Source organism: Chiloscyllium plagiosum, chromosome 33 (assembly GCF_004010195.1).
Source record: "Chiloscyllium plagiosum isolate BGI_BamShark_2017 chromosome 33, ASM401019v2, whole genome shotgun sequence".
Taxonomy (NCBI): domain Eukaryota; kingdom Metazoa; phylum Chordata; class Chondrichthyes; order Orectolobiformes; family Hemiscylliidae; genus Chiloscyllium; species Chiloscyllium plagiosum.
The window spans coordinates 31,429,609-31,554,376 of record NC_057742.1 but is presented as its reverse complement, the minus strand read 5'-3'; the positions used below and the strand labels follow the sequence as shown (position 1 = coordinate 31,554,376).

General features: G+C 41.1%; 1 protein-coding gene across 6 annotated transcripts; it reads left to right on the top strand.

Annotated features, from left to right (window-relative positions):
• Window positions 1–16,008: 16,008 nt before the first annotated feature.
• Window positions 16,009–122,467, top strand: LOC122539986 (progranulin-like). 6 transcript variants are annotated; one of them, XM_043675243.1, is made up of 16 exons: window positions 16,009–16,293; window positions 48,728–48,868; window positions 61,394–61,543; window positions 61,848–62,078; window positions 64,527–64,608; window positions 71,839–71,948; window positions 72,547–72,694; window positions 77,504–77,601; window positions 88,054–88,281; window positions 91,194–91,328; window positions 94,976–95,215; window positions 95,874–96,101; window positions 106,513–106,743; window positions 109,986–110,228; window positions 116,390–116,605; window positions 120,315–122,467. In XM_043675243.1, the coding sequence occupies exons 2-16, from the start codon at window positions 48,731–48,733 to the stop codon at window positions 120,447–120,449; spliced, it is 2,613 nt and encodes an 870-aa protein (XP_043531178.1). In that variant the 5' UTR covers window positions 16,009–16,293; window positions 48,728–48,730; the 3' UTR covers window positions 120,450–122,467. The 6 variants fall into 6 exon arrangements, with proteins under 6 accessions (XP_043531178.1, XP_043531176.1, XP_043531174.1 ...); XM_043675241.1 differs by lacking the exon at window positions 16,009–16,293 and adding an exon at window positions 32,802–32,924; XM_043675239.1 differs by lacking the exon at window positions 16,009–16,293 and adding an exon at window positions 39,984–40,097.
• Window positions 122,468–124,768: the final 2,301 nt, after the last annotated feature.

Here is a 124,768-nt window from a genome sequence, read left to right as displayed (position 1 = left end):
TTTGAAAGCTGAGTACAGGGTTAAGGATAGGATTCTTGGCAGTGTGGAGGAACAGAGGGATCTTGGTGTGCAGGTACATAGATCCCTTAAAATGGCCACCCAAGTGGACAGGGTTGTTAAGAAATCATATGGTGTTTTGGCTTTCATTAACAGGGGGATTGCGTTTAAGAGTCGTGAGATTTTGTTGCAGCTCTATAAAACTTTGGTTAGACCGCACTTGGAATACTGCGTCCAGTTCTGGTCGCCCTATTATAGGAAAGATGTGGATGCTTTGGCGAGGGTTCAGAGGAGGTTTACCAGGATGCTGCCTGGACTGGAGGGCTTATGTTATGAAGAGAGGTTGACTGAGCTCGGACTGTTTTCATTGGAGAAAAGGAGGAGGAGAGGGGACCTAATTGAGGTATACAAGATAATGAGAGGCATAGATACAGTCGATAGCCAGAGACTATTTCCCAGGGCAGAGGGGTCATAGTTTTAAGCTGGTTGGAGGAAAGTATAGAGGGGATATCAGAGGCAGGTTCTTTACACAGACAGTTGTGAGAGCATGGAATGCGTTGCCAGCAGCAGTTGTGGAAGCAAGGTCATTGGGGACATTTAAGAGACTACTGGACATGCATATGGTCACAGAAATTTGAGGGTGCATACATGAGGATCAGTGGTCGGCCCAACATTGTGGGCTGAAGGGCCTGTTCTGTGCTGTACTGTTCTATGTTCTATCTATGTTCAATGTTCAAGGGAAAAGAGTATACCCACTTAAGGATAAAGGAGGGAAATTATGCCTGGAGCCACAGGAAGTGAGAAAGATTCTTAATGAATACTTTGCATCAATGTTCACTGAGGAGAAGGACATGACCGATGTTGAGGTCAGGAATGAATGTGTGAATATTCTAGAAAATGTCAATATAGTGAAGGAGGAAGTTTTGGGTATTTTAAATTGCATTAAAGTAGAGAGGTTCCGAGTCCAGATGGGATCTAACCCAGGTTACTGTGAAAGGCAAGGGAAGAAATAGTTGGGGCATTAGCAGATAGCTTCACATCCTCTTTGACCACAGGTGAGGTTCCAGAGTACTGGAGATTAGCCAATGTTGTTCCCTTGTTTAAGAAAGAAAGCAAGGATAATCTAGAAAATTATAGGCTGGTGAGCCTGATATTGTGGTGGGGAAGCTCTTGGAGAAGACACTGAGGGACAAGATATGTGCACATTTAGAAGAAAATGGATTAGTTAGTGTAGGCAGCATGATTCTGCACGGGGAAGGTCATGTCTCACTGACCTGATTGAATTTTTTTAAAAGGTGGCAAGAATTACTGATGAGGGAAGTGCTGTGGGTATAGTTTATATGGACTTTAGAAAGGCATTTGATAAAATCTCACATGGCAGATTGGTACAAAAACTAAAATCACATGGGATTCAGGATAGGCTGGCTAGATGGATACAAAACTGGGTTGGTCACAGAAGACAGAGGGTAGCAGTGGAATGGTATTTTTCAGAATGGAGGCCAATAACTAGTGGTGTTCCTCAGGGATCTCTTAAACCCTTTGTTGTTGTACTATATATAAATGATCTGGAGGAAAATGTGTGTGGTCTGATTAGTAAGTTTGCAGACAACATGAAGATTGGTGGAGTTGCTGAGAGTCCCAGTGATTGTGAAAGGACACTACAGGATATAGATAAATTGGCGACTTGGGCACAGAAATGGCAGATGGAGTTTAATCCAGACAAATGTGATGTGATGCACTTTGGAGGATCAAATGTAGTTTTGAATTTTACTGTAAATGGCAGAACTGTGGGAGTGCAGATCCACAGTTCCCTAAAAGTGGCAACACAGGTGGCCAAGGTGATTAGGAGGGCATGTATCATGCTTATCTTCGCACATGGAGTACAAGAGTTGGAAACCATGTTGCAGCTTTATAAAACCCTTGTTAGGCTGTATTTGGGATATTGTGCGCACTTTTGGTCGCCACACCACCAGAAGGAAGTGAAAGCTTGGAGAGAGTGCAGAGAAGGTTCACCAGGATGTTGCCTGGTCTCTAGGGTCTTGGCTATGAGGAAAGGTTAAAAACACGAGGATTGTTTTCACTGGAAAGATGGCGGCTGAGAGGAGACCTGATTGAGGTCTACAAAATTACGAGAGAGATAGATAGGGTGAATAGTCAGAGGCTTTTTCCCAGGGTTGAAGTTTCAATTACAATTGGGCACAAGTTCAAGATGTGAGGGGGAAAGTTTAAGGGAGATGTGCGAGGGAAGTTTTCACACAGAGAGTGGTAGGAGCCTGGAACATACTGGTGGAAACAAGCACCTTGGCAACATTTAAGAGGCATCTGAATGGTTATATGAATAGGGAAGGAATAGAGGGATACGGACCAAATAAGGGCAGAAGGTATTTTTTATTTGACTTAGGGCATGATGATCGGCACTGACGCGAAGGGCCAAAGGACCTGTTCCTGTGCTGTACTTCTCTTTGTTCTTTGTTCTTTGAAAGAATTCTAAAATGTAAAATGCAACTTTTTCACTTTGGCAGAAAGAATGGAAAATTGAAGTATTACATAAATGGAGAATGACTGCAGAATTCAGAGGTACGGAGTGATCAAGGTATTCAGGTGTTTGAGTCACAGTAAGTTAGCATGCAGGCTATGTTGCCTTTAAATTCCCCAGGGAGAAAGCGAGGACTGCGGATCAGAGTCAAAGGGTGTGGTGCTGGAGGGGCGCAGCAGATCGGGCGGCTTCCGCAGATTGGGGGGAGGTTGATGTTTCGAGCATAGGCTCTTCATTCTTGGTCGGGGGCTTGTGCTTGAGACATTGACTCTCCTGCTCCTTGGGTGCTGCCTGAACTGCTGTGCTTTTTAGGCACTGCACTTTTTTACTCTAATTTCCCAAGCCACTGTATGGGCATCCAAGTCAGTTTGATGTGCATGGACCCGAACATTGCATGCGGGTTCAACATACAGTCAAGAAGCTAATATGATCTTTTACGATGAGATATTATGCTTCAGTTATACAGGACATTGGTGAGACTGCATCGCAAATATTGTGAATAGAAGCAACATATTGCAGATGCTAAAATTCTGAAACAAATAGTAGCAAGGGTTTGGAGGGATAGGGGCAGGTGCTGGCAGATGGGATTAGATAGGGTTGGGATACCTGATCAGCATGGACGGGTTGGACCGAAGGGTCTGTTTCCATGCTGTACATCTCTGTGACTCTAAGACTCTAATAAGAGCCACAGATCCACCAGATCAACTATCAAGACAATGAGAGATATTGTCGCTCTACAGCCAACAGCATTGTGGCATCATTGCTAAAATCAAAGGGACTGAGAGGAAAATAACTTGCACTTGATAGTCTGGACTTTTGATCTTTACATTTTTAACCCTGACTATAATACTTTTCTACCTATAATATACAGTTTTGTCTGTCAATAGTGAATGGCAGTGTGTATATTTGGAGTTGAATGATATTGTTTAAGTTACATATTACTAAGTTAGAAGTGCTATCTTTTCTCTATTTTCTGCTGAAGTTAAGTACATTAGATGTTAGAGGTTGGCGGCAGGGGCAGTGGGTGTAGTGCTCAGTAGACCCCTTCATCCTAGCCCCTGGTCCGCTGGAAAATAATGCTGGACAGATTGTAGGAAGGAACAAGGAAATGGCTGAGGAACTGAATAATTATTTTGTGTTAATATCCCAAACATTCAGGAGAGTGAGGGGGCAGAGCTGGGTATGGTGGCCATCACCAAGGAGAAGGTGCTAGAAAAGCTGAATGGCCTGAGGCGGATAGATCACCTGGACCAGATAGACCATACCCCAGACATCTAAGAGAGATGGTTAAAGAAATAGCGGAGACATTAGTGGTGATCTTTCAGGAATCGCTGGAATCAGGGAGAGTCCCAGAGGACTGGAAAATCACAAACATGACACCCCTGTTTAAAAATGGAGTAAGACAAAAGACAGAAAATTACAGACTGATTAGCCTAACCTTAAACATGGGTAAGATCCTGGAATCTATTGTGAAGGATGAGATTTCTGAATACTTGAAAGTGTATGGTAAAATCGGGCAAAGGCAGCATGATTTCATCAAGGGGAGGTCATGCCTGACAAAAGTAAGAATTCTTTGAGGAATTAATGAGCAGGTTAGATTAAGGAGAGCCAATGGATGTTAAGTACCTGGACTTCAAGAAGGCCTTTGACAAGGTGCTGAACAGGAGGCTATGGAGTAAGATAAGGGCCCATGGTGTTAGATGGAACGATAGAAACCTGGCAGTCTGGCAGAAAGCAAACAGTAGGGATAACAGGGTCTTTTTCAGGATGGCAGCCAGTGACATTTGGTGTTCTGCAAGGCTCATTGTTGGGACCACAACTTTTCACTTTATACATTATTGATCTAGATGAAGGAACTGAGGGTATTCTGGCTACGTTTGCAGATGATGCAAAGATAGGTAGAGGGATAGGTAGCATTGAAGAGACAGGGAGGCTTCAGAAAAACTTGGAAAGGTTAGGAGAGTGGGCAAAGAAGTGGCAAGTGTGGGAAAGTGTGAGGTCATACACCTTTGTAGGAAGAATTGAAGCAAGGTGCATTTTCGAAATTCAGAAGTCTGAAGTACAAGGAGACTTGGGAGTTCCAGTCCAGGATTCTCTCAAGGTAAACTAGCAGATTGAGTCAGTCGTCAGGAAAGCAAATGCAATTATGGCATTTATTTTGAGAGGACTTGAATATAAAAGCAGGGATGTACTTATGAGGCTCTGTAAGTCTCTGGTCAGACCATATTTGGAGTATTTCGTGCGGTTTTGGACCCCATATCTCAAGAAGGATTTCTGGCCTTGGAGAATGTTAAGAGGAGGTTCATGAGAATGGTCCCCCAGGATTGAAAAGCTTAACATATGAGGAAGGCTTGAGAATGGTGAGTTTATACTTGATAAAGTTTAGAAGGATGAGGTGGGGGATCTAATTGAAACACACAAAATACTGAATGACCTGGACAGAGTAGATGTTGAAAAGATGTTTCCATTTGTAGGAGAGACTAGAACCCAAGGGCATAGCCTTAGAGTAAAGGGAAGACCTTTTGACGGAGATATGGAGAAACTTTTTCAGCCAGAGAGTGATGAATCTATGGAATTCATTACCACAGAAGTGTTATGGAGGCCAGGTGATTGAGTATATTTAAGACTGAGATAGATAGGTTCTTGAGTATCAAGGGGATCAAGGGTTACTGGGAAAAAGTGGGAGAATGGAGTTGAGAAAACTATCAGCCATGATTGAATGGTGGAGCAGACTCGATAGGCTGAATGGCCGTCTAATTCTATGTCTTACAGTCTTATGGCTCCTTGAATAGGAACTGTGTGCTTTCGAATGAGGGAGCCCCACAGCTTGGTTTGTTGTGCTTCCCTTGTGATGACAGGCCCACCCCTCTTCCGGTTTAATTTTGGAGCTGGCGGGGTGAAGGCCCACATTTGGCTTTCCCATAACAAACATTATTGGGGTGTAGACAAAATGGTAGCGAGTTCCTTACCTGGTTCCCTCCTGCCCAATGAAAAGCCACTCCCACCTGCAAATTTGCCACAGATGCTGGCATAAACACCAGTCTATGGATTGCTGGACTGCACACAAAGTCAGAGAAGAATGAGGTCAGGTTAGGAATGTTGAAGAAAATCAGACTTTCCCCAAAATAAAGCTAAGTGCGGTCATTCATGCACCAAAATACACCTTTATACCCAAATTATGCTCAAAAATACAAAATCTGAACAGAAGACTTAAATTAAAAGTAACCATTAACTGAACTCTCATTAAAAATTATTTTTCATGAATGCATCATTAAGTTTCCCCTTCCACTCCTGCCATAGAATAGCTGCACATTGCTGTTTATCAGATGCAATGCAGCAACTGGCAAAAGCTTCTTTGGCAGCAGCTATCAAACCTACACCCTCCTTCACTGTTTAGAAGGCCATGGGGATGCATGCCTAGGAACACTAATACTTCAGTGAATTAACCACTTATACTTTGCTAGTTTCATTATTATTCTTCAGTTTTGACATTTTAGGAGGAAGTTATGGTTAAAAAATCTTATTTGGACAGATAATGAAAGTAAACATTTTTTAAAAATGTAACAAAACCAGAACCTACCTCCAATCTATCCACTTCCAGTTTCAACTAAAACCTGATGTTGGGTGGAAAAACAGCCCTGACCAAGGAGGCAAGCTGGAAATTGGTAAACTGAGTAAAGAGGCTCTCTGCCTGATTGTCATTCCACTTTTGAGCTTGAACTTTGCTCATCTTTGTTTCTTGAACATTGGGAAAGCCAACATCTCCCTCAAGGTTGGGGATTTGGTGGATTTAGGCAGCCTCCAAACTTACATTCTGAAACTAGTGGGTCCGTTTGGTCTTTCTATCGGCAGTTATTCTCCATTTTGCTAAGTTAATGCAAAAGACAGAACACTCTGAAACTCATTTGTGTCTTTATAACACACAATTAAAAATTCCCCATGAGATGACAAAATTTTATTTGTCATAATTCAAGAATATTTATTATATTGGTGCTTAATATTTAACATAAAGATATTTAGTGATTTCTCAATTTTTAGACGAATGTATTATTATTCCAGTAAAGTTACAGGAAAAGCCTTAAATCTCAGTAATTTAAATTATACTGATATTTATGACATTTGCACAAATTTTTATGTGGGACAAAATCAGTAATGAGGAGCAGATTCTTCGCTGGTCAGACAGTTATTATTGCAGCATAGTTGGGAGTTGCGCAAGAGGTCCCTGTGCAAACCCAATTCCAGCACATTTTGAAGGAATTGCAGGAAACTGAATTTCCTTCTCGTCAATTCCCCGATGCTTGGAACCCTCAGAAAGTCTTCATTTAAACTGAACACTCTACACGGTTCCAATGAAATTAACTAAAATGTTATTCAGGAAGAAGTAGGGCCTCAATTATGTAGTCTAAATCCTGACCCCATACTTATCTTATGCAATCCAACTACACCTTACCGAGACCCGCTACAACCCTCCTAGGACCTGACACCCTCTTCCACCCATCTGACCCATTTGGTAAGACAAACCAGTGCAGGAATTATACACTTAATGGTAGGGAGAAAGCGAGGACTGCAGATGCTGGAGATCAGAGTCGAAAAGTGGCACTGGAAAAGCCCAGCAGATCAGGCAGCATCCTAGGAGTGGGTGAGTTGACATTTCGGGCATATGGCCTTTATCAGAAATGGGGAGTGTTACTGAATACAGAATCCTAGAGGTGCAGGTGCATAGTTCTGTGAAAGTGGAGTTGCAACTCGAAAGGGTGGTGAAGAAGGCATTTGCTACACTTGCCTTCATTGATCAATGCATTGAGTATAGGAGGTAGAAAGTCATGGTCTAGCTGTACAGGACATTGATGAGACCACTTTTAAAATAGTGTGTTCAGTTCTGGTCTCCCTGCTACAGGAAGGATGTTAAACATGACAGGGTACAGGAAACATTTGCAAAGGTGTTGCCAGGGTTGGAGGATTTGAGCTATTTGGAAGAGGCTGAATAGGCTGGGGCCGTTTTCCTTGGAGTCTCAGAGGCTGAGCCATGACCTGTAGAGGTTTATAAAATCATGAGGGGCGTGGATAGGGTGAATCACCAAAATCTTTTTCACACAGTAGGGGAATCCAAAACGAGAGAGCATGGTTTTGAAGTGAGAGGGGAAAGCTTTAACAGGGCCCTCTGAGGGGAACATTTTCATGCAGAGGGTGGTGTATGTATGGAATGAGCTGCCAGAGGATATGATCAAGGCTGGTAAAATTACATTTAAAAGGCATCTGGATGGGTATATGAATAGGATTGAAGGGCATATGGGCCAAGTGCTGGCACATGGGACTAGATCAGTTTAGGATATTTGGTCAGTGTGATCGAGTTGGACTGAAGGGTCTGTGTCTGTGCTGTATAACTCTCTAACTCAAACTCTGACCCAAACCCCTTCTCCCCAGACCTTACCAAAATATTCCTATTTTTATACTACATTCCCTTTGAAATAAAAGCCAATTATTCACTTACCATTCCTATTATCTACTAAATTTGCTTGCTGGCACTTTTTTGTTCCAATCTTTGATCAGAAGATGACTGCTCTGACCTCTCCTACAGATTCTGAAACAGTTTTGTGCTCCTCAGTGTAAGCCCAACCTGAAAACCTCAAGACAGTCCTACTGTTATTCCCACACACCCATGAAACCTACATGACAAATGGTAAATTGGGCAGGCTGCTAAAAATAGCAGCAAATTGGCTATTTAATTGTCAAAATGATATCAGGAGCTGACCAGTGTCAATGCAGAATTTCTGCCTAATATCTTTAAGCACTAGCCATAAAGGGAAGCACAGCTATCACATTTGATATCTATGTAAAGACATAAACTTTGTCCATCCTTTCAATCTGACTTTCTACAAGTTGCAGTGGATGTTTTATCTTGCTCCCGTCTTGAGAACTCCAGCATCATAATTGACAGTCTTCAAGCAATTTGATGATGGAACTGGCTGATCACATGGATATACTGAAAGCTGCAGTACCTGGAAACATGTTGATTGCAGTCCTGAAACCATCGTATCATAGATCATAGTATTACAAACAAGAGTACGCCATTTGGCCCAACGAACCTGCTCCACCATTCATTAAGAATATGGCTGATCTATCCATCATCTCAGCTCCTCCTACTTGCATTATCCCGATAACCCTTAATTCCCCTATCATGTAAAAACCCATTCAACTAAATCTTGAATATATTTAATGAAGCTGCCTAAACTGCTTCCTTAGGCAGAGAATTCCGTAGATTCACTACTCTCTGGGAAAAGCAATTCCTCCTCATCTCTGTCCTAAACCTACCCTCCCCTAATCTTGAGGCCATGTCCCCTAGTCCTAGTCTCACCCACCAGTTGAAACAATTTGCCTGTCTCTATTTTATCTATCCCTTTCATAATTTTATATGTTTCTGTAAGATTCCCTCTCATTCTTCCAAATTCTAGTGAGTACAGTCCCAGGTGGCTCAGCCTCACCTCACCTCACCAACCCCCTCATCCCCGGAATCAACCTAGTGAACCTCTTCTGCACCGCCTCCAAAGCAAATATATCCTTCCTCAAGTAAGGAGATCCAGAACTGCGCACAATATTTCAGGTGCGGCCTCACTGACACCTTGTATAATTGCAGCAGAACCTCCCTGCTCTTGCAATGAAAGCTAATATTCTGTTTGCCTACCTGATTACCTATTGTACCAGTAAAACAACTTTTAGTGATTCATGTATGATCACTCCTAAATCTTTCTGCACAAGAGCATGCTGCAATCATTCACCAGTTAAATAATACTCTGACCTACTAGTTTTACTTCCAAAATGGATAACCTCACATTTATCAACATTGTATTCCAACTGGCAGACCCTTGCTCACTCACTTAACCTATCTAAATCTCTTTGCAGACCCTCCATATCCTCTGCACATTTTGCCTTTCCAATCAATTTAGTGTCATCAACAAACTTGGATACGTTAAACTCTGTCTCCGAGTTAAAATCATTTATATATGTCATGAACAGTTGCGGGCCCAACATCGAACCCTCTCGAGCCAAGCTGTCCCTGTTCAACAATAACACTGACATTTACTCTGAATATTGAAAATTACTTAAGTAACAAAGAGGATTGATGAGGGCAAAGTGGTAGATGTGATCTATATGGACTTCAGTAAGGCGTTCGACAAGGTTCCCCATGGGAGACTGGTTAGCAAGGTTAGATCTCATGGAATACAGGGAGAACTTGCTATTTGGATACAGAACCTGCTCAAAAGTAGAAGACAGAGGGTGGTGGTGGAGGTTTGATTTTCATAATGGAGGCCTGTGACCAGTGGAGTGCCACAAGGATCGGTGCTGGGTCCTCTACTTTTCGTCATTTATATAAAAGATTTGGATGCAAACATAAGAGGTATAGTTAGTAAGTTTGCAGATGACACCAAAATTGGAGGTGTAGTGGACAGCAAAGAAGGTTACCTCAGATTAAAACAGGATCTTGACCAGATGAGCCAATGGGCTGAACAGTGGCAGATGGAGTTTAATTCAGATAAATGTAAAGTGCTGCATTTTGGGAAAGCAAATCTTAGCAGGACTTATACACTTAATGGTAAGGTCCTAGGCAGTGTTGCTGAACAAAGAGACCTTGGAGTGCAGGTTCATAGCTCCTTGAAAGTGCAGTCGCAGGTAGATAGGATAGTGGAGAAGGCGTTTGGAATGTTTTCCTTTATTGGTCATAGTATTGAGTACAGGAGTTGGGAGGCCATGTTGCAGCTGTACAGGACATTGGTTAGGCCACTGTTGGAAAATTGCGTGCAGTTCTGGTCTCCTTCCTATCGGAAAAATGTGGTGAAACTTGAAAGGGTTCAGAAAAGATTTACAAGGATGTTGCCAGGGTTGGAGGATTTGAGCTATAGGGAGAGGCTGAACAGGTGAGGGCTGTTTTTCCTGGAGCGTTGAAGGGTGACCTTATCGAGGTTTACAAAATCGTGAGGGGCATGGATAGGATAAATAGGCAAAGTATTTTCCCTGGGTTGGGGGAGTCAGAACTATAGGTTTAGGGTGAGAGGGGAAAGATATAAAAGAGACCTAAGGGGCAACTTTTTCACACAGGAATGAGCTGCCAGAGGAAGTGGTGGAGGATGGTACAATCGCAACATTTAAAAGGCATTTGGATGGGTATACGAATAGGAAGGGTTTGGAGGGATACGGACCAGGTGCTGGCAGGTGGGATTGGATTTGGTTGGGATATCTGGTTGGCATGGACGGGTTGGACCGAAGGGTCTGTTTCCATGCTGTACTTCTCTATGACTCTAAGTATAACTTGGCAAAAAACAATGAAGACAACTCCAAATCATCCAATTGTTGCCTTGCCAGCCTACTATTAATCATCAGCAAAGTGATAGAAGATATCCTTCACTGTATCATAGTAACAGAAGCAGGAGTAGGCTATTTGGCCCTATGAGCCTGCTCTATGGAAAATTCAATCAATGATCATTGCCAACAGGAGACAATCTAGCCACCTTTCTGTGATATTTAACAGCTCAGTCTCCCACCAACAAATTCCAATCAGTCATCTTTGACCTGAAAAACTATTGGATCAGCACACAAATAGTAAGGCTACAAATGTAGGTCTGAGAATGAAATCATGACTGTCTATGTATAATATTTTATGTTTTAAAAAGAAGACTAATTTGACATAATAGATACAACAATAGCTGCCAGTCATCACATGATTATCCCTATTGCTTAATTTCAGTCAGCCAAAAGGCAGACTTTCTAGTGTATATGTTATCTGAAGAGCAACTAGAGAAAGGAGCCACTTGGAAGTTGAATACCTCTTTGGACAACACAATATTTTTAGAGGTATGAGAAATCAAGGCTTTTAAGACAACAAGCAAGGGACTGAGAAATCCCACAAGGAACTCCAACTGACTTGATTAATTTGTGGGCCAGAATTACCAATAGTTAACATAGCTGCCATCTTAGGTTTGACCTGTATAAAGCTGTGAAACTGTATTTTCAAGTCAGAATTTCTCCGGAAGGCTTCTGAACGGCATCATGTTCAGAAAATATACTTGTCAGTTTCAGCGAAAGGTTTGATCCAGAAATTAACAACACATGGAAGACTCTAGGCAATCCACAAGCACTGAAACCAATCTGCAGATGCAGAACTAGGGAGCAACATGATACTGTATATTCTTCCTCTTTCTCTGTCTCACTCTCTCTCAGCCTGCTCTACTAGTGTGCCTATACAAGCAGCCTCCAACTATTCAACTAATGAAGCAACTGCAGCTGCTAAATTTTAACTTCAGATTTGCAAACACTTCACTTCAAAAGAGAAATCGTGAGCCTGCAACGATAATAAAACTGACTTGACCTTTACAAATAACTTTTTGGGAGTGTGTTGCTGGAAAAGCACAGCTTGTCAGGCAGCATCCGAGGAGCAGGAAAATCGACGTTTCAGGGTGGAGCCCTTCATCAGGATTGAGAAATCATTCCTGCTCCTCAGATGCTACCTGACCTGCTGTGTTTTTCCCGCAACACATTCTCAACTATGATCTCCAGCATCTGCAGACCTCACTGTCTCCACAAATAACTTTTTTGTCTATTTAACTTTTAAACTTTGTAGCTGTTCTTGATTTAATAACAGTATCACATTTTTACTTAAGAACTTGCACCAATATTTGTGTGGTAACCTATCCTTTGATCTTCTTGTGATCTAAAACTTTGCAGCTGGTTATTTTTGAATTGAAACAAAAAGAAAATTAAAAGGAGCTTAGCAAACTATAATAATTCACAGTTCATTGAACACATTGTAGACATGCTTGGCTGGTTGTAAGAGTGGCATTTTGTAGTGAGTAATTCATCTCCTGATTCCACAAAGCCTGTCTTTCATTTACAAAGCATAAAGCATGGTGGCTCAGTGGCTAACACTGCTGCCACACAGCACCAGGGTCTCAGGTTTGATTCCAGCCTCAGGCAACTGTCTGTGTGGAATTTGCACATTCTTCCTGTGTTTGTATGGGTTTCCTCTGGATGTTCTGGTTCTCTCCTACAGTCCAAAGATGTGCAGGCCAGGTGAATTGGCTATGCTAAACTGCCCATAGTGTTAGGTGCATTAGTCAGATGGTTGGTTATGCTTCGGAGGGTCAGTGTGGACTTGTTGGACCAAATGGCTTGTTTCCACACTGTAGGGAATCTAATCTAAAAACAGTAGCCTGATATAATATGTTTTATTTGCGAGGATGAATACATCTTCAGTAAGATTTAAAAAGTTTCACAGCATTCAGGTCAATGCTGCCCACTTTGTTGGAACTACACCACCACATCTTAAGTGCATAATGTCCGATCTACAAAATGCACTGCAGCAACTGGTGAAAGCTGCTTTCACAGCACCGCCCAAAGCTGAGATCTCAATTATGTAAAAGGATAAAGCCAGCAGCAGATGTGTGGAAATCCCATCCATTTAACATACCATTCTGACTTGGAACATATTTCAATCTCCTTCCATCAAAATCAGTAAACAAATTAAAAATGATAAGTCCTATAGGGCAAACTAAAGCCTGATCTAAAGTTCACCCCAAGACTAGATACTGTGGACAGTTGCATTGTAATAAAAATAAATCAAGCTTTGTTGAAATGTGAATAGTTCTTTTAATTTATAAAAAAAAATCCACAGTCACTTCCTTAAATGGGGAAGGAGAAAGCCTGGGACAATTTGCCCCATAGAGTGGGTTGCAATGTACATAAATAAAGCGTGATACAGTCCATAAGGCTCCAGAGAAAGGAGCAAAATTTGGCCATTAAGCCCATCGTGTCTGCTCCACCATTCAATCTGGCTGATATGTTTCTTAAACACATTCTCCTACCTTCTCCTCGTAACCCTTGGTCCCTTTAATAATAAAGATACTATCTATCTGTCTTAAATATACCCAATGACCTGGCTTCCACAACTTTCAGTGGCAATGAGTTCCACAGATTCACCACCATCTGTCTGAAGATCAGCTCAGTTTTAAAGGCTTGTCCATCCACTCTGAAACATAGAATCCCTACAGTGTGGAAATAGTCCCTTTGCCTCAACATGTCCACACTGACCTTCTGAACAGTAACCCACCCAGACCCATTCCCTACCCTGTTATCCTATATATACCCAACTAATGCACCTAACCTACATATCCCTGAACACTATGGGCAATTAAGCATGGCCAATTCATCTGACCTGCATATCTTTGGAATGTCAGAGGAAACTGGACCATGTAGACACAGGGATAATGTGCAAACTCCCCACACACAATCACCTGAGACTGGAATCGAACCTAAGTCCTGGTACTGTGAGGCAGTAGAACAAACCAGTGAGCCACCATGAAGCTGTGTTTTCTGGTCCTAGTTTATTCTATCAGTAGAAACACCTTATCTACGTCCACCCTGTCCATGCCTCTCAATATTCTGTGAGTTTTAACAAGATTCCCCCTTCTAATCTCTATCGAGTACAAACGCAGAGTCCTCAATTACTCCTCATATTACAAGTCCTTCATCTTGGGATCATTCTTATGAACCTCCTCTGGGCTTCACCTACGTGAACACATCCTTCGTTAAATACATGCCCCAAAACAGCTGACAATATTCCACATGTGGTCTGACCGGAGTCTTATGCAGCACCCGCATGTTAACCTTAAGAAATTCCTGAACTAGGATTCCCATGTCTCTTTGTGCTTAGATTTCAGAAACTTTTCCCTGTTTAGAAAATTGCCAGTGCCTATATTCTTCCAACCCAAAGTTTCTTATCTCACTCTTTCCCATATTGTATTCAATCTGCCATTTCTTTGCCCACTCATCTAATACTGTTAGAGACAAAAGAACTGCAAATACTGGAATCCAAGGTAGACCAGCAGGAGGCTGGAAGAACACAGCAAGCCTGGCAGCATCAGGAGGTGGAGAAGTCAACGTTTCGGGTGTAACCCTTCTTCAGGACTGGGGGTGGGTGTAAGGGGAGCTGCAAATAAATGGGGTGGTGGAGGTATGGTGGTGAAGTCGGGATAGGTGAAGACAGATAGGGGGTACAACCATACCCTCTACCTGTCTTCACCCATCCCCACTTCACCATCCTGCCTCCACCAACTTTATGTGTAGTTCTGAGGAAGGGTTACACCCAAAACGTTGACTTCTCCATCTCCTGATGCTGTCAGGCTTGCTGTGTTCTTCCAGCCTCCTGCTTGTCTACTACTCACCTAACGTGTCTAGGTCATTCTGCAGCCTCCTTGCTTCCTCAACACTACCTGACCCTCCATCTATCATTGTATCATCTGCAAACTTAGCCAGAATGTCAATAGACAATAGACAATAGGTGCAGGAGTAGGCCATTCTGCCCTCAGTTCCTTCATCTATATCATTAATGTATAACATCTTAACATGGACCCTGCAGAGCTCCACTAGTCATTGGCTGCCATCCTGAAAAAGACTCCTTCCCTCCGGCATAGAATCCGTACAGTGTAGACAGAGACCATTTCAGCCCCTCCAGTCTGCACTACCCCTCCCTGCTATAGGAAGGATGCTGTGAAACTTGAAAGGGTTCAGAAAAGATTTTTTTTACATTAGATTCCCTACAGTGTGGAAACAGTCCCTTTGGCCCAACCAGTCCACACCAACCCTCTGGGGACTAACCCACTCAGACCCATTTCCCTCTGCCTAATGCCCCTAACATTATAGGCAATTTAACATGGCCAATTCACCTAACTTGCATATCTTTGAACTGTGGGAGGAAACCGGAGCAAACCCAGGAGAATGTGTAAACTCCACACAGTCACCCAAGGCTGAAATCGAACCTGGGACCCCGGTGCTGTGAGGCAGCAGTGCTAACCACTGAGCCACCGAGCCATCCACCACTGAGCCACTGTGCTGCCCATTACAAGAATATTGCCAAGATTGGAGGGTTTGAACTATACAGAGATGCTGAATAGGTTGGGACTATTTTCCCTGGAGGTTGAGGGGTAGCATCGTGAATCGGCAATGTCTTTTCCTCAGGTTAGGGGAGTCCCAAAATAGGGTTTTAAGGTGAGATGGGAAATATTTAAAATGGACCTAAGGGGCATGGTCGAGTTGGACTGAAAGGTCTGTTTCCATGCTATGCTCTGTGACTCTATCTGCAGCTCTTTGTTTCATGAAAATCTAAACCAACTGTTTTCTTCTTAACTGCCAGGTGTTTTATTCAAATATCTTTTGGCTGACCTCCCACCTTTCTGGTGTGGGTGTGTTAACACTGAGTTAATTGCAATGCTGATTGAGAGCACAGAATTCCTCCTATTTGGCACCACAAAGTAGGGCAGTACCTAGCTTTGGGTAAGGGACCTGGATCCCACAAGACTCGCTCATTCCCTCCCCCAACAGGTAACACCCTCCTAACCCCACCCCTCTGTCAAACGCCCGCCCCTGATTCAGGCTCCACCCATACCCGGACTCAGTCCACGCCCCCTGCCCAACTCCGACCCCGCCTTCCACGCTGTCGCCGCGCCCCTGGCCGCAGGAACCCGCCCACCGTCCATCCGCCCCGCCCCCAGATTCCGGACCCAGCCCCTTGCCCGAAATCTGACCGCACCCCCTCGCAAGGTCCCCCGCGCCCGACAGAGACGTGGCCCCGCCCTCCGATCCCTAGCCCCTCCCCTCTGCGAGACCGGGCTTTTTCGCCGACGCCAGTTGCAGACCATGTGACACGTGATTGGCCCAATCGGGAGAGAGGGCGGGTGCAGGGAGAACCCGGCGGAGCTGTGGCGGATGAGGAGGTGAGCGCGAGGGTGAGGGGTGAAGTGAAGAGAGATAGAGATAGAGATGGAGGGGGAGATGTTATATGGATTAGCGAGGTGAGGGTGCTTATCTAGTCCCCCATCTACCCCCGGACAGTAACCTACCTGTTCAGAGACGTTGTGGCACAGCTCAGGATCAGGTGGTACTTGATCCCAGGCCTCCTGGCCCAGAGGTAGAGACACTACCACTGCACCGCAACGCCCCATGGGAGGTGGTGCTGGCAAAGGGGGCTGGGGGTTTGTCGGAGACAGGCGGTCTGGGTAACAGTGCGACCCCGGGAGTGGTGATAGAAATGAGTAACTTACTCTCTATCCAGAAATTGTGGAACTGTTTACTGTAGAGATTGGGTTTGGAAATAATTTCAGTGAGTAAGATGTTCAAGGATTACGGGGAATACCTGAATGTTCCGAAAAATAGTCATATTGGACTCTCTTAATTCTGCTTCTCTCTCTGCACATGCTACTAACTTGTTATGTTTCTCCAGCATTTTTGTGTTTAAGAATTCTGTCACTTATGGTCACATTATCCTAGATGATCTCTCACAGCTAGAGTATTAATTATCCTCTTCTCATTGCACGAAACCAAAACTGGCAGAACATTTCCCATATTGGCTCATCAATGAGCTGCTCTAAAACAACACATTGTTGGATGAGCTCCTGACATATGTGCTATTGCAAGATAGATCTCCAGCCACATCAGGAAAGGTATGTGGCACAAGGAGATAAGTGGAAAAAGTGGAAGAAAATGCAGTTCCTTTTTAAGTAGTCTCGCTGCTATAACAAAATAAGGCAGCCTTCAAGGCCCTTTTACTGGTTGCAGAGCAAGTCAGAAAATGGAAGTTGTTTCAGATTCATGGAACTGATCCCTTGCATTAGGTAATCTGTTGGCAAAGCTGTCTCGATTCTAATTCCAATATTGCACAAGGAAACAGATTCCAATATCAGGAACTCTGTTGTTCATTTTTAATGGCTGTATTTCCTGAAACATTTGTGCTCCAAAATGACTCTTTTAGGTATGCCAGGTTTATAAAATGCAATTTCTTTTCCTGAGATAAGACTTGTCCTTTCCCATGTGTTTGTGCAGTGGAACTGCATATCTTCAGCCTTTAAGTGCGAATGGACGTTCTTGGATAAGAAACAAGTCCAGTTGTTTTTGCGCAGTTTGGAGTTCGTACTCCAAAAGAACTTCCTCCCACTAAAGGACAGCATGGTGGCTCAGTGGTTAGCACTGCTGCCTCAGAGCACCAGGGTCCCAGGTTTGATTCCAGCCTCAGGTGACTATCTGTGTGGAGTTTGCACATTCTGCGTGGGCTTTCTCCGGGTGCTCCGGTTTCCTCCGGAGCTAAATTGCCCATAATGTTAGGTGCATTAGTCAGAAGGAAATGGGTCGTTGTGGACTGGTTGGGCCGGAGGACCTACTTCCACACTGTAGGGAATCTAATGGGCGGCACGGTGGGCGGCACAGTGGTTAGCACTGCTGCCTCACAGCGCCAGAGACCCGGGTTCAATTCCCGCCTCAGGCGACTGACTGTGTGGAGTTTGCACGTTCTCCCTGTCTGCGTGGGTTTCCTCCGGGTGCTCTGGTTTCCTCCCACAGTCCAAAGATGTGCAGGTCAGGTGAATTGGCCATGCTAAATTGCCCATAGTGTTAGGTCAGGGGTAAATGTAGGGGTTTGGGTGGGTTGCGCTTCGGCAGGTCAGTGTGGACTTGTTGGGCCGAAGGGCCTGTTTCCACACTAAATAATCTAAGTAATCTAAGTAATCTAATCTAATCTATACTTTCCAACTCTGCACCTTTTGACACATTTTTACTAACTGTACCATTTTACATTCGGCTAATTATTTGAGGAAAGATTTAAGGCAAATTTGTGCAAAATTATTTTAGACTTGATGAAGCACATCAATAATTTAAAAGCAGTGTTGGAGATCTGAAATAAAAACTTAAGTCCTGAAGGTTCTCAGCAGGTTGTCTAAGGACAGAAAAACAGAAGTGTTTCATAGCAGTATGATTGTTTGGAACATCACATTTTGTCCAATGCTGAGATGTCTGAGTCAAGTTTTATGAATATGCCGTGAAATGCCTTTCACTATTTTAAAGGCAAATTGTTGTGAGTTACTGCATTAAACGAGTAAAACAAAAATTGCATGGTAAACTCAGCAGGTCTGGCAGCATCTGTGAAGAGAGAACATAGAATGGTACAGCACAGTACAGGCCCTTCGGCCTCGATGTTGTGCCAACCTTTTATTCTACTCTAACATCAGACTAATCTACATACCCTTCATTTGACTGTCTTCCATGTGCCTATCCAAGAGTTGCTTAAATGTCCCTTATTGTATCTGACTCTACTATGAATGCCGGTAGTGCATTCCACGCACCTACCACTTTGACATCTCCCCTAAACCTTCCCCCAGTTACCTTAAAATTATGAACCCTCACGATAGACATTTCCACTAGACGAAAAAGTATCTGGCTATCCATTCTATCTATGCCTCTCAATATTTAATACACTTCTCAACCTCCTTCGCTCCAGTGAGAAAAGTCCTAACTCCCTCAATCGGCAGCATCTTGGTAAACCACCTCTGTACCTTCTCTAAATCTTCCACATCTTTCCTGTAATGAGGTGACAGAACTGAACATAATATTCCAAGTGTGGTCTAACCAGGACTCTATAGAGATGCAGCATAAACTCAATCCCCCTGCTAATGAAAGCCAACACACCATACGCCATCTTAACAACCCTCTCAACCTGGGTGGCAACTTTGAGGGATCTATGGACATGGACCCCAAGGTCCCTCTATTTGTCCACAGTGCCAAGAATCCTGCTTTTAACCCTGTATTCTGTATTCAAATTTGACCTTCCAGGTTGACTTTACACTTTTCCAGGTTGAACTCTGTCTGCCACTTCTCAACCCAGCTCTACATCCTGTCAATGTCCTGTTGCAACCTACAATAGCCCTCCACACTATCCACAACTCCACCACCTTTGGTGTGATCGGCAAATCTTACTAACCCACCCTTCCACTTCCTCATCCAAGTCGTTTATAAAAATCATGAAGTGCAGATGTCCCAGAGCTGATCCCTGCGGATCACCACTGGTCACCGAGCTCTAGGCTGAATACTTTCTATTTACTACCACACTCTGTCTTCTATGTGTCAGTGAATTCTGTATCTAGACAGCCAAATTCCCCTGTATCTAGACAATCAAATTGCCCTCCTTACTTTCTGAATGAACCTACCATGGGGAACCTTATCAAATACCTTGCTAAAATCTATGTATACCACATCTACCTCTCAATCTTCATCAATTCATCTTCAAAGAATTCAATAAGGTTTGAGAGAAGTGACCTACCCCTCTCAGAGCCATGCTGACTATCTCGAGTCAAACTAAGGAGTTACAATTACTTGGAAAACCAATCTCTCAAAATCCTCTCCAATACTTGGCCCATCACTGATGTAAGACTGACTGGTCTGTAATTCCCAGGATTATCCCTATTCCCTTGAATAAGGGAATGACATTTGCCACCCTCCAATCATCAGGCACTACTCCAGTGTACAGTGAAGACGCAAAGATCATTGCCAAAGGCGCAGCAGTCTCTTCCCTCACTTCCTGTAAAAACCTTGGGTATATCCAGTTTGATCCAGGGATTTATACAGTGTTTTTCAAAATTTTCAGCACATCCTCCTTCATAACATCAACCTGTTCTAGTATATCAGTCTGTTTTATGCTGTCCTCGGAAACATTAAGGTCCCTCTCAGTCGTGAATACTGAAGCAAAGTATTCATTAAGGACCTCCCCTACTTCCTCTGACTCCAGGCGTAAGTTCCCTCCACTATCCCTGATTGGCCCTACCTTCACTCTGGCCATCCTCTTGTTCTTTACATAAGTGTTGAACGCCTTCAGGTTTTTCTTAATCCTACCCACTAAAGCTTCTTCATGCCCCTTCTAGCTCTCCTAAGTCCATTCTTCAGCTCGTTCCTGGTTACCTTGTAACCCTGTAAAACTCTCTGTCTGATCCTTACTTCCTTAAGCATCAGTAAGCTTCTTTCTTGCTCTTGACTAGACGTTCCACATCACTTGTCACCCAAGGTTCTTTCAACCTACCTTCCCTTCCTTGCCTCAGTGGGACGTACCTGTCCAGCACTATCAGCAAGTGTTTCCGAAACAGCCTCCACATTTCTGTTGTGCATTTCCCTGAGAACATCTGTTTCCAGTTCCTGCCTAATAGCATAATAATTCCCCTTCCCATAGCGTCTACTCCTATCCCTCTCCACGAGTATAGTAAAGGTCAGACAGTTGTGATCATTATCACGGAAATGCTCATTATCACCAAAAAGAGTTGATAATTAGTGTCCACGCACTCTTCTTTAGAGTTTCTTCCCAGATGCTGGCAGATTGCTGAATTTCTCCAGCAATTTCTATTTTTCTTTGTTTCTGATCTCCAGCATCTGCAGTTCTTTGTTTTATTAGAGCCCTAAGTAGTTATCTTGATATTTGACTCATTGCTTGCTGAGGTTTAGAGTGAAATGTAGGTCTTGTAAAATTTAAAAAAAAATAAAGTAAAAGTTCTCTTGTGGAAACGGAGCTCAGATGGGGATGTTCAAATCAGAACTAATACTTTTGATTTCCAGTTCACAAGCAGATATCTTAATAATGGAAAACTGTGGCAATATCAATATTAATTATAGTCATAGAGGTTTACAGCATGAACACGGGCCCTTTGGCACAACCTGTCTGTGCCACCCAGTTTTCACAATTAAACTCTTCCCATTTGCCTGAATTTGGTCCATATCTCCCATCTGTCTACCTGCTTAAATGTTTCTTAAATGACACATTGTACTTCTACCATTACCTCTGGCAACTGTTCCAGACACTCAGTATGGGAAAAAAAATTGCCCGTCCAGACACTTTTGTGTGTCTCCCCTCTCATCTTAAACTGACGCCTACTAGTTTTAAACTCTTCTACATGGGGAAAAAGGGTTTGCTATCTACCTTATCCATGCTTTTCATAACTTTATGGATCTTACTGGGCTGGAATGACCAAATGATTCACTCGACACCCAGGAGTTCACTTCCAGATCAAAGAATTTATTGAAATTACAGTGGTGGGAGGAAACCTTCTGAAAATCCAAGGAGATCCTTGCTGAACAAAGGAAAACGTACATCTTTTATATATTTGTTTCATTCTGCCTTTAACATTTGCAAACCAATCATATTATTAATTAATTACATACATTTCCAATTAAGCTAAATCATATGACTTCATATAAGTGGACAGGCTAAAGGTGGTCAACCCCTGATCCTCCATGGGCTTGTAATGTTTCCCAGACTCTCTTATTTCCCTTCTTGGGGCTTTCACAATGGACGTTGTATTCAAAAGTATTCCTGGCCAGCCATTTGCAGTTATGCTATGTTTTTTAACTGGACATCCGTATCTTTATCCTTGGGTGTCTTACAATGTATTCATTCAATCCACATTCCAATGTCTGCTAGTTTCTCCCTGTAATGATAACAGGGCTTCTGTTACTATTTGAGAATGGTTTGCTCTCATAATTTAATTTGAATCTTTTCCTTTAATGCTTTTAATGATTTTCTTTGTATATAGGTGAATCTGTAACTACTTCAGAATCTATATCTATGATTATTTGATAGATCTTAACTAAAATCTACTATTGGTATTGTAACAGATTGATTAAGTAATTAGAGATTTGCTAATTAAATGTATTGTGAAATGTACGTGTAAACAACTGCAGTTGCATATTCTGTCTCAGTTCTATTACCTTCAGTCTACAGAGCTACTATTGTTCTACTTGTGAAGACTATATTAATCAAATATTTTCCCAAGCTTTCTATTTACTGTCAGCCATTTTCTGCTGCTAATGCGATAGGTAGCTGTTGGCTGTTTTGTGCTTCGCAGTATTAGGCAGCCCTCAGTCTCCCACGTTTCAGGGGGAAACAAGTCCCAGTCTATCCAACCTCTCCTTATAACTCAAACCTTCCAGTCCAGGTAACATCCCAGTAAATCTTACCTAGTTTAATAATATGCTTTCTGTAGTAGGACAACCGGAACTGCACACATTATTCCAAATATGGCCTCACCAATGTCTTGTACAGCTGAAACAAGACGTCCAAACTCCTATGCTCAGTGCTCTGACTGATAAAAGCAAGCATGCCAAAGCTGCCTTAACCACCCCGTGAACCTGTATTCTTAGTTGCCTTTGTTCTGTAACACTCCTTAGGGCCCTACCATCGATAGTACAAGACCTGCCCTGGTTTGACCCACCAAAATGCAACTCCTTGCATTTATCTAAATTAAACTCCAGCTGCCTTTCCTCAGCCCATGGCCCAATTGATCAAGATCTTGCTCCATTCCAGATAACCATCTTAACCATCCACTATATCACCAATCTTGGTGTCATCTGCAAACTTACTAACTATACCTCCCAAATTCTCATCCAAATCATTTATATAAATGATGAGTAACAGTGGACCCTGCACCAAATCCTGTGGCACGTCATTGATCACAAGCTTTCAGTCTGAAAAACAACCCTCTTCTACCATCAAGCCAATTATTTATCCAGTTGGGTATCTCTCCCTGGATCCTATAATATTTAATCTTACTAAACAACCTATCATGTGAAACCTTGTCAAATGCCTTGCTAAAGTCCATGTAGACACTGGTACCGTGTTGCCCTCATCTTTCTTGATTACCCCTTCAAAAAATCTCAATCTAATTCATGAGGTACAATTTCCCATGACAAAGCCATGTCGACTATTCCGAATGAGTCCATGCCTGTAGATCCTGTCTGTCTGAATCCTCTCTAACAACTAACTGACATTAGGCTCAAAGAACTGTAGTTCCCAGGCATTTCCCTGCAGCCTTTCTTAAATACAGGTCATTCTGGTATAAAGCATGTTTCATCAATGTGAATGGGCTATAACGCAATTGACGAATTGTGGATGCTGTTTGGATAATGCAAACTTTCTACTGAGTGTGTATAGCAATTTTCTACAGCGGTTCCCCAAAGCACGATTTTTTATAGTGTAAGGTGTCAGAGGAACGCAACTGTCACGTTATACCAGAATGCACTGTAATGGCACAACATTAGTCACCCTCCAATCTTCGGGCACTTCATCTGAGGCTGCTGATGATGCAAGGATCTTTTCTAGTGGCCCTTCAATTTCCTTCCTAACCTTCCACAATATCCTGGGATACACTTCATCAGGTCCTGGATATTTATCTACCTTAATGCATTTTAAGACTTTCAGCTCCATCTCTTCTGTAATGTGGACTCTCTTTAAGACATCACTATTTATTTCCCCAAGTTCCCTAGCATCCATGCCTTTCTCAACAGTAAATACTGACGAGAAGTATTCACTTAGGATCTCACCCATTTCTTGTCTTTGCACATATATGACTTGTTCTTCTTTTCGGCCCTATTTTCTCCCTGGTTACTCTTTTACCCTTCATGTACTTGTAGAATATCTTTGGATTCTCCTTTACCTTGACTGCCAAACCCATCTCATGTCCCTTTTAGCCCTCCTGATTTTTCTCTTCAGTATTGTCCGACACCATCTATACTCCACAAGGAATGCACCTGATCCCAGCTGCCTATACATGTCATATACCTCATTTTCTTGACCAGGGCCTCAATAACATTAGTCATGTAGGGTTCCTACTCCTGCCAGCCTTACCCTTCACTCTTAACAGGAACATGCAGGCCCGGAAACCTCATTTGTTTACTTTTGAAAGCCTTTCACTTAACAGATGTCCCTTTGCCTGCAAGCTGCCTCTCTCATAAACTTTTGAAAATTCCTGTCTAAGACCATCAAAATTGGCCTTGCCCCAATTTAGAACTTTAACTTGTGGACTAGACCTATCCTTTCTCCATACCTATCTAAAAATGAATGGAATGATGATCACTGTTCCCAAAGTGCTTCCCCACAAACACTTGCCGTATAGTTCAATGCTACCAAAGTGATCTCCCCCTTTTCATTTCTCAGTGCTAACCATGTAGACTCAGTGGACGAGCTTTTCTCAGTACTGCCACGATGTTCTCCCTAATTAAAAGCGCAAATCCCCCACCTCTCTTGCCGCCTCTTCTATCCTTTCTATAGCATCTGTACCCGGAATATTGAGCTGCCAGTCTTGTCCCCCACCTCAGCCATGTTTCTGTGATAGCTATAATATCCCAGTCCCAGGGCATACCCATTCATGCCATGAGTTCATTTGCCTTATCTGTTAGGCCTCCTGCACTGAAATAAATGCAGTTTAACCCAGGCTTTCCTTGCTTTCTGCCATTCTCTTGCCTGCCCTATCGAGTATGAGGGTTACCGACACTGCCTTTGCTATTTAACTTGCTCTCATTAACTTCTGTACTGTCCTCAATCTTCTCTTTTGTCTCCCAACGTCTTTGGATCTCACCCTTGCCACCACTGGTAGATGAGTTTAAACCCTCCCAAGTGCCTTGAGCAAATCTTCCTGATAGGATATTGCTCCCCATCCAGTTCCAGTGCAACTCATCCCTCTTGTACATGTCATCTCTATGCAGAAGAGATTCCAATGATCCAAGAATCTGAATCCCTGCTCCGTGTCTTCTGAGGACAGGGTGAGAAGATTATTCGTTGTACTCATTGGACTTTAGAAGAATGATCTTAATTCTAATGGGGCTTGATTGTTTCCTTGTTTGGACCAGAGCACATTATATCAGTAGGAGAGCTCACACAGTTAGGATATAGATGAGAAATCTCTTTCAGAGGTAAATTAATATGTGGAATTATTTATTGCAGAGGTTTGGGTTATTAATTTATTAAAATATGAAAAGAATTTCAGCTATAATTTTATGGAATTTGGGGCAGGCTTGAAGGGGCATGTGGCCTACTTCTGGTTGTATGTCTTGTGGTCTGGGAGAAAGGGATTGAGGCAATGGGGGAGGGGTTAAGGCAATGACTTGCATCCAACCCAAATAGGGTGGTAGCCAATGTATAAACAACCTTCATACTTTGTTATAATTATGAGCTTACATTTTTTTTTTGCTTTTAATTTCCTTATTTCAATTATTTGATCAGGTTGAGGACAGAGAAATGTAGAAACTGAAACTAGGATCGTACGAACAAGTAGTAAGCGGAGACCTCTCGGACCTTTGCGCCAGCTCTGCCTTTCAATAAGTCCCTTGCTAATCTCATTTTAACTGCAGCCCTACATTAAAAGCTTCAGTTCTGAAAAAGTGCCATATTGGTCGTCTTGTTAATGCTGCTTCTGTCTCCACAGATGCACCAGTTTCTGCAGAATTGTGTCATGTTATGGTCGCATTATCCTAAATGCTATCTTGCAACACGATTGCTCAATGTTGCCAGTGGCTCAGTGGTTAGCACTGCTGCCTCAGTGTAGCAAGGTGGCTCGATGGTTAGCTTTGCTGCCTCACAGTGCCAGGGACCTGAGTTTGATTCCAGTCCTGGGTGACTGTCAGTGTGGAGTTTGCACATTCTCCCCCTGTCTGCCTGGGTTTCCTTTGGGTGCTCCAGTTTCCTCCCACAATTCAAAGATGTGTAGGTTAGGTGAATTGGCCATGCTAATTTGCTCTTGTGTTCAGGGATGTGTAGGTTAGGTGCATTAGTCAGGGGTGATTGTAGAGTAGTTGGGTAGGGGAATGGGTTTGGTGGGTTACTCTTCAGAGGATCGGTATGCCAAATGGCCTGTTTCCACACTGTAGGTATTCTATGATTATTAATTGTCACCTTCTCATTGCACAAAATCAAATCTGGGAAAACATGACTCCTCAATGTAATGGTGTAAACCACTACTTTGTACACATGTCAGGAGTTCACGCTACTATTATAGGATAGGTCTGTAACCTCATCAGGAAAGGTACGTGACATGAGGAGATAACAGTGGAAAAAGGATAAGAAAACCTTTTTAAGTAACCTAGCATGTCACAAAATGTGACAGCCTCAGGGCTCTTCTTTCTAATTGAAGGACAAGTCAACAAATGAAGTTTGTATCCTGATTAGTGGAACTACAGTCTTGCATTGTCTAATCAGTTCACTCAATCCTGATTTTGATATTGAACAAGGAAATAAATTCCAATATAAGGAACCCCATAGCTTATTTTTAATGGCTGTATATCATGAAATATTTGTGGTGTGTGGTGATCTTTTTAAGCATGTTTATGAATTGAAATTGCTTTTCCTGAGGTAAGCTTTGACCTTTACCATGGGTCTGTTGCACTGAAACTGCAGATCTTCAGGCTTTAAGTCAGAATGTCCTTGGGAGGAAGCTATTCCATTTTTTTTTTTGCTAGTGTTTATTTTCCAAACTAATTTCCTCCAGCTCAAATTCCACCTAACTTTCCACGTTTTGACACATTTTGTGCCAATTATTTGAGGAAAGATTTCAGGCAAAGTTGTACAAAATTATTTTAGACTTGAGTGAAATACAAAGGATTTTACATTTAAAAGCAAAGTACTGCAGCTGCTGGAGATCTGAAATAAGAACAAACTGCTGGAACTTCACAGCAGGTCTGGCAGCATCTAAGGAAAGAGAAACCGAGAACATTTCAAGTCTAATATGATTGTTTGGAACTCTTCCCCATCCAAATTTTGTACCATGCTGAAATGTCTGAGCCAAATTCTATCCATACTCCTATGAATGGAGTTTTGTTTTTCTGAGGTAAGCCTCTCCCAAGTGTCTTTTGCAGTGTAACTGCAGATCTTCAGGTTTCAGTTCAAGTCTTCCCAAAAAGGGAAGCATCAGCACCCGTGCGGTCAAGTCCCCTCAGCATCTTGCATGACTCAGTGAAATTATCCCTCACTATTCTCAATTCTAATGGATGCAGACCTAACATGTCCAGATAAGATAAACCCTCTACTGCTAACTGACAGTATCACTATTTTTAAAAAATTCTTCCTTAAAGTTGTTCGTGAGTGATCATTGAGAGAGAGTTTTGGAAAATCATATCTGGCTTGAAACATTAACTCTGTTTCTCTCTACAGATGCCTCTCTTGACCTACTGTGTATTTCTAATGGCTTCAGTTTTTATTTCAGACAGATGTTCTTGGGTTAAGTGTCTGTGGATGCAAATACCTGAAAGCTGTTGTACAGTGACAAAGGCGATCAAAAAGGCTTAAGGGCCTTTTTTCCTTGAAGGGAATGAAATTCTGAAATGAGGAAGTGTTTCTTCACTTATATTTGGTTTGGTGTCAGTGTAATTTCGGCACCAGAAAATGCTGGAAATAACACAAAATCCCTTTGAGTCTTATAAAACGAGAAAGAGATGACAAATGCCTCAACTGAGAGTTCTCTACCTAAGGGTCAGCCCTGAAATATTGTTTTGTCTTATTAAATACTGGTAAACTTGCAGTTAAATTTCAGCATTTTCTGCTTGTTAGACTATGGAACATCTAGTTAGTTGCAATTTTAAATAAATGCTCATCTGTCATTGGTTTGAACCTGTGTGAAGTATAAGTTCAACTCATCCATAATTGATGAAGCTGTATGATAGATGTCTAAAACCCCATTTAAGGGGAATAAGATTTATCTCAAGATTTACTGTCTGGGGCTCCAAGAATTCTTCACGTACTTCTATGCCGTTTCTACTGTAGACCAACTAATGGGGTTAACTTCAGTTGGCTGTAATCACTGAGTAACTGATTTTGCTCTGTGAATGATCAGTTTCTAGATACATGAATAGATATACTGTGATCCACTCTATTGATTTTGTTACTGCTGGAAAAAATGTATCTGTTACATTGGGGTTACAAATGAAATTGAAGTCTGAGATTGTGTAAATCAGTTGATCTCGTATATAAAACATTTTCTGTCTCTAGTTATCCTTTTTCCTTTTAATGTACTTAGAGTACCTCTTTGGATTCACCCTAGTGTTCTCACCCATGTCCCCTGTTCGGCCTCCTGATTTCGTTCGTCAGTAAATTCCTGTATTCCCCCTGTATCTCCACGGATTTCCTTGATCCCAACTGCCTGTACCTGAGCCCGGCCTCCTTTTTGCTGGTCAAAGCCTCAATATTGTTGTCATCCGGGTTCACTATGCCTCCTTTTTGCTGGTCAAAGCCTCAATATTGTTGTCATCCGGGTTCACTATTCCTGCCAACCTTGCCCTTCACCCTCACAAGAACATACAGGGCGACCGCTGTATCCGTGGAATCGGTTTCTGCGGTTTCACTTACTGTGGCCCGAACATATTACATGGAAATTCCAGAACCATGGATCGGTGGCTGCTGGGGAGATAGGGTTCACTACCATCTGTGGTTTCAGGCTTCTGCGGTAGGTCTTGGAACGTATCCCTTACGGGTTTGGGGTGGGGGGTAGCTACTGTGTAGACCTTGAACTCTAGCTATCTCACTTTTAGAGGGCCTCCTACTTGCCAGACGTCCTTTTGCCTGCAAAGAAATTATTCCAATCAACTCCTGCAAGCTCCTTAAATCAAACTTTGCCTTGCCCCAATTTAGAACTTGAACCTGTGGACCAGTTTTATCCCTCTCCATAACTACTTTAAAATTAGTAGAAGTATGGTCACTGGTGCCAAAGTGCTCCCCATTGTCACCTCTGGCATCTGCCCTGCTCTGTTTCCAAGAGTAGGTCGAGTTTTGCCCCTTCCTGAGTAGAACCCTCTATATACTGCTTGAGGAAACTGTCATGAACTCACTTAACGAATTCCACTCCATCTACACTCTTAATGCTGTGGCGGTCTGAGTCCATGTTAGGAAAATTAAAATCCCCTGCTATGACAACCCTATTGCTCCTGCAAGTCTCCCCAGTCTCCCTGCGTATTTGTTTCTCTAATTCCCATTGACTATTTGGGGGCCTATAGTACAACCCTAATAACAGAATCAACCACTTCTTATTTCTTAGCTCCACCGACAAAGCATCACTGGATGGTCCTTCATTAATTTTATCTCTGATTACTGTTGTGATATTCACCTTAATCAAAAATGCAATTCCCCCTCCCCTCTTTCTACCATCTCTGTCCTGCCTGAAGCACCTGTAACCTGACATATTAAGCTGCCAGACCTGTCCCTCCTTTACCCATGTTTCTGTAAAGGCTATAATATCCCAGTCCCATGTACCTATCCATGCTGTGAGTTCATTGGCCTTACCTGTCAGCCCTTTCTTTTTCCCCCAGAATCATAGAATCCCTACAGCATGGAAACAGGGCCGAAGTCCACACCGACCCTCCGAAGAGTAACCCACCCAGCCCCATTGCCCTACCCTATTACTCTACATTTATCCCTGACTAATGCACCTAACCTACACATCCCTGAACACTATGGACAATTTTGCATGGCTATTTCACCTAACCTGCACATCTTTGGATTGTGGGAGGAAACTGGAACACCCAGGGGAAGCTCACGTGGACACTGGGAGAATATGCAAACTGCACACAAACAGGAATCGAACCAGGGTCCCTGGTTCTGTGAGGCAACAGTGCTAACCACTGAGCCACCGTGCTACAATTTAATCCAACAGGCATTCCTTGTTCCCTGTCGTGTTCCAGCCTGACCTGCCTCTTCAACTTAGTATTTCTGAATGCTGTATCTCCTTCGAGCCTCACACTTGCCTCACTGCTGTTGAGGATTCTACCACCCCCCCCCCCCGAATCTGGTTTAACCCCTCCCTTACAGCACTAGCAAACCAGCTGCCAAGATATTGGTCCCCCTCCAATTCAGGTGCAACCTGTCCCTCTTGAACAGGCCACCTGTACCCCAGAAAAGATCCCAATGATCTAAGAATCTGAATCCCTGTCCCAAAGCCAAATTCTTTAGCCACGCATTCATCTGTCATATCCTCCTGTTTTTACTCTCACTAGCATGTGGGAGTAATCCATAGATTATCACCAACGAGGTCATGATTTTAAACCTTTCTCCGAGCTCCCTCTAATCACTCCGCAGGACCTCATCCCTATTTGTACTTATGTCATTTGTATCACCGTGCACAATGACTTCTGGCTATCATCCTCCTCCTTGAGAACATTCTGCAGACATTCTGAGACCTCTTGGTACCTGGGAGGCAACACACCATCCTGGATAAAATATATTTCTTCTTTGTGTTTACCATGGAGAAAGGCATGAAAACTTGGGAACTTGGAGAAGTTAGTGGTGATATCTTGGGGACAAACCATATCGCAATAGGCAAGGTATTGGATGAATTAGAATGTATGAAGATGGATACATCTCCTCATCTTGACCAGATATATCCACGGACACTGCAAGAGGCTAGAGAAGAAATTGTTGGGGCCCTGGCTGATATTTTTGCATCATTGTTAGCCATGGTGAGACTGGAAGGTAATGACTGTTGTGCCATTATTCAAGGACTGCAAAGAAAACCCTGGGAACTATAGATCAGTAAACCTAACATCTGTGGTGGGTAACTTATTGAAAAGATTGAGAATTTTTTCAACGTTGAATTTGGGAAGACAGGTTTGATTAGGAGTTGTCAGCTTGGTTTTGTGAGTAGGAGATCATGCTTCATAAATTTGTTAGAGTTCTTTGATTAAGTGACTAGGAAGGTTGACGAGGATAAGACTGTAGTAGATGCAGTCTATATGGATTTCAGTAAGGCCTTTGATAAGATTCCAGGTGGTAGGTTCTGGAAGGATAGATTGTATGAAATCCAGGAGGATCTGGCAACTTGGATACAAAGTTGGCTTGATGATAGGAAGCAGAGGACAATAGTGGAAGGATGCTTGGCAGACTGGAAGCCTGTGACGAGTGGACTGCATTAGGAATCCATGTTGGACCCATTACTGTTTGTTATCTATATCAATGATTTGGACGAGAATGTACAAGGCTTGGTTACTAAGTTTGCTGATGACACTAAAATAGGCGGTATTGTGGATAGTGAGGAAGGTTATCAGAAATTGTAGCAGGACCTTGATCAACGCAGTAAGTGGGCTGAGAAATGGCAAATGGAGTTTAATATTGATAAATGTGAGGTCTTGCATTTTGAAAAATCAAATCAAAATAGGAGTGTCATGGTGAATGGGAGGGCCTGAAGGAGTACAGTGGAGCAGAGAGATCTTGGAGTTCAGGTTCACAGTTCTCTGAAAGTGGAGTCACAGGTTGACAGGACATTGAAGAAGGCTTTTGGCGCACTGGCTTTCATCAGTATTGAGTGTAGAAGTTGGGAAGTTATGTTGTAGTTATAAGGATGTTGGTGAGGTTGCACTTGGAGTGTTGTGTTCAGTTTTGGTCACCTTGATTTAGGAAGGATGTTATTAAACTGGAAAGAGTGCAGAAGAAATTGACAAGGATGTTGCCTGGACTCAATGGTCTGAATTATAGGAAGAGGCTGGACAAGCTAGGACTTTTTTCTTTAAAGTGTAGGAGACTGTGGAGTGGGGGTGGATCTTATAGGGGTGTATAAGGTCATGAGAGGCATAGATAGGGAGAATGCAAGCAGTCTTTTTCCCAAAATTGGGGAATCGAGGACTAGAGCATCAGTTTAAGGTTAGAGGGGAAAGAATAAAAGGGAACCTGAGGGGCAACCTTTTTACACAGAGGGTGGTATATGTTTGGAATGAACTGCCAGTGGAAGTGGTTTAGGCAGGTATATTAACTTTCAAGAGGCATTTGGACAAATTTATGGGTAGGAAAGGTTTAGAAGGATATGGGCCAAATGCAGGGAAATGGGGTTAGTGTGGACAGACATTTAGGTTGTCATGGACCAGTTTAGCCCAAAGGTCCTTTCCCCATGTTGTAGGCCTCTATAACTCTTTGATATTCGGTGCTCTCTTAAGACCTACTGCCTGCCTAATTTTTCAGTTTAGGTCTTGGCACTTTTTTGCTATTGCGGCATTCTCATTTTCTGAGATTACTCGAGCATGTAGTGTACTGATTAAGTAAAATAAAATAATGGTTTCTATAAATGTTTGTAGAGATGTCTGTATGAAGGTAGATTGTGCCTTTGTAGAGAGCCGTCCCCTAGTTATCGAATTTTTTGTGTCTGAGCTAAAGACACGAAAATTTAACTGGGAGTCTGCAGATATGCGAGCAATTCAGGGGTTAAATTTCCAGCAGTACTGTACACAAGAGCTTATGTTTGAAATTATTTGCTGAAACAGCAGAATGTTTTGTCTCTGTTTGCCTTGTTGCATCTTCTAACTGTGTAGGTCAGTTCACGTACAGGTTTGAAATTATGGGGATTGATAAATTTTAGATTAAGTAGAAGTTTCAAAAAAGACTTAAATTGCCCTCATGCAGGTCCTCCTTACTGGAAGTTATATCCAGTTTATTTTAAGATGTCGGTTGGGCATTCTGCAATTGCTGTTGTCTGTGTACATGAAGAAATTCAATGCAAGTTGAATTGGATTTTACTTCAAATATACACCACTTTCAAACTGTTACTGCATGTTTATTTTGTTGGATAAAAATTCATATTGACAAACAGGTTGAATTTTTGGTTGATGGAACGACAAACTCAGCAGTAGCTTGACAAAGGTTCAAAGTGCCACTATTGTTCGTTCTTGCAATGCAGTACTCATTTCCTCATAGTCACATGGTAAGTCCTGATTCAACAAGAGGCAGCCGTCGGAGCAGCAGCCCAGTTCCTCACGGTTGTCTGGGATCAATTTCCCAGAGTGAAAGCTGAAGTGTCAGGTATTTCCAATTTTACATCTTTTCTAATTGAACTAACCAGCAGTTGAATCTTTTGAGTAGGCTGAGATTGTTGTACTTATTTCCAACAAACCAGAATAGTAATTCTTCTGTTCACCAGTTAGATCGCCCTGTTAACTTGAGATTCTCTTGCTGAATAGTGTTTGAACTGTGGGTCGTGACGACTATGGATTTCTGAGGGATTAACCTGTTAACCTTTGCTGTACAGTGATTACACCTTGGGACTAACATTAGTTGCGTTTTTTTAAAATACATGTTCTTAGTTTTAAAACTATCAGATGTAAATCACATTAAAAATGCATGATAGTAAAGTTCTTTACCAAATACAAAGACAGCAAAGCCATGCAAATATTCCACCCCAAGTTAAGTGTACTCTGTAAGAGCTCATTACTTTTGCTTTCAAAAAAGCTGCTTCATTTACAAAACATACAGCTGCCTCACCGTCATAGACATGTACTGACGTCACATGGATTTGGGAGCAGAAAGGAAGTAAAATACAGGGAGAAATGACCCAAGTACAGCAGATTGTGACAGGTTTGTGCTACAATTTGCAAAAGAGCTTGATGCATTAAAGGCTGCCAGAAGTTCATTCCTGATTAAGGGCTTTTGCTTGAAACGTCGATTTTCCTGCTTCTTGAATACTGCCTGACCTGCTGTGCTTTTCCAGCACCACTCTAATCCAGACTCGGGTTTCCAGCATCTGCAGTCCTCGTTTTTATCCTGTCAGAAGTTCATACCTTGCATGTGTTTGTGGCTTTGTATTGCCTCTTGTATACAAGTTTGTGTATTATTGCAGGTGCCCATTGTTTGGGCAGTATTTTTTAATAGCAGCTTCACTTTATTTAGTAAGCATTTAACTGCAAAGAAATTGTGAAGTAATCAGCGCTTGTTTGCCTCCCTGAATGGCCTATGGTTTTTTGAGATTGTTTTCACTTGAAACAGACTTTGCAGCAATGCACTTCAGTTTTCAAATGTTACAGCTATACTGTGTTCTAGCATATCTCAAAGTTAAAACGTCTGTAGAGCAAGCTAATTCAATCGCTAGTTTTGTGTTCTCTTTTGAGACTCGTCAAAGAGTCATAAATTTGTACAGCATGAAAACAGACTGTTCAGTCTAACTCATCTGTGCTGACCAGTCATCCCAATCTGATCTAGTCCCATTTGCCCTCATTTGGTCTGTATCCTTCTAAACCCATCATATTCATATACCTGTCCCGATGCCTCTTCAATTGTGTGAGCTTTTATGACTTCCTGTTTGCTCCATACATGCACCATCCTCTGCATTAAAAAGTTACTTCTTAGGCCTTAAACCTATGTTCTCTAGTTTGGGACTCCCAAACCTTGGGGGGGGAAAAAGACCTCAGCTATTCAGCCAATCCATCTCCCTCATGACTCTATAAACCTCTGTAAGGTCACCCGTCAGCTTCTGACATTCTGGGGTAAAAGGCCTCAGCCCATTCAACTTCTCCCTATAGCTCAAATCCTCCTGTCCTGGCAACATTCCTGTAAATCTTTTCTGCACCCTCTCAACCTTAACAGCATCCTTCCTAAAGCAGGGCAACCAGAATTGTATGCAGTAATCTGAAAGTGGCTTACCAATGTCCTGGACAGCTGCAACATGATGTTCCAAATCCTATACTCAATGCACTGACCGATGGAGTCAAGTGTGCTAAATGCCTTCTTCACCACCCTGTCTACCTATGACTCCATTTTGAAGGAGCTACTCTGTATGCGCCTACAGTGCTAAATCTTTGTTCAGCAACGCTCCGAGGGCCCTACCATTAACTTATAAGTCCTGCCCTTGTTTGCCTTACCAAAATGCAATTCCTCATGTTTACTTAAACTCCATCTACTACACCACCTATTTTGGTGTCATTCTGCAAACTTACTGACCATTCACATATAAATAACAAAAGGTGGTTGACCCTGCATCGATCCTTGTGACATATCTTTGGTCACAGGCTTCCAGTCGGGAAAGCAACCCTCTATCACCAACCTCTGTCTCCTATGTTCAAGCCAACTTTGTATCCAAATGGCTAGCACTCCATGGATCCCATGTGATCTAATCTGCGAACTGATAACTTTTAAGAGCAATATCATAGTTTAACATTGATGACTAAGACTCTGTGACACTTAAATATTCTAATTTCTGGAAAACAAGTTGGATACAGTTAGAATAAGATCCGATGCAGTCTTAAGAGAAGTATTGTTATTTGTCAAGTGGATGGCATCTGTAGTGGAACTGGATTAAAACTGTTGATTAAAGGACTATCATTTATTTAGCACAGTTCAAAGCCTTGAATGTTTCATAAAGCTTTATGACCAGTTAAGTAACTACAAAATGCGATAAGTGTAAGTAAGCAGCAAATTTATGAACAGTAGTGAAGTAAATTGCAACTGCCAATCGTATAGTCCTTTTGAAGTAAAAGGGCCTGATGCTTTGTGAGCATTATTGAACTAAATTTAACATCAAGCATCATGGAGATATTAAGTAAGGTGTTCAAAGTTCAACAAGGAGATAAATTGTAAAATGGAGAGAAGTAGGGAGACCGGATAAGGAAATGAATAACTGAGATTAGGCTTGGGCAGCTGAAGTGGAATGATGGAAATTAGCGATTATATGAGAGGCTGAAATTGGAGGATTGTACATATCTTGGAATGCTGGAGAGGGTTGAGACCATGGAATGATTTAAAAGAGAGTTTTAGATTTGAGGGCTGTCAGGACTGAGCAAATCAGGGAGTCGTTCATAACCACATGTGGAATGTTAAGAGGTAGATGAGGTTTTGGTTTACTATCATATCCAAAAAATAAATGCCGCACTTCCTTAGTCCTGCATTACAGTAGGACTGTAACCCACCCTCTGCCAATTTTGAATTGAGACTGATTTCACTGAACTTACTGCTGACATCTTTACTTGAACTGCATCCTGACTGGCAGCTGTTGGGTTTATCTTAGATGCTCACAATATATGTGGATTTCAGACAGATGTTTTCATATTTTTTAAAAATAGCATAGACTTTAATTTGTGGCAGATGAATGGTTAAGTGTTCATTATGGTTTATAAATGTATTTCCATTAGAACAGACAGTCTGCAACTTTTCCTAATGGGTTTATCATAAATGTACAGAAACTTCACACTGATTCATGTTATTATTTTAAAATTTTAACTCATGAGTATTTCAGCAATGCTACATTGTAAGCAAAGTGTGGAGGCTTGAAGTTACTGACATATTTCACTTGAATAATGGTGAGCACTGACTGTTCATTCTATAGCAAAATTTGGCCAATTGTCTTCAAATAGTCTATTTTACTCAGATGAAAACCAAGAGGGTATGTTGCTGCAAAGTGTTGAAAATATTGTTAGTTTTTAAGACCACGACTCCCATGAGTATTCAGCAATGTTCAAGGGCTTTGGAGATAATATAATAGCTTGCACATTTAGATAGTGATAAGGTCTGAGAATGAAGTGCAGTGACTGACAATCCAGGGGGGTCAAGAAAATTTCAATTAATGGGAATCAGGTAAAAGAAACAGGAGGTGGACCTCAAGAGCTTTGAGAGAAGTCTTGAAAGGACAAAACAAGAAATGCTGAGGGGAGCAGATGAGATGGGATTGAGGAAAACTTTTTTAGTGGAGAATGAAGGTGGAGGTGAGTGAATGACTGAGAAAATTTCTGGCTTCATTAGTATCACGTGGAATTGAAGACCAAGGCAAAATAATCGCTCGTTTCCATGTCCCTTCAGCATAAACTTTTTTTTCTTTCTCCTTTGGACTTGCCCCTCTGATATTTATTTGAACCACTATGGTGATAAGTTCCATTTGTTACCTTTTTTTAGGCAAATAAGTTTGTCCTGAATTCACTTTTTCTATTTAAGGACACTTTTAAGGAGGTGGGGAAATTAGGGAGCTGTAAAACTGGAAGATGAAGTCAATGCAGAGTAATAGTGGGGGTGGGGAGAGATTGATTACAATGTTATAAAATGATGATTATCTAATATATCATTGAATCCAGGGGGAGCTGGCAAATTGGATACAAAATTGGCTTGATGGTAGTAAGCCAAGGTTAACAGTGGAAGGATGCTTGCCGCACCGGAGGCCTGTGTCCAGTCGATTGCCTCAGGGATTGGTGCTGGGCCTATTACTGTTTGTCACCTGCTTCGATGAATTGGATGAGAATACACAAGGCATGATTAGTAAGTTTGTAGATGACACTTAAATAGGCGGTATCGTGGACAGTGAAGAAGGTTATCAGAAATTGCAGCAGGGCCTTAATCAACGGGCGAAATAGGCTGAGAAATGGCAAATGGGACGTTAATATAGATAAGTGTGAAGTCTAGCATTTTGGAAAGTCAAATCAAGGTAGAAGTTTCATGGTGAATGGTAGGTCTTAAGGAGTATAGTGGAACAGACGGACCTTGGCGTTCAGGTGCACAGTTCTCTGAAAGTGGAGTCACTGGTAGACAGGGCATAGTGGCCTTCATCAGTCAGGGCATTGAGTATAGAAGTGGGAAGTTATGTTGCACTTGTAAGGACATTGGTGAGACCGCACTTGGAGTATTGTGTTCAGTTTTGGTCACCTTGATATAGGAAGGATATTATTAAACTGGAAAGAGTGCAGAAGAAATTTACAAGGATGTTGTGTGTGGATTCAGTGTTCTGAGCTATCAGGAGAGGTTTTTCTTTTAAGCGAGGGAGACTGAGGGGGGCGTTTGTACAGGAGTATAAGGTCATGAAAGGCATGGAAGCCAACCCATTTTCACCTACAATTGTCCTTGAGTGGTGAGTCCACAGATACGACTCAAGATAATAAGGTCTCTATGATTTAGGGTTTGCGATTTTTGAGAAGATTTGTAGCTCAGGTTGAGGTTCTGGTTGTAAGTTTGCTCGCTGAGCTGGAATGTTTGTTTTCAGACGTTTTGTCACCATACTAGGTAACATCATCAGTTAGCCTTTGGTGAAGCGCTGGTGTTATGTCCTGCTTGCTATTTATGTGTCTTGGTTTCTTAAGGTGGGTGATATCATTTCCAGTTCTTTTTCTCAGAGGATGGTAGATGGGGTCCAAATGGATGTGTTTATTGATGGAGTTCCAGTTGGAGTGCCAGGCCTGTAGGAATTCCCGTGCGTGTCTCTGTTTAGCTTGTTGTAAGATGGATGTGTTGTCCCAGTCAAAGCGCTGTCCTTCTTCATCTGTATGTAAGTATACTAGTGATAACCCATCGGAAAATCTTGCTTTTGTTGAAAGTGTAATTGTCTCTCTCTAACATATTCTATTTCAAAATTGAAATTTGGCTTAGAAACATAGCTCACTTATCAGCCATAAGAGTTCTTCATGTTTGTATGACTGATGCTTGCTAACAGTGGACCGTATTGACTATTGTTAAGTGATTATTTACAGTATATATAATGAATTGGATGAGGAAAGTGAATATATTATAGCCAAGTTTACAGATAATGCAAAAACAGATAAGAAGACAAATGGTGAGGATGACACAAACTACAGTGGGATATAGACAGGTTAAGTGATTGGGCAAAAACTTGGCCGGTGGAAATTAAGGTGGGAAAACATGAGTTTATCTACTGTGGCAGGAAGAATAGAGGAGCTGAATATTACTTGAATAGCGAGAGCCTGCAGAAAGCTATGGAATGGGTTATGGGAGTTCTTGTACATAAATCATGAAAAGCTAGTATACAGGTTTAGATAATAGAATCAGAGAATACTTACAGTACGAAAAGAGGTCATTTGTCCCATTGCATCTGCTCTGCTCCATTCTGCTGAAGAGCATCCCATCCCTGCCCAGTACCCTACTCCCTATCCATCCCTGTAATCCCGCATTTACCGTGGCTAATCCAGCTAACCGCATCTCCAGATACTATTCAATTTGACATGACCGGTCAATCTAATCTACACGTCTTTGGACTGTTGAATGAGACTGGACCAGACCTTGGGGGTGGTGGGTGCACATGGTATTCAATGTAAGAATATTTGATACTGTAGGTCCTGTTATGTTGTTTCAGTTGGGGAAGAGTCTAGGAAGGGAATTGGTAAGGGAATCAAAGGTTGTGGGGAAAAGCAGGAAAATGGAGTTAAGGATTATTAGATGAATCATGATCTCTTTGTATGGTGAAGCAGACTTGATGGATCAAATGGCCTACAACTTCTCTAACATCATATGGGCAAGAGTTGGTAATCCTTTCTATGGTTGATAACATAAATTGCTTCCTATAAATTCATTTTTTAAAGTACAAATTATAACTTCACAACGAAGTATTAAATTGTGGTGTCTTCAATATTTAGCACAATTCATTGCACAGATTACTGTCATGTGTGCAGAACTTCACTGCTTAATAGCCAAACAACATTTATCACTCAAATAGAAGATTTTTATAAGTATGTAAGTTAGCTCGCTGAGCTGGAATGTTTGTTTTCAGACGTTTCGTCACCATGACTAGGTAACATCATCAGTGAGAGTCTCCGGTGAAGCGCTGGTAGCATGTCCCGTCTCTCTCTTTCTAGGTCTTGGTTTCTTAAGGTGGGTGAAGACATTTACGGTTCTTTTTTCAAGGGAAGGTAGATAGGATCTAAATCTATGTTTATTGATGGAGTTCTGGTGCGCATGCCATGCCTCTAAGCATTCTCATGCATGTCTTTGTTTCGCCTGTCCTAGGATGTATGTGGTGTCCTCCTTTGTCTGTAGTGTGTGGAAACTAGTGATTGTTTTTGCAGTTTGCTGTGTGCAGATTAACTGTCGTATTTTTGTACTTTGCAACAGTAACAACACTTGAGAAGTACTTCGCTGGTATGCTCAATCACTTTACTCTCAAGCTTTTTGTTTTGTGAATAGAATGTCTACCATGGCAGCAATCTCTCTGTTCCTGATGTTGAATATACGTTAGTATAGATGAGATCTCCCTCTCTTATATACACGTACATTTACTCTGACTCACATGCTCACTCACTCGTGTTCTCTCTCATGTCTCCAGCTCACCCCTGCAGTCTGGATTGTCACAGTATGGCAAGGCAAGATTAGCTGCTTTCCCTTGGGGCTTCATATAGAATGCTGTGTGGCAGAAAGCAAATTTTTCAAGAAGTGTGGTTTCTGAGAAGCATACAGTCACTTTCATTTGGTTTTCTGAAAGCCCAAGCTCTAAATTCGGTTAGTGTATGCAATGGAGCTTGCATATGCAAGAACATTACTGTGCAATATTTAGTAAGGTACTTTATTTAAAAACTTAATTTCTCGTCACATTGGGCTGTTCCTCCTTAATGCTGGAGACACTGGTTCTCAGATATCGACACATGTAAGTACACAGAGCAGCTGGATGAATGGCAAGTGGACCTTGTGTTGGCAAAGGAGGAATTATAGAATAATTTCACCAGAATGATGCTTGAACTTTGGAAGTTAATTTACGAGGAGAGATTACAAATCGAGATTGTTTGTCCCGGTATTCAGTAAGTTGAGGGTTGATTTGAATGATGTTTTAAAAATATTAACAAAACCTGTTCAGTTGGGAAGAGAGAAAATTATTTCTCCTCATGCATGAGCCTAGCACTAGGAGATAGTCTGAGTTAAAATCAAAGCTTTTTAGGGATGAATTTAGGTAACACTTCAATTACTGGAGTTTTGCAAACTCTGCTGTGGCAGTTGCTTCTATGTCAACGATTAAAAATCTGTTAATCTCATTTAAAATTGTTAACCAAAAATATTAAAGGATGTGAACTTAATTCACGATCAGCCATGATCTCATTGAAATGTGGAGTGGGCTTGGTTTTAAAAAGCTTCTACATTTCTGTGTGTTAACAATAATGCTTGCTTATTTAAAACAACCTAACAATGCATTCAGAATTGTTTGAAATGTTACCTTTCATTTTAATAAACATTTCGTAGTGGATTACTGTTTTCTTTGCCACTGGGTTCTCAGAACTAAACACTGATTTTTGCCTGAGGCTATGTAGTTTTTAACCGGTCTGTGTACCACGTAATGTGTCCTGAACTCTGTCTATGTATGTGTTTGTGCATTTGTACATGCGCAGTTCATATGAATATGAACTGTCATGAATATTCTCACATTATCAAATTAACACTTTCATACTTTTGGAATGGATAGAATAATTGACCGCTGCTTGAATTTAGGGTGGTAAGTAATTATGGTTGACTTCAATAATTTGTTTGAGATTGCCCCATTAATTCTTAAGGCAGGGACAAAGAATTTGTATGTAACCCAAGAGAAGTATGCTCAGGACCAAACACTGTCCACTTGAGGGGACACAGACCCTAGTGAATTCCATGCAGTAAGTCATTCAGTATCCATATTGACATTTTCTTTTTCCACAGATGCTGCCACAACTGCTAAGTTTCTATTGCTTTCGTTCAATATCCAGCTGAATTGATTTGAATTGAATTTATTGTCGTGTGTACCAAGGCACAGTGAAAAGCTTTGTCTTGCAAGCAATATAGGCAGATCAGAGTTAAGTAGCATAGATAGGTAAATAATAGGTAAACAGCAGCAAAACCAAAAAAACAGATACAGGCGAATGTTAAGAGTTTGAGAGTCTATTCAGTATTCTAACAGTAAGGTAGAAACTTTTTCAAAACCGGCTGTGTGTGTGTGTGTTCAGGCTTCTGTACCTTCTCCCCAATGGTACAGGTTGTAGAAAAGCATTGTCAGGGTAGGATGGATCTTTGAGAATGCTGGTGGCCTTTCCTTGACAGCGGGCCTGATAGATGGATTCCATAGCTGGGAGGTTGGCCTTGGTGATTGTCAGGGCTGAGTTCACCACTCTCTGTAACTGTCTTCGATCTTGAATGGTACAGTTGCCATACCAGATAGTGATACATTCAGACAGAATGCTCTTGATGGCGCACCTATAAAAGTTGGCAAGGGTATTTGCCATCATGCCAAATTTCCTCAGTTGCCTGAGAAAGAAGAGATGTTGTTGGGCCTTTGTAACCTGTACGTCCACATGAAGAGTCCAAGAAAGCTTGTTGTGGATGACCACTCCCAGGAGCTTGACACTCTACACTCATTCCACCTCTGTGCTGTGAATATGTAGGGGGGCAGGAGTAACATCCCGCCGAAAGTCAATAATGAGTTCCTTAGTTTTGCTGGCATTGAGAGCTAGGTTGTTCTCAGTGCACCATTTTTCCAGGTCTTCCACCTCCTGACTGTAGTCTATTTCGTTGCCATCTGAGATTCGACCGACCATGGTTGGGTCATCAGTGAACTTGTAAATGGCATTAGTCTAGTATTTGGTGATGCAGTCGTGGTTATACAGTGAGTACAGTACGCACCCCTGGGGGGCTGCAATGTTGAGTGTTAGTGAGGATGCAATATTGTACCCAATCTTCACTGATTGTGGCCTGTAGGTCAGGAAACTGAGGATCCAGTTGCAGAAAATGGGGTTTAGTCCGAGATCACTAAGCTTAGTAATCAGTCTCGAGGGGATGATAGTATTGAAGGCTGAACTGTAGTCAATGAATAGAATTCTTACGTAGCTGTTCTTGGTGTCAAGATGTTCTAGGGAGGAGTGAAGGGCAAGTGGTATGGCATCTGACGTGGATCTGTTGGTCTGATAGGCAAATTGGAGTGGATCAAGAGTAGCGGGGAGGCTGAAGTTGATTGATGCCATGACCAGCCTTCCAAAGCACTTCATGACCACTGAAGTTAGGGCCACTAGGTGGTAGTCATTGAGACATGCTGTATGAGCCTCCTTAGGCACAGGGATGACGTTGGCCCTCTTGAAACAGACAGGGACAGTGGCCTGCTGCAGGGAGCGGTTGAAGATGTCCGAGAACACCTCTGCCAGTTGATCTGTGCATGCTCTCAGTGCATGGCCTGGTACTTCGTCTGGTCCCATCGCTTTCCCTGGGTTCACACAAAGGAAAACTGATCTGACCTCTAATGCAGTGACTGTTGGGATAGGTTTGTCAGGACTTGTCAGAATAGGTGTTACCTCTCCGCTGAAGTTCTGCTCAAAGTAAGCATAGAAGGTGTTGAGACGATCTGGCAGGGATGTGTATCTGCTATCTGACACTGTCTCTTTTTAGAACCTGTGATGTCATTCAGTCCTTGCCATAGTCGCCGCGTGTCTGTCTGGGTCTCTGGTTTGGATCAGTATTGGCCCTTGGCTGTCTTAATGACTCTGTGAAGGTGATTCTTGGATTCCTTAGAGTTGAGTGGGTCGCTTGATCTGAAGGCCTCACGCCTAGTTGTACAAGGCAGCTGAAGAAATGTGCAAAATAGATCTGGTTTACAAAGCTAAGGCAGTACTCAAGACCGGTATAGATTAAAAATACTGAGCCTGTAATAGAGGGCAGATTATTTTCAAAACCAATCTTGCAACAGAATATTGACTTTTGAAAATGGATTGGATTTCAGTGGTGGCGATAGCATTGTGTGCTGTGTTGACCCCGGATTGTGACAAGAATGACACAATTGATATTTTTGTAGAAAACAGAGCTAGACTCTACTGAAAACGTAAAGAATTGCTCAACTCCAATTGCAATTAGCTGGTAGCAGGCTGCAGTGTTGTTGGCAACCTTGCACATTGTTTTCAGGCAAACACAGCCTTCACAGCAACTTGTACGTGAATGATACAGGCAATATTATCAATTTTAACCAATCCTTATTTTGTAACTTTTTTTTTAAAAAAATTGAGTGGAAGCAAATGAAGAAAACATACAGGAGATTTAGAAGAATTTTTTTTAAAGAAACTATGGATTTGCTTGTGTGTCACTTGACCTGCATCATGCCTGTTTAAAGATGAAGGAAAACAAGTTGCCTGATGTTAGATATTGGGATGCAGCATCTGCGGTGCCTCAATACATTGAAGCTTATTATTAAGTACTAAAATCCAGAAATACTGTTTGTTAACTACATCTTCAGGACTCTCAAAGCTCAAGGTCATGGTTTTGAAATGAATATATAGATTGGTCATATTCCAAAATTTGACAGTATCCTCACAGACCTAAAAGGTGTACTAGTGTACTGTACTAAGACACCTGTACATTTCATGGGCATGCTGACCCAAAAGTAGGATTAAATGCCAAGATTAAAGACTTGAATGACAGTTCTGTGTTTTTGTGGAACCAGTAGAGAAGAATTTGTGTTCTGTTGTAAACAGCAGATTATTATTGGAATTTGATCCAGAATTCCAGGAGCTTAAACCAAGTGGTCTTTCTGTGAACGAAAATTAGCATCTCTACTGTGGCCATCCTAAAGCAGTTTTACAGTCAATAAAATTCTTTTGGAGTGAAGTCACTGTTGTAGCTGTGAAGTTGTTTAATATGGAGAAGACAATGCTCAGTCACAGGGTTAACCCACGTGGACCGATTTGGTCTGGAGAAAGCATAAATTCATTTGCAGACCATTGTTCAATATATTTTGTAACTTATGTAACACAGATGTTGGGCCAAATAGTTTGTAAATCAAATTGCCTGTTACTAACCTGTAGGATTTTGTTGAAAGTAATATTGCCATCTGATCTGTGCTTGGAGAGAAATCAATTTGCTTACTGGCTATTAAAATATACTTATCAAATGTTATATCAGGTACAGAAAGTGAAAGAACTGATTTCAGATTGCAAAAATATGATCTTGCCATGGAGGCTGTTGTCAAGCAGTGTTGTTTAAAAAGTCTGAAATCTAACCAATACCTTTCAACTAAATGGGGAGTTTCCAGTGCTGTTGGGCATGTGATTTACGTTCCTGTTTTCTGGTATTGCTTCCTGTTTTTGCACAGTGTTAAGATTGCAATCTTGCATAACACAATTTGACCTTTTGTTTTATCTGATATGGCTACTGTCACTCAGATTGAGTTTGGCAAACTCAAACCATCAGAGCTAGTGCAGAACCATGACAAATTACTTATTCCAAGAAGTGTGAAGTGATGTACTGTATTTGGAAGAAAAAAAATCAAAGACTCTGTAAACTAAGTTGTATAATTTTAAAGGTCGTGCAAGAATACTGAAACCTCAAGTTTACATAGACAAATATTTGAAGGTGGTAGAATAAGTTGATGTTGCTTATCGTAAGATGAAAACATTGGGCATATATGCCTTTATAAGTAAAGATATAGGGAACAGAAATAAGGAAGTATAGCTCAATATCTTAACCATTGGTTAGACCTCAGCTGGAATGCTTCTTGTTTTCTGCACTGTTTTAAGAAGGATGCTCAAACCATGCAGAGGAAGTAGAGTGTGATTTACATGAATAATATCATGGATATTTTGTGGAGAGAGGAGATAACTTGTTCTCAAAGCAAAATAAGTGAAGGGGAGTTTTTGAGATAAATGTTCAAAATTGAAGGATTTTGAATAAATGGGGAGATATAATTAGGTGACAAAGTTGTTAGTGACCACAGGAAATAAATTTAAGGTGGTCGAGAAATTTTGTTTTCCAGTGAATCTTGATGCAAAATGCACTTTCTGAAAGGGTGGTGGAAATAGTTTCAATATTAACCTTCAGGAGGGAACTACATATTAACTATGCAATAGAATAAAATTTAGTTCCCCATTTATGGGGGTGGGGGGCAGCAGGTGAATGGAACTAATCATATGACTCTTGCAAAAACTGCATACAAGCAAGAAAAGCTTAAAAGCTTCCATCTGTATAATTCTAATTCAAAACTGAGACCACCCTGATTTGTTTGACACAGTGACTCACTAACCATAGTGGGTGCACATTTTGAATTCTTTGTGTTGTGCAACTCCAGCTTCATGTACTTGCTGCTTTTTTTACCCTCCATTACCTCCCACTTTCAACTTATGAAAATGCAATTGATATCAGCATCCATTTCAAACATCTACGCATCTTAACTCTTCCTGGTGTATCTGAATTTCAAACTAAATGTGCATTTAGGTCTGTAAAGTTGTTGTCTATTTGCCAAATCTATCTAAATGATATAAAAGTACAATTGTAATACAATTTTATCAAAGCACAGTTCAGTCACTCAGGCAGATACTGCATTGATGACTAGTATTACAGTCGAACTTATCAGTGAATATGAATGCATGCAATCCAAACTCCCTTAGTGGTATAATATTATGCTACATGTCAAAATGCTTGTTCTCCATTAAGAACCTAAATATTATACAGCACATAACAACTTCTTTCTCTTGCATTAGCTTTTCACCAATTTTTCAATCCTCTTTCATTTTTCTAAGTTCTGGTAGATAGAATGCCTCACTTGACCCCCAAAATGAGCTTTCACTTTTTTTGATAAATTATATGTTTCCAAAGAAAAATGCTCCCTGCCATGTTTTTCAAAATAACATTCAGTTATGAGTCGTTGTTTGAACTGTTTGTCATTAAAGCACTTCTTCTGCCAAAGCGACCTTCAATGGCAGCAAATGTATTTCATCCCATAGTGTGAAACACTGCAAAGTACAATATGCATATGGCTGGTTCCTTTATAACACAACAAAATAAGTCATTTTATTTAAGGTGGTCTTCACTTTTTAAATGAGTGCTGTGATCACTAATCTCAGCACAGACTATTGGTTGAATATGGGATCTTCCTATCGTTATGACTCGCTGGATATTGAGCCCTGCTATTCCGGAATGGTCAAAAAAGTTAAAGATTTTATAATGTATGCAAAGTTCCCCAATTTACCTGGTTTTCTATTTACCTGGATTAATAGAAAGGATTTTCTAGATTTGGAGACTGAACAAAAGTCACTATTTATTACAAGCATTTAGCGATCTGCTCCCAGGAAGAGCAGTTCCTCTCCAGGACATTCCAGATTCAAGGACTACAGTTTCTTAGATTACTTAGTGTGGAAACAGGCCCTTTGGCCCAACAAGTCCACACCGACCCGCTAAAGCGCACCAAACAGACCCATTCCCCTACATTTGCCCTTGCACCTAACACTAAGGGCAATTTAGCTTGGCCAATTCACCTAACCTGCACATTTGGACGGCCCTTTGGCCCAACAAGTCCACACCGACCCGCTAAAGCGCACCCACCCAGACCCATTCCCCTACATTTGCCCTTGCACCTAACACTAAGGGCAATTTAGCTTGGCCAATTCACCTAACCTGCACATTTGGACTGACTACAGTTTCTCTTCCCACGTGATCTACAATGCCCTCCAGCGTATCTCCTCCACTTCCTGCACTTCTGCCCTTGACTTCAGTCCCTCAACTGCAACAAGGATAGGACTCCCTGGTTGTCACCTTTCACCCCACTAATCTCTAGACACAACGCATTATCCTCTGCCATTTCCGCCACCTGCAATCAGACCTCCCCACCCCTATCTGCATTACGTGGAGACCATTCCCTCCGCGACTCCCTTGTTAGGTCCACGTCCCCACCAACTCACCCTCCATTCCTGGAACCGTACCTTGCTGCTTCAAGAGGTGTAAAACCTGAGCTATACCTACCCCTTCACCTCCGACCAAGGCCCCAAGGGATCTTTCCACATCTGGCAGAGATTTTTGTGCACTACTGTGCCCATTGCTCTTGATGTGGTCTCCTCTACATTGAGGAGACAGGACGCCACCTCGCTGAGGGAACATCTCTGGGACACATGCACCAAACAACCCCATCATCCTGTGGCCGACTACTTCAACTCCCCCTCCCACTCCAGCAAGGATATGCAAGTCCTAGGCCGCCTCCACTGCCAAATCCAAGCTACCCGATGACTAGAGGAAGAACGTCTCATCTTCTGCCTTGGGAGCCACCAACTACATGGCATCAACTTCGACTTCACCAGTTTCCTTATCTCCCCTCCCCCACCTCATCCCAGATCCAACCCTCCAACTGGGCACGTCCTCTTGAACTGTCCTACCTGTCCATCTTCCTTCCCTATCACATTCACACCCCCACCTGCATCTACCTATCACCTTCCCAGCTACCTTCCCTCCCACCCTCTTATTTTTCTGTCTTATCTGTCAGACGCACCCCCCCCACCCACATTCCTCATGAAGGCCTTATGTCTGAAATATCGACTCTCCTGTTCCTTGCATAGTGCCTGACCTGCTCTGTTTTTCCAGCACCACACTTTTCAACTCTGATCTCTACCACCTACGGTTCTCACTTTCTCTCATTTAGATTCTGGTTACATGTAAACAGTTATAGGCCATCAGCTTATAATACTGCTATGTAAAACTTTTCTAAATTCCTTTAAAATACACAGTTAAATAAAGTAAATAGGTTATCAACAGAGACAAAAAACTGGAAAGTCAGTTTAATTATTTTTGTTCCCAGGTACTGTGGTTGAGATGAACTTTGATTCTTCCGCTGGCTGGCATATTGCTTTAATCGTCATTCTCTAGTTTCTTCCACTGGTTAGCAAGAGACGCAGGTGGCAGATATACTAATAAAATGACTAGACCTGAGAGGTTAAAAGTCTCTTTTCTCCCTCTGTCTCTCTTCCCCTCTCTCTCTTCGCTTGCATCTTGCCCCACTCATCTCTCTCTCTCTCTCCCATTCTCCCATCCCCCCATATCTCTCTCCCCCTGCTCCTGCCAATGCCCGCCCCACTCTCCCCCCGCACCCCAACTCTCTCCCTCCGCCCCCTTCGAATTGATGAGGTTTGCCTCTAAACCTCTCTGCCATCATTCAGTCTGTGAGCTGGGCATCAAGTGAGGATGCTTACTGAAATTAGACAAGGGCATTTTGTTGCAGGGTCTGGGTGCTGGTCACCGGGAAAGCTGTGTGTCTAATGCTGTCATCTTGTTTACACAGTCAGATAGAGGGACTGACTTTTGTTTATTCATATGCCTTTTGCCATTGCTTACGTACTATCTATTAAATTGATAAAGTTTTCTGTTTTTCGTTTCAGACCATGATCCAACAGTTTGTCCTCCTGTGTCTGGCCACTGGCCTGGCCTCCGCTGTCTGTCCAGATGGATCTACCTGCCCATACAGAACAACCTGTTGTAAGAAGCCAAATGGTGGTTATACCTGTTGCCCTCTCCCTCAGGTAGGTTGTGCCCAGTTACGCTTATTGGGTAGTAATCCTTTCATTTTTTTTCTTCTTGGAATTCGTCTGAAATACTCATGTTATGATTTGTTTTCTTTGATTTTGCACAGAACGTTTTCTGTCAATCTGAGTAGAAAGGAAACAATTTAGCACATGCTGGTGATCAAAGTGTGCTTCCTTTAAACCTGCGCTTCCTTCTGCTTCACAAACCATTAATTATTAATTCACATTGCAATTTGCTTGCGGTTCACTTTGTTTTTATTTTTGCTAATTTTGTGTAGCATTTTCAAAATCAATAAAAACATCCATATGCATTCTGTTGTCCACCAGTGTGTTTCAGATCAACAAATTCATCTAGTCCAGATAGATCAGATCTACCCTTCACAAATCAATACTCCAGTCAACTTCCATTTGTCCAACTGCTCAGCCACTTGCCCCTTTATGGGTTCCAGTGACTTAACACAGATGTTATTAAACTGGTGTGCTGTAATTGCTTAGGTTCTGCATCTTAAAAATTATAGTGATAATACAGTTTTCCAATCCAAAGGGTTATTCCAGAATCTAGGGAGTTTTGGAATGTAACTTGAGTATTTTTGAGAGAAAAAGATTGTTGTTCAGTGCAAGCAGAACAATTGACTCAGAGTCATACAGAATGGAAACAGACCTTTCAGTCCAATTTGTCCATGACGACCAAGTTTCTTAAAGCAAACTAGTCCCACTTGCCTGCATTTGGCCCATAACCCTCTAAACCTTTCCAATTCATGTGCCTATCCAAATGTCTTTTAAATGATGCAACTGCACCCGCATCTACCCCTTCCTCTGGCAGTTCATTCTAAATATGAACCATCCTCTCTGAAAATTGCCCCTCAGGTCCCATTTAAGTCTTTCTCCTCTCAGGTTAAAAATATGTCCCTAGTTTTGAATTCCCTACCTGAGGGAAAATACCTTTGCTATTCACTTTATGCCCCTCATTATTTTATAAATCTCCATAAGGCTACCCCTCAACGTCCTATGCTCCAGTGAAAAAAGTCCCAGCCTATCCAGCCCCTCCTTTATAATTCAAGCCCTCCAGTCTTGGCACCGTCCTGTTAAATCATTTCTGAACAGTCTCCAATTTAATAATATCCTTCCTATAGCAGTGTGACCAGAACTGTGCACAGTACTTCAAACGTGGTCTCACCAATGTCCTGTATAACCTCAAAATGATGGCCCAACTCCTATACTCAGTGGTATGAGCAATGAAGGCAACATGCTAAACACCGCCTTAACCCCTCTGGCTACCTCTGAAGCAACTTTAAAAGAATCATGTACCCGAACCCCTCAGTCTCTCTGGGCCCTACCATTAATTGTTTAAGTCCTGGCCATGATTGTTTTACCAAAATGCATAACTTGCATTCATCCAAATTAAATGCTATCTGCCACACCCCAGCCCATTGGCCCAATTGATTAAGATCCCTTTGTATTATCAACTATGCCACTCCTGTGAAGTAATACTCATTTTAAATTTTTAATAACCACAACTCCTTCAATTGTTAGGAATTTGCCTCTTCCCTTACTCTTTAATCTCCCCTAAAGTCTTGGTACTGTGGTATCTTGTTTGTATTTTGCCATTTTTTCTGATAAAAATTTCAGTATTGGCTGTCTGTTGAGATTCCCTCATCTTGAATTATCTGATTCTCCCAAAGAAATTAGACATCAACTAGTTTTTAACTGCAGCTTTTTGCCTTCGCATTCCATATTTCCTTCAAAAATAGATAAATAATCTATTTGGTCACTAAAGGGAATGGAGCAGTCAACACCCATGTAAAATATGTTCTTCTAATCATCATCTCCAGGCGGCTTTTTATTTGGTTATCAGTAACAGATGGTAAATCTCTGAGTTTGGGGAATTTGGCGGAAGTCGCTCTACATCCTGCAAATTGAAGAAAGGCCTATTTGTTTTTAAACCTACCATTTTGTAGATTTTTAGAAATAGTGAAACTTGACTTCAATGAAACAACCCTATTCTGCTAGAAGTAAAACATACATAATTGAATAATTGCTATAAACATGTTGGCTCAGTTTGATTGTGTGGAGGACAATCTTTTGATAGCTTTTGAGTGTAGGAAAAGGACAGACCCATTTGGGTTTAATATAACTTACCTATGCTGCAACTGATTTAGTGATCAAGCTTGTGTACAATAGCAAATGGCGTCTTTTATTGACCGAAGAAAACCTGGATTTGATCTTCAGCTTTGAGAATCAAGAATGTTATTAACAATATAGTTAATAATGTGCAGTCTCAGAGGCACTGTTTCTGGAAAACCACCTCACTCCCTGCCACTGCTAACTGAGCAGAATTTTATTTGTAAAGCTTTACTTAAGTATTGGGGAGGCGATGGTCTCATGTTAATCCAGGGACCCATAATAATGTTCTGGGGACCTGGTTCAAATCCTCCCATGACAAATGGCACAATTTGATTTCAATAAAAATCTGGGACTAAGAATCTAATGATGACCATGTATCCACTGTTAATTGTCGTGAAAACCCCATTTGGTTCATTAATGTGCTTTAGGGAGGGAAACCACCATCTTTTCTTGGTGGGGCCTATGTGTAACTCCAAATACTCATCAATGTGTTTGACTCTTAACTGCCCTCTGGGCAAATTAGGGATAGTCAACAAAATAGAAATCATTGAAGCTTAGAATGACTCTTGAAACAAAAATGTTGTCATTGAGTGAAGAACTTCTTGGGTAAAGTTAACAACAAAGAAACTGCAGTTACCGATGCTTTCCTCCTATTGTTAATGATTCACTGCTGAAGAAAGTAGAATAATCATAACATGTTTAGGCATTAAAAAGGAATGAATCTCAGAGTATGACCTGGCATTGACTTCAGCACTGGAGTCAACAATGTCAAATGCAGCCCTTTTAATCTTGCAAAATCCTCCTTAGCAATATCTGGTGATTAGAGCCAGTATTGGGGCAGCTGTCTCACAGACTAGTCAACCACAGCCTGATATAGTCATATGCATGGAATTACACCTTGCTGACCAACATCCTGGAAATGACTTGTTCCCCTGGCAGGGTAGTATTATTGACCGTCTTCCTCCTAATTTATTTTCAATCAACACTGTAGTGATGGAAAGTGTCATCAAATAGCACTTGCTTAGCAATAACCTGTTCACCGATGCTCAGTTTTGTATTCTGCCAGGGCCATTCTGCACCTCACTTAATTACAACCTTGTTTCAGCCTTTGACAAAGAAGCTGAATTCCAGAGGGAGGTAGGAGTGACTGCAGTTGACATCAAGGCCACGTTGGACAGATTATGGTATTAAGGAGCTCTAGCATTGAGGGGTAAAGCTCTCCATTGGTTGGAGTCATACTTAGTACAAAGGAGCAGCCGGGGATGGACAATAAATGCTGGCACAACCAGTGATGCCCACATCCCCTGAATGAATATTAAGGTCAGTAAGGTGAAAAATTCCATAAGCAACTCCCTTCACATGGTGTTCCTTCAGGGCAACCAGAGAGCTCAATTTGAGAAAATATGATGTTTGTTTCATTTGTGCATGGGTGTGGAAATAGTTAGGAAAGACAACATTTGTTGTCAATGCTTAATTGCTTTTGAGAAGGTGATGGCAAGGCCCTGCCTTGAAAGAACTGTGGTCTTTGTGGTGCAGAAGACTCAGTGTTATTAAGGAGAATATTCTAGATATTTAACCCTGTTTCAAAGAACCTTAGTTTTCTCCTGCAATGTGCCTGAGAGATAGGAATGTTTATGAATTTGACTCCTACTTGTGCACTGTCTGAGTAAAACTAAGAACAGTAACTTTTGTTCTGCTTGTACTATTAACTCATGGTACAATAATATGCCGAGGAGATTGAGTAGCTTGAAAATTGACTCATTTAGGTAACTAGGAGAAAGTGAGGACTGCAGATGCTGGAGGTCAGAGCTGAAAAATGTGTTGCTGGAAAAGCGCAGCAGGTCAGGCAGCATCCAAGGAGTAGGAGAATCGACGTTTCGGGCATAAGCCCTTCCTGAAGCATTTCCTGATGAAGGGCTTATGCCTGAAACATCGATTCTCCTTCTTGGATGCTGCCTGACATGCTGCGCTTTTCCAGCAACACATTTTTCAGCTCATTTAGGTAACTGTTTGAGAATGCTAGAGAAAATGGAAATTTAATGTACAGGGAGCAAATAATTCTTATATTATCTGTTAGGCTTCATATTGATATGTTGTTATGATTTGGGCAGCTCCTGTAACACATTCACAATAATGAGGGGCTTTCCAGAAAATAGCTGTAACTCTTCAGAGCTGAAGTGTGCAGCCTTTGTTCAAATGAAAAGATATAGTATTATTACATGTCATATACGAGTGACCATGTCTTGTCTACTATCATTTGGTCAGCCAGCAAACTCAAGTTAAGACTGTAGGTCAAACGTATCCCCCCTGCATATGGGAAATAAATAGATGAAAGTTTAAAAATAAGGAAGAAAAATAATTAATGAAGTATTAAGCTCAGTTATTCACCGTATGAGGTATATGGACTGAACAAAATGGGTATTAAAAGTGAAAATCAGACTGTGAAACTTTTCTATGAAGTGATTTATTTAAAGTGCTCCTTGTTTCCAATAGATTTTACTCAACTTAATTATCTTCCTCCACACAATTATTTTAATTATCACTTTTGCACCACAAATATGAAACAAATATACCTTAATTGATATAATTGTACTATCAGATTGTGACAGAAAATATTTTCCAATAATAAAATTGGCTTTACTTGACCTGACTAGTTTAATTAAATTTGCAATTTTTACTACTTCGAGTTTGCTAATTTAAGTATTGAGTGTCACTCAAAATCAAGATCAAATCTCCATTTCCACTCTGTTTTCATTGTCACTGTCTGCACTTTGTGTTGAAGTTTATTCTTTCTTGAGCACAATAAAGAATTTGTTGACAATGCTACTTAGTTACATTTTCTGATGTGTTTCAAGGTGTGTTTCATTTATATTGCTTGCCAGTAACTACATAATATTCTGCACCATTTGATGCTGAGGCAGTCCATGTTCAAATGTACCAAGATTGGAACTGTATTTAGGCTTGGGGGTGACAAGCCCTATATGAACCATAAAAATACCAGACAATAACCAGCTCCAGTAAAAGATAATCTAATTACTGCCCTCTGACATTCATTGGTGTTACCATCACTGAATCTCCCACTATCAACGTTCTGAAGGGGGGGGGGGTTACCATTGACCAACATTCAGTTGGAGTTGCCACAAGAGCAGCACATAGCTCACCACCTTTCCAAAGTCTGTCCACCATCTGCAAGGCACAATTCAGGAGTGTGATGGAATACTCACCACTTGTCTGGATGGGTGCAAATCCAACAACAATCAAGAAGCTCAACACCACCCGGGACAAAGCAGCCTGCTTAATTGGCACTGCATCCACTCCACCATCAAAACTCAGCAGCAGCATTGTTTAATACCTAGAAGAAGCACTGCAGAACTGCACCAACAATCCTTCCAAATCCAAGGCTAGATCCACCTAGACACACAAGGGCAAGCAGATACATGGGAACCTGACTACCTGCAAGTTCCCTTCCAAGCCATTTACCATTTTGACTTGGAAATACATCGCAATTCCCTTCACTGGCGGGTCAAAATCCTGGAATTTCCTCCTAAGAGCATTGCGGGCAACCTCTACAGCATGTTGATTGCAGTGATTCAAGAAGGCAGCTCATCTTTTCAAGGACAACTTGGGATAGGCAATAAATACTGGCTGGCCTAGGAAAATGCATGTCCCACAAGTTAATTAAAAATAAAAATTATATTTTGGGTCTGACTCAACAACGATGAAGTCCATGAAAAGCCACCTTAAAGAGTAATAGTCTGTTACTTGCAAGATTGGTTCTTGCATTCTGTTACTTTGTCATCCTCACACATTCTTGCTTTAACACTTCAATCCATTCTCTGATTTCTGCCATTTTATCAGCTCTTTGCCTTTTTTGTCTAAACACTTCACCTTCCCTGGTTCTGGATGCTGCTGGTCACTTCCTTACCAAGTAATAACGGGTTATGTCTCATGACGTACAAAATCATCATTGTCATAGAGTACCTTAGGGCTGCTCTCGCATTAGTGAGAGAGAGAGTGAGTCTGTTGATTGTAGTTAAACCAAAGGATTACGACATCTCAGGTGAGTGGCGAGGTTAAAAAAGGGAAGTATTGTGGTAACCTCAGTCAGTGTAAGAATTGAACCCATGCTGTTGGCATCACTTGGAGTCCAAGCCAGCTGTCTGGCCTCACCGAGCTAGAACACAAATTCATCGAATCAGAGAATCCTTACAGTGTGGAAACAGGCCATTAGGTCCAACAAGTCCATATTGACTCTCCGAAGAGTACTTCACCCAGACCTATTCCCCTACCCTGTTGCTCTACGTTTACTCCTGACTAATGTACCTAACCTACGCATCCCTGACCACAATGGCAACTTAGCATGGCCAATTCATTTAATTTGCACACGTTTGGATTGTGGGAGGAAACCGGAGCATCAGGAGGAAACCCATGCAGACATGGGGACAATGTGCAGACTCCACACAGACGGTTGGCTGATGCTGGAATCGAACCCGGATCCCTGGCACTGTGAAGCAGTAGTGCTAACCACTGAGCCACCATGCCACAAATTGTATGAAACAATTGAGATTTGGAGGATAAAACCAAATGAACTATGTTGATAATTCATGGATACAGGGATAAATCTCTTGCATTCTTTCTGGAAAGATTTGGTAAAGGTTAGTTACAGCACATCTACGTTTCAGGATCAGTAGGGACACTGAATCCCTGTTAGGAAGCCTACACATGCTGTCTCTAGGGAGGCTAGATATCAACTCAGTATGACTTGCCTCCTTTGCTTCAAGATAAGATCCCACCAGATTTGCTTGAAATTTGCCAAGAGCTTGTCAGCAAACGAACAAGTCTTTTTAGCGTCATAGAGCTATATAGAATGGAAACAGACCCTTTCCTCCAACTCGTCCATGCTGACCAGATATCCTATATGCCAGCATTTGGACCATGCCCCTGTAAACCTTTCCTATTCATATATCCATTCAAATGTATTTTAAATGTTGTAATCGTACCAGCCTTCACTTCGAGTAACTCATTCCATACAAGCACTACCCTCTGCTTGAAAAGACTGCCCCTCAGGTCCCTTTTAAATCTTTCCCCTCTCACCTTAAATCTATGCCCTCTAGTTTTGAACTGCTTTGCATTGGGGACAAGACCTTGGCTTTTCACCCTATCAATGTCCCTCACAATTTTATTAACTCTATAAGGTCAGTCCTCAGCCTCTGACACTCCAAGGAAAATTAGTCCCAGCCTATTTAGCCTGAAAAACAATACACCACCACTACCATTTGTGTCCTATCTTTGAGCCAGTTTTGTATCAAAATGGCTAGTTCTCCCTAAATTCTATGTGATCTAACCTTGCTAACCAGTCTACCATGCAGAACCTTCTTGTACGTCTTACAGAAGCCCACCACTCTGCCTTCATCAATCCTCTTTATTACTTCTTCAAAAAACTTGAGGTAGGGTGAGATGTGATTTCCCATGGATAATTCATGTCCACTGTACCATAATCAGTCCTTGCCTTTCCAAATACTTGTAAATCCTGTCCCTCAGCATCACCTCCAACAACCTGCCCCCACTGATGTCAGGCTCACTGGTCTTTCGTTGCCTGGTTTTTCCTTATCATGTTTCTTAAATAGTGGCGCCATGTTAGCTAACCTCCAGTCTTCCGGAACCTCACGTGTAGGTATTGATGATACAAATATGTCAGCAAGGGGCTGAGCAATCACTTCCCTAGCTTCCCACAAAGTTCTAGGGTACACCTGATCAGTTCCTAGGGATTTATGCATTTTAAGACAGTACCACCTGTGTAATATGGACATTTTTCAAGATGTCGCTATTTATTTCCCCAAGTTCTGTATCTTCCATGTCCTTTTCCATGGTAAACACTGATGCACGATACTCGTTTTGTATCTTCCCCCACCCCCCTCCAATCTCCTACGGTTTCATGTATAGACGGCCTTGCTGATCTTTAAGGAGCCCTATGCTCTCCCTGGTAAGGCTTTTGTCCTTAATCCCTTTGGATTCTCCTTAACCCTATTTGCCAAAGCTATTTTGTGTTCCCATTTTGCCCTCCTAATATACTGTTCTAGGGATTCAGTTGATTCATTCATTTCCTTGACCAAAATCTCAATTTCTCTAGTCATCCAACATTTCCTAAACCTATCAGCCTTTCCTTTCATCCTAACAGGAGCCTATTGTCTTTGGACTCCCATTATCTCATTTTTGATTTCTTCCCTTTCTTTCCAGCCGTCCCTTTACCTGTGAATATCTACCTAATACTGTCAAAATATCTACCTAATACTGCCTTTCTTGTGTTTCGAACATTAACTATTAGAACCAGTCTATTCGTTTTTGTCACTGTTTTGAAACTAATGGAATTATGATTACTGGCCATGAAGTGCACCCCTACTGACACCTCAGTCACCTGCCCTGCCTTATTTCCCAAGAGTAGGTCAGTTTTGCACCTTCTCTAGTAGGTACAGCCACCTATTGAATCAAACAATTTTCTTGTACAAACTTAATAAATTTCTCTCCATCGAAGCCCGAAACATGGCAATCTCAGTTTGAGGTTTGGAAAATTAAATCCGCTACCATTACCACCCTATTATTCTTGCAGATATTTGAGATCTCTTTACAAATTTGCTTCTCAATTTACCTCTGACTATTTGAGGTCTATAGTACAATCCCAAAAAGGTGACCATGCCTTTCTTATTTCTCAGTTCAACCCAAATAACATCCCTGGACATACTCCCAGGAATGTCCTCCCTCAGTACAACTGTAATGTTATCCCTATTCAAAAACACCACTCCCTCTCCTCTCTCCTTTCTATAGCAACTGTACTCTAGAACGTTAAGGTGCCAGCCCTGTGCATCAGTGAACCACGTTTCTGTAATCGCTATGATATCCCAATGCCATGTTCCCAATCATGCCTGAGTTTATCTGCCTTAACTGTTAGGCCTCTTGCATTTAAGTTCTACCTCATTCTCTGCTTTGTTGCTGCCTGCCTTGACTGTTCGATTTGCTCCTTCTCCCAACTGCACAAGTCTCAGACTGATCTTTTTTTCTCACTACCTCCTTTTGAATGAGTATTTAATATTGATAGATGTAGATATCATGAAACTAGCTGCATAGTCCTTAACTTACTACTTGTTTAAAATTAAGTATTGAATATTTAGAACCTCATTCCGATAGTTTCTGAAGTTTAACCTGTGATACCAGTGTGTTGGACCTCTCTCAGTTCCTTCCACCTTTAAAATAAGAAGTGAAATTCTCTGAAAGAAAGCCCCTATATTTGAAAATTTCCAAATCAGATTTTATCACGTAGTCTAAATGAAGTATTAGCAGATATAAAGCTGCCTTGCATTTCCTGAATCTCAAGTCTGCAAGATCTAATAAACCTGAAACAGCGCCTATCTGAGACAAGCCTGATATCTCAAATATTAAAAGTAGTGCTTCACATTTTGCTTGGCAAAGGTAATGGTGAGGCTAACTTTTGTGTGCAATTTATTTAATCTGCAATCCTTTAGCCTCTGGAACAGATGTTTGCCACACCAGACATTTTTTCCGGGTCATGGGAAGTTGTATGTAAGTCAGCACTGGAGTTTGGAAACATTACTTTTCTTATTCTCCAATTCTGAAGATGCTGACTTGCAGGATCCATCTGCACCTCTGAACCTATAATGGTGGCCACTATTTGACTGTTTAGATATAGGGTTAGCACACTTGTAGAGCACAGGTTGACCACTTTGCTTTTCTCTCTTTTTGAGTGACTTGCAGTGTGGTTTGTCAATGTATTTTAATCTGTTTTTGAGTTTCACACATAGTGAAAACAGGAAATGTTGTGGTTGCTTGATCAGAGTACTGGTTAAAATAGATACAATCTGTACATTGAATGCTGTGGCTGCCCTCTATCCATGATACTGTCTGCTTCATGGATTCTCCACAGTGTCGGCAGCTGCCACTCTGGCTCCAAAACCCAGGCTTCCCGGATGCATGCACCCTGCCCCAGCACTGGCAATGTTCCCAGCTTCTCTCACAGAACAGGAAGGACACACCCTGACTTTGAACCCTCCTGTTATGTTGTACTACTTGAATTTAAACTTTTTGGAAAATGCTTACTATCAAATGGTATCAATTACACTGGGGCCCTTATTCCCTGATCCTTGTTACTATAAAATATAGTTACGGAGTCATACAGCATGGAAACAGACCCTTTGGTCCGACCAGCCTATGCCGAACATAATCTTAAAGTAGTCCCAAGTGCCTGCTCTTGGCCCATATCCCTCCAAGCCATTTATATTCATGTACTTCTCCAAATGTCTTTTAAACCTTGTAATTGTACATCCATGACTTCCCGAGGAAGTTCCTACCACATACAAACCACTGTCTGTGTAAGAAAACAAAAATTGCCCCTCACTTGTTTTTTTTAAATCTCACTCTCCTCTAACCTTAAAAATAGTCCTTACAAGTTATAAAACATAGGGGGACAAAAAGAGCTAAAACAAAACCTGTTCCTCTCTATACAAAATTTTGACTGAGCTCCACATTTCCAGAAATATGCAGTTACTCTGGCTGTATCTCATTTAGGATGTGTTCTCTTTCAACTGCTTGTGCGAACCTTACATTCTAAACGTAATTGCCACCTGTTCTCTGGCACTGAAAATTTAACAAGTTTGAAACCACATTCCTTCATCACTTCACAGCTGAAGTGAACAGCATTTCATTGTTAAATCTGGTTAAGGAATTAGGTTTGCTTTTCCTGAATGCTTATGTCTCAGATGTTCTGCAGAGGGCCCCACCTTTTTTCTTCAATCATTTCCAGTATTCTGCCAGGAAATCCCATGAATATGAAATGGGCAAAGGGCATTCTAAATAATGGTGGCTGCCATTCATCGAGAGATGCAGGAATGTTTGGGCTGAAGTTTTGTTCCTTCTGCAGTGTGCAAACTTACTTGGATCAGCATTCAATAAAGTGGTAATTCCTGATTCAGTTAATTCTCATAAAGAGATAATATTATCATCAGTGAATTAACTAGGTATAGGAACTGGAGAAGGCCATGCAACCTCTTTAACCTCTTCCAGTAATTAATTAGATTGTAACTGATCTGTGTTATAACTAAACTTAACCGAATCCTGTTGTACATGATATGTTATCTAATATAAACTTATTAATCTAATTTTAGAAATATTCTAATTAAATTAATCTCAGCAGCATTTGTACTTCTACACTCCTTCCTGTTTTTAGTAAGTTCCTAGTTCTGATTGTAAGCCTGGTTTGTTGGTAGAAAGAAATTTGAAAACAATATAAACTCTTGAGGGTTGACAGTATAAAGCTATTAAACGGTATTTCTCTGCTTGAATTTCATCTGAAGAAGAGAGTGCCGAATAGGTTTACTAGAATGGTTACAAGGATGGGCGAGTTCAGTTAAGAAGACGTGTCTCGAGTAGTTAAAGCTCTAACCTCCTAATACTCTTACTTCCTCACACAGACACTCAAAATAACATGGGTTTTCTGGGTGGAAGAAAAAAATTGGGAACCTCAGTTCATTACTGCCTGGCCACTAGAAGACGATTCTTTTGAGTTGCCAGTCTTCAGTCTCTTTTCTCTCGATTCCTTCACCACATTGCAGGAGGCAAAGGATGATTGGTACACTAACTGCAAAGTCTTTTAGTTACCGGTTAAAGGCAATAGCTTACAGCAACTGTTGGAGTAAAATATCTAGTGTGCAGAAAGGGAGGGGCATAATCTGCCTTTCCAGAGGCTTTTTACTGTACCTTTCATGCCCACAAGGTGTTTTGCTACCAGGGAACCGTTCAGAATCATCATTAAACTGATGACCTTTGGCATCCATAACTTGTCACAGTATCACAAACTAATTAGCTGCTTGTTGCTTGCTAAATCTTACAATTTCCTGACTGCTTCAACAGAATAACAGTATAAATGTTCCACAGTTTCAGCTACATATTTTAAAAGTGTAGCGATTCCTTCCACAATCCACTGTTTTTAAACAGTCCTTCTCCCACGTCAGTCCATAATCAATAATAAAGTAAGATCTTTACGTGCCTTAATCTTTAAAAGATGAAAAGCTGTTTTAAAAAATGCATATCATCACAATGTGTGTGACTTTTTAAAAAATTACAGAATGCAACTCTTGCATCCATTCATCAATTGTTGGCTGTATTGAAAACAAGTGTTTATCTTTTAGTCTTTGTACTTTGGGCTTTTTTTTGGCTTGTATATTGGTGTGTGCCACTCTGAATAAGATCCTGAACACAGTTGCCATATTGTAAGTTCATACAGCTCTAGTGTGGTGTAAATCTTTTTAAATGCAAACCATAACTCATCAGTATAGTGCCGAAGAGAGATTAAGGAGAATCATTCTGTTTCACGTATTTATTTGATTTTAGTGGAAAGAAGCAAAAGCCACCCCACTTGTTCAGGCGGGAACACCGAATGCAGTGACTGAAAATATCTGTCTGGATAATACTGAATGTCCCCCTGAATACACTTGTATGCCCACGTCAAAAGGCTTTTATGGTTGCTGCCCATTCACTAAGGTAAAATAGAATAGTTAATTTTTAGCAGTAGCTTTCTCGTGACCTTTAATTGTATGTTTGCATTTAATAATCAAACTTTTAAACTTTATGCCATACAACTTAAACATTATTTAACTTTGTGAGAACAGAAATTCAATTAAAATGTTAAAATCAAATAAACCTGTTCACATCATTGGTGACTTCTTTCTCCAAGGTCTATGGATTTCCAGTTTTTCATTAATTTAATATAAATTATGCATTTTCTATGTTCATTTCTTTTTATTGCTGAATATTATGAAAATATATCTTTATTCCCTGGTATCAGGCAACTATTTGCAAGGATTGGGAGCATTGTTGCCCAAAGGGATATGAATGTGACCTGATTGAAGCCAAATGCAAAAGGACTGGAGCAAGGGAAGACAAGTTGCCATTGATTTCTGCAGTAGACAACTTGCGAACTGATGATAGTGAGCTCTGTGGCAATATGACCTGTTCTGGGGGATACACCTGTTGCAGGTTGAAGAACTTTGGTTGGGGTTGCTGTCCTATGAAAGATGTGAGTCCTGAGTCCTCTTATCATTTTATGGACTGTCTTTGTAAACTAGTTAAGTGCTGATAAAACTTGTTAGTACTGCCAAATGGATGGAATATTAATGCAGAATGATGTGATCATCTTATTATTCTCTTCTGGGTAATTCTTATGCAGTAGCTCCAGTAGATGACCTTAGCATTTAGTTTTATGGTAGTTAAGTCTCTTCCCTATATCTAAATGTGCAGCAGTGCAAACCAGAGATGGACCTATTCAGGAGAGTACTTTTGTAACTTCACATTGTAGCTGAGCCTTTCACAAGTGTAGATTAGATTACTTACAGTGTGGAAACAGGCCTTTCGGCCCAACAAGTCCACACCGACCTGCTGAAGCGTAACCCACCCAGACCCATTCACCTACATTTACCCCTTCATCTAACACTACTGGCAATTTAGCATGGCCAATTCACCTAGCCTTTCTTATTCTCAAATGAATTCTGCTGCAGGGCTAGAATTTAATTCAACCAAACCAGCTTTTCTGTGAGAGGACAAAATAGAGTAGGTTAGATTAGATTCCCTACAGTGTGGAAACAGGCCCTTCGGCCCAACATGTCCATACCGACCCTCTGAAGAGCAACCCACCCAGACCCATTTTCCTCTGACGAATGCACCCAACACTATGGGCAATTTAGCACAGCCAATTCACCTGACCTGCACATCTTTGGACTGTGGGAGGAAACCGAAACACCTGGAAGAAACCCACGCAGACATGGGGAGAATGTGCAAACTCCACGCAGACAGTTGCCCGAGGCTGGAAACGAACTGGGACCCTGGTGCTGTGAGGCAGCAGTGCTAACCACTGTGCCGCCGTGCCAGTACAATCAATTTTTTTCCCAAAATTGGGTGATCAGTTTGACCTAAAGTGTCATTTCTGCAGAAAAATAGTCAAAAAGAATGTCATCTTAATATACTCTCGGGTGCAAATTCCATTTAGCTATAGGAAATGTAACACTCTTGATTATTATTGGCAGGTGATATGCTTCTGTGTGTTATCCTACTCCGATCTCCATCCAACTCAAAACAAAAATATAGTGGCTGCCCTGAAGTTCAGAAAAAACTCAACTGCAGTTTGTGACCTGTGCCTAAATGAAACTGCTTGCAAATGTGAGCATGATAGACCAAGAAGGAGGTTGATTTGCCCATTTTATAAAGGCATTGTGATAGTCCTTTGACTCCTAGGTAGCTTCTTGCTGTTACAACCATACCCAGACCTCATCTGTTGCTGTAAAAGAGCAGCAGGAAATCCAGCTAGCTATCTAAAACAAAAATTCTTCACTGATATTACAGCTGCTTTCATTTCAAAGACACGATTTAAATTCTGACAGTAGGATTTACTTTGTGATCACCTTTGTAAAACATCAGAAATTGACCAACCATCCCCCTAACTGGAGAACTGGACTCGGTTCATTTAATGTTTAGCATCACAGCAAATCATTGATTATCGATTTTAGACATACTGCTACCTAATGCGTGGCTTAAGTCCAGAAATAATAGTTGCGCACTTTTTGTTTGGATTGATGGAACTGTGGGTTCAGGATCATTTCAAAGAGTAAACACTTAAATTTTAGTAAATCAAAAGTATAAACCAAAATGTTTAAAATGATGTCAATTTTAAAGACAAATCAGGAATAATCAAATTTAAAGCTTTTGTTTTAATCATTTATTTGGTTATCATTGCCTGAGCCACAATTTGTTGCCTATCCCTAATTGGTCTTTGAACTGCCTGACAGGCCATTTCAGAAGGCAATTAAGAGTCCACCACATTACAGTGGATCTGGAGTCACATACATACCAAATAAGTGTGGCTGATTTATTTTTGCTAATTTTTTGTTTTCATGACTTTTACTCCATTAGATTAGCTTATTTCTAATTCCAAAATTGTATTGAATTCAGATTTCACCATTTCCCAAGATGGAACTCAGATGCATGTCCCCAGAACATTAGCCCGCTCCTTGGATGCTGCCTGACCTGCGCTTTTCCAGCAACACATTTTCAGCTCTGATCTCCAGCATCTGCAGTCCTTACTTTCTCCCACATTAGTCTGGTACTCTGGATTACAAGTCCAGTTGCATTACAGTCTCACCACAACCACCTCTCCACGACTTGCGATTCATGCAGTTGTTTAGTTTCTGAATGATAGAATACTGACGAAGCAGAGTTCTAAATAATTGTTAGTTCAGTCCTCACAAATTGGGAACCACATGCGTGAAAATTTGTAGGAGCTCTTAGAATAGCCCAAAATAATATTTGCTTCATGCCCATAACATGACGTGCTAGCTTTGAATTCTGGTATCTTCTGTCCATCTTATCTAATAGTTTTGGGCAAATTAAGCAAATTTATTTCAAATAATCAAGTCTTTTTGAAATATGGTATGCCTGCTGAAAATGTTGTCATAAAGTATCATTCTGTTTGCAGGCAGTATGCTGTGATGACCACTACTGCTGTCCAAAAGATTTCAAATGTGATAAAGCAAAAAAAACCTGCATCAAACCTGTTGGTAAGCTGTTGCATAGTTTATGGAAATGTTAATTTTTGCAGTTTCTTAACTTTAAATTCACTGTGAATATTGCATTATAATTCTGGTTTGTTAGCATACTTCTCTCTGTCTGAGATGGTAGGAATGCAGCCTCAGATCTTTGTTGAATTTGAATGAGATCATCTGCACTTTTTAAGGCTGGTCAAACTGTTTTTGGAAAGACATAGTCTACCACAAGTGCCACACATGAAAATGGCCTTTGTCAATGTTGTAGAATGATCTTTGCTGTCTCCTTATTTGTATGCCTGGCATCTGCTTTGGTGTTTCTGGAGCCATTCATCGTCTGGTGGTGAACTCGGGCTACTGCTGTTTTTCGCACTTGTGATTGATGTGAAGGCATTCATGTCTCTTGGGAGTGTCCTGTGTCAGAGCTTTAGGCACTCTACTGGTCTCTAGCAATAGGCTACCTTGCTGTGGAGATGCAGCCACTTTCCAACCTGTGCACTTGTCCAAGCTAGTGAAGCCTCATTTGCTTGATTCGCACTAGCAAACTTGGCATATTGGACCTACTAAGGACTGATTTGTTGATGCGTTAGACTTTTTTTTTCTTTTAATGCCAAAATTATGACCTAAATTCTTGAACTTTTCATCTTGTTAGGTGAGAGTTACCCAGGCTTCTCTGCCACTTAGCAAGTTTTTTTGAGGATCCAAACCTTATATAAAGGCATGTCAGTCCAGCTGGAGTATAGAGTCATAGCGATGCACAGCATGGAAACAGATCCTTCGGTCGAACTTGTCCATGCTGACCGGATATCCAAACCCAATCTAGTCCCACTTGCCAGCACCCGGCCCATATCCATCCAAATCCTTCCTATTCATATAGTTCTGTACCTCTAGTATTTGGCGCAGATGATCTAAGCTTCTTGAGTACATATGATTCACAAATTATCAATTTGATGAACTCATTTCTGCTGAGGGAGAGAGATGAGTCCAGGTATTAAAACTACTAATTTTGAAATTAAAAGTAACTGAAAATGAAAAGAAGCAACAAAGAGGCATAGGAGACAGTGAAATGAGCAAGGAAATCTGCAGCTGGGATTCAATTGCTAATAAATGAGGTGATCCAATCTTTTTTCAGTAAAGCAGTATTTATACTTGTACAGGTGAAAAGTTACACAATATGGAAGACTTGATGAATTTCTGCTTTTAAAATAAAATCAAATATAATGCTGGGTTTTATTGCAAGCTGTAAAATTTAAAATTGAGATATAATTGATCTTAAAAAAAAAGTTTGCAATACCATAATTGAAAAATTTTGTACACTTCAGGCATGACTATGGGTGGCAGTATTGGGACAGTATTGTAGTTGCAACATGAAATTAATAGAACTTTACCTGTAGGAGGGAGCTTCAGCAGGAGGAAGCATTTAGAAAGTTAGGACTCTTTTAAGAGATTGAAAGATGATTTGATAGGGTACTTAAAACTACAAAGTTATAAGACAGACTAAGTTTGGTGCATAGCACCTATACAGGCAGTGAGTACTGCTGATTAATTGAATAATGAAATGACTTCCATTTTTTTCAAGGCAGTTTAGTTTCCCTAAGTTGGGGACAGTGGCATTGAGGCATTCAACATCTGAAGAGTTTCGTACTTGGCTTCTGGTTTATGAAGAACCAGGCTTTAATTTTAGCATTAGATGACAGGTGAAGATGCAAAATGATCAAATTCCTAATGTTCTATTTGTATCCTGTCATGCAGTCAGTTTTTGTTATACACTTGTAGGAAATGGGCATTACTGGCTGGTGAGCATTTATTGTCTGTCCCTAGTCAACATTGAAAGGTGATGGAGTTACTGTCTTGAACCACTGTAGTCCATATGCTGTTGATAGACCCACAATGCTGTTTGGGGAATTCAAGGATTTTGAAGAAATTGTGTAATTGAACAATCAGCAATGCTTTGCTGAGTCAGGATAGTAAGTGACCTGAAGGGGAACTTGCAGCTGGTGGTGATCCCATGTTTCTGCAGCCCTTGTCCTTCTAGATGGAAGTGGTCAAGGGTTTGGAAAATGCTGCTTAAGAAGCACTTTTTAATGCTTTCAACCAGTGATATAATGAGTTTCCTCTTGTTGTAAAAACCTCTTCTTGAGTAGTTTCAAATGCCGTTGAATTTGGAGCCTATAAACAATGTCTGGGCTTGGGTTGACAAGTGGCAAGTAACATTTGCTTCACACAAATGCCAAGCATTAACCATCCTCAACAAGACGGAAACTAGTCTGAAGAGATGGCTTGACAGGTAGGATTGCAGATTCCTGGGGCATTAGGATTGGTTTGGGGGAGATGGGATCAATACAAACTGGGCAAGTTACACTTGGGGAAAGACCAGAACTGATGTCCTCGAGGGGGTATTTGCTAGAGTGGCTGGGAGGCTTTAAACTCAAATGGCAGAAGGATGAGAAACTACGCAAGGAGTCAGAGAAGAGGAATCAAGGACAAAACACAAAGAGGAATAAGAAAAATGTTTTGCAGAGAAACTAAGGGCCAGGACCAAATATGGCGACAGTGAAAAATACTGAAAATGGAGAAGTAATGTTAAAAAGACACACCTTAAGGCTTTGTGTCCTAATGCACAGAGCATCCTCAATAGTGAATGGATTAATTGTGTAAATAGATGAAAACAGGAATGATATAGTTAGGGTTGCAGGTGACCAAGGATGGGAACTTGAATATCCAAGAGTTTTCAGTATTTTGGAAAGACAGATAAAAAGGATTTGCCTTCCTAGTTAAAGAGAACATTTGTGGAAGCTGTATGGTCAGGAGTGTGAAACATCAAGGGACAAAAGACATTATGGGTGTTTTGTATAGACCCCCAAACTGTTGGGAATGGTAGAGGGGCCATTCGTCTCATCGGGTCTGCGCAGGCACTCAGAGGAGCAACCGACTCAGACCCCTATCTTATCCCCATAACTCCACAGTAACCATGGTTAATACACCTGACCTATATGTCTTTAGACTGTGGGAGGAAGCCCGTGTGGTCGTGGGGAGAGCATGTGGGCTCCACGCAGTTTCTAGGGGCTAGAGTCGGGCCCAGGCTCTGGCACTGTGGGATAGCAGTGCTGACCACCGTGACACCATGTCGCACTAATGGCGTTAAACAGGAAATTTAGGGATACATGCAATGAACGAACATCTGTAATTATGGGTGACTTTGATTTGCACGTAGATTGGACAAATCAAATTAGTAACATTACCTTACAGGAAGAGTTCCAGGGGATGGCTTTCTGAATCAATATGTTGAGGAACCAACTACAACACAGGCCACCCTAGACTAGCTATCATGCAAAGAGAAAGGAATATTTGATAATCTAATAATGTGAGGCCCCTTGGGATGAGCAACCATAAGTAATAGAACTTTTCATTGAGGTGAAGAGTGATATAGTTAATACTGAGACTAGGATCCTGCATTTAAGCATGACAAGCTGCAGGACTCCAATGAGCACTGAGGACAGAGTTGCAGTGAGTGTTAAAGAGTGTCGAGATGAAATGTAGCGAAGGATAGGTAAACTGTGCGGTCTGGTGGTTAAAGAGTGACTAGGGTGGGAGAATAATTTGTATATTCCAAGTAAATAGATCTACTTGGAATATTGTATCCAGGTCTGGTCGCCTCATTCTAGGAAGGATGTAGATGCTTTAGAGAGGTTGCAGAGGAGATTTACTAGGATGCTGCTTGGATTGGAGGGCTTGTCTTATGAAAAGAGGTTGAGTGAGCTCGGGCTTTTCATACTGGAGAGAAGAAAAAAGTGATGTGACTTGATAGAGATGTACAAGGTAATGAAAGGCATAGATAGCCAGAGATTTTTCCCCAGGGCAGAAATGGATGTCATGTGGGTCATAATTTCAAGAAGATTGGAGGAAGGTTTGGGGAGATGTCAGTGATGTCTTTATGTAGTGAGTGTAGGGTGCGTGGAATGCACTGCCAGCAGTGGTGGTAGAGTCAGATACATTAGGGACATTTATGCGACTGCTGGATAAGCACATGGATGGCAGTAAATTGAGGGGTGTGTAGGTTAGGTTGATCTTAGATTAAGATAAATGCTCGACACAACATTGTGGGCGGAAGGGCCTGTACTGTGCTGTACAGTTCGATGATCTTTGGTGAGTTTCTGCAGGATATCTTGGAGATAGTGTACACTGCTGCTACTGTGTGTTGCTTGGAGGGAGGGAATGGATGCTTGTGGATGTGGTGCTAATCAAGTGGGCTGCTTTGTCCTGGATGGTGTCAAGCTTTGTGATTGGTGTTGAAGCTGCACCTATCCAGACAGTGGGCAGTATTCCATCATACTCGTGACTTGTGCCTCATAGATAGTAGATGGGCTTTGAGGAATCGGGAGATTCCACAAGATTCCTAGCCTCTGATTTGCATGTGTAGCCATTGTATTTATAATGGCAAGTCCAGTTCAGTTTCTGGTCGACGATAACCCCACAGGATGTTGATAGTGGGGGATTCAGTGATGGTAACACCATTGAATGTTATGTTGTGGTGGTTAGATTAACCCTTATTGGAAATGGTCATTGCCTGGCTTTTATTTTGGCTTGAATGTATTTGCTGTTTGTCACCCTAAGCTTGGATGTTTTCCAGGTCTTGATGCATTTGAACATAGGCTGCTTAAGTATGTTAGGAGGGAATGGTACTGAATACTGTGAAACCATTGGCGAACATCCCCACTTGATTGAAGAAAGGTCATTGAAGCAGCTGAAGATAATTTGGACTAGGACACTACATAAGGAATTTCTGCAGAGATATCCTGGCGTTGAGATGAGTGACCTCCAACGACCGCAACTATCTTATGTGTCTGGTATGACTCCAATTAGTGGAGCGTTTACCCCCAAATACCCATTGATTCCAGTTCTGCTAGGGCTGTTAGATGCCATATCTGGTCATATGCAGCCTTGAAGTCACTTTGGCCTTGCTTCTGGAATTAAACTCTTTTGCAGCACAGTGGTTAGCACTGCTGGGAACCCAGGTTCGATTCCAGCCTCTGTGAAGTTTGCAAGTTCTCTCAGTATCTGCATAGATTAAATCTTGATGCTCCAATTCCCCCTCCCCCAACCTAAAGAAATGCAGGTTATGTGGATTGGCCATCCCAAATTGTCTTTAGTGTCCAGAAATCTATAGGATAGGTGGACTAGCCATGGTAAAAACCCCATGTGGGGTTATGAGGACAGGGTGAGTCTGTGTGGGATGCTCTTTGGAGGGTTGGTGCAGATCCATTGGGCCAAATGGCCATTTTCTGAACTGAGGTTTCTATGATTCATGTTTAAACTATGACTGCAGTGAAGTCAGGAGCTGTGGCCCAGGCAGAACTCAAGCTAGGTTTCATTGAACAGGTTATTACTGAGCAAGGAGAAAGTGAGAACTGCAGATGCTGGAGATCAGAGCTTAAAAATGTGTTGCTGGAAAAGCGCAGCAGGTCAGGCAGCATCAAAGGAACAGGAGAATCGACCTGCATAAGCCCTTCTTTGATGCTGTCTGACCTGCTGCACTTTTCCAGCAACACATTTTTAAGCTTATTGCTAAGCAAGTCTACTTGATAACAGTGGTGATGACAGCTTCCATCTCTTTCCTGATGATCGAAGGTTGACTGATGGGGAGGTAATTGGCTCGGTTGAGTTTGTTCTGCAGTTTGTGTACAGGACGTATCTGGGCAATTTTCCACATTGTCGGGTACATACCAGTGTTGTAAAAGTAGTGGAACAGCTTGGCTAGGAGTGCGGCAAGTTCTGGTGCAGAAGCCTTCAGTACTATTGCAGGAATGTTGTCAGGGCCAATAGTCTTTGCAGTATCCAATGTCTCAAACTGTTTCTTTATCAGTGGAGTGAATTGCATTGGTTGAAGACTGGCATCTCATGGTGGGATCCCTGGAGGAGGCTGAGATGGATTACCTACTCTGCATTTCTGGCTAAAGGTTGCTGGAAATACTTCTGCTTTATCTTTTCCTTGGAATCTTGAGGAATATCCAATATCTCTTCAGTTAGTTTTCAATAATTAGCCCAGTTCGTAACAACCTTTTAGTGAGCAGAACAACTAATTAAAATGTTTGGTTTTACATTTGCTGAGCTGCCCTGATGTGCCTCAGTCACAAAGAGTAAAATGATACAGCCTTTGGGGTTGGTGTAATGCCAATGAAAGTTCTGAGCAAATGGTCTAATTCGACTGGAGCGAGGTGTGGGCAGTGAGACGCTTTTTCTTACTAGAGAAAATGGTTCTGGATAGACAATTCCACCTAAATGTGAGGCATTCATTATGAAATGAGGGTTGGAAAAGATTAGGACGGTGTTCCTTGGAACAGGGGTAACCTTGTGAGGGTTTTCAAAAGGATTAGTTTAGATAAGAAAAAGAAGTTCTTCTGTGATTAGATGATTAATCAAAAATTATAGGACGAAAATAATTCTGAAATATCTAGGTTGGAAATAAGTTCTTTTCCAAGATATTGGAATCTGTGATGCTGTACCCAATAAGATGGTGGAGGTTGATTGCATAAATTGTTTAAGAAAGAACATGGTCAGATTCTTACAAATGAGAAACTTAACCTGGGTTCTGTTAAAGAAAGACTGTATTTTCTGCCAGTTCAATTGCAGAAAGTGCTCTCAACACAAATGCAAGTTCTACCATTAAAAGTTAGTATTTTATAATTTAAATTTTCGGCTGGATCCGTATGGACCTGATATAACATTAACTAATTGATATCACAACCAAAGGTTCTCCACCATCGGGTTAGCCCAGAGGTAAGGGGATTGGAATGTGTGGACTGCAATGATGAGGTAGGTGAAAGTAAGTACTGCAGATGCTGGAGTTCAGAGTCAAGATTAGAGTGAGGCAGCAACAGTAGGTTTACCAATTCTGGTTCCAGTGCAGACCTGCATCGTGGTGACATTAGCAGCACCAGATTCTTGTTGAAGTACACTTTGAATAAAAATTTAAAGTGGGTTGTGTGGAAGTAAGGATGGCTGTTTTCTGTGCTGTAAAGTTTATATATAGAGAGCCAAACACAATCTGTTACTTCCAGATGGTCACCATGATCTGCCAATTGCAAGCATTTTTAAAATTGAATTCCTTTACCTTTCCTTACAGGGCTGACTTTTTCACAAGGAAGAACTATCAAGGTTACAACCTGTCTTTTTAAATGGAAACTGTTTTGTGTTGCTACAATATAATTATCATATAAAAACTGAAATGCCACATGTTGTTCACAGATGAGAATGAAAAAGCAATTATTTGCCCAGATGGAGGGTCTGAGTGTCCTGATGGCTCAACATGTTGCATACTTCCAAACCAGCTGTGGGGGTGCTGCCCCTTAGAAAAGGTATAGTTTGACCAATAATTTCATTTTAGCTCTGAGGTATTGTGTATTTTAACTAAATGATTGAGCATTCGAAACCTGTGTTGATAAATTGTGAAATGCAGTGCTATAAATCACTCAAATTAATTCAGTAAATTTGTGGACAGGCTATTGCAAAAGCCCAGCTGCTCAGGGAAGGCAACTATTTCCTATGTCCTATGTTACTCTGTAACTCTTAACAGTTTGACCCATATGCGACTAATTGTTTGACTGTCTGAGTTCCAAGGTAGGAAAATTCCAAAATAACTTTGCAGGAAAGCTGGTTAAAAAGTTTGTTTTCTGGTTTATAACGAACTCTTTTAACTTTTTTCATGCTTTCTTCTTATGAAAACGTAAAAGGGGCTAGTATTACAGTGGATAAGTTGGCTTTTAACTTTAATGGTGTGATGTTTAGAAATTTAGGAGAACATGTTAAAGATAGTTGCCGCCTGCCTCTAAAAAACTAATAGAATGGATTACGAAATATGTGTACATTATTTATCAGCTTTTTGATGAATAAATATTTCATGCTGGAAACACAGAATAAGCTCCTGTACATTTTGTTTAATCACTTCTTGTGTAGGCTGTGTGCTGTGAGGATCGTTTGCACTGCTGCCCTTCTGAAACCAGATGTGATCTGAAACAGTCCAAGTGTGTGTCTCAATTTGGTATGATGGAAATGTGGAAAAAGTTTCCAGCTTTCAAGAGATTTACAGTGAAGGATACTAAAGGTATTGCAAATTTTATTGTTATTTAGCCGCATAGTCCAAACTCTAATTAATAGAAGGATTCATCCAGATTAGATTTTGTTAATTATTAACCACAGTGGTTAGCAATGCTCCCTCACTGCACCAGAGGCCTGGGTTCAATTAACACCTCCGGCAACTGTCTGTATGGAGTTTGCACGTTCTCCCCGTGTCTGCATGGGTTTCCTCCCACAGTCCAAAAAATGTGCAGGTTAGGTGAATTGGCTATGCTAAATTGCCCATAGTGTTAGGTGAAGGGGTAAATGTAGGGGAATGGGTCTGGAGGGGTTGCTCTTCGGAGGGTTGGTATGGACTTGTTGGGCCGAAGGGCCTGTTTCCACACTGTAAGTAATCTAATCTAATCTAATTTCTCATAATATTGTTCACAATGGAAAATAAATTCTTAGGATGATCATTTAAATATCTTCTTTTCTGCTGATCATTGTTTTTGTACCTTTAATATGCTTGTGTCACTTCAGTAATTGAAGCCATATTGAGCTAAGACAAGGATAATCCATCTATTCAGTATGAAAGGTGCCTTTTTCCCTTGTAGCTCAAAATCAATCCAGATATTAAAATGAAGTTAGAGGGTCCAGTTATGATGGCATCCTGAGCATTATTGGATTGTCTGTGGAGATAAGATAGTTATGTTAACTATTTTCCAAGGGCAGCAGAAGACCAATGGATCAGCTGGTCTATGCATTTTTTTTGAGTTTGTAGTGAAAGAAACTACCAGTTGACATTTGGTAGCAGGTCAAGAGAAATGTGTATATGAAAAAATGTGCATGGGACTTAAAATGTTAATTGTTTCTCTCTCCAGAGATGCTGCCAGATCTAAGTTTCTTCAGTGCTTAGTTTTTATTGTAATCCATTTCCTTTCCTAGCTTGATAGGCTTAACTTGGCCAATTTCCTCTGAATGCTTCCAGTGAATTGTTATTCACCATATGTGCTGACATCTTGAGAGAAATAAACTATGGGCATTTCCTGTGGTGAGGGAGTCCTAAGCGAAGAGTATAAAGTTATAGTTAGACAAAGGCTTTTCCAGGGTGATATCAGAATTAGCACTTCACACACAATGTAATGGAGAGCTGAAACACTATCCAAAGAGCTGATGATGTTTAATTAGATTACTTACAGTGTGGAAACAGGCCCTTCGGCCCAACAACTCCACACCGACCCTCCGAAGAGCAACTCACCCAGACCCATTCCCCTACATTCACCCCTTCACCTAACACTACGAACAATTTAGCATGACCAATTTACCTAACCTGCACATTTTTTGGACTGTGGGAGGAAACCGGAGCACCCGGAGGAAACCCACACAGACACGGGGAGAATGTGCAAACTCCACACAGACAGTTGCCTGAGGCGGGAATTGAACCCGGGATTCTGGCGCTGTGAGGCAGCAGTGCTAACCACCGTGCCACCCACGGTTCATCATGAACTTCAAAAAAGCTAATAGACTTTTATTACACAGTCTTTTAAAAACGTTTCCTCTGTGTATCTTCTGCCTTTGCCACCAATAATAATTGAAGTGTTCACATAAGATTGAGCTCGTCTATTCAACTCCCTTTGCCGCTAACATTCATTCCTTGGACCACCAGGCAAAACATCCTCCAAGATTCCCTCAGGCATTCCTAGCCCTGAATACTCTTGTCGTTCCCTGAAGTCTATCCTGCCTCTGATCATGAGCTGATTGTTATGAGTCCCACTTCTTGCTTCTTCAAATGCTCCCAACAAACTGCTGATTCCTTTACTGATCCCAGCGTTACTTGATATTGTTAATGGTTCTCCCTGTTCTGGTACTGCTTCTCTCCTTCTCAAATTTTCCAAACATCAGTCCTCTCTTTGGATCAAAGGCCCGGAATGTTTTGTCCATTTTTGCAACTACCACCCCGTCACCAATTTCCGTTTCCTCTTGATTCTTTGAACATTCAGCCATCTTCCATAAGCCAAACCCTTCTTTCCTGGAATTTCATGTAGGAATTCCTCCAATCAAATTTCCATTCTACCATGTAGGAGCAAAATACTGCAGATGCTGGAATCTGTACAGAAAATAAAATATGCTGGAGATCACAGTGGGCCAGGCAGCAAGCATGGAGAGAAAGTAAGCTTATGTTTCGAGTCCAGATCACTGTTCTTCAGACCTGACATGAAATGTGGAGGGGATAGAATGGCGGGGGAGAGGGAGAGTGCCTTAGGAGAAAGGATGCTGATAGTTCAGATTAAAGGATTGGAATGTGTGAATTGCAGAACCATGGTGTGTCTAATTGCTAAACTGGAAAGAACAGCCAGTCCTGGTGACAGAGAATATAACAAGTAAAGCTAAAAGAAAGGGAAGGAACGGGAGTGGGTTCACAATTTGAAGGTTTTGAAGATGTTCCATTCCATCATTGTTGTGAAACAATCTTAACGTCACATATAACATCCAGTAGGAAAGGTAAACTATCCCTTCTCATCCATTGAGCCTTTGATGCTGCTGTTCTTTGTTTCTGCTCCTGAAACTTTGTCAGCTAACATACATGCGTCACTATTAACAGGACCATTGTTTCTGAATTACAACTGTGCCTATGCCTATGTCTAATATCCCAGTAGTGGATGAGGAGAAATTTCTTCTAACTAAATGTTGGGAGTACCAAAGCTATTGTCTTTGAACCCCACTGCAAATTACTTCCTTAGCCACCAACTCCATCCCTCACTCTGGCATCTATCTGCTACTGAATAGATAAACTTTTCTAGAACGCACACAGAATATTGGAAAAACTCAGCAGCTCTGGTAGCATCTGTGAAGAAAAAAACAGTTAACATTTTGCATCTGAAATGAATTTTCTTCAGTTCTTGTGGATTGCAGGAACCTATCATCACAAATAAACAGATTTCACAATAGGTGTCAAATTCCTTTCAAATTATGCAGCCATTCTGGTAAACCCCAGGAGTTATTAAATGAATAATGGCTTAGTGAATGAGGTAAATTTATTATTTCTTCTTGCAATCTGGACTTCAAAGAAACAAATACATTATAACCTATCAACTATTCAAACACTGTACTGCCTGGTTTCTCGTCTGCCACTTTCCAAAAACTTGAGCTCATTGAAATTTCTGTAACATGCACCAAGTCCCAGTCATCCATCGCCCTGTGCTCTAGTTAACTGATTACTCCATTTTAAACTACTTCCACTTGTTTTTGTAACTCCCCTCATGACCCTCTTTCTTTGTAGTTTTCCACAGGTCTACAAGCTTTGTCTGCGCTACACCAATTCTGGCCTTTCTCGTGACCCTGGTTTTTGATTACTCCATTTTAAACTACTTCCACTTGTTTTTGTAACTTCCCTCATGACCCTCTTTGTAGTTTTCCACAGGTCTACAAGCTTTGTCTGCGCTACACCAATTCTGGCCTTTCTCGTGACCCTGGTTTTAATCACTTTATGATTGTTGAAACTCTGATCTCTGAAACTTCCGCTCTAAATCTTTGTCTCTGCAATGTCCTTAATTCATACCTCATTAACTAAGCCATTATTCATTTAATAACTCCTGTACATGACAAAGTGTCAAATTTGGTGTGAAAACATTGGTGCAAAGTGCCGTGTTATATTTTACTGCCCTAACTGTGACCTATTATTATGGACCCCGTGGAGGTAAAGGAGTTCACACTGCAGAGCTGCCTTGCTCTCATCAAATAATGTAACAGGCTTGAGAGACTGAATGGCCTACACTTGATTCTGTGTTTCAGTTTGAAAATGGAAAAGCAGTTCTCAACATTTAACCTGACTTTTTTTTGTTGTTGTTTATACTAACCACTATAATTCTTTTCTCTTCTCTTGATCAAATTTTCTACCCTGTGGACAAAATTTAACTTTTTCAACATTTGAAAGAAATCTGCCATAACATCAATCTATCCTTTCACAACTAAACGTCCTCTGCCATCTAAAGTTAGCATTAGTGGGCTACTGTAGGGATCACTGCTTGGATCCCAGCTATTCACAATATACGTTAATGATTTAGTTTAGGGAACTAAATGTAAATCTCCAAGTTTACAGGAGACACAAAGCTGGGAGGGTGGGTGGATGAGCTGTGAGCAGCATGCAGAGATGCTCAAAAGTTTTGGGCAAGTTAAGTACATGGGCAAATCTATGGAAGATGATGTATAATGTGGGTAATTGTGAGGTTATCCACTTTAGAGCTCCTAGCAGTCTATAAATGATTTACCCGATAGAGTTTTCAGAACTAAGATTCACAGTTTAAGGTTATGGGTAGGCTATTTTGGACTGAGGTGGAGTGAAATTTCTTCATCCAGAGAGTAGTGAGCCTCTGGAACTTTCTGTCACAGAAAGCAATTGAAACCAAAGCATTGAATGTCTTCAGTTAGAAATTAGGTATCGTTCTTGGGGCTGAAGGGATCAAAGGGTGTGGGGGAGAAAGTAGGAATGAGGTATGAGTTGGATGATCAGCCATGATCATGTTAAATGGTGGAGCAGGTTTGAAGGGCCAAATAGCCTATTCCTGCTCCTTTGATTTAAGTTGAACATGGAACTAGGGCTAGATATTTCAATCAGATGAGGCTCAATTGGTCAGTCCACAAAAACAAATTGGTCGCGCAAATGAATAAAATAGTCGATTGCTTTCAGAGCACCGTTGAAGGAAAAATTATTGTTGAAATTACTGATTTTCGTTTTGTTCCCATGTATGTTGTGTATAATGTCCACTTATTTCTCTTTCTCTTGTTCCTATGCTCCACCATGTGACACCATTAGATTTTGTCTTCCATTAATTAATTATCTTATTTGCTTTTGTAGTTCAATATGTGTGGTGCAACGAAACAGTGTTCTGCCCTGATAATAATACTTGCTGTAAGCTTCCTTCAGGAGAATTTGGATGCTGTCCTGCACCAAAGGTAAGACTCAATTATCTGTACATTTGAAATACAATGGCATGCTTCAATCTTTCTCCGAGGGCCACGACAGTACTGCTACAACTCAGTGGTATTCAAATATTTTATCTTTTCCTGACACTGAGTTTAAATGTTGTTTTGAATAGAAGGCATGTACTTCAAAGATCCTTACTTGCTAGTTTTTGAAAGCTAATCTTCCCTTGCATCTATTTTCCTTGTCATTTAAGGTTGCAGATTATGAAAAGGTTGAAACTTTGGCAAGTTGTTTTGAAGTACACCTCGTTAATAGCACACTCTGCGACTACAATTGCCAGTAACGAAACAGTGAATGTTTAAAATGGGTATAAGAGGAAAGCTGAGATATGACAGACCAGTTAGCCTAGCATACGTGGAGGGGAATTATTGGAGTCTGTAAACATGTGGTAACTAAACAGTTCAGATTTTCAGTTAATCAGGGTGAGCAAGCATGGACTCATGACAGGTGAGAGCCCTTGCTGATTTTTCATCATTTTTCTTTTTCTTTTTTATCAATTTTGGTTTGGAACTGTGAGCTAAAAATGACTTAGGACTGTGGGTAACAGCTTGTGTTAAAAAGAAAGCAGACTAAACAAACTTTTGTTTATTTGTGAAGCCAGGCCTGAAAGTTGATTACAGGTTAGTTCCTGATGAAAAGATTCTGCAGATGCTTTGTCACCGTGGAAGGGCCTTATGCTCAAGCAGATAGCAAAAGTTGGCTACTACAGGTATAAGATCCTTTATCTGAAATGCTCGGGACCAGCTGTTTTTGGGAGTTTGGGATTTTTTGGTTTTCAGAATGTAGCCGTTTAATGGTGAAAGTTTTAAAAATCTTACCGGAGAAGTAGACTTCTAAGTAAGAAAGTGCTTGGCCACGCACCCCCATCGCATCTCCGTGACATGCATCAAGTGGGTGTTGACTTGGGGGTGTTCACTGAGAAACCCCAGACCTGTCAGTGCTTGGCCATGCCCCCCATGTTGCATCTGTATGACACACATCAAGTGGGTATCGACTTGGGTAAACTGTTAGCATGCCAAACAATCTTGTTAATGAGAAAACAACTTCACAAAAAAACCTTCAGATTTCTGAGCTTTTCAGTTTTTGGATGTTCGGATAAAGCATCTTGTACCTGTAATGAAACTCGTACGTGGGAATTGGTTCCAGCAAGTGTGGAAAAGACTTTGTGCTGAAGCAGATGGAGATAATGAATGGTAACAGGGACTTGTGGAGTAGACAGACAATCTGTCAGGGAGTGGCTAGAGTTTGAACTGGGTTTTGGGCAGTTCTTTCAGGAATAAAGATTCTGGCTGTTGATTCTGCAGCATGAAGATTTGAAAGCTTCCTGATTAACCTCCCATGAACAGCTTTTGGAAGCTCAGAGAATAGAAAATAAAGTTATAAGTATTGTAGCCTCCATCTGAGAAAACTATAAAGGGGACCCTAATCAACATCAGAAAAATCAACCACAAAAAAAATCTTTTATGCCTGTGGAACAATGCATCTTGAAAACCACTTAGGTAATCTGGCTAGTTTTGTATTTTTTTTTTTACTTATTCCATGACACTTTTTTTATCTATTTTTTGTGAATAGTGCTGAAAATAAAGGCTATTGGGTTTAAATGATGAACATTTTGGTTACTTTTGTTTAATTTTGATCTGCCAAAGTTAACATATTGTTAATAAATTGCTAGTTTTTGTTTAAAATGTAATGGGTGGCAGGGATTGATTATTTGCAGAATCTGAGATGGGTTATTCTGGTTAGGAACCTTGCGGGTCAATTTTGAGTGCTTTAGAAGGTTTTAATTTAACTGCATTGCAAATATAGAAGTAGAAAGGCAGATTTGGTTCAGCTGTCTGTCTCCATATTGTAACATAGATGATGCCTGACAAACCATTCTGAATTTTTTGAAGTGGTGGTGGGCAGGGGATATCTATGGATTTTGTTTATATGGACTTCCCAAGAAGTCATTCGTTCAAGTCCCGCCGAAGATGTTAACTAAAATAAAAGCCCAGGGAACTTAGGGTATATTATTGATACAGCTGGGAAATTGGTTGAGTTGCAGGCAACAGAAAGTAGGAATAATGGGTAGATACTCAAATTGGCAGAATGTAGCCAATAAGGATCTGTGAGGGTCTCAATTATTTATTAACATTTTGAATAAAATGACTTGCACAGAAAGTCATATATCCAAATTGAATGGCAAAAAGTTACGTGGTATTGTAGACACTGTAGATGGTAATGTAAAAATTACAATTTGTAATTGATAATTTAAGTGAATGGGCTAAACTGTGGCAGATTGAGTTCAAAGTAAGCATTTTGGACTGAGAAAGGAGAGATCAGGGTTCTTTCCGGATGGTATGAACTTAAATGCAATGGATAGCCAAAAAAAGGTTGGTGGTTCAGGCACAAGATTAGAGTGGTGCTGGAAAAGCACTGCAGATTAGACAGCATCTGAGGAGCTGGAAAATTGACGTTTCAGGCAAAAGCCCTTCATCGGGAGCCATTCCTGATGAAGGGCTTTTGCCCAAAACGTCAATTTTCCTGCTTCTCGGATGCTGCCTGATTTGCTGTGCTTTTCTAGCACCACTCTAATTTCCAGCATCTGCACTACCCACTTCTGCCTGGTGGTTCAGGTATGTGCGTCTTTAAAATGCCATGAACAGGTGCATAAAATAATCAAGAAAGCTACTGCTGGCCTTGATATATAGAGGACTGGAGCATAATGATACCGAAAGTCTGCTGTTGTTATACAAAACCCTGGTTAGACCCCACTTGCAGTACTGAGAGCAGATTTAGATTAGATTAGATTAGATTAGATTAGATTAGATTAGATTAGATTAGATTACTTACAGTGTGGAAACAGGCCCTTCGGCCCAACAAGTCCACACTGACCCGCCGAAGCGCAACCCACCCAGACCCATTCTTAGGCACCACATCTTACGAAGAATATATTGTTCTTGGAGGGAGTACAACATAGGTTTTCAAGAATGATACCTGGCTTCAGGTATTATGCTGTGAGGAGAGATTATACAAATTGGACCTGTTTTCTCTAGAATTTACAAAGTTAAAGAATGATTTGTTGTAGTCTTTAGGAATGGGCAGTGTATATAAACTATTTCCGCTGGGTGGAGATTCTAGAACTAGGGGGCATCATCTGAGAATTTGGGTTAGACTATTCAGGAGAGATGTTGGAAAGCACTTCTATACGTAAAGAATGGTAGATGTTTGGAACACTCTTCCATAAATGACAGGTGGTGCTTGGTCAGTTGTAACTTTGAATAGGAGAGAATTTTTTTTGTTAAGCAAAGGTATTAAGAAATATGGGCCAAAGGCAAGTGTATGGATTAGGATCTCCTTGAATGGAGGAACAGGCTCAAGGGAATGAATGGCCTTCCCTGTGAGTGTTAGAACTGCACTCATCCAGACCAGTAGAAAGAATCACACCATGACTTGCACATTTCATTTGATAGGTAGGCTTTAGCGAGTTAGGTGTTGAGTTATATGCTGCAAAAAAGCAGGCCTCTGATCTCCTTTTATACCCTAGATGGGCTGGGTTTGTGGTCAACGGTGATATCCTGCATGGCAGTGGTAGGGGAGACTTTTTTTTATACTTTTGTTGGAGTTGGTTATTGCCTGATATTCGTATGATGTAAATGTTACCTGCCACTTTTCAGTCCATGTGGCTTTTTTTCTGCCCAAAATGCACCACTTCGCATTTCATTAATGTAGTTATTGTGGGTATTAGTTTACTAATGACACGTCCTTTCTGCAAGCTTATCAAGACTGTCTGTTATTGCAGTCCTCCCTGTGTTAACTGTACTGACCTCCCCAATTCATTGTCCCCATTGGTGGGCGGCATGGTGGCACAGTGGTTAGCACTGCTGCCTCACAGCGCCTGAGACCCGGGTTCAATTCCCGCCTCAGGTGACTGACTGTGTGGAGTTTGCACATTCTCCCCGTGTCTGCGTGGGTTTCCTCTGGGTGCTCCGGTTTCCTCCCACAGTCCAAAGATGTGCAGGTCAGGTGAATTGGCCATGCTAAATTGTCCGTAGTGTTAGGTAAGGGGTAAATGTAGGGGTATGGGTGGGTTGCGCTTCGGCAGGTCGGTGTGGACTTGTTGGGCCAAAGGGCCTGTTTCCACACTGTAATGTAATTAAAAAAAATGATGAATCCAAACTGTTTCCTGTAGATGGTAATTAACAGTGGTTTCAGCAGCTATTATTGTGGAGCATGGAAACAGGAGTAGGCCATTGTGGTTGCTCAGCCTTTCAATTCGATCATGGCCGATCATTTACCTCCTTGTAATTTAACTGTATCACCTCCCCCATATCCTCCTATCCATTGACGTTATTGCCTCAAAAAATCTAAGGATTTCTGTTTTGAACATGCAAAGTGATCAAGTTTCTTTGGCCCTCTGGATCGAGAATTCCAAAACATCACACTCTGATGTATTTCCTCCGCATGTCAGTCTTAAGTGGCTTAACAGCAATCCTGGATTTTGTTCTTTGATTTAACCAGCCAGAGAAATATCTGTGAGCTACCATGTTGTGCTCTGTAAGAATTTTCTAAGTAACTGTCACTTTTGACCACTTACTACATTCAATAAATAGTTTTATTTAACCCTTATACACTGTTTTGTGGCCAGCTGGCTCTTTATTCTGTTTCTTATCTCTTGACTCCACATATTTTGGTCTTAGTCTTGAGTTTACCATAGACACCAAGTGAAATGCATTTTACTGTGTTTTCTTTACCATTCACAGAATCTGCTGGCTTAGCCAGCATTTATTGTGACCCTAATTGTCTTTGCGAAGATGGTGCTGAGTGCTGCATTGAACTCCTATGGTTCACATGGTGTAGATAGAACCCTGTCCTGCTAAAGCAGTTCTACATTTTAGACCTGGAATAGTGAAGGTTTGGCAATGTTATTCCTGTGTTTCTGTCGTGGAGTCATACAGCATGGAAATAGGCCTTCAGGCCCAACCTGTCCATGCTGACCTGAAACGAACTAGTCCCATTTAGCTGCACTTGGCCTGTATCTCTCTAAATCTTTCCTATCCATGTACCCTTGTCCTTCTAGATGGTGGAGGAAAATGCAATTGAAGAGGCTTTGGTGAGTTTTGACAGTGTATCTTTCTTATAAGTGGTGCATACTACTGCTTCTGAGTTGGTGGTGGGGGTTAAATATTGAAGTTGATGGACGGGCTGCAAATCAAGCAGGCTGCTTTATCCAATAAACCATAAGACGTAGGAGCCTAAATCGGCTATGGCCCATTGCATCTACTCCACCACTCAATGAAATCGTGGATGATCTGATGATTCTCAACTCCACTTTGCTGCCTTAACCCCATAACCCTTTATTTCCTGAATGATTAAAAACTATTCTATCTCAGCTTGAATATACATAGCAACCCAGACTTAACAGCCCTCTGTGGGGAAAGAATTCCACCGATTCATCATCCTAAGAAAAAGTTTCTTCTTATCTCTCTCTCAAATGAGTCACTCCTCATTCAAGGGTTATGCTCTCTGGACCGAATTCTCCCACAGGGTAAACAACTTCTGAGCATCTACCCTTTCAAATTCCTCAAAAGCCTAATTATTTTTTTAAAATAAGGAGCCTTCTTATTCTTCTAGACTGTAATGAACGCAAGCTTAATCTGCCAAATCTCTACTCTTATAAAAATCTCGAAGTTGGGGTCATCCTGCTCCAACAGCAATATGAATTTCCTTAGATATTAGGACCAAAATTGTCAACAGTATTCCAAATGTGTTATGACTCATGCTTGTACAGTTTTAACTAACCTTCCTATTCTTGTTCTCTATGAGAAAAAGGCCGATTTCCATTTGCCTTCCTTATGATGTATAGAACTTGAAACAACAGCTTTTTATGATTCATGCACTAGGATGCCCAAATTCCACTGTACCACAGCTGTACCACAGCTTTCTGCAGTCTTTCTCCATTCAAGTGACATTCCGCTTTTCAATTCCTGCCAAAGTGCATAACCTCACTCTTTCTCATATTGTATTCGATCTACAAAGTCTGTCTATACCCCTCTTTATACTCCCATGGCATCCTCATTACTTGTCTTTCCACTTAATTTTGTGTCATCCACAAACGTGATGTTAGTACATTTACTTCCGTCTTCCAAATCATTAATATATCTTGTACGATTGTGGGCCCTGCACGGATTCCTTTGGCACTCCATAGTTGCAGGTTGCCATCCTGAAAGTTTCCTCTTTATCCCAACTCTGTTTTCTATTTGTTAGCCCATCCTCTAACCATGCTAATAAATTACCCCAAGCCATGGGCTTTTATCTGAAGTAACCTTTTGTGTCATACTCCGTAGAATGCTACTTGGAAATTCGAATATATTCCATATAATGGTTAACCTCTATCTACCCTGCTTGTTACCTCCTCAGAGGCTTTAATAAATACGTCAGGCATGATTTCCTTTCATGGAGCCATCCTTGCTCTGCTTGATTGTTATGGCTATCTAAAAGCTCTGTTATTATATCCTTTATAATCAACTCATTTATAACATTTTCCCAATGATTGATATTAAATTAACTGGCCTGCAGTCTCTTTTTTTTGTCTTTCTTTCCTTTTTAAATAAAGGTGTTCCAATGACAGTTTTCCAATCCTCTGGGACTTATTCTGAATCTAAGGATTTTTGGAAAATTACTACCAATGCATCTCTTATCTCATTAAGTCCAGGGGACTCATTGGCCTTTAGCTCCATTAGCTCCCCTGGTATTTGTTTCTTCGAGTGATAGTTCGTACTTACTTCGGTATTATTTGCTCAAGTTTTGACAACTTTTAAAGCATTGAATTTATCACTAACTTTTGGTACACAAATGTTTAGTATGATATGGCTAAATGTAAGATTGTTGACTTTGGAGGGAGAAATAGGAAGGCACATTATTCTCTTAATGGAGATGTTTTGAGAAAATGGAAGGTGTTCTTGATCACCAGTCACAAAGTGAGCATGCAGTACAGCAGTTGGTGAAAAAGGTCTTCATAGCAAAATGATTCAAAGACAGGAACAGAAATATCTTGCTGCAATTATGCAGGACCTTGATGAGACCCACCCAGAGTATTGTGTGTGCTGAATGTCAAAGGCCAATAGTTAGACTCTTGCTTATTGGAGATGGTTATTGCATGGCATTTTTTGTGGTGCAAATGTTACTTGCCACTCACCATCCCAAGCTGGAATGTTCTCCAGGTCTTACTGTATTTTGACACAGACTGCTTCAGTATCTTAGAAGTTGAAAATAGTCCTGAACTTTGTGGTAATGTGATGGTGTAAACTTCAGAAAGTTGATAACTGGTCATGAATTGAAAGAAACAACAATAACTCATTCTGGGATAAACTGTTAAGAGTCCAGGACAAACTGTTATTCCAGAATTGAAAGAAATTCGCCATGCCTGGGAGAAGAAGTCAAAGCTATGTAAACAACTTCTAACACTTCCTGATAAATGCCTGCTGTATAGCATGATCTCAAGAGTTAATAACAGGAAAGCTGTGCCTTTGAAAAGGCAGTTGATGCCAAATGTAACAAGGAACAGGGAAGCTATTTCTGACCAGGAGGCATGTTGCAGATTTGATAGCTCCAGAGGAGTAGTCAATGTTTTGGACGAAAGAATCTAAAGGATCATTAATAATGTCAAACCACAAACTTGAAGAACAGAAAAATTCAACTCCAGGACACATCTAGAAACAGACACTGTTGATTGGAATCATGGGTAATAGCCTAGTTGGATTGTGAGACTTGACTTGGTTACTTTGGGGTCTTATTTGGTTGATAGGCACAATAAAGTTCCAAGCAATTGTTTCAGTACTTGATTGTGAGGTTTCTTAAAAAGTAGCTGAATTAAAGATAGCTTGTGGTAATTTAACCACAACAGTAATTATTAACGAAGATCCCCACTCCTGACCTTTTGATGGAGGGAGGGTGATGCAACGGCTGAGGAACTCTTGCAGTGAATTTCTGGGGTTAAGATGATTTTCCCTCAGCAATCATAACCACCTTCCTTACCATCTGACTCCAACCAGGGCGAATGTTTTTCCTGATGCTGTGTTTGATCAGAGCTTCTTTGAAGCCACGCTATCAGAAATGCTGCCTCTCTTCCCCTCATGAGTTCCAGTTTCTTGTACCAAGGCTATGATAGTCAGGATCTAGATTAGAGTGGTGCTGGAGAAGCACAGGAAGTCAGGCAGCATCCGTGGAGCAGGAAAATCGACATTTCAGGCAAAAGCCCTTCATCAGGAATGAGGCAGTGAGCCTCTGGGCTGGAGAGATAAATGTTGGAACTGGGGTAAGGTGGGGAGAGGGTGAATGAGGAAACAGGTGGAAGTCCACATTGATGCCCTGGGGCTGAAGTGTTCCAAGGCAGAAAATGAAGCGTTCTTCCTCCAGGCATTGGGTGGAGGAGGCCCAGGACCTGCATGTCCTCAGCAGAGTGGGAGGTGGAGTTGAAATATTCAACCACGGGGCGGTAGGATTGATTGGTACAGGTGACCCGGAGATTTCCCTAAAGTGATCTGTGAGAAGGCGTCCAGTCTCCCCAATGTCAAGGAGACCACATCGGGAGCAACAAATACAACAAATGACCATTGATGGATGCGCAGGTGAAAGTATGGATGTGGAAGGCTCCTTTGGGGCCTTGGATGGAGACTGGGGGTGAGGTGTGGGCGCAGGTTTTGCAATTTCTGTGGTGGCAGGGGAAGATGCTAGGAGGGGAGGGTCGGTTGTTGGGCATTGACCTGACCAGGTAGTCACTGAGGGAATGGCCTTTGCAGAAGGCAGAAAGGGGTGGGGAGGGAAATATATCCCTCGTGGTGGGGTCCGTTTGGAGGTGGCAGAAATGTCGGCGCATGGCGCAGTTTATGGGGAGATTAGCAGGGTGGAAGGTGAGGACCAGGAGGGGTTCTGTCCTTGTTGCGGTTGGAGAGGTGGGGTTTGAGGGCAGAGGTGAATGGCGTGGATGAGATGCTTTGGAGGGCATCTTCAACCACATGGGAAGGGAAATTACAGTCTTTAAAGAAAAAGGCCATCTGGTATGTTCTGTGGTGGAACTGGTCCTCCTGGGAGCAGATACAGCAGAGGCGGAGGAATTGGGAATACGGGATAGCATTTTTGCAGGAGGTAGGGTCTGATGAGGTGTAATCCAGGTAGCTGTGGGAGTCGGTGGATTTCTAAAAAATGTCAGTGTTAAGTCGGTCGTCATTGATGGAGATGGAGAGGTCCAGGAAGGGGAGGGAGGTGTCAGAGATGATCCAGTGAATTTAAAGTCTGGGTGGAATGTGTTAGTGAAGTTGATGAACTCCTCAACCTCCTCGCGGGAGCACGAGGTGGTGCCGATGCAGTCATCAATGCAGCGGAGGAAGAGGTGGGGAGTGGTGCTGGCGTAATTATGGAAGATGGACTATTCTAAGTAGCCAACAAAGAGACAGGCTTAGCTGGAGCCCATGGCTACCCCTTTCATCTGGAGGAAGTGGAGGATTCGATGGAGAAATTGTTAAGGGTGAGTCAGGAACCGAGTGGCCCTGGTAGAACCCAAACTAAGTGTCATTGTGGAGGTAATTGAGTAAATGATACTTGTTGAAACTATTGATGACATATTCTACCACTTGGCTAATAAATGAGAGTAGACTGTTTGATTGTGCTGGGTTGAATTTGCCCTCCTTTTTATGGACAGGATGTACCTGTGCAATTTTCCACGTTGCTAGTAAATGCCAATGTGCAACACTACTGGAGCAACTTGACTAGGGGTGTGGCTAGTTCTGGAGCACAAGTCTTCAATTCTATTGACAGTATGTTGCAGTATCAAGTCTTCAGTCATTTTTTGACATCATATGAACATTGGCTTAAGCTTGGTATCTATGATGTTTGGAATTTATGGAAGAGGCCATGAAGGATCATCTAGTCAGCACCTCTGGCTGAAGGTGCTTCAAATATTGCAAGATTGTCTTGTAAGCTCCTTTGCTGGCCTGTCCCATCTTTGAGGATTGGGATATTTATAAAATATCCTCCTGTTATTTGTTAAATTGTCCACCACTTTAGTGACTGCATGTGGCAGAACTACAGGCTTGGATCTGATATGGGATTGGTGGGTTGTGGATTGATTAGCTCTGTCAAATGCTGTTTATGCTGCTTGGCATGCAAATTGTCCTGGCTGTGTTGCAATTTCAACAGGATAACGCCTTATTTTTAGGTCTGCTTGGTGAGAGTCTTGGTATGCCATTATTTGCGGCTTCGGGAGAGGTAAGCACTGAAAGAATAGTTACGGTGCAACTCTGCCAATAATGACTTGAAATACAAATGTTGACATAATTGTAGGTCAGAAAGTTTAAAATGATGTTTGTACCCCAAAAGCAACTTTTACAGGAAAAAATTTGGGATTGTGATTAATTTATCGCGTGTTCTTTTTTCCCCATTAGGCAGTTTGCTGCGAAGACCACGTACATTGTTGTCCTCATGGCTTCGAATGTGATTCGGAAGGACACTGCTACCAGAGGGGCATCTCTATCCCCTGGATGACCAAGACTCCAGCTATTGTGCAAGTTACAGTGAGGGATGTCAAGTGTGATGAAACCAAGAGCTGTCCTGACAATCAAACATGCTGCGAGGGCCTTTCAGGAGATTGGGCGTGCTGCCCCATTCCACAGGTTGGTTTTCAGAACAAAAATCTTGACCAGAACACTTGAAACCGTATCTATGATAATATGCAGAATCTTTGTGAGAGGTACATTTTCAAAGCTGAGAGTGAAGATCTATTGTTACAATAATAGTATCAGCACCTTAATTTGGCTTTCATTTGAAAAAGATTTTTGTGTAAGCTGGAGGGGAAGTGGAGTTAAGAGTGTACATTCAGTAACGTTGCCCAATAAACCTTATTACTGAAAAGTGGAATATCAGGAATGCTAAGGATATCTAGTTTCCTCCCCCTGTACTTTTTAATGCCTGCAAAGCGGAATGTTCAACTGTCGCCCCCTTCTATCTACCACTGGAATGTACCACTGCTGTGTACATATCGCCACAAGCAAAGGTTGAGGAAGCTCTGGATGTGCTGTATTCCACTACTAACACCCTGGAGACTGAACACCCTGAGGCCCTGTTTATTGTAACTGGCGACTTTAATCAAGCCAACCTAAGGAAGGTGTTGCCGGAGTACCACCAGAACATTACCTGCTCCACCAGGGGCACGAACATTTTAGACCACTGTTACACCACTGGGAAGGATGTGTACCGCTCCATCCCCTGCCCTCATTTTGGGAACTCCAACCATAATGCCATGCTTCTCCCGGCTTACAGGCAAAAACTCTAGCCAGGAGGCTCCCTCGCGGATAGAGGTCCAGTGCTGGTTGGAGGAGGCAGAGGATCAACTCCAGTGCTGTCTGGAATCGGCAGATTGGGACATTTTCAAACAGTTACCTATGGACGACATTGTCACAGACTTTAACAGCAAATGTGTGGAGGACTGCATACCGAGGAAATCAATGCGGATGTACCCCAGCAGGAAACCCTGGATGAATCAGGACATAGAGAACCTGCTAAAAACCAGGCGTGAGGCCTTCAGATCAGGAGACCCACTCAAATATAAGAAATCTAAGTATGACCTTTGCAGAGCCATTAAGACAGCCCAGGATCAATACTGATCCAAACTAGAGATCCAGACAGACACCCAGCGATTATGGCAAGGACTGAATGACATCACAGGTTCTAAAAAGAGACAGTGCAAGATAGCAGGCGATGACAACACCTCAAAGCCTTCTATGCTCGCTTTGAGCAGAATTTCGGCAGAGAGGTAACACCTATTCTGACAAGTCCTGACGAACCTGTCCCAACATCAGAGGTCAGATCAGTTTTCCTTCGTGTGAATTCAGGGAAAGTGATGGGACCAGATGGAGTACCACGCTGCGCACTCAGAGCATGCGCAGATCAACTGGCAGAGGTGTTCTGGGACATCTTCAACCTCTCGCTGCAGCAGTCCCCTGTCCCTGCCTGCTTCAAAAGGGCCAACATCATCCCTGTGCCTAAGGCGGCTCATGCAGCATGTCTCAATGACTACCGCCCAGTGACCCTCACCTCGGTGGTCATGAAGTGCTTTGAAAGGCTGGTCATAGCATTAATCAGCTCAAGCCTCCCCACGATTCTTGACCACTCCAATTTGCGTATCGGAATAACAGATCCATATCATTTGCCCTTCACTCCTCCCTCGAACATCTTGACACCAAGAATAGCTGCATAAGAATCCTACTCATTGACTACAGTTTAACCTTTAACACTATTACCCCCTTGAGACTGATTACTAAACTTAGTGATGTTGGACTAAACCCCACTCTCTGCAACTGGATCCTCAGTTTCCTGACCCACAGACCACAATCAGTGAAGAATGGGGACAATATTTCATTCACTTACACAGGAGCCCCCGGCATGCGCACTCAGCCCCCTACTGTACACAGTGTATACCCATGACTGCAATTCCATTTACAAGTTAGCTGATGACACCACCATAGTTGGTGAACTCTCAGACGGCGACGAAACAGACTACAGATGGGAGGTGGAAGACCTGGAAAAATGGTGCTCTAGCTCTCAATGCCAGCAAAAACCAAGGAACTCGTTATTGACTTTCAGTGGGATGTTACTCATACCCCCCTACACACTAACAGCAGAGGTGGAATGAGTGAAGCATGTCAAGCTCTTGAGAGTGGTCATCCACAACAACCTTTCTTGGACTCTTCATGTGGACGCACTGGTTACAAAGGCCCAACAACATCTCCCCTTCCTCAGGCAGCTGAGGAAATTTGGCATGACGGTGAATACCCTTGCCAACTTTTACAGGTGCGCCATCGAGAGCATTCTGTCTTGATTTATCACTACCTGGTATGGCAACTACACCATTCAACATTGGAGATGGTTACAGAGAATAGTGAGCTCGGCCCGGACAGTCACAAAGGCCAACCTCCCATGTGTAGAATCCATCTACCAGGCTCGCTGTCAAGGAAAGGCTGCCAGCATTTTTAATGATCCATCCCACCCTGGCAATGTTTTTCTACAACCTGTACAATCAGAGAGAAGGTATAGAAGCCTTCTCTCCCCAGCCTCCCCAGCCGGTTACGCAACAGTTTCTACCCTACTGTTGTTAGAATACTGAATGGACTCTCAAACTCTTAACATGTCCCTGTATCTGTGTTTTTGTTTTTCCTGCTGTTTACCTATGATTTACTATCTATGCTATTTAACTCTGTGATCTGCCTGTATTGCTTGCAAGACAAAGCTTTTCATTGTGCCTCGGTATATGTGACAATAAATTCAATTCAATTCAATTCAGTGTTCATGCATGTTTCCAACAGTTAAACACTATCCACTGTGTAACACAAATCCACCTGCAGTTCAGAATACCAGCTGGAGGTATGTTTCTTTTCCAATAATACGACCCCCAAAAGATAGATCACCCAAAATATCCACACACATGATGCATCAAAAACCATCTGGAAGCTGGAAAGAGCCAGATTTGAAATGCAGTGAATGCTGTGATTAAATACAACTTAATATATTGTTGCTTTTGTACCAATAGGCAGTTTGCTGTGAAGATCATACACACTGTTGTCCCAATGGCTACACATGTGACATTCAGAAAGGCTTATGTAAGACGAAGGATTCTTTCATTCCCATGGTCCTGAAGTTGACAAGCAGTATGGAAAAAATGAAGGTAAGACTTGTGATGATGGTATAAAATGCACGTGATGGAGCAGTTGCTGCAGAAATAAGACTGGCAGCTGGAGCTGTTGCTCTTTACCTCAGGTTAGAGGAACATTTGTGCAATTTTCCTGTTAATAAGAGATCATTTGAAAGGACATCATCAAATCGCACTATCCTCCACAGTGAGGAATCTTGCATTTGACGTTTAGTCAGATCTGTCCTTTTTGATCTGGCAGCTGTGTACCATTGAAAAGCTTTTGCCTACTACAGTAGGTACAAATGTTCAAGCCTTAGTTCAAGACACACTGTATTTTAAACTAAAAAACAGGCAGATCAAAACTTCTAAATTTTTGTCATAAACCAAGTACCCCTCACCATTTGACCATCATTCATGAAGTCTGAAGCATGTTACTTTGATGCAGCACCAATCTTCAAATCCTATCACATCCCTCCCACATCCTGCTTGCTTCTACCTGTATAACATGACTGACTCTGACCCTACCTTACTGCCATTGAAATTGAAATCATTACCCCTAATCTTGCCACCTACAGCTTGAATCTATATGGCACATGCTTCACAGTAATGCTATGATGCAAAAGTTTCCACTAGGCCATAGGAGATATTGGGACCGGTGACGAAAAATGATCAGGTGATTTAAAGAACTGTCATAAAGTAAGAGAGTAATTGGAGAGGTTTTCATAGGATTTAGAAATGCTGCAGACAGTTGGCTAATTATGGCTGCAACAACTTGCCATGTGAGTAATTCACAATGCCATTGTCCCACCTTCTCCCTATAACCATGCACATTCTTTCTTTTCCAAAGTCAATCTAATTCCCTTTTGAACCCCAACTGAACCTACTTCACCATAGACTCTGAGTGCTTTCCAAACCTTTATCAGGAGGGAATTCCTGTATTTAGGGTCTCTGTAGCATAATGCAGTCATCAATGGTTGTGCAATTAAATTGGGAACACTGAAGGGGATGTTCACACTGAGAACAGGATTCGAATGTCAGAGACCTGTTAAACTGGTGGAGGCAACTGGCTGGGTAATCTCATTCTGAGATACAAAATTAGGTAGCGTCATTATGGCTTCATGAAGGGAAGTGATGACTGACAAATTTATTAGAATTCTTTGGAGACTTAACAGCAGTATAGATAAAAAGGAGCCAGTCAATATAATATATTTGAATTTCCAAAATGCATTTGGGGTAATGACTCATCCTATTAAGTAAAAGTTACTTAATAGGATGACTGCATGGTATTGAGAGTTGTAGATTTTCATGGATAGAGGATTGACTAATTAACAGAAGATAGTGTTGGGTTAAAACAGGCAATTTCAGGATAGCAAGCTGTATCTAGTGGAGTGTTTCGGGAGGTCAGTGTTGGGGCCACAATTATTTACAACTATATTGATGACATGGGTGAGGGAAATGAGTATGCTATTACCAAGTTTGCGGATCACTCAAAATTGTGGGAAAGCAAATGGTGAGGATGTCTCAAGGAATCAACAGAAAAATATCGGCAAATTAAGTGAGTGGGCAAAAACCTGACAGTGTAATGTGGGAAAGGGTGAGGATAAGTGTACAGCCGAAATAGAACTGAATTTCAGAGGTGAGGCGTGTGACTGCCCTTGATAATAGTATCATAGAGTCTTGCAACACTAAAACTGACCTATTGGTCCAATCAAGCAGAACATAATCCTAGGCTAAACTAGTCCCACCCTCTTGCGCTAAGCCTATACCCCTCCAAACATTCCTTATTCTGGTCCTTATCTAAATGTCTTTTAAATGTTGTAACAGTACTTGCATTCACCACTTCTTCTGGAAGTTTATTCCACACATGAACCAATCTGTGTTTAAAATCAAATAATTGCCCCATATCATTTTTTTAATCGTTCTCCTCTTAACTTAAAAATATGCCCCAGTCTTGAAATTCCCCACATTAGGGTGAAGGCACCTGCAATTCACTGTAACTGTACCCCTCATGATTTTATAAACATCTATAAAGTCACCCCTCAATCTCATACGCTCCAGTGAAAAAAGTCCCAATCTGTCCAGGCTGTCTTCATAATTCAAACCCTCCATTCCTGGCAACATCCTGGTAGATCTTTTTTGAGCCCTCTGTAACTTGATATTCTTCCTATAATGGAAGGACCAGAATTGAACATACTACTCCAAAATAGGCCTCATCAATGTACTGTACAACCTTAACATGATGTCCCAACCCTTTTACTCGAAGGTCTGAGCAATGAAGACAAGCGTGCTAAACACTTTCTTAACCACTTTGTCTACCCAAGACACAAATTTCAAAGAATTATGTACTTGAGCCCCTAAGTGTCTCTATTCTACAAAACTAACCGAGACTGTCTTTTTAATTGTATAAATCCTGTCCTTGTTCGAATTATCAAAATACAATACCTTGCATTTATCCAAATTAAACTCCATCTACTATTCTTCATCCCATTGACCCAAGTGAACAAGATCTCTTTGTAACTTTAGATAACCTCCTTCGTTGTCTACTGTACCACCAATTTTGATGTCATCTGCAAACTTACGAACCATGCTTCTATATTCTCATCTAAATCACTTATATAAATGAGAAACAAAAGTGGAGCCAGTACCGATCCTTGTGGAACACGACCGGTCATATGCCTGCAGTCCAAAAAGCAACCTTCCATCATCACACTCTGTCTGCTGCCATTAAGCCAATCTGGTATCCAATTGGCAAGCTCACCCTGAATTCCATGTGATCTAACTTTATTAATTAATCTAACATGCGGGACTTGTCAAAGGTTTTACTAAAATCCAAGTAAATAATACCTACTGTTCTGCCCTCATCAATCATGTTGATTACTTGCTCAAAAATCTCAATCAAGTTTGAGACACGATTTATCTTGCACACAACCATATTGAAACCGAATTTAACTGTGAAGCCTTGGCAAAACTAGAGTCAATGGGAATTGGGTGAGAATCAAGGAAGAGAAAACTGCTGGTTAGAGTCACACCCAAGGTAAGATGACTGAGTTTACTGGAGTCAGTCATCCTGTTTCAGGCCGTCTTTGTGGGATTTTGTCACGACAGTGTGCTAGGTCCAACCATCTTCAACTTGTACGTTAATCACCTTCCCACTTCAGAACACTAGAGTCGCATAAGGGCCAGGAAATGACCATCCCTGAGAAGAGAGAATCTAACCATGGCCCCTTGACATTCAGTGGCATTGCTATCACGAAATCTTCCCCTATCAACATTCGGGGGGGTTACCAGTGTTCAGAAAATGAACTGAACTCGCCATATAAATACTGTGGATACAAGAGCATGTCACAGGCCTTGAATTCAACTGTAAAATATATTCATTGGCTTTCAAGAACTGAAGGTAAATGTTAAATGGTTAAATAATCAGCAACTGATAACAATTACCAAGAGACTTCACTATTGACTTACTGTAAATAAACAGAAAACATTGCTTACAGCTTCGGGAGAGGTAAACAATGAAAGAATATTTAAGGTGCAACTCTGCCAACAATGATTTGAAATACAAATGTTGACATAATTGTAGGTCAGAAAGTTTTAAATTATGTTTGTATCCCAAAATCAATTTTAATAGGAGAAAATTTGGGGCTATGATTAATTTATTGCATGTTTATTTTCCCAATCAGAAAGTTTGCTGCAAAGACCACATACAAAGACCAGATTGTTGTCCTAAGGGCTTCAAATGCAATCCTGATACTGGAGATTGCTATAAGATGGGCATCTCTATTCCCTGGATGACCAAGACTCCAGCTATTGTGCAGGGTACAATAAGGAATGTCAAGTGTGATGAAACCAAGAGCTGTGCTGACAATCAAACATGCTGCAAGGGCACTTCAGGAGGTTGGGCATGCTGTCCCATTCCACAGGTTGGTTTTAATAACAAAAATCTTGACCTGAACACTAGAAAACGTATCATTGACAATATGTAGAATCTTTGTTTGAGGTAGATATTCAAAGCAGTGAATGAAGTTCCATTCTTTTAATAATGCTATCAGCACTTTCTTTTCCAGCTGGGAGGCAAATTGTGTGTAAACTGGAATGAGAGTGGAGTTTGAATGTATATTTAGTAGCCTTCCTCAGAAAATCGTATTACTGAGAAATGGATTTTCAGGAAGAAAAATTGAAATACCGACGATTATGGATTAACAATATCTAGTATGCTCCCCACATTGATCTGATACTTAAGTTTTATTTCATCACAACATTCACTGCATTTCAAGTCTGCCTCTTCACAGTATCAGATGATTATTGATTCATCATGTGTGTTGAATATTTCGGGTGATTGCTATTTTTTTCGGTAGTATTGTGTAAATTGGTGAAGGAGTGAACCTCCAGATGGTATTCTGAACTGCAGTTGGATTTGTGTTTCACACTGGATAGAGTTTAACTGTTGCAAACACACGCATGCACAGCCCACCCTGCAGGCTTCAAAAGTGCGGGGGAATCTCAGAAGGATTAAGATGGATGTTGAATTTTTTGTTTGAACTTGCATCTTAATTTTATATTGTTATTTTGTACTAATAGGCAGTTTGCTGTGAAGATCATATACACTGTTGTCCCAGTGGCTACACATGTGATGTTCAGAAAGGAATGTGTGAGATGAAGGATTCTTCCATTCCCATGGTCCTAAAGCTTACAAACAGTATGGAAAAAATGAAGGACGAGATCTGTGATGATGGTACAATATGCCCATCAGGGAGCAGTTGCTGCAAAAATAACGCTGGCGGCTGGAACTGTTGCCCTTTACCTCAGGTGAGTGGAAAATTATGTAAATTCCCTGTTTATAAGGGCTCGTTTGAAAGAACTTCATCAAACTGCACTATACTCCGCAGCGAAAAAAGTCTTGCATTTGACATTTACTCAGATCTGTCCTGTTCAATCTGGCAGCTGAGTACCATTGAAAAATTTTCAACTGCTACAATAGGTATTTGTGTTTAAATCCTAGTTTAGATTTGGAAGATGAATTCTTGAACGGTCCCATTTAATTTTGAACTAGATCCTCCAGATAAGCTGCCTGACTCGCTGTTCAAGACACACATCAGTATTTTGTCCAACTAAAAAAGAGAAGATCAAAACTTCTAAATTTTCGTCATAAACCGAGTACCCCTTACTATTTGACTATCATTCCATATTCATGAAGGATGATAAATGCCACTCTGATACAGACCTGATCTCCAAATTATACCACATCATTCCCACATCCTGCTTGCTTCTACCTGTGCAATATGACTGACTCTGACCCTACCTTACTGTCATTGTAATTGAAACCATTACCCCTAATCTTGTGACCTCAGCAATTGATTTCCCTGTCACCTACAACTTGAATTTATATGGCACCTTTAATAAAACATCTCAAGATGCTTCATTGGACTGCTATCATGCAAAATTTTCCACCAGGCCGCAAGAGATATTGGAACAGGTGATGAAAAATGATCAGATGATTTAAAGAACTGTCATAAAGGGAGTGGGTAATTGGAAAGGTTTTCATAGGATTTGGAAATGCTGCAGACAGTTGGGCAATTATGCCTGCACCAACTTTCCATGTGAGCAATTCACAATGCCATTGTCCCACCTTCTCTCTATAACTGTGCACATGCTGATAACAGTCTAATTCCCTTTTGAATGCTTCAATTGAATCTACTTCCCCATAGACTCTGAGTGCTTTCCAGACCTTTTATCAGGACGGAAATCCTGTATTTAGGATCTCTGTAGCTATATGCAGTCACCAATGGTTGTGCAATTGGGGATGCTGAAGGGGATGTTCACAATGAGAACAAGGTGAGAATGTTAGAGAATGTTTGACCTGTTAGTCTGGTGGGAAGAGATGGTGGCAACTGGCTGGGTAATCTCAGTCTCTGAGAGAAAGCTGTCCATGAATTCCTTTCAATTCTTGAGTATCAGGGTAGATGAGACAGGGAAGGATTTGCAGCATACTGACTCCGGTTACTTAATAGCCTTTCAACTTGTACAACATTTAATTACATGAATGCAGTGTTGCTTACCTAACATTCCATCTTTGCTGATCCATCCCTGAGATGTTAATTTAAAATATTCATTCTTGTATTTCATATTGGCTTCACTGAATTTACAGCACCCCCAGCCTCTGTTTCCCTACACCCACCAAACCTCTATACTGACTTAGTTCACTGAATCTCTGCAGTGTGGAAACAGGCCACTTGGCCCAACAAGTCCTCACTGATCCTCTGAAGAGCATACTACCCAGATCCACTCCCCTACTACTCTACACTTCCCCTGACCAATATACCAAGCCTACACATCCCTGAACACTGAGCAATTTAGTATGGCCAATCCACCCACCCTGTACATCTTTGGACTGTAGGACGAAACTGGAGCACCCTGAGTAAACGTAGGCAGACACGGGGAGAATGTGCAAACTCCACACAGACAGTAACCTGAGGCTGGAATTGAACCTGTGTCCCTGGCGCTGAGAGTCAGCAGTGGAGTTTTGGAATAGCAAGCTGTATCTAGACTTCTTGCTCCTTCCTTCCCGCTGTTGGTAGCAGTCTCTAGCTTCTTCTCTCCTTGCCCCCAGAATTCCCATTCTTTCTTCCATCTTCAGCATAGAGTCATTGCGTCATAGAGATGCACAGCATGGAAACAGACCCTTCAGTCCAACCCGTCCATGCCGGCCAGATATCCCAACCCAATCTAGTCCCACCTGCCAGTACCTGGCCCACATCCCTCCAAGCCCTTCCTATTCATATACCCATCCAAATGCCTTTTAAATGTTGTAATTGTACCAGCCTCCTCCACTTCCTCTGGCAGCTCATTCCATACATGTACCACCCTCTGCGTGAAAACGTTGCCCCTTAGGTCCCTTTTATATCTTTCCCTTCTCACTCTGAACCTATGCCTTCTAATTCTGGACTCCCCCACTCCAGGGAAAAGACTTTGCCTATTTATCGTATCCATGCCCCTCATAATTTTGTAAACCTCTATAAGGTCACCCCTCAGCCTCCGACGCTCCACGGAAAACGGCCATAGCCTGTTCAGCCTCTCCCTATAACTCAAATCCTCCAACCCTAGCAACATCCTTGTAAATCTTTTCTGAACCCTTTCAAGTTGCACAACATCTTTCCAATAGGAAGGAGACCAGAATTGCACGCAATATTCCAACAGTGGCCTAACCAATGTCCTGTAAAGCCACAACATGACATCCCAACTCCTGTACTCAATACTTTGACCAATAAAAGAAAGCATACCAAACGCTGCCTTCACTGTACTATTTACGTGCGATTCCATTTTCAAGGAGCTATGAACCTGCACTCCAAGGTCTCTTTGTTCAGCAACACTCTCTAGGACCTTCGCACTAAGTGTATAAGTCCTGCTAAGATTTACTTTCCCAAAATGCAGCACCTTGCATTTATCTGAATTAAACTCAATCTGCCACCTTTCGGCCCATTGGCTCATCTGGTCAAGATCCTGTTGTAATCTGAGGTAACCTTCTTCACTGTCCACTACACCTCTGATTTTGGTGTCATCTGCAAACTTACTAACTATACCTCTTATGCTCGCATCCAAATCTCCAAAAGCAAATTGTGGGGGAAGCTTTCAATCACTCATGACATACAGAATTAAGAGTTTAAATGAGTTGCTGGGGATGAAGTCACTGTGGATCATAGGTTAATGCTGATTTTCTGCTGTTCTGTATCTCAGTATCAGGAACACTCACAATTTGATTCTGTTGCCATACCTACAACAATCTGGTCCAAAGACTCTGCAGATGGAGCCGAAACAATGCATATTGAGATTAAATTTTTAAAAATAATTAAGTTTCATGTATTTGTTGGTAAAAGTCAGAAGTCGGACGACGCCAAGTTATAGTCACCAGTTTGTCTGAAATCACAAGCTTTCAGAGTCTTGCCTCTTTCTCAGGTGAGATGAGTAGCTTCGTGTTAGTTGAAGGGGGAGGTGATGGAATGGTGACTGGTATTGTGACCGGACCAGTAATCCAGACATGCCGGTAATATTCTGGAGGGTCTAGATTGGTTGGAATTTTTTTTTTATAAAGACGAAGAAAGATGCCAAAATGAGCAAAGACTCCTTGGGGAATGAGGCAAAGGACGTAATCATGGAGAACCAGGAAATGGCAGAATATTAGATTAATACTTTGCATCAGTCTTCATGGTAGAAAACACTAACAGTATTCCAAAAGTATTAAATAGTCAAGGGGCTAAAGGAGAAATAAATACAATAGTTAGCACTATAGAAAATGTACTGAGGAAACTAATGTGGCCAAAGCTTGTTGAGTTCCCTGGACCTGCTGGGTTGCAGCCTTGGATATTAAAGTGCTCATGGACGCACAAGGTCATCATCTTCCAAAGATCGAAAGGTTTTGGACCAGTCCCAGAGGAGTAGAAATCTGTCAATGTAGCACGTTATGCAAAAGGAGGAGACAAACATCAAGTGACTATAGGCCAGTATGCTGAACACTAGCCTTTGGGATATTAGAAGCGATGTAATAATAGAGCATTTAGGAAGACAAAATCAAGCAAAGTCATTATAGCTTCATGAAGGGGAAATGATGCCTGAAAGATTAATTCAAATTCTTTGTTAACAAGAAGGATAGACAAAAGAGAGCCATTCAATATATTATATTTCAATTTCCAAAATATGTTGGGTAATGATATTTGGTCACTTAATACGACGAGTGCATGGTATTGGGAGTTGTGGATTTTCATGAACAGAGGATTGACTAATTAACAAAAGATAGTGTTGAGTTTAAAGAGACATTTTTGGGATAGCAAGCTGTGTCAAGTAGAGTGCCTCGGGTCGGTGTTGGAGCCACAGTTATTTACAATATATATTGATGATGTGGCTGAGGGAAGTGAATGCATTACCAATCCTCAAAATGGAATTGAGGATTGTCAGATTGAATTTAGTTGTGGAGTAAACTCGATGTGCAGGATGGTCTGTTTATGTTCCTTCATCTTACCTGAATGGGGTGGACAAGTAATAAACAGTGAAACAATTAAAAGTAGGAGGTTGCTTCACAAATAACACCATCCCTGATGATGGGGGTGCCCAGCACATCAATGGAAAAGGTAAAGCAGAAGCACTCACAGCCATCTTCAGCCAAAAATACAGCGTGAATGATCCATTTTGGCCTTCTCCAGGGGTACCACTGTCACAGATGTCAGTCTTCAGTAATTTGATTCACTCCACGCAGTGTCAAGAGCCAGCTGGATTCACTGGATACTCGAAAGATGATGTGTGCTAACTGCATTCTGGTAATAGTATTGAAGACGTGTGCACCAGAACTTGTCACTCCTAGCCCACTAGTTCAAGTGCAGTTACAACACTGGCATCCACCCAACAATGTGACAATGACCCAGGTATATCCTGTATTGTAAAAACAGAACAAATCCAACCCAGCAGGTTAAACCCCCCCCCCCCACCATCAGTCTACCCTTAATCGTCATTAAAGTGATCTAATGTGTCATCAGCCGGGTGAACATGCAGCAACTTGCTTAGGAATAATTTGCTCATTGACACTTGGGATTCTGCCAGCTCCTGATGTCATTACACCCTTAGTTCAGAGGTGGGATAAGCATGACTGCACTTGGTATTAGTGTCACATGAGGCCTGGAATCCTGCAGTGAGTAACTCGCCTGATACCTCAAACACTGTACACTACAAGGCAGAAGTCACCAGTTGTGAGTGCAGCTTCAGCAATTCGCAAGAAGGTTGGTACCATTCAGGGCAAAGCAGCTCTGGACCATATCCACAGACATCTACTCTCTCCACACTGATGTAGCAGCAGTGCATCATATCATCAATATACACTACAGAAATTCACCAAGGCTCCTGAGAAAGCACATTCCAAAGCCACGATAACTGCCATGTAGAAAGTCAAGGGCAACAAGTACAGATGTACTTCCACTGGCAAGTTACCCACCAAGCCACAGACTTGGAATATGACTGTTCCTTCAGTGTTGCTGGGTCAAAATACTGGAACTCCTCTTCCTCTGATTCTCCTGAGATTAATTGGAATTAATTTGCTTTATCCACTTGGCAGCCGCCTCATTGATCTTATTTTGTGTGCTGTTTAATTATAAGCCAGCTTATAACCAATCCTCTGTCTTTACCTATATCTTGTGTATTTTCTCTCACTTGAATTTACTTATTCCTTCACTTACCCACTTCTCCAGTTGTGGGTCTCTGACCTTATGACAGACATAGAAATTCTCACTTCTTTTGCTGAGCTTACTATAGAAAATTTGTGAAAGTGAATTGTAGCTTATCTAAATGAAGGTTGGTCAGGATAGGGAAGCTGAGCTAAAGGTTAAACGGTGCACTTAATCTCATGCTAAATGATGGGCCAGTTCCAAGAATGGTGGAGCTGAGGTCAGAGGTGAACAGGTCTTTTTCAAGGTGCAGAAAGATGGCTTTGGCTTTTGTTTTCTTTATGTTAACCATTTGAAATTATGGGATTAATGGCAAGGAGTAGAGAAACAGAGCTGGATGTCCAAAATAAAAAATCATTGGCTTCATGCATCTAAATAATTGCAGGCAATATTGCACACATAAGCAAAGCATGTGGAACCCTCTGGTAGATCAGAAGCTAAAGTGAATGTACAGTTGAAGGAACCAACCAAAGTGGCAAAGATAAAGTCACCATAGTCTTACTAGACCATAGGGCTACTCTCTCATTAGAGAGTGGTTTAACCTGAGAGTTACCATGCCTCAGGCAAGAGGAGAGGTTGAGAAGGAGAGTCCTGCATGGTAACTTCAGCCAGTGTGGGAATTGAACCTACCTTTTTGGTATCACTCACATTGCAAACTGGTCATCTAGCCACTGGGCTAACCAATACTGCCCTATCCAAAAAAAATAGTGATACGATGTTTATGTCAAAACAGGGTGGATCCAGTCGTAAAAGAGTAACACCAGGGTTAAACTGTTGAAGTGAATTCATCAAAAAATGGTTGCTGTTAATGGTAGCAGAAAAGTCAAGAAGGGATGGTGAGGTTTGATGGCAGTTGTGCAAAGTGTCATTATTGATTTTTGTCAGGGTTTTAGTACTGTGCAGCAAAACCTGTAAAGCTCGAGTGGTGAGTTGCAAAGTAGGAAAAAGTCCCAAAAGAAACAATATATTTAAGAAATTCAGGACAAAAAGTAAAGTTGGATAAGCAACAATAGCTTATGATGATGAAAAAGTTAAGAGTAAGTTTTGTTGAACAGGAATTTTATTCTTTCAGAGAACTTCAGATTTTCTGGCTTTATTTCCACTACGGTAGAAAAGGTGTGGACGTTGTAATATTAAAATCTGAAGGGCTTTGGTGAATAGGGAAAGATTGAATCATGTTTATGGAATTAATGCTTGAGAACTGAAAGAGATGTTTGCTTTTGAATGGAAATCTTCATGATATCAGGAATTCCCAAAGTGCTTCACAACCAATTAATTACTTTGAAAAAACATCAGAATTGGAGGAGCTCATTTACGCAGTCGCCTGTTCTGCCATTCACTTGAGTTCATGGCTACGTTTGACTTTCATAAACCTGTCTTTGCCCTCTCCTCCTTCATATGTTATTGTTAATAAAGATCTTTCAATCTCTGGTCTGAAAATTAACGATTGATCAAGTAACAGTTGTCCTTTGCAGAAGTGTTCCAGTATTTCCTAATTTTCTGGTGCATTTATGGAATGAGTTGTCAGAGGAAGTGGAGGCTGATACAGTTACAACATATACCCCTCCATATGCCTTTTATATGAATAGGAAGGGATAGAGGGATGTGGGCAGCAAGTGCTGGCAAATGAGACTAGATTAGGTCAAGACATCTGGGTGGCATAGACCAGTTGGACTGAAGGATCTGTTTCCATGTTGTCTATCTCTATGACTCTCCTGACTATCCCTCTACTTGGATTCATAGCCTATGGACATAGTTTCTCCTTGTCAATCTATCCTATCAATTCCAAATAATAATATCTTTAAAATTTTGATCAAATCATACTCGAACCTTTAAAATTCCAGAGAAGATAAGGCTGAAGTATTTGCAGCAATCTTCAGCCGGAAAGACTAATTCATGTTGTCTTCCTGTGGAAGTCTTCAGGCACTCATGTAAGTCATCTGCTAATTTGACTCCCTCCACAAGATAACAAAAAAATGGCTAAAGGCACTGGATTAGGCAAAGTTATGGGCCCTGATAGTGCTCCAGAACTAATATTAGATTACTAGATTAGATTACATTACAGTGTGGAAACAGGCCCTTCGGCCCAACAAGTCCACACCGACCCGCCGAAGCGAAACCCACCCATACTCCTACATTTACCCCTTACCTAACACTACGGGCAATTTAGTATGGCCAATTCACCTGACCCTGCACATCTTTGGACTGTGGGAGGAAACCGGAGCACCCGGAGGAAACCCACGCAGACACGGGGAGAACGTGCAAACTCCACACAGTCAGTCGCCTGAGGCGGGAATTGAACCCGGGTCTCTAGCGCTGTGAGGCAGCAGTGCTAACCACTGTGCCACTGTGCCGCCCACAAGTGCCAATGCTGGTGCTTCAGAACCTACCACACAGTGGACAAGTATTCTAGTACAGCTACAAAACTGGCATCTACCTGATATTATGACACATTGTCCAGGCATATCCTGTACACGAAAAGCAGAACATATTCAACCAAACCAATTACCACTCCAGGCTACTGTCAATCATCAGTAAAGTGTGGACATGGTTTACGATCATGCTATCAAGCAACATTTGCTTGGCAATTAGCGGCTAACCGACAGTTCTGCCAGGACCAGTGAGCTTCTGACCTTATTCCAACTTTGATCCAGACATCGGTTTAAAAAAAAAGCTTGAACTCCAGGGTGAGGTGAGAATGTCAAAACTCATGTCATATTAGCCTGAATGTGGACGAGAAGAACCCTAGCAAAATTAGGGTTTATGAGAATTATGCTCCTCTGGTTGGAGTCATACATGGCACAAAAGAAAATAATTGAGGTTGTTGAGATCATTATCTCAACTTCAAGACATCAGGAGTTCTTTGAGCTAGGGGCCTAGGCCCATTCATCTTTAGCTGCTTTATCAATTATCTTCCTTCCATCATAAGGTCAGAGGTGTGAATGTTCACTGATGATTGTAGATTGTTCTGAATCATTTGTGTCTCTTCAGATACTGAAGAAGTCCATGTTCCCCTGCTGCAAGACCTGGACAATCTCCAACTTGGGCTGACAAGTGGCAAGTAGCATTGCTTGGCACTTGTGTGGCATTAATTAACATTTCTCAGAAAAGAGTCTAACCATCTCTCCGTGACATTCAACAGGATTACCATCGCTGAACCCCCACCCCTAATATCACCTTGGGAGTTATCATTGATCAGAGGATGAACATAGCCATATAAGTGCTGTGATTGCACCAGCAGGTCAGAGGCTAGGACTCAAAGTCTGTCCATCCATCTATAAGTCACAAGGCAGGAGTGTACATGTGTATTTTGTCCTGGACGGTATCAAGCTGTGATTTAGACACTTAAACTCGCAACAACGTTCAAGCCTTGACAACATCCAGACCAAAGTAGCCTGTGTAATTGATACCATGGCCAAAAACAGCTATGCCCTCCACCATCAACTCTGTATTTGAAGATGCACTGCAGAAATTCATCATGGTTACTTCAAGCAACACCGTACAAACTTATGTACACGATCTAAAAGAAAGCCAAGGAAGCCCTGTGGGCATATTATCACCTGCATTTTTCCCTCCAAGCCACTTATCCTCCTGACTTAGAAATACATTACCTTTGCTTTGCTGCTGCTTGTTTAAAATCCTGGAACTCCCTCTCTAACAACTCTCTGGGTGTACCTACATTAGACAAACTGCAATGAAGGGAGTTTGCGACCCATTTCTGGAGCATTTTGTGATGGACATTATGTATTAGCCCAGCGAGTGAATTCCCATGGGCCATGAATGAGTAAATAAGAAAACACACTAGGGAAGGCAATCCTCGTTTGTTTAAGCTCTCCATGGTTGTGATGTAGAAGAATGTAGCAGTCAATCTGTTGCATAAAAGTTTTACAGACAAGAAAACGATACTAACCAATTGAACAATTTTAATGGTGATGCTTGAAGAGGAAATATTGACCAGGAAATGCCCATTCTTCAAAATTCTGTCCATCTGAGGAGGCATGCAGGATGTTTAAAGTCCCATTTTAAAGATAATGTCTTTAACTATGCATCATTCACTTAGTGCTGCACTGGAGTGTCAGCTGAAACACTGCTGCTGTTCTGGAATTTGACTTCATCCATGTTCTTTTGACTTGGAGCAAGAATGCAGCCATAAAGTCATTTCTGGCACTTGAGATGTCAAACACTTAAATTAATAAAATATGTCTGGTGAAGGAACACCAAACTCCAGTTAGAAAGGGATGTCCAAAATTTTGATCCAACAACAGCAAAGGAATAGTGCTATATTTCTAAGTATATTGCAATATCACAGTAAGTCACAATATTGAATGGCTATGTATTTGGAAATAAGGTTTGAAAATAAAGTCTAATGATATCCATGTCAATTGTTTTAAAAACACAGCTGGTTTTTTAATGCCCTTATAGGGCAGGAAAACGGCCATCCTTACCTGGAATGGCAGACATGTGACTCCGCAACAACATGGTGATTAACTAGTCACTGCTGTCTGAAATTGACCAGCAGCTCAGTTCAAGGGCTACTTGAGATGGGAAATAAATGCTGGCCCAGCTAGTGACACCCATGTCGCTTGAATGATTTTTAAAATCAAATCAATTAAGAGAAACTCATTTAAGCAATGAGTCAGAAAATAGAATGCTTCATCAACAGTGGTCATTGAAGTCAAGATTAATACACCTTCCGAGCTAGTCTAGATGAGTTTCTTTATAATTACACTGCTTTGGTGAAAGTAGATTATGCATCGTGTCTTCACAGTGAGCTGGCAAAAGATAGTAGCATCTTCCAATAATTTAAGCTTCATGGTTCAAATGGTCAATGATAAATTCATGGATGAGGACAGGATCGGGACATAACCATGAATTGTCAGAGTTGATGCTCATCCAAATTGACTTTGGCATCAAGGTTAATCTGGACTTGTAAGTCCTGTTTGTAATTTTAGAGAAAAACTTTCCTTCGTAAATTACTCCCATTTAAGTGTTCACTTCGTTTCTTTCCCTAATAGGCTGTTTGTTGTGACGATCATGTTCATTGTTGTCCCAATGGCTACATATGCGATGTTCAGGCTGGAGTCTGTCACAAGGGCAATATTTTCATTCCCTTGGTCCCAAAGATACCAAATGTTGTGAAAAGTGGAGCAGCTGGTGTTCAGTGTGATGACAAAGTTGCATGTGAAACAGGCACTACCTGCTGTCGAAATTCCTTAGGAAGTTGGTCCTGCTGCCCCTATCAACAGGTTAGTTGACATTATTTTCATAATTTGCTGTTGCTTTAGTGTGCTACACGTGAGAATATTTCTAATTTATTTCTTTCATTCTTCACAGTGTCGTGGTGGTTGTTATAGATAGAATATATTTGATTTCTTACTGCCTGTAATCATTTCTTGCCCATGGTACAATTATTGCAACAAAATAATTCTGTAGCAATCTATTGTGTAGCCCTGATTAATGCCTCCCAATCTGTGAGACTTTCATACATACACACACAGGGTACAGAGAAACGTAGGGAATTTGTGCAGATTACAGATTTACAATGCCAGTCACCTACATGGCAGGTCAGTGGCTCTTGAATGGATTTTGCTGATTTAAAATTCTTGTGAAGTTCTTGTGAAGCTAAACATTCACTGCAGTTTGTGAGTTGTTGAGTATCTATTAGGTTGGTCCTGAGGAGAAGTTTGAAAGTGAAACAGGTTAAGTTCTTGGCTGATTGATGAATTGCATCTAGGCTCATAATTAGCTTTTCAGATTGGCTGGCAACTGATGGTCTGAACGGATCTTCTGGGTTTCTAGGGGAATGAGGTACAGTTCCTAAAACCAGCCTTTCAGTCAGGTTTACACCTCTGAATCCCACCTGTTTGGATGGAGGAGACCATTGTGATACATTGATAAGTTGATTGTGGCCATAAGTTTTGATCTTCCCTTTTGTCCATAATGAAACATGGAGACTGGGAGTTTGGAAGCCCTGTTATCTTTTGGTGTCGCCTCATGTTTAAGAAATGAAATGTGTGAATTCTGCAGTTCGTTGTGAGATACTCTCATATATATCTATATTCAGTTGGTATTTGCTGAAGACTTGATACTGTCCTCCAAATGTACAGGATTTGCAGTAACGATTGTTATATTTTTTTGTGTCCATCTTTAAAAAGATTTGACTGCAACTTCATAATATGACTCATCTGCATTGTGAATGATAGTGGCTAACAATGAAAATGTGTTGATTTTTGCATGCTTGCATGTCTTTTACCTTCTGCATCATTGTGCTTTAATAATAAGGATTTCTCAAAGCATCTGGTCAACTCTTAGATGAGTGAGAGAAAGAAGACGAAGTGAAGTGCAATAAGTACTCACCTTTTGATAAAGGAAGATCACTCTAAGTGATGTATTTAAATCATTCAGGATCCCTTTGAGGGGCAAAGATGTATGGAGACACAGCAACCAATTCAAAATAAGGTTCGGAGCTGCTATGCAGTCAAATAACTCTCTAAGGTACAGTCAGTGGGAAGATATAGTGCAGGGTGTGTGCAGACTATGCACATTCCAGGTAGATTCTCTGTTTAATTTTGATTTTTGATTGACATTAGTCAAGATTATTGAGTAAGCTAACCATGAAGCCAGTTACAAGTCAAAATTCCACTTAGAGTCCTCATCCCATTAATTGTGCATGAGTAGATGTTGACGGGGAAAGGCAAGGGCTAGACTTTGTCTCCGTAGCTTTCTGGCAATTCCTGTAAGCGGTTGTGGCCACTCAGCCTAGGTAACAGAGAATTGTTCATCTGTGGAAGCACTTCACAATAATTTTTTTCTACCTTTCATTAGATAAAAGAAGAATTCTGAAAAGTCTGTAAAGCTAGATTTTGAAAATGGATGATGATGAAATATCTGCTCCAACTGTTTTTGATCCATCACACAGCTTGTAGTAAAACTACAGTGGCTCAGTGGTTAGCAGTACTGCCTCACAGTGCCAGGGACCCAGCCTTGGGTGACTGTCTGTGTGGAGTTTGCACATTCTCCCCATGTCTGCGTGGGTTTCCTCTGGGTGCTCTGGTTTCCTGGTTGCAGGTTAGATGAATTGGCCGTGCTAAATTGCCCATAGTGTTCAGGGATGTGTAGATTAGACGCATTAGTCAGGGGTAAATATAGAGTAATAGCATAGGGGAATGGGTCTGGGAGGATTCCTGTTTGGAGGGTCAGTGTGGACTTGTTGGGCCAAATAGCCTGTTTCCACACTGTAGGGATTCTATCATTCTAAAACCTGCATGCATTCAGCGGTGACCTGGAGACTGCCACCTAAAGGTAAACCAGAAAATATTAAAGTGCAGAATAGAACTAGACCTGGGTAATGCATTGCACTCTGCTCATCAGCGCCTATTTGGCTGTTCCAAATCTGGACATGGTGTTTGTTATAATCCATCCTTTCCTTCCCTTCCCCAGCAACATCCTCAGTAAAAGAGCTTTTGGCTGACAATTCCTTGCACTTCGAAACTTAGTTCCCAGAAATCTTTTTCTTACCTAATTTCACTGCTGCTTCATGCTCCAGAATTCTTTCTCCTCTTGTCTGGGTCTTGGGGTGTGTGAAGTATGCTATTTAATTGGTGATAGTTATTAGAATGTGCTTTTTTTTTTAATGTAGAAAGAAAATAACTTTTTCTACTGTGCCTCAACTGTGCATTAGCAAAAGCTTGGAGAATCATTCCTTCCTATGCCAATTTGTATTTTTCTATTCGTTCATGGGAAGTGGGTGTTGCTGGATGATTAAAAATGTCTTGCCCGTCCCTGGTTTCTGTTGAGAAGGTGACAAAGAGCTGCCACCTCGAATTGCTGCAGTCCGTGTGATATAGGTAAACTCTCAATGCTGTTAAGGAGTTCCAGGACTTTGATCCATTTCTGCACCTCCTAGTCTCTGGCCTCCGTAAATGAAGTTATGAAATTAGATGCATTTTTGTGTTCCAAACTGCAAGTTTCATAAGCTTACCTCTTAACAACTGTGAACCTGATTTGTGGCTGAAGTTGTGACATGAAATGGATGTAGCCTTTTGGGAGTACAGGTTGGAAACGTGTGTGTAAGGAGTAACAGGAGTTTGGAATCCTTTGCATAAGGGGTTATGTTTAATGAATTAACTTTAAGTTGGAGATTGTGAATTTTTGTTTATGTAAGATACTAACGGTTATGTGTCAAAGGTAGGATCTGGAACTGTGCCACAGATTTGCTATGAACTTATTGAACCTATGGCTATTAAAAAAAAATATTGCTGATCTCAGTATGTTCCCCTAAACCTTGTAGTTTGATTATTGTGTGAACTTTATTTTCTGAGCAGCATGCTGTTATGGAATACATCCTCTAGTTCCTAATGAGGATGAGCATTGTGTATAGAACTCTTTGTTGATAGAACAATCTAGAATTAGATTTGCACTGAGCAACTTCAGTGGTGGAGGAAGTGGGAAGTTGTTGAGATCAGTTTCTGTATTTCTTCCCTATTAGGCAGTTTGCTGTGACGACAAAGTACACTGCTGTCCTGATGGCTACATTTGTGATGTTGATCATGGACAGTGCCTGGGGCATGCTGTATCTTTCCCTTGGACCACCAATAAAGCAGCTACCATGAAATTTCTGGAGAAGAGTGATGCATTAGGTACCAAATGTGATGACACTATGACCTGTCCAACAGGCAATACCTGCTGTAAACAGCGCTCAGGAGCCTGGGGTTGCTGCCCTCTGACTCTGGTAAGTTCTCCCTTTGCTTTTATGAGAACTATTATATTGAAAAATTGTCGGAATGAAATATCACGAAATTTTGTGTCTGCAGCAGGCACAGAACACAAACAACATATTCCACGGTTGCTTTACAATACATTTTGCCCAATATTTTTGGCTATTTGGTAAGATAATTAATATTACACGCTTTACCAATGTTCTGATGAAGGACCACTTTTGACCTGAAACATTTTCGAAACGATTCTGCCTGATTAATTGAGCATTTATTCCAGATTTCCTCCAACTGCATTATTTTAGTTTTGTATGTAAAGCTTTTATAAAGTATTTGAAACAGTATTTGAGACCTTTGAAGTCAGTAAAATCCGAGAGAGAGAAATTAGCACTATATTTGGTGTTGGTGCAGATAAGTAGTACACTGGAACAGTAAATGTGATGAGAATATCAAAGTTTGGGAGAAGATTTGTAGCTCGGGTGCTCGTTGTTGTGGTTCTGTTCGCTGAGCTGGGAATTTGTGTTGCAAACGTTTTGTTCGTATGTGGCGCTTAGGCGGTTGGCACAGGATTCCCATTTCCTGGCTTGTCTTAGCGTCTCTCGCCCGTAGGTGTTCAAAGTTTGGGAGAAGATATACACACATAGACAAGGAAGAAACCATGGTCTCATTCGATGTAACAGCACTGTTCACCTCTATCGACAAAACCCTAGCCAGAGAAACAATAGCCAACCTGCTGGACATACAGAACAGACAACAGGACGTTGAACCTATCAACAAAGACGGCATACTTAAACTACTGGACTTGTGCCTCACAACACACTTCACATTCAACAACCAGATATACGAACAAATTAACGGAACACTCATGGACTCACCGATCTCTAGACTCATAGCAGAAGCAGTAATGCAAAGGTTAGAACAAACAGTCTTACCGCAAATTCAACCCAAACTCTGGGTCAGATATGTTGATGACACCTTTGTAATCATTAAAAACACAGAAATAGAGAAAACACACTGGATCATCAACTCCACACTCACAGGAATCCATTTCACGAGAGAGGAAGAAAAGGATAACCAACTCCCATTCCTAGATGTGATGGTACAGAGAACACCGAACGGAGAATTCACCACAAAGGTACACAGGAAAGCCAAGTCCTGAACTATGAAAGCGACCACCCCAACACACAAACGAAGTTACATCAAGACACTATTCAAAAGGGCCACAACACACTGCAGCGGAACTGCAAAAAGAGGAAGAGGAACACCTATACAAGGTATTCGCCAAAAACGGATGCCCGCGCAATTTCATCAACAGATGCCTAAGGGAAAGACAATGGAACGAGGACATGCCGCAATCCAAAGGACTAGCCACACTACCATACATCAGGAGCATTTCCGAACTGACAGCCAGACTACTTCAACCACTAGGACTCATAACTGCACAAAAACCAACAGCCACTCTCAGACAACAACTCACCAGAATGAAGGACCCGATACCCAGCATGAGCAAAACCAATGTAGTGTACAAAATCCCATGCAAGGACTGCACAAAACACTATATAGGACAAAAAGGAAGACAGCTAACGATCTGCATCCATGAACACCAACTAGCCACGAAACGACATGACCAGCTATCCTTAGTAGCCATACACGCAGATGACAAGCAACATGAATTCGACTGGGACAACACTACCATTATAAGGGAAGCCAAACAGAGAACAGCCAGGGAATTCCTAGAGGCATGGCACTCATCCACAGACTCTATCAACAAACACATCAACCTGGACCCAATATACTGGCCACTACAGCGGACAGCTGGAACTGACAACTGGAAGCGCTTCACAGGAGGCTCCCAAGCACTGAGGATGTCACCTAGACAGGGGACGAAACGTTTGCAACACAAATTCCCAGCTCGGCGAACAGAACCACAACAGTGATCAGAATATGGATGAGGAAGCTGCAAGAAATTGGGAAGTCAAGACAGAATTACCAGTTCTACTTCTAACGGTATCGGCCTAATCTTGAGAAATGGTGCAATGTGGAATAAGATTAGAGTAAGTCATAAAAAAAGCTGGATTTTTTTGACAAAAACCACAAGTTGGAAGTCATTGTGCTAAACTGTATTTTAAAATCTTTAATCCTTGTTTTAATTACTTAAAATTGGACTTAAACAAAACAGTAGTGACAACAATAATCATTTATAATTCTGATACATGTACATGCTGCACGGGAGTTGCAGTTAGTCCAGTTATGAACCTGTGTGATCGATGAGCGTTTTTTAAAGTACGAAGCATGAAAATTAGGAATGAGTGCAGGGATGTCTGATCCTGCCATGACGGCAGTCTAAACTGCCAGTCAGACTTGGATCAATATTAACAGAAGACCTTGCCATAAGTTTAGTTTTACTTGGATGTTGACAGGGAATAGGTCTTAGGAAATATTGCATCCCCAGTCCATAATTTTCAAGCATTAAGATTGAAGAGTTAAAGGTGGGCAATTTTCTGACGTGTTACCCCCCCCCCCCCCCCCCCCCCCAGGATGTTGACAGTCAAGAGTTTCCCCTGCAACAGCCAGATCACTTGACAGCTGAGATGGAGTCTTTGTTTCTGAGCAGTGGACATAATGGTGGTTTCCCCACTGTGGTTGAATGGCTTTTGGCCAGAACGTTGAATCTCCTCCTCCATGCTGCCTGACTGCTGTCCTTTTCCAGCACCACACTGTCGACTCCGCTCTATATGACCCATTTTCTGCAATTCTGCTCTCACCCGGAACAATAATAAGATGCTATTTGTCTTCACTTTCCACTTTACAAGTCTGTTCGGTCACAGGTTCATCCTGTGCTATTTCTGCCACCTCCAAGAGATAAACACCACTAAACACACATTTCCAAACTCTGCACTGTTAGTATTCCGCAGGGACTGTTTCCCCTGCAAAACCCTGATTCACTCCTCCAATGCTCCCAACACTTCCTCACTGCACAACCCCACAAACAAAACCTTCCCATGCATTTACAGAAAACATAATGGTTGTCCTTTCACAACCTTCCAGGTGAGGCAGCGTTTTTCATGTACTACTTTCAATCTAGTCTACTGTATTTGCTGCTTACAAAGTGACTTGCTTTGCACTTGTGAGACTAAATACAGATTCTAAGATTGCTTTCCAGAACATCTCCATTCTGTCTGTAAGAATGATCCACATCTTCTAGTTGCTTGTTATTTCAATAAACCATCTTGCTCCATTACTAATATTTCCATCCTAGACCTGCTACAGTGTTCCTGTGAAACTCAATGCAACTTGGAGGAACAATCATTACCTCCACTTCGGCACCTGACAGTCTCTAGGACTCAATATTGAGTTTAATGACCTCAGAGCATGACTTCTGTGCTTCATTTTAATTATAACGCTAACTCCCCACCCCCAAGAACTATATCTTATTTGTGCATGAGACTTTGCTATCAACAGAGCAAACTTGTTTTTGTTCCTTTTCACATGTAACATTTACATTTATTTTGTGTCTCTATCTCTCTTTCAACACCATTATCAATCCCTTTATCTTTTGCTCTGGGTCCCCTCATTATCCATTCCACTCATTTCTTCTATCCCTCTGTCAGCAGTATAACAAACATTGTTTTCCATTTGTTTTCATTGTGAAGAAATCTTATCAGACTCGAAATGTTAATTGTCTGTCCATAGATGCTGCCAGACCTGCTTTGCATTTTCTCTTTGTTTCCATTTCCAGCATCTCTAGTGTAATGCTTTGTATGAAATAATGGTGGCTTTAGGTTTGACCTGGAGAAATTTGGCTGATTGCAGCCAGGACAGTTTCATTGGAGGGACAATTATAGTCCAATACTTGGTTCCGTCCTGATGGGATGGGTTTATACTGACTCTTGGAATGGATATGTATCGATGCTGACTGAATTCTGGATTATTGAGTATTCTGGCAGCATTCAAAGTTCATGTGTGACTAATGGCCATTTGACCAAAATATGGGAGGACAACAAAGGAGAACCTAAAATTATGTAATGGAGCAACAGCCATCCTTCCCTGATGAGGGACAAGAACTAGTGTAAATTAACATTTTTTTCAAATAAACTGTGTATCATCACTTGGATTAAACCTGTAACCAAAATGCTGGTTATTTTGGACATGAATGTAATTTTTCCCCTCTGCTTTTCATCATTGCTGTCTGTTGAACCTTACCAGGTGCTTTTGTTAATGTTCAGTTGCATGTATAAATCATTTCATATGTTATATAAAATTTTTGTTAGTCTGCTTTGTGTAGTCAGTTAATATTGCATTACACTGCACCTTAGAAGAAGAAGGGCTCATGCCCGAAACACCGATTCTCCTACTCCTTGGATGCTGCCTGACCTGCTGCGCTTTTCCAGCAACACATTTTCAGCTTACACTGCACCTTAGTGCACTTTGTCTGCCTTCCTTTTGATTTCAGAAGGCTTTTGTTTATGGGCCTAAAGTTCTTTTTTGCAGATTGTATAAATGGTTCAAATACTGGTTTTATTTTGAATATCAAATGAAAAAGATACCAAACCTCATATTCCTCAACTCTCCCAATCCTCCCTTTCTTCTGTTTCTCTCTCCTCCCCTCCCGTACCCCCGACGCATGCTGTCTTCTGCCTGTTTCCCCCACCCCCGCAATGTTTTGTCTCGAGGACGTTGATTAATATTGGTGTGTGATTCCACAAGTGGCATATGCACTTTAATGCTTCATCTACCCAGAACACTTCCATTTCCAAAGATATTAGCATATGCATGATATTAGAGCTGAGAAGATTGCTACTGTCTGTCATCAGCTATGGTACATATGCTTTCTGTGAGGATCATGCAAATATAGTGCAGAAAATAGTGGTAATGTTACTGAGTCTCCAACTTGGGCTTATAGCAAATATAGAATTCAATTTAATAAATTTGGTAAATTATTAGTCCAAATGATTATACAGCTTCTGAATTGACTACAATGGGGAAAGATTAGCAGTTCTGTACTTCTAATATCGGTGCACAATACCACTATTTTGCTTGTTGTTTAAGTGCTGATTTAAAGTAAGATACGGAAGATAGTGTGGAGCGATCAGTTTACAACTTTTCATTTAAAACAGCATTTCATGTACTGTACTGAGGAATAAAATCTATTGTACCTCTTTAAGCATATAAAGTTGAATATTTATTTATTTAAATATATAAAACCATCAATTTGATTCCAGTTTGTTGACAGTGGAAATATTTTATTTTGCATTTCCTCCTCTCATATTCCTCAACATTACACTGTGATTAAGTTACAAATGAAAATGTTTTCTTCAAAGCACTGTCAGTTTTCACACCTCACATGCTAAGGAGTGTGTGAAAGTAAACCAGGAAAACTATTTCTTTTGACTATGTTACTAATATAAAGATCATAAACCTACTGATTAATACGTACCCAACTCATTTTCTGTTCACTTCCATTTTATTTGCTATTGACGTTTTAAAGTTGATTGGTTTATTTGTTGTTATGAGCAAATATTTCCCTTTCTCAAAATGCCATTGATGGATTGTGTGCTGGGCAAATGTTGATGTTTTTTTGTACAGATCCCTGGATAGAAAGTCTGGCAAATGGCAGGTAAAGCTATGAAAACCTCAAGTGCTGGCTGTCAATTTATAGTTACTTTGAGCGCTTACTTCCAATGCACTGTGCTTAATGTATTTGTGATGGATTGGAGGAATTTTCTCACTCAGAAGCATGGTTGTTCAGTAAACAAAAATAGTGAGCCTATATTGATGTCATCTCATAAGTGACATCATGTATTTACTGCGTTGGTATCACAAAATAGAATTACAAGTGAAATGGAGTTGTCTGGGTTTTGAGAATTACAGTTCAAACATCCTTTTTGTCAGGAGTTAACATAATGTCCATAGAAGCAAATAAAATTGCTATGAATGCAAGTTTCAATTCCAATAAACCACTGCAGTGAAGTTCTGTATGTTTTAAAGGTTCTATAATTCTGTCCATTTTTTACTAAAGACAAAAAAAAAAGTTGTATTAATAGTTGCTCCCCATTTAATGTTATAAATTTTAGATTTAAATTGTCTTGATCAAGTTTTATGACCAACTGCTTGCTACAAATAGAAGGAACTTTCAAGGTTTGAAATAGTGCTGAAGATTTCCTTGTATTTCCAACAGGCAGTGTGCTGCGAGGATCATGAGCACTGCTGTCCACATGGCTACACCTGTAATGTGAAGGCTGGAACTTGTGAAAAGCAAAGCCTTTCTGTACCTTGGGAGGCCAAACGTTCACCCCTCTCTGATGTAAAATGTGATGACACATTCTATTGCCAATCTCCAGCCACGTGCTGTAAGATTTCTTCAGGGGGCTGGGCGTGCTGTCCATACGAACAAGTAAGTGTTTCAGAAATTGTACTCCACTCTCTTAATGGATTGATTTTACCATCTCAGCACTGCAGAATAATAACCTGAAGGCACTCAATAATGAACTCACTAGTCTGAGCTAGATTGATGAGAGAGCTGATCAGTTGAAGTTGAGTCCTTCAGATGCACACAAGAGAACAATAGATTTTCAGTGCTTAATTTTCAATACTATCTAGTGACCTTGAAAAAAGAGAAAGCTCATTTATGATAACTTCGAAGTGGCCAATTGTTTTTACAAGAGGATATGAAGCTATGTGATAGCAATCAGAGATGCTTTCTTTGATGGGAGGAAGAATGTGGGGCAGAGGTAAACTGGAGTCCAGTTGGATTATATGAAGCTGTGGTGGCATCGGCATGTTTTAATGAGATTCAAATATCTTTTTAGGTAAAATGCATCTCTTGTGGATGATTTACACATTTACCTCTTTACTCTTATGAATTATAGTTGCTTTAGGTGAATTGCTTTGACATCAACTCATTGGAGTTGCAGTGCTGGCAGCTAGTGTTGAATGCCAGATCACAAATTTTGTAACTACATATCTTGAGATTCTCTCTGATGCTTTGTAATTTCGCCAGCCTCCATCCTACTTTGCTTGGATTGCCATTCTGTGTAATACCACAATGTAATAGCCTGAGTTCAAATGAATTCACTTCTTCATAAATGAACCAAACAAGCAAAAGTTGGCTTGAGATGTTGATTATGGGGTTCCTTAATCGAATTTGTAAGTCAGATTTTTCACTGATTAGTGTGGTAATGTCTTTTACCTAGTCTCTTAAGTTCTGTTCCATAAGCTGCTCATTTCAGCTGGAAATATCTCAGACAGTGAAAGTGTAAATGTTTAGGAGGAAAAGTTTAGCTTATTGAAACATTGCATAGGTATAGAGTTTGGCCATTTGGCCATCTGGCCCTCAGCATGGCACAAAGTGAGTTTCAGGATCTTTTTTCAGCATGGTTGCTTTCTGTTGAAGATATCTAATGAACTGGACTACATTCCATCATAGAAGCAAAAGTGTTTGTGCCGTAAAGCAGAGGTCTTAACTCCAAATCCTCTAAAGTTGTCCAGGTTAGCAGACTTTGCTTATAATCAGGGTTACATTGCACTCCAAGTTTAAACAAATATATCTTTTTCAAGCCCAAACCCATGTCCAATATCATTTCCAACAACAGAGCAAATTTGCTAGTTATCATGCAGAAAACAATACATGAGCCTTCATCTCAAGATAACTGGAGGTGAGACATAAAATTGGCCTTACCAGAATCACCCAGTCACCATGAAAACTTCTTTTAAAAATTGTGCTGTCTTCTCAACATAAATCTGAGTGTTGACATATTGAGTCATTAGCGCTAATGGGACAAGCAAATTCCACTATATTTTGTCCCAAACATATATAAAGGAAACTATGGGATATATCAACTTTATTGACTTGCAAAATGAAAGTTTAACTGACTTCTGTCAGTTTAAAGACTTATGGCAGAATTCTCCCTCAATTGCAGGTGGCCGGAAGGAGAAATAATTGGTTGAGTTGGCGCTGTTTAGTTTCTTGCCATGTCAGCAATAATGGGTCTGGATGAGAAGATCACTTTTTAAATTTGATCATGGGATATGGGTGTTGCTAGTATTGCTTATATCAAATTGGCCCGGAGACACGGTAATGGGTGCTGCTTCCTTGAGTAACTGTAATCTTTGCTGGACAGAGTTAACATTGATATATCAGGCTGGTGTATGGCTGCTGCTATCCTTCTGAAAGGTAGGAGTCATAACTGATCGGTTGTTTGGAGGAGCTTTGGTGAGTTAATTCAATGCAGTTCCTGCATGCTACACACCCTCTTCGGTGGTGAGGGGGAGCAAATGTTGAACGTGCTGATTAGTGCCAGTCATTTGGCTACTTTGTCCTAGATGATATTGGAACTGCACACATCCAGGCATGTGGATAGTATTCTCTAACACTCCTGACTTTTGCATCGTAGAGTGTGGGTAGGTACTGGGTTTGGTGAGTTACTTGCTGCAGGATTCTTGCCCTGTCACCTGCTGTAGTAGCCACGTGTTTTCATGACTGGTCCAGGTCAGTTTCTGGTCAATGACAGCCCCTATGTTGTTGATTGTGAGGGATTCAGCAATGGTAATGCCACTGAACATCAAGGGGCCACATTTAGAGTTGAAGCTGTCCAGACCCTGCTGCATATGGACAACTTCAGTTTCTGAGGTGTCACGAATAGTACTGGATATTGTGCAATCAGCATCATCCGCAGTTCCACCCTTCTAGAAGGAAGGTCATCGATGAAAAAGCTGATGGCAGTTGGGTCTGGCAGACTATTTAGACTCTAGTGATGTCATAGTGCTAAGATGATAGACTTCCAGCAATCAAAACCATTTTCCTTTACATTAAGTATGACTACAACCAGCAAAATGTTGTTCCCAGTGACATCTGTGTTACTAGGGATGATGTTTTGTAATCGGCCTGTTCATAAATGACATTACTCTCCTTTGGAGCAGGTGCAACTTGAACTGAAGCCTCCTGGCAGGGACACTGCTATTGTAGTACAGAGCCCTACTGTTGCTAGAGGACCAGTCTACTGGAAACTTTCTCAACTTGCCACCAATTAAGGCCCTTAAGTGATCAACTTAAGGGCTTCAACACTACCTTCCCATTTAGCTATGTTTCTGACAGGGGTGAAAGATGTTTAGTTCCCTACTGGGTAACTAAGACGATCCATTTGATGCATTGGTGGGGGCAATCTGGAGCAACTGGAGGCATGGATGATTTGCAACGGATTGGCATCTGCTTTTGATTGAGTCTGTCCCCTTTGCCTGAGTCAAGAAGACAAAAATATCCTTCCCTCCTGTCAGTTGGGTTCCCTGAGGAGTAGGCCTTGACCAACAGTCTTTAGTATCCAGAAGCTAGCAGACCGTTCTGCTGACCCGGGGACACCAGTACTAAGGCCTGTGATAGGCCAAGAAAGTAACCTAAGCTCGACCAGTCAGGCCTTCAGGCCTTCGAGAGCTATATGGCGAGTACTGAGGTGAGTTATCTCAACAGTTGGCCACCTAACATTCCTGCATTCCCCCTACCCCCACCCCCAGTTTAATCACAATCATGTAAAATTGCCAGTAGTTTGTTCACTTTTGCAGCATGTCCTTTCCACATTTAGGTTCAACAAATGGTTATTTTTGCGTAAGGCAGTTTGCCTAGACAAGAAGCAGTAATTCAAAAACAGATACAAAATGTTCATTTTGTTCATTGTTCTGGTTTTGATTCTGGCATCCAGGCAAATATCTTTCATAGCTCTGATTCTCAACCCAGACAAACAGATCAAGCGCTAAGCATCAGGTGGATTCTTGTTTAAAATAAAACTTGTAACAATAAGATGTATGGAAGAACCTTATTACACAAGTTCTATTAACCTAGAACATGATTTAAGTGCAGATAGTGATTCCAAAAGAAAACTGGAGGGGTACTGTGTGCTGGCTATGTGGACAGAACAAGGAGCAACACTGATTGTAATTCTTTCAAGAGAGGCATGGACCTGTTGATCAAATAGTTGTCTTCTGGGCCACAATGACTGTCATTGTCTTAGAAGGATTCAAAATCCCTTTGAACATACCCCTCATTCTTACTCTGTGACATGATGTTATATGGTTGTAGATTGTTATGATGTAACATTTTTATTACTTTTCAGGCTACCTGCTGTGAAGATAAGCTGCATTGCTGCCCAAAAGGCTACGCCTGTAAAGAAAAAGCGTGTGTACTGCGGCCTCAGCTGAGGTTGGACCTGTTTTTTCCAAAGAAGAAAAAAGCCTTCAGTACCCTGTGACGTGCTTGTGCCTTTAATCTAATTGAGTTGTGTAATGCACCAAAGCAAAATGCTACAGTGTGAAATCTTGGGAATTGTACGAAAGGAAATTCTGAGTTACTTTTGTATGACAAGTCCTCTAAATCAAGTCTAAATCAAATTCTCAAAATAGCAAAGAACTGTCCTGAGGCAAAAAAAATCTGGATTTTTAAAGTCCTTTGAATATTTTTCTTGAAAGATTTTAATTTTTACTGTAAAATAGTTTTTTGGGAACTGCTTCTGTAAACTGTATTGATTCTGTTTTTATGCATTGCATGGATGTTGAAGGTAAAATTGCACCAAATTGTAGCCCAACTGCTTAATTCTCTTCTAAATTGGGAACTTGGAGGTTAATTAGCCATCTCATTGTGAAGAAGTGAAACAAGCAGAGACCCCACTTGATCAATTTGTAACCCAACTGGAGATTGGTTTTATTCAACATACTTATTGAAATTGATGACTATCTTTTATCTGTAAAACATTGAGATTAGTCCGTAACTCCGTTGTGAGACTTTTATTCAATGTGCACTGAGTATGTTTCTCAGGGTATTACTCCTAAATGTTAAATTCAATAGGAGCATTGAAGCATTTGAAAATTAAAGTTAACCCAGCACAGGTACACCCACTGGTTTGGGAAACGAGAGGAAACAGTTGTTTTTCTCTCAACTTGGTTCCCTGGGTTATTGGACACTCCCTGTCGGATAGACCTGATAGGCCCTGGTTTTCTTCACACTCCCAAAGCATTTTCCTTTGTGTGGATGTGGCTGTTGAACTTGTATGTACACACATACAGCTGCCACTAACTAGATGTATCATTAAATGGATCATACAGTGATCTGATCTCTTTCCTGCCACATCTGAGTAGCACTTCTCTAAACTAAACTCCAAACCAACCTCAAAACAGTAATATTTTCTTAGCAAAATAAGGCAACAAGTAAATTATCACCCTTAAAATATGATCTTTTGAGATAGTACTTAAAACATTTAAAGCGTTAATGAATTTAAAAATGAATTGATTTCAGAAAATTATTAACATGCTTAACTATTTTCTTTGGTGTCTATTAAATGGTAAAATGACCTCTGACTTTTAATAACATTTTCCTAACTACTTTCATTAGGATTTGTAGATTCTTTCAGGTGCATCATTTCTAGTGCATCCATTCTTTTGTTGATTGTACTGGACTGTTATCTCAGTCCTTTTTTTAAATATTTGGGAGGCAAAAGATTTGCCAAGTTTTTTTTAAAAGGGTATTGCTTGCTTGCAGGATTAATAGAAGACCGCTTCAATGAGGTGACGGTAGTCATAGTGATGCTTAAAATAGACAAGCAGTCTGCAAGCTGTCTTTTCAACTTCCTTGTTTTGTTCACTGGAAGGCTATCTGAAATTGTGCAGTATGTTACATTCATTTGTAATAAATTGATTTGTTTGTAATTTACTATTATCATGAATGTACGGATCCAAACGTCTAGTCTTGCACAATCTGGGTGAGGTCTTTCTGTACTGCTGAACCAGTTATGGAATAACTTTATTTTATCATTAATTTTTGAGTGTTCTTTCGGAACTTTCCTGATGGAACTTGTGTGGAATGAGAGCGAGGATTTCTTGAGCAAATATTTGAACAGCTTGCCTCAAGTATTGTCAAAAATTGATTTCTCACTATGGTATAAATTTCTGTGGTAGCTTATGCATTTATATAATCGACTTAAGAAAACTGGTTCTGTTTTGAAATCCTTTGCATCAACTGCACATCTTATGCACACTATCGTTCCAGACTGGATTACCAATGAAAACCATTTCGCTGTGTCATCCTTTCATTGAAACTTTCAACCATTGCAATTTGATCACTTTCTCATTGAATGATTTAAAGGATAGCACTGCAATATTGCTTTGACATCACTTGAAAGGGAATTCTTGCAGCTAATGATGTAAGTCAAATTGCGCAATTATCTTTTTGAATGTTTGCTATAAATAAAAGAAATTGAAATATTGTTTAAACAAACTTAGCACTCCAGTTATAATTGTTTCTTGTGTTCCACCACACATCAGGATTAAAATGACTTGTTTGGTCTGGCAAAATCACGAGAGTAAAATGGACATAAAATGTTGTCCTGCTGATAGATCTGAACATATTATTTCATTAACATAGTGACAATAGTACTACTTCCACCTAAACTTAAAATATTTGTATTATTGTGCCAGAAGTCATTGCTTAGATTTTAAATAAGTACTTTGTATTTGTATTCACAATAGAGAAGGATGATGTAGATCTAGAAATCAGGGGGAGGGACTATGATACACTTGGCCAAATTAACATTGAGAGGGAGGAGTTATTAATGGTTTCAGTAGGCTTGACAGTGGACAAACGTCCTGGCCTATTTGAGTTGTATCTAAGCCTGTTGTAGGAGGCAACGAGGAGATTGCAGGGGCTCCGACAGTAATTTTTATATCCCCCTTGGCACCCTTACTCTAGTCAAAGCACTGGAACATAGCTAATGTGGTACCATTATTCAAGAAGAGTGATAGGGATAAACTGAAGAATAGAATTAATTTCCCATGATTTTCCTGTTCGAGATGTTAGGCTCATGGACCTGTTGTTTCCTGGTTTATCCCCCATCCTTCCCTAGTATCACATTGATTATCCTTGATTAATCCAGGATAGTCAGCATGGCTTTAAAGGCAAGAGATCATGTCTAACTGATTGTTAAATTTTTCAAGATGGTGACTGGGTGTATAGATGAGGGGAGTGCAGTTGCAGTAGAGTACATGGATTTTTTAAGCTTCTTAATCATCTTGTCATGCAAGACCTAAGATCTTCAAGGATTGAGGGCATTTGTCAAATTGGCTGAGTAGTAGGAAACAAAGGGTGATTGTTGCAAGAGTAGAGCATTTTTGTGACTAGAAGCTGATGTCCAGTGGTGTACCATAGGGTTCACTGCTGGATCCCTTGATGTATGTTATGAACATTAATGATCTGGACATGAGGTATGATCAGTAAATTTGAAGATAACATGAAAATTGTTGGTTGGATGATATGGGTCTAGATGGGGGTGGCATCATGACTCAGTGGTTAGCACTAACAGGGACCAGAGTTTGATTCTACTCTCAAGCAACTGTCTCTGTCAGGTTTGCACATTCTCATGTCTGCATCGGTTTCTTCCAGGTGCTCTGGTTTCTTCCTACAGTGCAAAGAAATGAAGAATGGGTGGATTGGCCATGGTAGATGCAGGGTTATGGGATATGGTGTTGAGTCTGGGTGAGAAGCTCTTTTGGATGATTGATGGGTCAAATAGCCTGCTTCCACATTATAGGGATTCTATGTAGATAGGCTCTTCAGATGGGCAGAACATTGGCAAATGGAATTTAATCCTGAAGAGTGAGAGGTAAAGCTTTCTGGGAGGACAGATAAATAAAGTTGTTGGAAAGGCATATGGGAAACTTACCTTTTAAGTCAAATGTTAAAAATCACACAACACAGGCTATAATCCAACAGGTTTATTTGGGAGTACTTGCTTTTGGACTGCTCCTTCATCAGGTAGCTAATGGGGTTGGATAATAGGAGACAGAATTTATTAATAAAAGATCAAAAGTCCTACGAAGAGTATCTGGAAATGACTGCCCAAAAGGGTGGAAGAGGCAGCAACCCTCAATGTTTAAGTACTATTTAAATGAGCACTTAAAACACAATAATATACAAGACTGCAAACCAGGTGCTGGAAAGTAGGATTAGAATAGATGGAAGTTTGATGACCATGTTCACACACACACAAAGGGCTTCTTGCTGTGTGGTTAAAAACCCTATGCCTTTATGCTGGGAGTGTGCCACAGTTTGTCACTTCAGAAATAAGGGCTTTATAAAATTAAATTACCTTTATCCAAGTTTTAACATTTTAATTCTGTTACATACCAAACTACAGTACATTTTGCATTGTATCTCTTTACAACTAAAAAAATAAAGTGGGAGTTGCTTTGTTGCAATTCTAAAACATTCTAGGTCATATATGGGGGAGAGAGAGATTATATGCATTGTGCAAACGTGTTTTCAGCTTGAAACTATATCACCTGAGTCCTTTTTTTTTGGTTTGGGCCTGCTATATTTTCAAGTTCCACATTTGCTGTTCTATTTATGTTTAATTGAAATCAAATTGGATAACTAATTTCATTGCTGGAAGCCTTTGAGCTGAAGCAGTGTGATCAAGGATCAGTGCTGGCTCCACTTTTCATCATTTATATAAAGGATTTGGCTGTAAATATTGGAGTATAGTTAGCAAGTTTGGAGATGACACCAAAATTGGTGACATAC

Coding starts and splice junctions, on each gene's coding strand:
- LOC122539986 (XM_043675239.1), top strand. CDS start 39,999: ATGCTGTGTGGCAGAAAGCAAATTTTTCAAGAAGTGTGGTTTCTGAGA. Junction 40,098..48,727: donor AAGCCCAAGCTCTAAATTCG/GTTAGTGTATGC, acceptor TTTTCGTTTCAG/ACCATGATCCAACAGTTTGT. Junction 116,606..120,314: donor CGTGCTGTCCATACGAACAA/GTAAGTGTTTCA, acceptor ATTACTTTTCAG/GCTACCTGCTGTGAAGATAA.